A 121,896-nucleotide genomic window follows, 5' to 3' on the forward strand; every position below is an offset into this window, starting at 1 on the left:
GTTTACTGAAAACCAATCTTGGAAACTACTTATTCATCAGCCATGCCTCACCACTCATTCCTTATTGGCAGGGTCTGTTCATTACAACTACGCTGTCGCTTCAAGTTACGACTATAACTTGACGCTTGCGGTTACGCAAGTTACACTCGGGACTCTTGCTATTGCGGGAGATACTATAAACATGGGTTTGCTGCACAAGTTAGTGAACAGACTTCTCGCCTTACATGCGCTCAACGCCATTGCAGCATGTTACGGCGCGCGTCCCTTCAAGACAGAGACGCGAACATAAGAACCCGTTAGAAGACAGGGTGCCGTCTTGGGCCTCGTGCCAAGGATAGCCGAGCCAATAATATATTAGCAATCATGCTGTCGTTTCTATGTGAAGAGGTTATATATTTAAACTTCTGGAGTGACAGTCCAATTCGCCGCCTACGGGAGCGCGTGAAGCCGCCGTCGGCCGTATTGTTAGAGGAAAAGGAAGGCGGCTAGAGTACGTGGCCGCGGTGTGCGGCGCGGCGCTCCCTGTGCTTGCGGTTCTGCGAGGAAAAATAAAATGAAACCACTTTAAGCAGTATATCAATCCGCCGTTGTGTGTCGCTGTTGTAAAATAAAATGCCATGGTGGTGGGCGCCTGTTGTTCGGTGTCTAATAAGTTGCGTCAACTGAAAAACTGTCGTGTTTCCTGTTTTCATCCTTCAGTAACCTGCCGTATGCATCGGCAGTGTGATGCCCTTTCGTCAATACGTGGTCCTGGCCCGTATTGGCAGCCACATGGCCTCGAAATACATCAACCTTATGCCATTTCTTCAAAAAATCACTGTTTGTGCGTACGAGTGTTTTTAGTTTAAACTTATAAAACAAGAAAAAAATACAACGGTAGCTCTCATTTTTGTCCGGCGTTTCAGCTTTATCCGAAAAGAGTCGGTGAAAGAAAATTTACAATAAAGCTAAGGCGAACCACGATCTGCACTTAGCCGCAAGCCTACATGCCGTCCAATGAGAGTAACCTGCCAAAGTTAAGGTTAAGTTAAGTTAAGAAAACAACTTTCTGTGCTACTCCATCACATTAAATACAGTGCATTTTACGGTGTCATTCTTCGACGGCTGGTACCGATTCTTGTGCAATGACGATGGGAACAGATTCTCTCACGTGCCGACTGTCACCTTCCTCGAACTGCCAACATTCCCTCCGTAGTCGCTTAGTTTTTATTGGGTTTGGCTGCCAATCACGCGGTCTCGCGATTGAATCCCAGCCACGGCAGCCCTATTTCGATGGGTGTGAAATGCGAAAACACCCGTGCACTCAGGGTTAGGCGCATGCTAAAGAACACCAAGTGGTCTAAATTATTCCCGAATACCACACTACTGCGTGCCTCATAATGAGATCGTAGTTCTGGCACGTAAAATCCCATAATGTATTATGTAACATTCGTTAAGGATGTCCTTGGCAGTCGCACAACTCTTGAATACAAGTGATTGTCAGGAGCTCTGCGCGAAGTCTTTTTGTATGTCGATAGCCTTTATGGCGCTCGATAAATGCCAGTCTACATTGCGGCTATATTATAAAGGCGGAACGGCAACATGGTAGAGAATATGGAGAGCGTACAAATCCCGCATATATTACTGCACAATAATTTTACGTAGCGGTCTTCCTTCATGCACGCGGATAACCGTCATAGGACACTACCTTGGAAACTAAGTGCGAGTAATGCATATGTCATACCCAAGGGTGTACCGGGCCTAGTGGCCAGTAAATGTGACGTTATATTGCGAGCAGCTTCCGCCATTGCACGCTTAGAGACGACGACACAGAGACAGTTTGCTCAATTCTTGTGTCGTGACTTTTGCGTCAAGATCCAAAACCAACATATCCATGTATATATCTTAATACTTAAGCACATGTCGATTTACAGCTGTGGCGGCAGCCCGTGAGTGCGGATAGCAAAGTCGCTAGCGAAATAATTGGAGACACCTTAACGAAATCGATAGGTCAAAATCAAAAGCCGTCCACGGCGGCGTCTCTCGTAGACGATGTGAGATGTTCGGACGTTAACAATGTGTGCCGACTGAAGAAAAGCTGCCACGGAGTCCTTCTGACGGTTAGCCTAGCTTTTTTTACTCCGTATCATCAAAAAGAAAAAAGGAAAAGAAAAAAAGGAAAGGAAGAAAAAAAAAGAACCGTATCAGAAGCCCAGAATCCATCATCGCTCGTCGCGACTGAACGCTCTTAGGATGATAAGTCATTTCCAGGCGACGAGCGGCTACGCTTTATCAAGAACATTGATAATGCAGGCGGGACAAGCATTGTGGCAAAGTTCAATGCCCAGGGATAGCTTTTAATTATTTTATTTTCCTTTTCTTTACGTCATCACGCGTCACCGCGGGAAGTTTGAAATGTTTAAGGTCAGTACGCCACCTGGTGGCACTCACGCGAACTAACCCCTCGTGTCCAGAAAAGCTGGATATGTTTGCAATAATTGATCTTAGGTGGTAAAGCAAATGAGTAGTTTGGAGCCCATCATCGAGATTATCTAACCAAGTGAAGAAATTTTTATTAAACATGCTTCTGTAAGAGATTTGTGAACAAGTATTTTTTTTAATTTAAACAGTATATTAAAGCCTAACTGACGCCGAAAACGAACGTCTGCTTCGATCGATCTGACCGCACCTGGCCATTTCTGTTGCTGCCATCAATGACATCGCTACGTGAGCAGGTTCCTTGCGGCCATTCCGCTGGCGATGTTTGTTGACGCTATTGTTATTTTTATTTTTTTTTTTTTTGAAGCGAAACAGTTTTCGAAAACTTGCTTGGCCGCAGGAACGATACACAACACAATTACGGCGCAGAATTAGTGCGTCGTTGCGCTCAAAACATCGCGCTGCCGCCGAGACAAGGAAATAATGAAGGCGAACATCTAGGCGAGCCGTACCCATGGTGATGGAGCTAACCGTGACCGAATCTGAGGCGGCAATCTTGACGTCTAGGGGGCTTTTTTGCGTTGTCTACGCTTTCAGAAAGAGATAATGCTATAAATGCAGTGTCGTCTGTTCTTGCCATGTAGATATAAATATGGTTTTAAATATATCCCATTCGTCTCCGAGACTAGGTGTAAGCAGGGAAATGCTCGCTCGCGAGCCGACGACACACACACACACACAGATACGACACTTGTTCACCCCTACACACGTTTGCACACGTCCATGCATGCATACACGCACACAAAAAAGCACGCACGCATACACAAAGGCGCGTATGCTCGCACATGTGCACGGAGAGACGCACTCCCGCGCGAGCAGCTTCAAATACGGAGACACAAACACCCGCGCACACGGAAATCCATGTACGCACGCACGCGCACTCAAGACGTACACGCACGTATGCACTCTCTCCTTCCTCTCAAGAATTTGCGCGTGCAAACAGTGTGAATGACATTTGACAGTTCCAATGCCAGCTGTAACAAACAGCTTTACGGTTTAAATTTAGCGCTTCTTGATGATGCTGATGATGATGATGATGATGATGATGATGATGATGATGATGATGATGATGATGATGATGATGATGATTACGACCCACTGGCATCCCCTTTGAAACGGAGCGGTGAGAAATAGTCAAATAGCCTGGTTGATTTAATTAGGTATGCTACGCATGATTTTCATTTTAATATTTTCGTATACATCTCCTCCGTCTTTAGTTCTCACACTTTCTCTATCTCGTATCGCTACCTACGCCTGCAACGGATCTTCTTGCCTGTTTTTTTTTTCACCAATATTCAGAAGCTTCTTGCTTCTGTCGACGGGTGACCGGTTGATGCTTCCGTCCACTCCAAATCCAAGCGCTTTTGGAAAGTGTACGTTACGTACGGGGGTCTCACTGGGCGAATCCCTTCGCATTCCATTGGGATATGCTGAGTGGTCTCGGGATTTCGGCTGCACCACACACATGCCTCTTCTTATTGCGAATACGTCCTGCGTTGTGATTTTCTCCTTAGGCAACCAGCTTGAGCCTCAAATAGCGAGGCACTGCCCTTTGTGTTATTTTCCCTTCTAATTTATTGTTCCCACTTTGTTGTTGTTGTTGTTGTTGTTGTTGTTGTCGTCGTCGTCGTCGTCGTCGTCGTCGTCGTCGTCGTCGTCGTCGTCGTCGTCGTCGTCGTCGTCGTTGTTGTTGTTGTTGTTGTTGTTGTTGTTGTTGTTGTTGTTGTTGTTGTTGTTGTTGTTGTTGTTGTTGTTGTTGTTGTTGTTGTTGTTGTTTCCGTTCTTTGCATCCAATTCGCTTTCTCTATGTCTCTCACTTCCTTTCTGATGACTCTTGGTTGTCTATTTACACTTTCAGTTACCCTGTGCTTGGTTGCCAACTTTCTTGACCTCTTCCTCCATTCTGCGCCCACGCTTTTCAGGTACAGATGCTTGTGTTCTTTAGCCGCCCATCTATTTTTGATCGACGTTCCTGTGTGTTTCTTCAAATCTAATTTTGCTCCCCAGCTCTTCTTTGGCTTCAAAAAAAGGTTCATCCCATGTCACCCTGCATTGCCTCATTTGCGGTTTTACTTTAGGCGCCCAAAGGCAACCGGCCTGCTGATCTTTGGTTAACCTCCAACCCCGACGAGATATCTCATTTTAAGCACAGGATGGCATTTGGTAACTTTTGCGCTGGCACCATCACTCGTTTCCAGATTGCCCGCGCCACTTCCTAATTGTTGTGACCCCAAAGTGTTCTACGTCTGATTACTGCTGCACTGAGCTTCCCCTTTATCTTCAGGTTATCTTGGTGGGTGCTTAAGTATTGCCTTCGTTTACATGTACGCACAGGTATTTGAATTGTTTGACTATGGGCATGACTTGCCGTTGAATTGACATCATGTAATTATTCGTGTTTTCATTAAAGATCATATTTCCCGATTTCTCTGTGCTAAACGTAAGGCCTAGATTTGTCGCTGCGTTGCCACAAATATTCCAAAGTGTCTGTAAATCCCTTGCATTGCCCGCTAGGGACACAATGTCGTCATCACACATCAGTCCGGGGACCTTCTGTTGCGCCACTTCTTGATTACTCATGTAGGATAAATCAAACCCTAATTGATATTGTCCAGTCGCCCAGCGCCCCCGACGACAGGGCCACCACGAAGGGATCGAGCATCCCGACAGCCTTGGAGGTGGGCACTCCTCCCCGTTCTGTGGCCGGCAGTGAGTGTGGCGCTGCGAAGCCCGAGGGCGCCGCATTTCGATGGCAAGAACGCTCGTGTACCGTTCATTGTGTGGAAGTTGAAAGAACCCCCCTTCATTCATTCATTCATTCATTCATTCATTCATTCATTCATTCATTCATTCAAATAACTTTATTCAGTACCCACAGGTGGTCAAAATTAATCGGGAGCCCCCCACCACGACGTGCCTCGTAATAATATTGTGCTTTTTGCTCGTAAAACCAAAGAAATTATTATGATTCACCTTAAACAACAAATCGATTTACCGCAAACACTCATCCTAAAATTTTAAAATTTTCCGTTATAACCCAAAATTAATGTCACCCGCGTCAGAAATTACTGAAAAAATTATCCAATGCTTTCTTCCAGACAGGTGTTATTATGGTAAATAGAATCATTTGCTTATTCATCAGCCATTTCGAGTCTGTCTGTCTGTCTGTCTGTCTGTCTGTCTGTCTGTCTGTCTGTCTGTCTGTCTGTCTGTCTGTCTGTCTGTCTGTCTGTCTGTCTGTCTGTCTGTCTGTCTGTCTCAGACAATGTTCCCGTACACCTTTTGGGACGTACCATGGAGTTGAGGTGTTTTTTGTATAAAGTAGGAAAGTACATTGTAAATACAGAGGTGCACGGTTGCGCACATGCGTTCTAAGTTCGTCAACTTGAATTGCGTCAAGAAAAACTGTCCAAGCATTCACACCGGCTTTATCATCGGCCTACAGTACCGTTAATATACAGGCAGTATTTTTTAACGGCACCAAATTTTAAGAAATCGAACAATGTAAATCTTCATGACATTATTGTTATCATTCGAGTGCTCAGCTCGTAACCTTCGGATACGCAGCAAGTGAAACCGTTGTGCGCATAATTCACGAAGATACGTTAATTAACTTTTAAATAATTGATCTTGGGTGGCTAAAGCAAATCAGTAGTTTGGAGCCCGTCTTCGACATTATGTAACTGAGCGAATGTATGTTTATCAGTCATGCTCCTGTAAGAACTAAGAACAAATACTTTGCAATTAAGCGCTCTCTGAAAGCGTAATGGACGCGGAAAAGGACCTTAGATAACATCGACCGCTTCCAGCCTTGTCATCAAGGATACGGCTCCAGGAGCATGTTCCTTGCAGCCAGACGACTGGGAACGTTTATTCACATTGTTTCTCTGACAGCAAGCCGTTTAAAGTTGAAATGTGAATATAACAGCGAACGTGCGCTGTTCAAACAATAACGATACACGATACAATGATGGTGCAGATTTAGCGCGTCATTGCCCTCAAGACATTGCAAGATGGAAGCAAGACAACGAAGGTGAACCGCTTAGCAGCTTCTTAAACGGCCGTGCCGATCAAATGTGGCAATACAGACGTCACAGGCGCTTCCTTTTTACAGCGAAGCTGTATAGCTCTACCGTCCAAAGAAATGTTCGTGTCGTTATCGTAAGCAAAAAACTCCTCATACGTCGGCCGATCCCCGGGATAGTGCAATGCCGGGCCGACCAGCGGTGGATGTGAAGCAGGCATTAAGCACTCCCCATACGTGGGCCGATCCCGACAATAATGCAATGCCGGGCCGACCCGCGTCGGAGGTGAAGCGGGCGTCAAGCACTCCCCATAGGTGGGCCGATCCCGAGGGTAGTGCAATGCCGGGGCGACCCGCGGCGGAGGTGAAGCAGCCGTTAAGCAGTCCGCATAAGAAAGGGGACGCCAAAGACTTGAAAAATTATAGACCGATCAGCTTAGTGTCCGTTGCCTACAAACTATTTACTAAGGTAATCGCAAGTAGAATCAGGAACACCTTAGACTTCTGTCAAGCAAAGGACCAGGCAGGATTCCGTAAAGGCTATTCAACAATAGATCATATTCACACTATCAATCAGGTGATAGAGAAATGTGCGGAATATAACCAACCCTTATATATAGCTTTCATTGATTACGAGAAAGCGTTTGATTCTGGCGAAACCTCAGCAGTCATGGAGGCATTACGGAATCAGGGTGTAGACGAGCCGTATGTAAAAATACTGAAAGATATATATAGCGGCTCCACAGCCACCGTACTCCTCCATAAAGCAAGCAACAAAATCCCAATAAAGAAAGGCGTCAGGCAGGGAGATACGATATCTCCAATGCTATTCACAGCGTGTTTACAGGAGGTATTCAGAGACCTGGATTGGGAAGAATTGGGGATAAAAGTTAATGGCGAATACCTTAGTAACTTGCGATTCACTGATGATATTGCCTTGCTTAGTAACTCAGGGGACCAATTGCAATGCATGCTCACTGACCTGGAGAGGCAAAGCAGAAGAGTGGGTCTAAAAATTAATCTGCAGAAAACGAAAGTAATGCTTAACAGTCTCGGAAGAGAACAGCAATTTACAATAGGCAGCGAGGCACTGGAAGTCGTAAGGGAATACATCTACTTAGGGCAGGTAGTGCCGGCGGATCCGGATCATGAGACGGAAATAATCAGAAGAATAAGAATGGGCTGGGGGTGCGTTTGGCAGGCATTCTCAGATCATGAACAGCAGGTTGCCATTATCCCTCAAGAGAAATGTATATAATAGCTGTGTCTTACTAGTACTCACCTACGGGGCAGAAACCTGGAGGCTTACGAAAAGGGTTCTACTCAAATTGAGGACGACGCAACGAGCTATGGAAAGAAGAATGATAGGTGTAACGTTAAGGGATAAGAAAAGAGCAGATTGGGTGAGGGAACAAACGCGAGTTAATGAAATCTTAGTTGAAATCAAGAATAGGAAATGGGCATTGGCAGGACATTTAATGAGGAGGGAAGATAACCGATGGTCATTATGGGTTACGGACTGGATCCCAAGCGAAGGGAAGCGTAGCAGGGGGCGGCAGAAAGTTAGGTGGGCGGATGAGATTAAGAAGTTTGCAGGCACGGCGTGGCCACAATTATTACATTACCGGGGTTGTTGGAGAAGTATGGAAGAGGCCTTTGCCCTGCAGTGGGCGTAACCAGGATGATGATGATGATGATGATGATCATGATGATGATGATGATGATGATGATGATGATGATGATGATGATGATGATGATACATGTGCCAATCCCGAAGCTGGTGCAATGCCGGGCCGACCCGCCGCGGGGGTGAAGCAGGCGTTAAGCAGTCCCCATACATGTGCTAATACCGAAGATAGTGCAATGCCAGGCCGACCGGCGGCGGAGGTGAAGCACGTGTTAAGCACTCCCCATACGTGGGCCGATCCCGAATGTAGTGCAATGCCGGGGCGACCCTCAGCGGAGGTGAAGCAGGCGTTAAGCACTCCCCATACGTGGGCCGATCCCGAAGGTAGTGCAATGTCGGGCTGACCCGCGGTGGATGTGAAGCACGTGTTAAGCACTCCCCATACATGTGCCAATCCCGAAGGTAGTGCAATGCCGGGGCGAACCTCAGCGGAGGTGAAGCAGGCGTTAAGCACTCCCCATACGTGGGCCGATCCCGAAGGTAGTGCAATGCCGGGGCGACGCGCGGCGGAGGTGAAGCATGTGTTAAGCAGTCCCCATACGTGGGCCGATACCGAAGGTAGTGCAATGCTGGGGCGACCCTCAGCGGAGGTGAAGCAGGCGTTAAGCAGTCCCCATACATGTGCCAATCCCGAAGGTAGTGCAATGCCGGGCTGACCCGCGGTGGATGTGAAGCACGTGTTAAGCAGTCCCTATACATGTGCCAATCCCGAAGATAGTGCAATGCCAGGCCGACCCGCGGCGGAGGTGAAGCAGGTGTTAAGCAGTCCCCATACATGTGCCAATCCCGAAAATAGTGCAATGCCAGGCCGACCCGCGGCGGAGGTGAAGCACGCGTTAAGCACTCCCCATACATGGGCCGATCCCGAAGATAGTGCAATGCCGGGCCGACCCGCGGCGGAGGTGAAGCAGGCGTTAAGCAGTCCCCATACATGTGCCAATCCCGAAGGTAGTGCAATGCCGGGGCGACCGTGGCGGAGGTGAAGCAGGCGTTAAGTAGTCCCCATACATGTGCCAATCCCGAAGGTAGTGCAATGCCAGGCCGACCCGCGGCGGAGGTGAAGCACGCGTTAAGCACTCCCCATACGTGGGCCGATCCCGAAGGTAGTGCAATGCCGGGGCGACCCGCGGCGTAGGTGAAGCAGCCGTTAAGCAGTCCCCATACATGTGCCAATCCCGAAGATAGTGCAATGCCGGGCAGAACCGTGGCGGAGATGAAGCACGCGTTAAGCCCTCCCCATACGTAGGCCGATCCCGAAGGTAGGTAAATGCCGGAGCGACCCGCGGCGGAGGTGAAGCAGGCGTTAAGGAACTCCCTATACATGGGCCGATCCCGAATATAGTGCAATGCCGGGCTGACCCGCGGCGGAGAGGCAGTTCACCATTAAAGGGCCCACATACACAGATGCAGTGGTGGCATAGAGGTAGAGCATCCACCACTGCTGTTTGTCTGCGTAGTACACAGAACAAACAGGGAGAGGTGTGTGCTTGAGGCGTTGTTCTGCTCCATATTTCATAACCTCTTAGAGGATTGAGTATTGTCATTGCCTCACATGGCAGATCACATTGTGGCAGAAGTATCGAACTTAACGCTTAACACATATCTCTTAACGCAGCGGTGGCGTAGAGGTAGAGCATCCGCGTCGCGTGCAAGAGGACCGTGGTTCGAATCTCGGTACCCCGCAATTTTCCACTGCGTCGAAAGAAATCCGCGTGTTGATAAAATTGCATAAGAACGGGAATGGAGTGCGGCCTGATCCCGGTGACCAGAACCGGTAACGCACTTCCTCCCCAGAGCAGGATTGGCCACCCTGGTGCAGCACTTGGCCGCAACCTATTATAGGAATACAACAATCCAACGCCCCGCCCTCAGTCCCAAGCAGCTGTGAAGCAACTGACCACGGTCGCGGTCTGACCTGGGACGCAGCAGAGGGTGCTGTAAATCTCTGGGTCCGGACAGGCCGCCATTGGAATGTGAACCTGGCAACGTTTAATGCTAGAACGTTTCCTAATGAGGCGAGTCCAGCAGTGGCTATTTCCGGAATTAGCGGGCAGTAAATGGGATATACTAGGGCTCAGTGAGGTTAGGAGGACAAAAGAAGCATATACAGTGCTAGAAATCCCGCACATCCTGTGCTACCGGGGCTTAGCGGAAAGACGGCAACTAGGACTCGGATTCCCGATTAATAAGCATATAGGTGGTAACGTACACGATTTCTATAGCATTACCGAGAGGGTGGCAGGTCTTGTTGTGAAACTTAATAAGAGGTACAAATTGAAGTTCGTACAAGTTTACGCCCCTACAACCAGTCATGATGACCAGGAAGTCGAAATCTTCTATGAGGACATGGAATCGGTGATGGGTAAAGTCAAAATACACTATACTGATGGGAGACCAGGGCAGGCAAGAAGCAGGCTGGAGACAAGTAAGTGGGGGAATGTGGCATAGGCTCTAGGAATAGCAGGGGAGAGAGCGAGAAAAAAAACATTTATTTGGACCATCGAGGTGGTCGCTCTTGAGGTCGAGTGGGTGGTGTCCTCATTCCAGGACTCCACTGGCCATGGCTGCTCGACGTACTTGCTGCACGAGAGCTTCTTGTCCCGCCAGCGTATCGCCGGTCAGCTGTACCTCCCACCGCTCAAATGACGTGCTAGGAGTCTAAGTGTTGAGGTTTGCCCTCGCACCCCCACGATATGTGAAAGAGTGTAGGGCGTGTGTCGCCGCACCAGGGGCAGATGCCGCGATATGTATGTGGGAACATTTTACTGTATCTGTGTGGGTTTGGAAATGTGTTGGTCTGTATAAGTCGGAGAGCTACGGCATCTTCAGTGCTGAGCTTTTTGTGAGGCGGAGGATAAATCCTGCGGTTGAGTCGCTGGATCTCGAGTCGGTCGCAGTAATTGGATGGCAGGGGGCATGAAGGTAAAGGGTGGAGATTGATGAGACGATTGGTCTTGCCCCGCTCAGTTGATAAGCGCTCGAGCTAGGGCGTTCGCCCTTTCGTTCCCCTCCAGACCCGCGTGACCCGGCGTCCACGTGATTTGATGGCATTCTTGCAGCCTCGGGCCTAGAATCTGAGCCGCTAGCAGCGGTGTTCGTCCGTTCGTAAAGTTAAGGCAGGCCTGTTGTGAGTCGGTAACTACATGGACTTCCCTGCCTAGCCTGTCTTCTTGCTTTATTACCAGCGCCGCGGCTACGGTCTCAGCCGCAGCTGGGGTCTCAGCCCTTACGGAGGCCGCGAGGGTCAAGGAGTTGTCTCTCCCGTTCACGGCGGCTACCGCGAAGAGGCCCCCTACTGGGTACGCCGCCACGGCCACGTACGTTACGTACGGGTTACCCTTGAATTGTCGGCGCTGTCTGTCGACGCGAGCTTTGCGTCGCCCTTCATGGAGTTGTGCTTCGGTAACGGGTTCGCCTTGATCTTGCCTCTGACCTCAGGCGGGAGTAATCGTTGCCCATTGAGGGCACGGAGCTCCGTTGCCGTTCCGGTCCGGTGGAGGATGGCTCTGCCCGCCGCCGTGTTCTGTAGTCTGGCCTTTTGCGAAGCCATAACCACGTCCGACAGCTCAGCGAAGGTGTTGTGGATCCCGAGGGCCGCTAACTTATCGTTTGAGGTGGTGACAGGGAGACCCAGGGCCGTTTTGTACGCGCCTCTGATGATGGCATCGACTTGTTCTTGGTCGCGTTTGTTTAGCGAGTGATAGTGATACGGCATGCTATACGTTATTCTGCTGATCACCAGAGCCTGGACGAGGCGAATCGTGTCCTCTTCTCGCATGCCCTTGCGGCTTCTTGTAATTCGTTTTATAATCCGCGAGATCTGGTTGGTGGCAGACCTTAGGGTTTGGATGGTGTGGGAGGCTTTCAGGTTGCTCTGGATCCAAAAACCCAGAATCCTAGTCTTATTGCCTTCCGTTATCTTCCGGCCCTCAAGATAGAGGTCGATAGGGCCGGGGGACTTGTAGATTCCTCCTCCGTGCACCCGGATCACCTCAGACTTTTCGGGCGCACGACGCATTCCGCTCGCTGCCGCAAATCTCTCCACGGCCGTCGCGCCTCTTGAAGGGTCGCCTCTTTACGCGCTAGGGAGCCCTTGGTGGCCCAGAGCGTGATGTCGTCTGCGTACAGGGCGTAACCTAGGTCGGGGATCTTCCGCAGCTCTTTGGTCAGCGCTAGCATCGCGACATTGAAGAGAATCGGGAAGATTATCGCCCCTTGCGGTGTTCCTTTGTTCGGCACGTCGATCGTATCCGATCGAGTCTTGCCTATTGCGATGGTTGCCGTCCGGCCCGTCAGGAACGATTTAACATAATTAAAGATGCGCTGCCCGCAGCTGATGTCATTCAGTACCTTGAGAATGGCCTCGTGGGAGATGTTATCGAAGGCCCCTTTTAGGTCGAGTGCGAGCAGGAGGTGTTCTCCTCCCTTCGGGATGCCCTTGAGAACTTCTTCCCTTAGGATTAGGAACGCATCTTGCGCAGAAAGTCCCGGCCTGAAGCCAAGCATGGTGTGCGGGAAGAGGTCACCGTCCTCTATGTAATGTTGGAGGTGGGTTTCGATGACCCTCTCGTACAGCTTGCCGAGGCACGAAGTCAGCGAGATGGGACGCAGGGCGTCGATCGCCGGCTTCTTGCCGGGTTTGGGAATGGTTACGATTTCCGCGTGTTTCCACTCGTTCGGTACGTGGCCCTTGCTCCAAGGTTCCTCGTTTAGGTATTCGGTCAAGGCCTGGATGTGCATCGGGCTCAGGTTTCTAATCATGGCATTGGTGATTTTGTCAACTCCGGGAGCAGTGTTGCGCTGCGAGGCTCGTGCCGCGGCATACCTCTTCCTCCGTGATGGGAGCGTCCATTTCTGGTCTTGGTTCTCCTTCATATTTTAGGAGGCAGGGTTGTGTGGGGTCGCTACCCAGGTATCTGGTTTTTAGGGTGTCAATCAGATTCTGGTCGTTTCCGGGAAACTTGTGAGCGATTTCTAGAAGCGTCCGACTGGTTGTCGATTTCGCCTTGTCGGGCTCGATCAGGCAACGTAGGATGACCCACGTCTGCGCCGTACTCAGGGTACCCTTGAGCGAGGTGCAAAACTGTACCCAATTTTACTGCGTCAACTCGTTTGCGTAATTTCTAGCTTCGTCTGTTATTTTCTTGATTCGTAGACGTAGTTTCCGGTTTAATCGCTGTCGCTTCCACCGTTTGAGGAGGCCCTTACCGGCTTCCCACAGGTGTAAGAGCCGGCGGTCGACTTCGGGCGTGTCGACCGTGCGCTGGATGGTTTTAGTGGTTTGAATGTGGGCGTCTCGGAGGTGCTGCATCCATTCCGCTATGTCCGTTATACCATTTTCGGGCGGGGGGTACTGCCTGAATGCCTCCCAGTCCGTAAGCCTAATTTCGCCAATTGTTCTCTTGAGTTTCGGCGTGGATACCGAGATGCTGAGGATATAGTGATCGCTGCCCAATGTTTCGCCCAGGTGTGCCCATGAGTATTCCCTTACGTTTCTGACAAATGACAGGTCCGGAAACGTGTCTCGACTTACACTGTTGCCTACTCGGGTTGGTTGGAGGAGGTTGGTTATCAATTCGAGGCCCATTTGGTCAACCGCATCGAGGAGCGGCCTTCACTTTTGCGTGTCTTGTTGGTAGCCCAAAGTCGTGTGTCTAGCGTTCATGTCTCCCACCACAACCAGTTGGTTGCAGCCAGCGGCTCTCACGCTGTCGTAAATGATGTTGCAGAAGTCGTCTTTCTGAGCCTTCGACGGACTGTACAAATTCAGGATGAAAGTGCTACGTCTACCCCTCTTCTGCGGGAGTACTTCCACTAGCACGTGAATAATGTCATGATGTTGATAATGTTGTCCCACGGCCGTCACCGTTTTGTGAACTAAAACCGCGATCTTCGGTGATCCCGCGTGTTTAATTACGTAGTAACCCCGTAGCCTGATCGGTTGGTTCCCGACCTCCTGAAGGCAGATGACGTCGGGGGGGTATAGGTGATTTTGGATGAAGAGTTGGAGTGAACTTGCCTTCTTGTTGAAAGAGCGACAATTCCACTGCCAGATCTCGAAGTGTTCGGACGCGCTGCGTATGGTGTTAGCCATGCTGACGTTCATGCCAGCGCCGTCGCAGTTGTCGGCGTCCCTGACGTCACCCGTGTTGTTTATGCGCCTGTACGCCTTGATGCGTGGGTTGCTGATCTCGTCGTCGACCCGCTTGCGCGAGTCAAACTCAACCTTGCGTATTCTTCTTTCAAGGTCTTCATGGCTTAGTTTGTTCTTCTTGACTTTATTGTTTAATTCGCCTATTTGGTTAACCATTTGTTGTATCGTAGCATAAATACCTTCGAGGGTGACTACACTTGACTGGACTGCCGCTGCCGAGGCCGCACCGGGGAGCGATGAGGGCGGGGTGGTTCATGAGGGGGGAGGAATGGAGATGGCGGGCTCGTGGCCTGTCGTTCCGCTTTGCGACCCTGCCTGTGTGTTGTTGCTGGTTTTGCTTAGCAACGCTTCTAAGCGTTGCATGCGTTGGTTTAGGTCGTTAACCTGAGCCTTGAGTTTTTTATTTTCTTCCCTTATGCGCGTACATTCTGGGGAGCATTTACTATTTTCACTGGTATTTTGAGCGGAGGAGGTACTAGACTGATTCCGGCTCACCTTGTTGTTGTTGGCTTGGTTCTTGCCCGATTGGTTCTTCTGTTTAGATGTGGATGTCGAGGTAGAAGGCTGCTGCTGCCCTTGCTTCTCTCCTAGCTTTGGCCACTCCGAGCGGAATCGGGACCTGGACCTGGATTGGGACCGGGATCGGGACCGGGACCGGGACATTCACCTGGACTGGGCCCGGGACCTTGAGCGGCTCGCCGAGGATTCCGAGCTGAACCACCGTAGGCGGCTTCGCCTTGGCCTTCCTCCATCATTGTCGTCGTCTTCCTTCCTCCTTCCGGGTGGAGGATGCTTCTTGGTGGTAGTGCTGTTGTTTTTTAGCTTTTGCTTGCACTCGCGAGACCCTGTGGCGTGGGCTTCGCCGCAGATCGCGCACATGAGCGAGCACTCGTGGTCGTCCGTCGGGTCGTGCATCCCGCAAGCGAGACAGATTTTGATGTTCGGGGTAGGACAAACGTCCGGTCGGTGTCCCATGCGCTGGCACACATAGCAGATTTGTTTTGTGGGCGGGGGTGGCACTCGGTCTCCCCTCCGTAGTAGTAGACGTATCGTGGAACTACGTGAGAGCTGAACATGATCAAGGCCATGTTGGTCTTTCCCAGCATGCGAGCCTGCACGATTTCCACGCCTTGGGTCCTAACCCTTAGGCGAGTCATAAGCTCCTCAGGCGGGGTATCCGGGTCGATTCCATGAATTACGCCCCGGGCCACTCCATCCGGTGCCGCAACTAAGAGTTGACTTCGTAAAGGTTGCCGCCCAGCACAATCCGCGTGATCTTGCGCGCAATATCCGCGACCTCCTGATCTGGGGTACTAAAAGTAATTATGTTGGAACCGGGTCTCAAGCGCACGATGAAATGCGAATCGTCAACTTTCCCTCCGCAGGCGGCCGAGACGGCTTCTGATATTTGGTGGTTGCTGAAACTCTTCCCCTGAAGGCCTTTCTTGGGTCGAATGATGATTTTGAAGTCGCTACGTGGCAGTGGGGGAGTCGTCGCCTCTTCTTAAAAGAAGGCTTCTTTGATGCCCCAGCGCCTGCAGCTGCGTAGGATGATGATGATAACGCGGTGGCAGAGGAGGGTGATAGCGGAGAGATCACCCTGACTGCCACGCACACTTGCTCGCCTCTGGCGAGCTTCTTCTTCGTTCTTCGCTTGAGGTGCAATGACCAATTGGAATAAGGACATACCGATGGCGTCCCTTGCGAAAGGTCCTCTTCCATAGTGGCAGGGTCGTCGTGGCGATCTTCCGAAATGTCTTGGAAGTCCATGGCTGTAGTTTTTTGCGACGAAGGTCCGGCGGCAGCTCGAACAATAGCACCGGGGGCGGGTGGGGCTGTAGCAACAACTCCACCTCCACTCCCTCCGGTAGAAGTAGAAGCGGCCGACTGGGATCCAGCAATGTGCGCCATAGTGAGTGTCGAGTAATCGTAGCAAGCGAGCGGCGGCAAAGGCGGCGGAGCGCCTCGCCTACGTCCGCGCTGCTACCTACGGCGGCGTCAGGCTTAACACGGCAGCGCCACCCCGGAGAACTTCAAAGTCCAAAAGCGCAAAATGATATGCACTCACGGTCTTCAAACTTCCCAAGGGGGTTCCGAATGACTTCACGAAGGTCGTCCGACAAAGACTTCGGTCCTCCGATGTGAATTTCTTAAAAGAATAATGAAAGTCGACAGAGCCCATGCGAAGCACGTCTACGCCGCTCGGCTCTTCTTCTTCTTCCCTAGCAGGGGAGAGTTCAACAAATCTGCTGTTACCTGATCCCCCCAGCTGCCTTCCCCCTTTGCACAGCTCCCAAGGCTTTCTTTAGATCTTCGGGCGTTACTTGTTCCGACGTTGCTATTCTCTCTTCCATTAGCGTCGCGGGTGCCACTGGTACTGTATAAGTCTTTATAGAACACCTAAGCCACTTGAACTATCTCATCCATATTAGTAATGATATCGCCGGCCTTGTTTCTTAGCGCACACATCTGATTCTTGTCTATTCCTAGCTTCTTCTTCACTACTTTTTGGCTTCCTCCGTTGCTGAGAGCATGTTCAATTCCATCCACAGTATACTTCCTTATGTCAGCTGTCTTACGCTTGGTGATTAACTTTGAAAGTTCTGCCAATTCAATTCCAGCTGTAGGGTTATAGGCTTTCATACATTAGCGTTTCTTAATCAGATCTTTCGTCTCCTGCGATAGCTTACTGGTATCCTGTCTAATGAAGTTAGCACCGACTTCTATTGCACACTCCTTAATGATGCCCATAAGATTGTCGTTCATTGCTTGAACACTGAGATCCTCTTCCTGAGTTAAAGCCGAATACCTGTTCTGTAGCTTCATCAGGAATTCCTCTATTTTCCCTCTTACCGCCAACTCATTGATCGGCTTCTTATGTACCAGTTTCTTCCGTGCCCTCCTCAAGTCTAGGCTAATTCGAGATCTTACCATCTTATGGTAACTGCAGCGCACCTTGCCGAGCACGTCCACATCTTGTATGATGTCAGGGTTAGCGCAGAGTATAAAGTCTATTTGATTTCTAGTCTCGCCAATCGGGCTCTTCCACGTCCACTTTCGGCTATCCCGCTTGCGGAAGAAGGTATTCATTGTCCGCATGCAATTGCGTTTTGCATACATTACTAATAACTCTAGCAGGGGAGAGGGGGAAGGCAGCTGGGGTGATCAGGTAACAGCAGATTTGTTGAAGGATAGTGGGCAGATTGTTCTACAACAACTGGCCACCCTGTATGCGCAATGCCTCATGACCTCGAGTGTACCGGAATTTAGGAAGAACGCCCACATAATCTCAATCCAGGAGAAAGGGGACGCCAAAGACTTGAAAAATTATAGACCGATCAGCTTACTGTACGTTGCCTACGAACTATTTACTGAGGTAAGCGCAAATAGAATCAGGAACATCTGAGACTTCTGTCAAGCAAAGTACCAGGCAGGATTCCGTAAAGGCTACTCAACTATAGACCATATTCACACTATCAATCAGGTGATAGAGAAATGTGCAGAATATAACCAAACCTTATATATAGCTTTCATTGATTACGAGAAAGCGTTTGATTCTGTCGAAACCTCAGCAGTCATGGAGGCATTGCAGAATCAGGGTGTAGACGAGCCGTATGCAAAAATACTGAAAGATATCTATCGCGGCTCCACAGCCACCGTAGTCCTCCATAAAGAAAGCAACAAAATTCCAATAAAGAAGGGCAGTCAGGCAGGGAGAGATGGTATCTCCAATGCTATTCACAGCGTGTTTACAGGAGGTATTCAGAGACCTAGATTGGGAAGAATTGGGGATAAGAGTTAATGGAGAATACTTTAGTAACTTGCGATTCACTGATGATATTGCCTTGTTTAGTAACTCAGGGGACCAATTGCAATGCATGCTCACTGACCTAGACAGGCAAAACAGAAGGAGGGGTCTAAAAATTAATCTGAAGAAAACTAATGTTTAACAGTCTCGGAAGAGAACAGCAGTTTACGATAGGTAGCGAGGCACTGGGAGTGGTAAGGGAAAACATCTACTTAGGGCAGGCAGTGACCGCGGATCCGTATCATGAGACTGAAATAATCAGAAGAATAAGAATGGGGTGGTGTGCGTTTGGCAGGCATTCTCAGATCATGAACAGCAGGTTGCGATTACCCCTCAAAAGAAAACTGTACAAGAGCTGTCTTTCCGGTACTCACGTACGGTGCAGGAACCTGGACGCTTACGAAAAGGGTTCTACTTAAATTGAGGACAACACAACGAGCTATGGAAAGAAGAATAATGGGTGTAACGTTAAGGGGATAAGAAGAGAGTAAATTGGGTGAGGGAACAAACGCGAGTTAAGGACATCTTAGTTGAAGTCAAGAAAAAGAAGTGGGCAAGGGAAGGACATGTAATGAGGAGGGAAGATAACCGATGGTCATTAAGGGTTACGGACCTGATTCCAAGAGAAGGGAAGCGTCGCAGGGGGAGGCAGGAAGTTAGTTGGGCGGATGAGATTAAGAAGTTTGCAGGGACAACATAGCCACAATTAGCACATGACCGGTGTTGTCGGAGAAGTATGGAAGAGGCCTTTGCCCTGCAGTGGGCGTAGCCATGGAGGCGGCGGGGGTGACGGCTGCTGCTGCTGCTGCTGCTGCTGCTGCTGCTGCTACTGCTGCTACTGCTGCTGCTGCTGCTGCTGCTGCTGCTGCTGCTGCTGCTGCTGCTGCTGATGATGATGATGATGATGATGATGATGATGATGATGATGATGATGATGATGATGATGATGATGATGCACAGCTTCACAGGTCATCCTTCTTCACAGAGTGGAAAGGCACTGAGACTCTTTTTGTCGGTTTCGCTTTCAGAACGAGATAATGCTACAAATGCAGTGTCATTCGTTCTTGTCTCGTGAAATTAAATAGGGGTTACAGTAGGTGTAAGGAGGAAAATGTTTTCTCACACCCACGAAGACGCCGGTATCCTCGCACGAACACACACTCTCTCTCTTTTGCCCCCACACTCTCTCTCTTCTTCGCACGCTCGCACACAGAATATTCATGCACAGATATCCATGCGCACACAAACACGTACTCATTTGTCCGCAGGCATGCATGGTGAAACACGAACGCGCACGGTCTAATGCGTACACATTCACACGCCCCTATGCATGCGCCGCAAGCACCAAGTGTATACACGCATGCACTAACAAACGCGTACACGCACACGCACGCGCAAATGCAGGAATGCACACACGCCGTGAACCCTCACCCACGCTTGCAAGCGCAAATACGGAAGCACTCGCGCACGCACTCACTCTCTCTCCCTCATACGCGCACGCACTCAGTACGCAGGCCCAGACATCCATGCGCACAAAAACACGACAAAATTTGTTCGCACGCCTGCAAGCTGAAGCACGAATGCACACGCAGCCACGCACACACGCTGCGAACGCTCACACACGCATGCACGCGCTCGCGCGCATGCAAGCGCAAATACGCAGGTTCACGTACGCACACACATACACAGAGCGCACACGCGCATACAGCCATACAAAGGCACGCTCAAGACATGCACACGCATTGTCACTCTCTACCGTCTAGGATGTCTCTCAGAAGCCTGCGCACGCAAACATTCTGCGTAACACTCCATCTACCATTACCGTTTCAATGGCAACTTTAATAAACGCATTAGGTACCCTCAGGAGTACTCTATTAGAAACAATAATGAACAGGTACAGAAACTCCTCCTATACATAGTGATGAGGTCAGAAGGGCCTTGCAAGGCATGAGACGGGGAAAAACGGCAAGAGAGGTTGGAATAACAGTCGATTTAATCAAAGATGGAGGAGACATAATGCTAGGAAAACTGGCGGCTCTCTATACGAAGTGTCTGTGGACTGCAAGGGTCCCAGAAAACTAGAAGAATGCCAACGTTATACTAATCCACAAAAAGGGAGACGTTAAAGAACTGAAAAATTACAGGCCCATTAGCTTACTCCAAGGATTACATAAAATATTTACCAACATAATCTCCAATAGAATAACGGCAACACTGGACTTTAGTCAACCAAGAGAACAGGATGGCTTCAGGATGGGATACTCTACGTACAATGGATCACATCCATGTCATTAATGAGGTTATCGTGAAATCCGCAGAGTAGAATTAGCCTCCCTATATGGCTTTCATAGATTACGAAAAAACATTTGATTCAGTAGAGATACCAGCAGTCATAGAGGCATTGCGTAATCAAGGAGTGCATACCGCTTACGTAAATACCTTGGAAAATATTTACAGAGGTTCCACAGCCACCTTAATCCTACACAAGAAAAGTAGGAAGATACCTATAAAGAAAGGAGTCAGACAAGGAGACACAATCTCTCCAATGCTATACAGCGTGCTCGAAAGAAATACTCAGGCTATTCAACTGGGAAGGTTTAGGAGTAAGGATCGTCGGCGAATACCTCAGCAACCTTCGGTTTGCCAATGACATTGTTCTATTCAGCAACACTGTGGACGAGTTACAACAGATAATTGAGGACCTTAACAGAGAGAGTGTAAGAGCGGTGTTGAAGATTAATATGCAGAAGACAAAGGTAATGATAAATAACCGGGCAAGAGAACAATAGTTCAGGAACGCAAGTCAGCCTCTAGAGTCTGTGAAGGAGTACGTTTACCTAGGTCAACTAATCACAGGGAACCCTGACCATGAGAAGGAGATTCACAGAAGAATGAAAATGGGTTGGATCGCATACGGCAGACATCGGGAGCTCCTGACTGGAAGCTTACCGTTATTATTGAAAAGGAAAGTATGCAATCAGTGCATTTCACCGGTGCTGTCATACGGGGCAGAGACTTCGAGACTGACAAAGAAGCTTGAGAACAAGTGAGGGACCGTGCAAAGAGCGATGGAACCAAGAATGCTAGGGATAACATTAAGAGACAGAAAGAGAGTGGTTTGGATCAGAAAGCAAACGGGCATAGTCGATATTCTAATAGACATTAAGAGAAAAAATGGCGCTAGGCAGGTCATGTAATGCGCAGATTAGATAACCGTTGGACCATTAGGGTGACCGAATGGGTACCAACAGAAGGAAAGCGCAGTAGAGGACGGTAGAAGACTAGGTGGTGCGACGAAATTAGGAAATTAGCTGGTGCTAGTTGGGATCGGTTGGCGCAGGACAGGGGCAATTGGAGATCGCAAAGAGTCATTCGTCCTGCAGTGGCATGAAATAGGCTGATGAGGATGAGGATGACCCTCTTTACCGCTTAAATTTGGCGCTTCTTCGAGTGAATGTGTCCTCTGCCGGGAGGGTGCAAAACGATGGCTTCCTGTCGTGTGACTTCGCCGCCCCTCTCTGAACTGCTTTAAGTGTTTTAACGCACCACCAATGTACCGACTAAGTGCCAAAATGTATGTGTTGTTAGAAGGGACTGCCCTCTTGTTTTAGTCAGTTGAAACTTTTGGACCCCCGGCCGATATTCTGAAATATAATTTTTTTAATAATTTTCTCATTGAGTTAAACTTCTGCATTGCCGTGGACTTCCGAAGGAGAATGTCCAAAATTCTTGGACATGGGTAGAAAACAAATTGGCTCAATTTGTTAACTCCTCATTAACAAGTCGAATGAACGAAGTTTGGGTTAGTAGAAATGCAGGCATTGCTCGGATGCCCAATTATTTCCTAAGAAAAGAACGAAGAATTATTTTTAAACTTACACGCCGAAACTGTTTTATAATTCAGTGCAGCTACCGGTGTCAGTCGCATTCAACGTTTACATGAATGCTACAAGGAAACCGCACCATGCAGGTAACGCAGAAATATATGTTTTTTTTTTTTTGAAAAGTAGAAATTTAGAAGAACTCCTTCGACTGCAACGGCAGGAATATTGCGAAAACTTCCAACCGGCATCTTAAACACATCGGGGCCAGTAATTTCTATCTCGCTACAAGTGGCATCTCTCGCGTTGGTGCCGATACGTCAGACAGACCGCCGATTCTACCACAAACGACCGAAAGCCGTGAGCTCAGGCCGCTGTTTCTTCTATTTGCGCCATAGTACGCTTTTCAAGGAGACGTTTCGGAAGCCGACGTTGCGCTGACTCGTGAAGATGCGCATGCCCAGACACGTGGAGAGCAGGGCTACTTTTGTTTGTATTGTGTTGTTCATTGCTCCCCTGCTTGACATGATATTTTATGCTTGACACACAGGCAAAATAATTAACCAAGACAACACATAATCTCGAACGAAGCTTGATTGACTTTGAAAAGAACATCTTTATTCCTATTTAAATGGCGTGCCAATCTTGTCTACAAGAAACATCGGCGTGCCGACGTCTCGGTGCACACCTCTACTCCCACGCACCCTTAATCGCGCATGCGCAAAAACGTCGGGCACCTCGGCAATGCCACGCCCCGCTGCACTTGCTGGCAATTTTAATGACGCCGCCCGGCCGCTGTATCTGAGTTGAAAGCCGTCTGCGATGGGGACAGATTCCGCCGCACGCGGTTTTCGCGGCGTTTTAGTTCGCATTGATGCAAGACGCAGCAAGAAGGTCAATTCGCTCGCTGCTGTTGCCGCGCTTTCTCACTCCAGCGTTCTGACAGTGAGTTTCCGCGGTCATCGAGTAAGATGTGTTCATGCTTGCTTGTGCACGCGTAACATCGTGCCTGGCAATTGAGTTATTATGCCTATGTTTACAAGTTTTTACGGCTGATAAAACTGCTATCCTTACTTCGTATAGCTAGTTGCCCAGTAATTTGCTGTCGCAATCGATGTTTCGCCTTTGGGGCGAAACTGCAACTTCTTACAGCGAAGCTGTTTATGGCTAGCGTTGCGTGAAATGATCATGTGTGCAAGCAAAAACTATCATCATCATCAATGGCTCGTGCCGCTGCTCCGCTGGCGCTCGTCGTGCCAGCGTCGCGAAGGCGCTGACGACATTGGCCCACGGCCAGTTGCTGTGGTGATTTCAGCCTTAAATTCTTTGCCTCTGTATATCACAAAATGAAGACACGAACGTTTATAACGAATGTATAACCAATGAACGCGAATGTCTAATAATAAATGCGTGCGTACCTTTCGCCACGATCACCACCGATCAAAACAATAAATGTGTTCGTACCTTTGTTCATATTTCGTTGTCATTTTGCCGTGTGCTACAGGGGCATAGCCAGGTTGGCGGGAGGAGGGGGGGGGGGGGGGGGCTTACGACGCTTCAGCCCCTTCCCTCGAAAGTTTCGTGCTGGCATGCACCGCCGAGCAAAACAACCCACGGCGCCAGAAATCATTCTGGATTTTCTCTAGAATGTCCTTTTCACGCTCGAAAAGACATTTCAGCGCGAAGATTGCGAACTCGGGCTGGCTTTTACGGCAACGCCCATGCACCTGGAGTCACATAACGCAAAGATCCCCATCCGAGCACAAAGGTTCAAGGGCGCTTTTATGGCGAGCGTGCTCGTCGCGGCATCTCGCAGAGGCCGCGGAATCTACGGAGCGCATGGATTTCATTTCCGAAACTTTATGAGTATAAAGATCACATAAACTTTTGATGCGAAAGGTGCACTGACATTTCCAAAGTGATGCTTTACATTTTCAATTCCGGATCTTTGTGGGTTTAATGCTCTTATAAACATTTGACGCCAAAGGAGCATTGACTTTTCTAAAGTGGTACGTCGGACAATACAACGAGACAAGCCAAATCAACACACTATCAGGCAAGTTGGCACCACGAAGCGAGGTCCGATGAGACGAAGCTTTGTGGTGGTTCATTCGCCGTCATGTCAGCTGCAGAAAAGAATGTCAACATTTATTTCACCTGCTCCAGAGCATCTATGCCAAGACACTAAAGCCAGCAAAGGTAACTACGTCTTATTCATTTTTTTTCCTACTTTGCATTTATTCGCGAGGACACATTGAGCCTCTTCAATTTTTTTTCTCTCTCTACCCGCGGGCTGCCAGGGCGAAGCAGTGCGCATGCGCGTCTTCCTCGTGTTGCCCGAGCACCTCGCGGTGCACGTCCGTTTTTCTCTCGCCCAGCGGATTGTCGCCTGGCAGTGTTTTGGACGCTCTCTGGCTAACACACGAGAAAAACAAACAGTGGTCCCTCGCCGCCATCGGTGTGGGAACTCGACGGATTGCAACGCGTTCACTTGAGGACATCACCTTCACTTTGGTATTATCGCAACCTCTCCACAAAGTGTTTTGTCGCGCCGGTGTAGGATACCGAGAACTATGCGTATGGTCCCCTGAGGACAGAGAGTCTCCCGTTTTCTTCGATATTCCTTCGATAGCCACATTAGGTACCCAAAGTACGCATTTGATTGCGGCCAACATGCCTTCCTTCATGTTTTTTTTTTTATTTCCGCGCCCCCGCCCCACAAAAGAAAAAAATCAAGAGCCATTCCATTCTGTGAAGATAGTTGACCAGCGAAGCTGTTTATCACATGACACGGAGGTGACACTTAATCTGGACTATGGTACGAACTCATTTATATTTTTGATGGGTAGTCAGGGATGAAAGGTACGCACACTCATTAATTGTCTTGATCGGTGGTCATTATTTTACTCGGAACTGCAATCACATTATTTGACAATATCTAACCATGCACCCACGCCGCTGGGTGGTCGGTTGGACCGGATCGCTCTGGCATCGCAAGGAATGTGTCTGCAACACGGAACGCGTAAACTGTTTCCCTTTCAGTACCGACGCATCCATTTTGAAATCGCAGCTAATTCACGCAAAGTGAGCAGCCATGAACCTTACAGGACTATGAGTCATTGCATTTTTTGCTTGCTTACTGGTGTATGAGTCACTGCCCACGGGGGTATCAGTCATTGATGATGACAGTTTTTGACGACATGCTGTTCTGTATGTTGTATGCATGATTAGAAAGAATGTAAGCACTGGTTGCTTCACTTCACCTTACTGAGTGCTTGTAACCTCTGCCTTACGCGGCTAGGAGCCATTGCATTTTTGCTGGCCTACGGGAGCATGAATGCTTGCGGGGGCATGAGCCATTGATGGTTATAGTTTTTGTTCACGGAGAGCCCGGAGCCCTACCAATAGACATCCTCATCACACTATTTTACGTCCACGGCAAGGCCTCTTCTAGAGCGTGCTGGACTGTGGTCGAGTGGGCCGAACGGCGCTCTCTCGCTGAGGCGCCGCGTGCTCCTTCCCCACTTTTTCATTGAAGTCGCCCGTGACTGAGCGAGAAAACTTTTATTGTCCGTAATGGGCGACACCGAAGCTCCGGTACCGCTCGTAAGCGTCCAGGGAGCCCGATGTCAGCCTAAGGGGCAGGTGTTTATAGACGAAGCGGTTTGCCGCTTCGGCTGCCAGACGGACAATGTTGGCCTGTGCCGCCGGGTCTTCGCTATGAAGCGCGGTCTCCCATCCTTCTTCACCCTTGAATAAATTATATACCGGGGAATAGTTGCACTCCCATAGGATATGTCTTAGAGTTCCTATTTTATCGCAGAATCTGCAGAATTGATCCTCCGGATTTCCCGTTTGCGTGAGGTATCTTCATCTGGGAGACATGTGGTTCCTTGGCTTGCAGGCGGCGCCAGGTGACTGCCTCTGCGGACGTGAGGGACCTATCCGGGAGTGGATATCTCCGACGTCCTAATCTGTAGTGCTCTGTGACCTCGTGGTAGGTCGCGAGCGTCTCGACCTTAAAGTTAGGTTGAGGCTGCCGTCTCTGGATAATGAGCGCTCGGGCGAGGGCTTTGGCGGCTCCGTTTCCTGGTATGTTGGAGTGAGCGGTGTTAGGGTTGGCGTCTGACACTACGTGGCGGAGAGGTCATTCACCCCACCCTTCTGAACCGGAGGCCAGTGCACCGGAGGGGTCATTCACCCGACCTTCTCCCCGGATTCGTCGATGAGAGGATCGACCTCTCCTACCCGTGCTTGGTATTGCAGGAGGAGGGGCCCTCTCTCCGTGCCTGTCACGTGTCATCGATGAAAGCAAGAGCCCGCCCACACTTGTAGAGAGCTATTTAAGGGGCTCCGAAATGTACTTTGATATACTTCTTACTTGAGACTTCATACTTCATGCTTTCCTTATTTTCTTTCAACTACCTTTGAATAAACCGTGCAAGTTTCGCACTAGCAAATCGTCTCGCCCCTGCTTGGTCGCCATGATCTACCGGATGCCTGCAGCCCGCCGACAACGCCACGCTACCCTATAAGTAATGTCGGTCGAGCTTCGTTAGGCAGGCGCCGCTACTTCTCGGCAGCGGTACGGTACGCTACCCTGGAGTACGCAACAGCGGGGGCCCAGGTTAAGGTGATCCCTCTTTCTATGTTACCTTTCGATATTATGCTGTATGGGTAGTCTGATATTTTGCCTTTGCAGAAATTTCTTACTCCCGATTTGCTGTCGCTAATGATCACCCTCGCGTCCGTACTAACGCACACTACGGCGATGGCCGCTTCCTCCGCTGCCGTGGCGTCTATATACTCCGCTCGTATATATCGCGCCCTGTTCTGCCCCGGACCCGTCGACTACCACTGAGACGGAGCTGCCGTCTCCGCCAAGGGCGGCGTCTGTGAAGGCAACCCTCTCGGGTGGCATTCTGCTTAGCTTTGTTGCCAAGTGTTTGGCTCTGTGCTGGCGTCTTTCCTGATCGTGTTGTGGGTGCATTTTCTTAGGTATAGGTGCGACCGTGAGGGCTTTCCTAATTTTCGACTCAATGTGGAACATCTGGTATTTGATTCCTCTGGTCGCTTGTAGTCCTACCCAGTTTAGAATCTGCTGTCCGGTCTCGGTTAGACTCAGGCGTTCGAGTTGTGCCGTTCTCGTCGCTTCCGCTAACTCCTGCCATGTGTTATGCACCCACCTTCCCTCTAGTGCTTCAGTTGAGGTCGAGATTGGTAGTCCCAGTGCCCGTTTTGTGCATTTCCTTATTATGACGTCTAACTTGTTTCTTTCTACTTTTTTTATGTTAAGGAATGGGGTTGAGTAACAGATCCGACTGAAGATGAAGGCCTGGACTAGCCTTAACTTGTTCTTCTCCTTTAGCCCTCTGGCTCTGGCCGTGATTCTTCTAATCACGCTTACCACTTGGTTTGCGTGCGTGTCTAGATTAGCTATAGTCGTGTTATTGTTTCCTGTTTTGCTTAAGAGCATGCCCAGAATTCGGCTCTCGTCTACTTGAGGAATTTCTTTCCCGTCTAAGTCTATCGAGATTTTGGGAGGAGATGCGTTGTCTGTCCTCGTCCTGGACCTGTTGATTAGTAGTTCCGACTTCGTCGGGGAGCAGCGCAGCCACCGCAACTGACAGGGATAAATTCAGGGATATCAGATCAACAGCAGACTTAGGCGAAATCAGAGACATAACAGAGTGGACCTCAACCGTCGTCTCACACGTGAAACAGGCCACCGAAACGGTAGAGGGAGATGAGCTCCCATTCAGATTAGACAACAAGCTTAGAAATATGTGGAATCGAAAAACAACCCTCGAGAATAAGCTAAAGCGCCAGAAATGGAACCGGAACCTAAGGAAGAAAATAGCCGAGCACAATAAAGAAATAGAGAGCTACGCCTTCAAACTAGAAGAATAAAGGTGGGATCAAAAATGCGACGAGCTAGAGAAGAATATGAGCCGTCCCAACACTTGGCAGATGCTGCGCCACCTCATAGACCCCACCAACACCAAAACCCACGCCAACATAGAGCAAATCAAGGCGAGATACAAATTTGACGGAACTGATGAAGAGCTCATCGGCCGACTTAAAGAAATTTATATAGGCCCCGCATGCCCGGCAGCGGATAATGAATATCAGGGAGCGGAGAATCCGCTATAGGACGAACTGATTCTAGTAGCAGAGGTCAGAGCCGCGCTCTTTGACTTCAAGAGGAACGCAGCCCCTGGCCCAGACAAGATCCCCTACGGTATGCTAAGGAACTTAGACGACGACTCTATAGTTCACCTTATAGCTTATTTGAACAAAGTTTGGGAATCAGGGGAAGCACCTAAAGACTGGAAACACGCCAACATCATTTTAATCCACAAGAAGGGCAAAATCCCGGGTATTGAAAATCTCAGGCCAATTTCACTGACCTCGTGTCTAGGCAAATTAATGGAGAAGGTAGTTCAGACGCGACTAACTCGATTCGCGGAAGAAAGCAACATCTGGCCCCACGAGATGGTAAGTTTGAGACCGCGCCTTAGCCCTCAAGATACCATGCTAAGACTCCAACACGATATTATAGACAAACGAAAGACAAAAGATACGAGAGCAATATTGGGCATAGACTTAAAGAAAGCGTTTGATAATGTCAGCCGCTCGGCCATCCTCGACGGCCTGCCAGATCTTGACGTAGGGAAGGGGACCTTCGCCTAGATCAAATCTTTTCTCGAGGACAGAACAGCGACCCTGCACATGCAGAGCCTCAGCTCGGAAGAGATTAAATCGGGAAACAGGGGCACCCCGCAAGGAGCCATCCAATCCCCCTTCCTATTTAATTTAGTTATGAAAGACCTCCCGGGCAAGTTAGGAAGGATCGAAGGACTAAAGACGAGAGAGTATGCAGACGACGTCAACGTTTGGCTCAATGAGGGCAGCGATGCGTCTATCGAAGAAAGGCGCCCATGACAACAGTATACTGAGTTTGCACTTGTCGCATCGCTAATTCAACGTCTTCATAAAACTGTTCTATTTCTTCGTCGTGAGTGGAGGTTGGAGCGTAGGTTTGTCCTACCTTTGTTCTGTGCCTCTTATTCAGCTTTATTGCTTCTACTGCTACCCTTTCATTAATGCTGTAGAATTCGTCAATGTTGCCCGCTATGTCCTAATTGATTAGGATTTCTACTCTGAACTGCTTCTTATCTGGTAGTCCTCTATAGCAAAGGACGTGGTCATTTGTCAGCACTGTATAAGTTTCACCAGTTCTTCTAACTCACTAAGGCCAATGATGTCCCAAACAATGCCTGACAGTTCCTCAAAGAGTCGGGCTAGGCTAGCTTCACTCGAGAGGGTTCGGGTGTTAAACGTTACAAGGGTCAATTTCCGTTGGCGGCCTGCCCGGGTACAGAGATTCTTAGCACCATCTGCTGCGTTACGGGTTTGACCGCCGCGTTGGTCAGGTGCTCCGCAGCTGCTGGGGACTGAGTGCCATTTGGTAATTGAGTGAGTCATTTGGGGAGGGAGTGGCCGAATACTGCACCAGGAAGGTCAATTCCTGTTCTGGTGAGTAAATGTCTTGTTGAAGCTTAGTGGGTGTTCCTAATTTGGTTGTACCTGCATTAGTATAGCCCCACTTGCTCTCGGCGTTATTGCCGGTGTCAGGCGCGACAGTGTGTCAATCAAGGTGTCAATCGTCAATGTTGCCCGCTATGTCCTAATGGATTAGGAATCCTACTCTGAACTGCTTCTTATCTGGTAGTCCTCTATTGCAGAGGACGCTACACTCCATAAGCTTAGAGTGTAGTGTGCTGCGGGAGGTGAGGTCGAGTTTCCCACCTTCAGGGGGAAAAAAACGCCAGGATTCGAACTTCTGAATGTGTCAACCGAGCATCCAAGCTAGCTCAGTCAAATGACCCTGCGGACTGTCAGGCCACCTTATGTCGGAGGATTCCAGCCCAGATGATTCTACGCGCCTGAAAACATACTTGAATTATCCGCGGTATACGGGTTTTGGTGATCGCTGTCAGGTTGCACAGCATAGTATTCCTCAATGTTTCTAACATCGTGGTAAATTTCGGAGTCGATCACCCATACGCATGCGGCCATGAACGCGATTAGATACACGAAATATGTTAGGCGAAATTTTTAAAGTAATGTATACAAAAAGAAAATGACAAGAAGAAACACTTTCAGCGCTTACCGGGAATTCAGGAGTCGCGTAAGGACGGAGGTACACCAAACACAATTTTATGAATCTGTGGTTGCGCAACATTTTTATTTGCCTTGTTTGACTCATTTTATGCAGTGACTTTTGCTTAGATAAGTAGAGTTATTGGATACTTATATGTATATTTAAATTCTTGTTACGAGGTTTTGTATATACATGCAGCGAACTTTGTTTACGGTGGCACTTTCTTGCCCTTTATCAAGCTGTATCTTCGTATCTGTATATTCCGTTGTATCTTCGCATTTCTAATGTATATTTTGCAGAACTTTGTATATTTGTGAACTTTGTATATTTTGCAGAACTCCTTCTTTTTAGGTGTGCTCTATGTCGCGACTATAATTTCGGTGCAGTTACAATACACGGCTGGTGACAGCTGCTCCTGCGCAATACATTGGAACGAAGGACAGCGTCATTGAGATTTCTTTGGCCGTTTCATATGTGTAAAAATGTAAACAAAGTTCTTGAATGACAAAGTTTCATTAAAAAATTTGTTCTCAACTTGTTCATTTTTTGGCCTTTTTACGTTTTTCATATCAGCAACAAGGACTAGCAGCTGCTTTGCTGGTTTCGAACTGATATAATTGCAAAGTCATGTGATATTTTATTTACTTACTTTATAAAGAAGAAAGCGTGGAAACATTGATATCAGCTGTTTCTGGCAGAACCTTTGGGAAATCCGAATATATTTTCATGAAAAAAGACATATTTTTCTGTCTGGACAGTGGATAGCGTTCAAGAATTCGTTTGCAACATCTTTGGCTATGGCAATGCAGTTATTATTCATGTATTTGATCCCCGGCAAATTCTGTAAGGAGGAGGCCAAGCAGCAACGTGAGCCCCAAAGGAAATTTCTGGCTACGCCACTGGTGCTACGCAGCTTCGCTGGGCATCCACCTTCACAAAGTTGAATGGCTCTTTTCTTTGGTATACCGCAAACGAAAGAACTTTTGTTAATTGTGCAGCACCTTGTTCGTGCTTCAGTTTCGATCCCTGACCAATTCCAGAGCAGTTTTTCCTTAGAATTCTCGCAGGACAAACAATAGGCGCGTCATGCTGCGTTCACTCAGGGCTGATTTGAAACGCAGATAGTACACTTTTGAGCTTCACTTGCTGCTCAACACGTGTCGGGAAAGCACTCTTCTGACTGGTTGCTCGCTAGCACGAGACCGGGCAGTGAGCGAACTAGGCGGGTGGTCCCTGTATACATGGCGGCATTTATCACCAGACTCGTCGCGCCGTACTATCCCCCAGCGGTAAAGAAGCGAAGCAGCAAGTCGCGCATGCGCGCCTTCCCGTCTGGCGGCGGCTGCGCCTTTCCTTTCCGCTCGCGTGTGTGTCTGTCTACCGCGCCTAGCGGACGGTGGAGTGTGTGCGGCGGCGGCGGATTTTGCGGCTCTTCGGTGCTTATTTGTGGTGCTCCCCCCTCCCTTCTTGTTTCCTTCGTTCCACCTTTGGGATAACGCTGATCGCCTTCTGGACGTGCCGTCAAGATGTCGGACGACCACAACAATCACGAAGACTCCAATGAGATCCAGGACATACCGGAGATCGAGCTCATCATCAAGGTAACACGCCCGCATCCGCCGTCCCGAGGCAGGCGGCAGCGAACTGTCCGTTAGGCCTAGCAACGGCCGCGGCGCGCTTGCTCCGTGTCCCGCCGTTATGGGGTGGGCATACGGCGGCTCACTTCGAACGTTTTTAGCGACAGTTTTCGCACGCACCGGACACGGGGCGTGGGAGGTGCGCCCGCGGTTAGCTTTTCGGCTGCCGCCGGCTCTCTGCCGTGCGTCGCGGGTGTAATCGAAAGTGTGTCTCTCGCCAGGGCAGTGTGTTTTGACTCGCCCACCTTTTGGTTGACGTCGCGAATTCTGGCTGTTACCCGCGGCGCCACGGGAATGTGGAGGTCGTGTCGCTTCGTATCACTAATAAATTCCCGTTGCCCGCGTGTCACTACTGATACCGCCGTTTTTTTTTTTTTTTCCCTTTACATTTTCATTCCCTGTCTGCCCACCCGCAGCGCGGCGCATTTCCTGCGAACGTTCCGTTGTCCCGGCGAAACACCTGTTTTGCGAGCAGGACGGGCCCGTGTTGGCTGGCATGCGTGGTACAGAAAGGAAAATGCGTAGCTCTGCCTGGTTAGGGCACGCGCGCGCCAGGTGACACGGTGCGCGTAGAAAATGTGGCCCGAAACCCGGCAGTTTAATCCGTGTCGAACGATTTTGCGTTTGTATGTCACGGCATACTTTCTATTTCAGTCAGCCGGAAAATGCCGGAACTTGGTACGCAGACTGGTTGGTTTCCCTCTCTGAGGAGGTTGTGCCGCGGCGGCAAATGTCCTTGAGCAATATCGCCGGTCTGTGTTTTTCTTTTGTCTTCCTTTATACCGCTCTTCGTTTTTCCGCTGGCTGCTGTGGCTGGAGCGTCGGTGCGGCGCTTCTCTGGCCTTTTAAGCGCCTTCACAGAGGCGCGATAGGCAGTCGGCGGCCTTTGCGCGACTGCTTGCCTGAGAAGACGGCGTCTGGCGATCCGCTTTCTCGCGTGCCGGCCCGTTGAGCCGGCTCCCTCGTTTCGGCGAGCGGCGGCACTTTTCCTCGAGCATTTCGTCGATTTCCCCGTTTGCCTCGCTTCTCGCTCCGTGACCCGGCGCGTCAGCGCGGACGTCGCTCTCTCGGAGCTCGCATTTTACCCCCGCTTTCGGGCGAGACGTCACTCTGCTCTAGCGGGACACCCGTCTCTCCCTTTTCGTGTCGCCTGAGTGTGACTGGTGAGGTTTCATGCGCTTCGTGCAGGCAGTGACACGCACCGAGTCCACGGAGTCTGTCCGTGTGGTCGGTGATGCACCGACGCAGCTGGCCGACCGCGAGAAAACGCCGAATCGGTTTATTCTTCGGTTGACAGGGTTTCCCGCCGCCACGTTCTCGAGCCTCGGCTGTGGGCGGTGGTCTCTCCCGCAAATTTGATTAGACAACGCCCGCCCCACTTGAGAGGAAGCGCGTTATCGCCGCCGCTGCGAAGAAAAAAGAAAATATGCGCCCCCCCCCCCCCCCCGCCCACCGACCTTGCGTGTCTGTGGGCGTCCCACTTTGCGCCTTCGGCTGCCCCAGTCGCTCTGTGGGCCAAACTTTCGCTGGCGCGGCCGCGTTCCACCGAGTCGCGCGGGTTTGCTTTCCGCCTCGCAGCGCGACACCCTCGCCGAGATGCGAAACCCCCCGCGTTTCACGTCTGTTGGGCGCACTTTCGCGCCATGCGTTTCGCGAGCCGCCATTGGCACTGCGGAATGCGGTTGCCTACACGGACATCAGCCGCTTTCCATTTGTCGCTACGCCCAGCTTCTACAGCAGTAGCACACCGGAGGGCCGCGAAGCATGCCGTGCTAAGTAACGTCAACATGTGTGTGCTCGTGATATATCAGCGCGAGTGGGTGTTCGCAGCCTGGTAGCGCTTCATTCCTCGCCAAATGCCCGCCTGGCCGCGTCTCTAACACCGTGCTGTGACACGCATGTAGAATGTGTGATTGAGCTGCTTGTTGGAATGCGGCATTTCCTTGTGGGGTGGCATGTGCGTACGGCATTGTTTGCGGGTGTTCAACTGCAGGGCGAGTGCATACATGGGAATGCAAGTAGCTGCACTGTTTGCAAGCCCACCATCGCGAGTTCTGTGCAGCTGCAGCTCCATTTGGTGTCGTGGACAAATAACCTTGAAGTGACAATTTAAGAACACGAAATATGCAAGGGTTTTATGAAATCGTATCGGAGAAAAGCAATTTTGCCCCATAGTGAATAGTTTACCACACCTTAAAGTTCTGCAGAATTTGCTGGCAAGTCAAATTTGTCTGTGCCTCATAATCGGAAAGTGGTTTTCGCACGTAAAACCCCATAATTTTTTACATGATATATATGCCCTGCTGCTATTGGGGACTGCAATTCGTCATTGGAAAGAATGAAATGTGGCATCCAGGGCCACACAAATGCGATTCCATGGGCTTTTGCTTGAAGTTTGAAGTCTACAATGACCAATAGGGAAGTTTTGAGAAAAAAAGGTAATTTATTTCATCAAAACTAGCTGTTTTACATGCTCTTCAAAAGACAGTAAGGGTGTAGATTTATCTATTAGATCTATAATCACACAATAGTTATTGGATGATTTGAAGCTTCCCATTTAGGGAGTTAAAAATTATAGGGCGTTTACATGCCAAGAGAACTTTCTGATTATGAGGCACAGTGTAGTGGAGGACTAGAAATTTCGACCACCTGGGGTTCTTTAACTTGACCTAAATGTAAGTACACGGTTGTTTTCGCATTTCGCCTCCATCCAAGTGTGGCCGTCATGGCCGGGATTCGATCCCGCGACCTCGTGCTCAGCAGCCCAACACCATAGCCAGAGAAGTTTGCCATTTAGGGAGTTGCTTGCGATAGTTCGAATATTTGGCTTTAAGAAATTCAGGTGTCTAAAATTAATTTTTTTCATTTCCAGGCATGAAAAGTGAATCCTTCTGCAGCAGAAAAAAAAAATCAAATGTTAGAATAGTGTAATTACTTATACTATTCTGAGCTTTGAATAGGGACATTTCTAGATCAAATATGAATATTTTAGAAGGATTACTTCAGAATACTGAATATTTTCTGATGTCCAAAGAAAATTAAATCTGAAGTTTGTGGAGAGGTAGTTGGGTGAACAAGGGAGCTTTGTGTAAATTATTTGACACGTCAGTAATACCCTTTGCATTGACCTTCCTAACACCTGAGGAGCTTGTAGTGAGAAAAAATTGTTTGCACTTATCTCCTTGACAATCACAGGAGTGAAACAGGGGAACAGCTTAAAAGCATTTCTTGTTGGGCTAGTTGGTAGCTGTTCATTATAAAATATACACTCCAAATAAACGGACACACACACAAGAGAATAGAACGACACATCGCCAGACATGCATGGAGTCTTGTATTTGTGGGAGAAGAGTGGGATGCTACAGCACCACATATTATTTTAAAGGGATGCAGGCAAGACTGGCCGTGCAATAAATCTAGGTGACATAACACAGGCTGCCTGAAAGGGGGCTGGTTGAATGACTGTGAATTATTCAGCAGAAGCTGTCTAATCCGTGGGTCTACTCAGGAACTCGGGGCCCCTGCAGAACAACCACAGCTATTTTGCAGCAAAATGTAATTCGGAATCACTTGCATCTATCGCTCTTCCTTGAGACTCTAGTAAGTGTTGGTTTGTACTCGAGCAATATTGAATATTTGGCAATTTTATAGTCTGTTCTCGATTGATTTGCAGAGAGACTGATTCGTATTTGATATTTGTGGTGTATTTAACTGGTTCCCACTGTGCTCCCACTCAGTTTGCAGCGATAAGGGCTTCCTCTTGTGATTAGAGCCAGAGAAAGACTGGTCCAGCCGAACATGCCGGCTGCTCTAAGCTGGATCACAATGCTCTGAATAAACCAAATATTTATGAGCACTCTGAATGAGCCAGACAAATATTTACGAGCACTTAATTTGAACCAGCCCAATATAACCTGCACCGAGAGAGTGCTCAAAAGCAGCGAGTATCCAGAATTATCAAAAATGCTACTCCAAGTTTTGCATAAAGTTTTCTGTTAAACCACAATTTTGATAGCGAACTCTATACAGCAGAATTAACTTGGACCTTTGTGGGTAAATGCAGGAATAGGTTTTTCTTTTATTAAAAAGAAGCTAAACCTTCCAATATATGTGGTGTATCAGCATTCTTGTTTCAGTGCAAGGAACTAGTGGTTGTCCGGTCATGGTTTGTAATAGTCCTTAAAACATTCGAATACAAGTCGCCTTCGAGGCCTTGATAACACTTAAATTCCTTGAAGTACTTGCCGTTTCAACCGCTTTTGCCCGAGTATTAAATTTGCTGCTCACCACTCCTAGTCAAATCAACTTGACACAACGGTCTACATAGAAAATGGAAAACTGAGAACGACACTTTACCGGAAACCTACACATAGCCAGGAATATTTATAGAACACTAAGCAAGGAATTTTTGTCGGAAAAGCGAAACGAATAACAAAATCTGCTGTGAAGACAACGATTATATCCACCACCTAAATGACCATAAAGCAACACTAGCAGAAGGAAACTATCTACAAGTTCCTCAGGACAGAGCTTATGACATTGCGTCAAGGTCGGAGAGGCAGTCTGAATCAGCTAATAAACGGCCTACACAAGAAGCTGAGAGACCACCAGCCTTTATATAACAAAATATTCTAATGTACTCCCAAACATAAACATCCTACGAAACCACCACCCAATGTTGTCAAGTAATGAGCGTTTGAACAAAGCATTCTTGGTGGTACCAAATGTGACCTATTGTCCCAGCAGAAACCTTAAAGACATGTTAGTGCACACAAAAGTCCGCCAACATCATTTCCCCATAATAATAAAAGCATGTTGTTGCCCCAGGTGCAAAACCTGCAGGTACCTTCAAACTGACATTAAAATTAAAAGCGCCCAAATAATTCTACACACAAAGTGAAAAGTAACCTTACTTGCACTACTGCCAATGTGATTTATATACATGTGAATCTTCCTTCTGTAAGAAACAGTATATCAGTGAAACAGGACAATCAATGAACGCCAAGTTAGACATTGCGCGGACACAGCTAAAAAGCTTGCGAAAGCCATCGCCAAGCATTTCAACCAACCAGGTTGCAACTTTGATGAACTTAAACTGAACATCCTACAGTCACATTTCCATTCTGTGCGAGACAGAAAATAGAGAGAATCATACCTCATCCATAAGTTCCAGGACATTCCAACCAACAGGCACAAAGATTTTAAAGGGAGCTTTACCCCTGAATGTAGAGATCTATCTTGGCTCGAACTTGGCTTCTGGCAGTCTAAAGACAGCTTTGCCGCGCGTCTTAGATCGTACTCGACCTTGCGGATGACTTGCGAACGACTTGGCTGGGTCAAAGTCCGCTCAAGTTTCAAGGCTAGCATGAAACTGACTTCGTGCGTTATTCCAACATGGCAGCCTCACGAACGGACGTCGCGCTGAGGTTAGCTTCTTTCGAGTTTCCTTGCCACACCATGGATACAGCACTTTCAGAGGTGCATCCCTTGCCAAAAATTCTGTGACCCACCATACGTGACCGAGGGAATCTGATGGAGCTGTACGACGACGAACAATTCCTCCGTCACTACAGATTCACGAACGCCATGCGACAACTTCTCGCTATGTTGCCTATCCGGGAAAGCGGGGACAACAGAGGACAGCCTGTGTGCCTCCCATGCTGCAGTTGCTGATGGCTCTGATGTTTTACGACGCTGGCACATTTCAAACAGTCACCGGTCATCTGGTCCGCATTCCTCAGTCAACAGTGCGTCGCGCAGTTGGAAAGATGACTGCTCATTGCGAAGCACCTGCGCCGGATGCTGGTGTGCTTTCCGCAGTCGTGGTAAGATTGATTGCAAGCGTATTTTATCCCCGATGGTTACACATGCCATCACTAGTTATTAGCACTCACGACGATATTTACGCTCAGCATGCCGGACTGTCACGCACTCATCCACCAAATACAGAACATGCGCACGAGCATAAAAAGTAGCCTATAGGCGAAAAGGGAATCACAAGCTCCCTCAGAAACCGACCGTATGCCTCATCTCGGCCTCTTGCATCCGGTTGCCGGCCTAGACGGTGCATAAACGCCTTGCGGCAATCGAGAACAAAAGCCGTTGGAAGCCCGCTATATCAACCAATCACTTTGTTCGCTTCTCTACGGCCAGTTATACAAACACGCAACAAGACCTATAGGTTAAAAAGAAGCTAAAGCCAAAATAAATGTGACTATAAAATTAACTTGCACTCAAATACACTGTCGCGTAAAAGTAGAGCACCGACTTGAAAAAATGGTAACCTGCAACTCAAAAAGCACGCCAAAATACCGAAACTTGAAGACCACTTAAACCCGCCGGTAACGGGCGTTTTCCGTAAGCAACACTGCCCATCGTAGCTGCGGACGTCACCAGATGGAATAAATTTACCCAAACTCTACTTCAGCACTTATGCCCTGGTTGAAATTTGAAAAGATACATACTTTTTTGCTGTATAACGTGCTTTATGCTAATAAATTGATTATTAACCTCGAACACAGACAAGCAACCTACTTTTGCATTGAAGCACAGTCTTGACGAAGAAAGTCAGCTTGAGCATCTATGAAACACGAAAGCCGACTTGGCCGTTTTGAAGTCTGCTTCTTGCTTTGGGCTGACTTCGTTAAGTCCAAGCACGATCCAAGTTATATCTCTGCATTCGAGGGTTAGAATGCAGAGATATAACTTGTAACTTAACAGAGGGTCGCTATGCTAAATTTCAAGCTACAGGCAACACACTTATTTTTCATAGGGTTGCTTAGTGTTTCGCTTTTTCTCTCCCTTTTTTTTATATATGTACCATTTTAGTATTTTTCCACAAGCACCATTTTATGCCACTTTTATTTTGTTTTGCCACAAGATCATAGTTCACTGACCTCCACGAAAAACCCTTCCACAAAAGGCCCCTTCCACGAAAAAACATAGCTGGCTGATGCACGGTGCTACCTCACATTCTTCCACCGACGTTGAATAGTACACCTTTGTTTTCAATTCTAGACGCTCACCGCTAAAACACCCTCTGTCGTTGCCTCGCCCACCCGCCTCAGCCCCTCTCCCCCTTTAGAAGAACCCTACCTATCTATACTGTGCCAAGGAAAGCATATGTCGCCCTGAAAAAGACAAGTCCACTTGTAAGAACGTTGCTCCCACTTTTATCTTGTTATTGTTTTGCCCATTTGAATTTTTTTCTTCTGCCTTCCCTATATTTTTTCTTAAAGTACTAAGAATTCGAAGTTCCATTTCAGTTAAGCTCATTGCACTTTACTTGGCTCCTCTGACCACAAAGTTTCGGCAGTCTGAAGGGAGCCCAGTTGGCAGTGCTAGTCAAGGGGTTCCAAGTGGTCGTTTTATCAAAAACTTTTGAGTTTGTTTTCAGGGAGAAAAGAGACCTTTGCACTCATTCACCAAACAGTGTATAACTGCATACTGTATCATATGGTAATGCTTGCCTCTCAAAATCATCAGGTCGTTCTCATTCTTCACATCATAGCCAACTGCTAAATGGGCAGGCAAACCTTCGCTATTTTTTTTCTGTTCAAGTGTAAGAATTATGAAAATGGCCTGTTTGTTTACAAACTTCTTGCGCATAGTGTGATGCACTGCTGTCGCACATTTCAAAAGAAATGATTTTGAGAGTTGCAGATACTATGAATTCCAGTGCTGTAGTTAGCACAGATGCTGGATAAATGTGTTTATTTCTGGTATGTTAACAGTAGAACTTGTTAAGTGTATCATATGTACCCGACATGTCAAGTATTGGGACAGTGAGTGTGAGAATGCCACCTTCCTGAATGTTACCAGATCCCTTTTTTTTTTTACTAGTTCTCCGAGGCATAGGGAAATAAGCACTTCCTGTGTTCGGACACCATTCAGGCGGTTGAGTCTTTCAAGCAGATGGAGGCCCTGACGGGTGAGAACGCTGAAACACAATTGTGGCCATTGCGGAGTAGCTTCAAGTAGCAGACTAAACTGCTAAGCTTTCTATTCATGATGTCATTATGTGCCTCTTTTAAAGTAACGGGTTTGCTTGCCTCCCACAGGGTATGCGAGACCCAGGAGTGAGTGGGTGTGAACTTCAGCCAGGTCGCCCATCAGTGTGGTAGCTAGTAGGGGAGGGATGGCCTTGTCACGCCATCTGTTGACTGTGTAGGATAACATATAAAGCAGAAGGTGGCCTATTACACTGAAAGAACTATCCCTCATCACTGATTTGCAGCAACTTGCGGAACCAAGTAGGGAAAAAGCGAGTTGCATGTGTTGCGTGGACAGTGCCATTTAGGAAATAACTAGTCTATCATATATAAATGAGTATATTTAAACATTAGCTGCTCAACTTAGGAATAAACGTGTCTAGTTCCATTATGAATGGATTGTGAGCAGTCTTGATGTCTAGGCACTAGAAATGCTGTTTTAGGCGGCAATAACAGGTGCAAAGCTGTCATATAAGGTGTATATAGGCACTATTATCCTTTATTCAGTCGTGTATAAGCAGAAATAATAAATTTCTACTGTCTGAGCAACAATTATGGTTTCCTAAAGAACACAGCCTACTAAACCTGTTTTTTTTTTAATTCACGCTATTCTCATTAAATTGAAATGAGGCAAGTTGCCTTGGTTAGGTTTACCTAAACATTATTGTAACTAGACACAAGAAAAATAAAAGCAGCAACAAACACCATCTCAAGATTTTCAGGTTTAATGTTTCGCCTTTTTTTTTAATTACATATTGGTTTGTGCACAGGAAAGGTACGCTTATCCATTGAATTTAGGGACTCATATTTGTGCTTGGTTCGATGATCCAAAGCCCTTTGGAATTTCAGAATGTTCTTCGGTCAGAACTTTTGAGAGTGCTTTCACTACTGAAAGCCCAGGATTTTTGTATGAAAACTGACTGTAGTTTTGAGCTAGCTCTTTTTGCAACAGGTCCATTGGGGATAAATGGGGATTTTCTTGAATGTCAAAGCAAATCCAACATTCTTGGTTTGAGTTTCACGAGCATTCAAGTTTCTTGATCATGGGTGCTAAAAACGGGAAGTGAGTGCACCGAGTCGCCTTCCACTGTATAGTCAGTCACATTGCATAGTTTGAGCCCTTATCACAGTGGTGCTCTTGTCTGTTGCAAAGCAGTTAATAATAGCGTTTATACTTACAAAGGTTCTGGTAATAAATAGGCTCCCTATAGCTGGGGGTTCCCCAGCGGGTTTCCAGCAGCCAAGTTCCCCAGCACATCGTAAAAAAAATAAGGCTAGAAAAAATCACGGAAAAAGAGCTTTTTTAAAGTTTCAAAATCATATACTGCTACCAAGATCGAAATAGGCATCTATAGTTGCAATAAAAGAAGCACTAAATTTTTCTAGGCCTGTAGTCTGTGCTTATATGGTAAATAAACATGATGAGGGCATAAGGAAAAAATAGGCATTTTGCCTAAATTTCCGGTCTCTGTTTATGAGCAGTTAAAAGCCTGAGCCAGGAACGATGTTGAGTGCCCTTTTGTTCATTTTAATGTGATTAGCATTAGTTGCCTACTTTGGGCGTTTTGGGCCAATCTATCTAATATCTTATGACGGCCCAGTGGCCCAAGTTGTCTACCAGTTGGGCCACAAGGTATGTGCTCGTGGTCGTGGCAGTGTCCTGGTCATTAACTCAGTCATTCCAGCTTTGTCGTCAGACTTTTGTTATGCTCTCGTCTTGCCATCGTCCTCATAAGACGTTAAGCATTTTTCACTGCCATCGTAGTCGTTCCATCGTTGTCGTTCCCAACGTTACTATGCTAGCTTCAGTTGTCAAACTCAGCGGTGTTGCATGGAACTGCCACCCACCCACGCCTTCGTGGCACTACAGTTGCACCCAGCTTTACTTCCTCACTAGCCAGCTACGCGGACGGGCCGAGTGAAGCACGCGGTGCAGTGTTTCTCTAGTTGGTTGCTGACAACGGATTTCAGCAAGCGTGTCATCCACAAAACTGTAGCCTTTGCCGCGTTTGTTAAGGCTGTCGGGAGACTATGTCCGCATGCTATGTTCTTGGCTCCACAAGCAGCTATCGGAATGATGTCGACAGTAAGGTGCGACGCTTCGTTTGCGTGGAACAGTGATTGCTCGTGCCAACTGGGAACTCTGAATTCCATGGTGTGTAATTTACAATTTCATGAGCAGGACATCTAGTGTTATGTGCATATTATCAACAGACGGACAGTTCAGGTTCCATGAAGCAAGTGGACGCTTGTTGAGGGTGTGGTGCCAAAACTGTTGCCGAACCTTCCCTCATACCTGTTGAAGCTGCCAAAAAAAAAATGCGAATGAAGAGAGCAGAACATTGGAAAATCAGCTGGCCTCACCTTGTCACATTCAAGTGAGAATCAATGGGAACACTCACAAGAAGTGCACATCGTTTATAGCCCAGGTTCCTCTCTTGAAACTACGAAAGAAGTGACTTTAAGTGAAATTGAAGGTGTTCGGCTGCAGTCTTTGTGGCAGATGCTTACCCATGAGGACATCAATGGCAAATATGTTGTTTTTCACTCTGGACACACAACGAAGGCGCCCTCAGATTTAAAAATGTGGTTCAGTGGGCACTGAGAATAGAGCCACGCCAAGTGCTCTTGGCGATGTGGTCTTGGTGTTCAAGGGCGTTAGCATCCGCACATTGGATGACCTAGTAGTTCTAATAAGCAGAGTTGACGGGCTCGGTGTCCCTCATTCGCTAGAATCTGTAAAAGGTACAAGCTTTTCGTGCAGGTGCAAGGTGCTCACTTCTGAAGCTATGTGCCAAGCTGCTGTAGATGGAGTTGGATTCCACGTGGGTGCATATAATTTGCCTAGACTATGTCCCTTGTGACACTTTAGGTCGTCTCGTCCTCATGCTATCATCGTCATACTGTCTTTCTCTCCATCATCATATGTGTGGCATACAGTTGTTTTTACTTCATTTTCTTTAATAAAGCCTTCATTGGTTTTCAAGAAAATTGTGCTGTTATTTTTGTGGATGATAAATTTGGTTTGCTAGCTGGCTTACAACTGCCCCAGGCCGAAGTCTTAATTGAGTAAAAGCAGCAAGGTAACGTGCCAAGCTGCTCTAGGTGAAAAGTGGACTTCGAGAAAGGTTAAGATGACAGGAAGAAATATTCGACAGAAATACAGCTTGTGCACTGTGTCCTATGCGTTCCTTCCTTTTGTGCAGTTAACCCTTCTTTCAGTATCGGCCAACTAACCCGATAAACCTTATTGCTGTAGGCGGATACCACTTTCGCACGGTATCACTAATTTGGGCAAGGCAGAACACCAGTGATCATCATCAGCAGCAGCAGCCTATTTTATGTCCACTGTAGGGCAAAGGCCTCTCCCTGCGGTCTCAATTACCCCTGTCCTGCGCCACCAAATTCCAGCTAGCACCCCCAAATTTTCCAATTTCGTCGCACTACCTAGTCTGCCATCCTATACTGTGCTTCCCTTCTCTTGGTACCCATTCTGTTGCCCTAATGGTCCAACGGTTATCTAATCTGCGTATTGCATGACCTGCCCAGCATAATTTTTTTCTCTTAATGTCTATTAGAATATCGTCTATACCCATTTGCTCTCCGATCCAAACCGCTCTCTCTTAAAGTTATGCCTTGCATTCTTCGTTCCATCGCTCTTTGCGCAGTCCTTAACTAGTTTTCAAGCTTCTTTGTCAGTCTCCAAGTCTCTGCCCCATATGTCAGCGCCGGTAAAATTCACTGATTGTATACTTTCCTTTTTAATGATAACAGTAAGCGCCCAGTCAGGAGCTCACGATGTCTGGCAGAACGCCAGTGAACGTGAAACATTCAAAACCTGCCCTTCCGCACGAGCTCAAGGCTCAAGATGCGAGGCATCTGCAGTGGAGCTCGATGGAACGGTGCCGCCATCTGGTGGCTGTTAAGGGAGTGGAGACAGCAGCAGTAAGCACATGGGCATAGTTTGACAACTGAAGCTGGTCTAATAAAGTTGGTCATTCCAGCTTCGCCATCCAGCTCTCCTCATGCCGTTGTCAGTCTTTGCCAGAGTTGTAGTCATACCATTTCAGTTAAAAAGTCTTCATCCCATTGTCCTCATATCATTATCATTGCATTGTCATCATACATTCATCATTGTGCATTCATTGTGATGCCTTCACGGCCGTTCCATCATCGTCATTTTTAATGTCATTTGACTCTTGTCATGCTGTCATCATCGTGCTACCTTTTTACCAGCGTCATCACTTCAGTAACATCCCGTCGTTGTCATGCTGTTGTCACCATACCCATGCCTTTGTCGTTCCATCGATGTCAGTCCTTCTTTATCATTCTAACCTGGTCATGCCGTCACCATTCAACCCTGATTATGTGTAATATTAAGCCACCGTTGGCATTGCATCATTTTCAGAGTTTCTATTTTGTGTCCATTCTCGTAACGCCGCCATGATGCCACTGTGGTCACGCCATCATCATCACTCTAGCCTTGTTACCCAACTCTTGTCGTGTTCTGGTCATCATACCACCTTTGTCAATCCATCGATGTAATTCTGTGCTCACCATTCTATCATGCTGTCATCATTCATTAGGCTGCTGTTGTAATGCCATCGTCATCATTGCATTGTCAGTCGCTCTCTGGCATTCATTGTCATACCTAGGTCATAATTGCAATTTTGTCATCATACTCATCATCCCATAATCCTCATGTCATCGTCTTCATGTTGGCATTATTATACCGTCATTTAAGAAATGTAATCTCATCATCGTGCCATCATCGTCGTACTGCCTTTGTCTCTCCATCGTCATCCGTTCATCATTCCATCGCCATCATTGTCAGCCTCTTACAGTCGTCATGCGCTGCACTCATAGGCGACCTTGGCAAGTGAGTTCCATAGGAAAGTGGGACTATACCAAAGTATGTTGCATGTAGCTGAAGCAATGGAAGTCTTGCCATAACCACTGCAGATGTTCAATGAACGTGACTTCGGAATTATGGTGTGTCGTAAGATAGCTTGAATGCAAATCGAATCACTGTCAACAGGCATTATCAGATGAATTCTCCCATATTTTGTTGCTGCAATGCAGTGCTTAGATTTTGGCAAATGGCATTGTGAAATTTATTAACAGGAGACTAGTCAGGGCTCATACGCATGCCTAATATCAGCAGACTGCATGCATTCATGATCATAATCTAGGAAAGTCTCCTTGGCCATATAAACCTGTTTGCCTGACCATGTTCCATTTAGGCACCAGGTATAAAAAGGTGTTGTTTCACTGTCAATTTTGGCAAAGCACAAAACACCAAGGTGCCTACGGCACAACATCTTAAATATCATATTTTCTTTTATTTAAATGACTGATTTGGTGGCCTAAAGCTACTAGTGTTACTAATAAGCAGACCTCCATGTCTACTTATAGAGCTTTGTCTTAGCTGCTTATGCATCTTCGGGGATTATCAGTCTCCTGCATGTTCAAAATAAAACCATTTTTGTGGGAGGCAGTGAAAATTCGACATTTTTAATACCACTGAAAACAGTAATATTGACAAGTTCCTTGCGCATAACCACAGTCACTACAGCTTACACTGTACTGAGGTGGTAAGAGCTGTCTGCTGTAACAAGAAACTGTTAAAAAAATCGAATTAGGTATCTCTTCATCTGAGGACCAGGGTGTCTACCAACTGGGAAAATACGAAATTCTAAGCTATTTTCAATAGTCTGGAAATACTTCAGATAAACTTGGGGAATTTGTGCTTCTATCAGGGAAAGTTAGCTGTAATTTTATTGAAAGGGAATGAAAGCCGCGCTAATGCTGACTCAGGTAACAGAGAGGAATCGTAACGAATGATCTTTGACGCCGTTCATCGGCTGGAGGAGTTGCCAGTGTACAGCCCATGGCCGATTTTCAGGATGCCAGATTTCTCGCTCAAGCCCCATAATTCGGACTGCTTCGCGGCACCGCCACGTATCCCATAGAGTCAACGTATAAGAATGTCTGAAATCTTGGGCGCAAGAACACTTCGTCGTCTGATTTTCTTGACTTTTTTCCGGGACCGCAAGTTCGAAACGGCATTAATGCCATCACCGCCGCCATTTTGATTACCTTGCCGCCTTGAACTGATGCTTTCGCACGGCACTATTAAGCTTCTTGCCGTTCGGTGCCATGTTTTCATTGAAAGAATTCGCTGCTGAAAGCTATGGCACTGACCTCCACCCTTGTCGATTGGCTTCGAAGATCGAATGCCACTGCACGTTGCATAATGTCAGTTCCTGAAAGTCAGCTTCGTCTACATACACAAAGTATTGAAGAAGCATACATAGCATACGAAGAAGCATACACGAAGTATTGCGGTGAAGCTTAAACGTCAAAGGGGCAATTGTCGCGGAACACATCATGAACAGCAGGTTGCCATTATCCCTCAAGAAAAAAGTGTATAACCAGCTGTGTCTTACCAGTACTCACGTACGGGGCAGAAACATGGAGGCTTACGAAAAGGGCTCTACTTAAATTGAGGACGACGCAACGAGCTATGGAATGAAGAATGATGGATAAGAATTAAGAATGCTAAGGAATAAGAAAAGAGCAGATTGAGTGAGGGAACAAACGCGAGTTAATGACATCTTAGCTGAAATCAAGAAAAAGGAATGGGGGCATGGGCAGGACATGTAATGAGAAGGGAAGATAACCGATGGTCATTAAGGGTTACGGACTGGATACCAAGGGAAGGGAAGCGTAGCAGGGGGCGGCAGAAAGTTAGGTGGGCAGATGAGATTAAGAAGTTTGTAGGGACAACATGGTCACAATTAGTACATGACTGGGGTAGTTGAAGTATGGGAGAGGCCTTTGCCCTGCAGTGGGCGTAACCAGGCTTTTGATGATGATATGTGTTCCTTAATTATACACACATGCACCCGCCATCTCCTATCACAGTACGAGCACCTATATGCCTAATTAGTGTACTGGCAGGCCTTCAGAGTTTTTTTGGACGTGCTCGTGGAGATTTGAGCCCTTGAGGGCAGCCAAAGACAGGTATTCAATTTTTCGGACTGCCCAATTTTCCGGACGTTTTCGCGGCCTCTAGGGAGTCCAAAAAATTGGACATTGACTGTACAGCTGACCAAACAGGATGCTTCAGATAGTCTGTGGGGTGAATGCACGGCGGAAAGAGGACAAGAACAGAAAGGACCGACGCATTGGGCAATGAACGGGAAAGAGAGCGCGCCGCCACTTCTTTGAAGGAGCTTGAGCTCAGAAAAAAGTGTTGGCTGACGCCGAGATGCAGGTGTCCCTCATCCAAAGCAAAATAAACTCTTTCAAGCAATGGAAAGCAACACTGAGGCATTGTGCAGGTGTTGGGAATATGTCAGATAGGCACGTTCCTCGTTCGTTAAACACAGATATATCGATGACATAATTATCTGATTTCCAAAGTGAACTGCTTCTTCTTTGGATGTAGAGGACCTTTATTATTCAATTCCCTGCAATGAATTGTTTGTAGCAGTGCACGAAGTGACTGAACTCAATGGGATGTTCGTTTCCAAAACGAAGTAGGCATGAGTATTGGAGCGTTTTATCTGCCCCAGTGCTATAGAATATTTTCCTGATAACATTGACAACTTCATTTCCACATCCTTGAACAACGATCATATTGTGCATGTGTTTAGACAGGATGTTTTCTTTTTTAATTTTTTTACCCTTTTCATTAGGGGACATAGTAGATAGTATAGCGCAGGATAATTTATTTTTAAGAGTTGTTCTCTCGGTTTAAATTTCACCTGCGAACTGCTGGATGACAAAGCCATAATGTACCTCAATTTACAACTAACTTTTCACAACAATGACCATCTGTGTGACCGTCTGTGCTGTATGTTTTCACTCCGGACAAAGAAAGCACTAATGCCATATGAATCTAATCAGTCTAAAATTGGTCAAGAGGGGTGTAGCGGTTGGACGCTTTCTGGACGCGGTGCAGAAGAGTTGCTGCCACCACATGGTGTGTAGCCTGAAACAGCAGATTGAGAGGTTATTCGTAACGGGTTTTCCTGTGTCGTTTGGGCTGTTCGTTGCTTAAAGCTAGGTTGCGGAAAGTGAAGGGTCTTGCAGGCCAGAAGTCGCCGACATCAGAGTGAATGAGGAAATTAGAAGTAATGCGATATGTTTATAAAATCTACCACAGCATTAAGATGGCTGAAAGGTAAGGTGTAAGCATTTTTTCCACACCTTGTAAATTGGCTGGCCTGTATACGAGAATTCGAAACAAGGGGAGAAGGAGAGGGGTGTGTAAAATCAACCACGTGAAACTCTTCTTAGAGTGCAAGACTGGTGTTGTTTATCGCATTCCGTTGCCATGTGAAAAAATGTACAAAGGCCAGGCAGGCAGAAGTGTTAATAAGCACTTGGAAGAACATAACACATCCTTAAATGGGGACCAGAGGGGCGATTTAGCAGTTCTTTGCCGCAGCTGCAAGTGCAAAATAATTTCGATGTTCGATTGTGTGGCCATTTTTGGAAGGGCAAGAACTAGGTATGGAGCAGCAAATCTTAGAAGCCTGTCACTTTGGAAATCAGAAAAATAATTGTCAGTGATATGCCCTTGTGTTTAACGAACAAGGAACATGCCTACCTAGCGGGTAGGTAAAAAGTGACCAAGCTGTTAGTAATGCACTTGTCACGGGAGGAGTCGAAGATGCACATATGTGGATGTTTTCGTGCAGTAATGTACATTCCAATAAAGCAGTTGAAAGTCCAGCGTCCGTCAGTGTCTAATGCCCTATTTTGTGTATGTCTTGTGTATTCACTGGTACCTCTTTCTCAAGTTGATTTTTGAATCTACAAGACCGTGAAAAAAAGGCTTGCAGGAGCAGTTAAGTGTGAGGTCGCTTTGCTCAATACTGAAAGCGCAGGTGATGTGAAAGTGTTTACCGCGGAATGGTGTAGTGCTAGCTTATTTGTAGTCTACAGACATCTCCCGTTTCAGTTACAACTGCTTGTCTAGCTGGCACAAGGAAATAAGTACAAAGTTGATGCCAGCAATGGCTGTCAGTGCGGTGGTGAAGGCTTGTAACACAGTAAAGTGCTTTTGTTCAAATGGCTTTCACTTGGGGCTCATGTTCTGGTGAAAAAATAGCATCCCCAGCTACCATTCTGTTATCACTGCGTAATATTGCCACAATTGCAAATGGGAAATACCTCCTGTTTGCAGCATGCGCGTTTGTGGAATAGGCTTAGCAACACCTGCCGCAGATAACAGACCAGCCATAGCCATGAGGGGCACGTGTGTTGTGCTGCGAAGTGGTTCAGAAGGTGCAGCTAAATCAGGGGCCCAATATTTCCAGTTCCATTACTGGGCTTGATCGGTGGAAATGTATTGCAGTGTCCATCTGGAAACGTGTGTGCATGCCATACCTTGGACGTATAGGATGGACATGCGTTTCTGGGGTGGGGGAGAAGTCAACGGCTGAAGGTCCCATAGTTTGTTTCTTTTTTGTTGTCAGGTTGTTTTTCAAAGGAAGTCCTCCATGTAGCCATTCCTTTTAAGTTCGTTGAGAACCGTTCCTTTCTTTCTTTTGATCTGATTCCGATGAGGAATGAGTTTCGGCTCTTTTGAATAAAGAATTTACAACAGAGACCTTGTGGTTTGCCGGATGGTCAGATTCAAAGTGAAAGTAGCGGCCCGTGTGTGTTGGTTTTCAGTAGACTGAAAATTTTAGAATGCCGTCTGTTCATGTAACTTGTACATCTAAGAATGGGAGCAATTTGTTCTGTTCGCACTCATATGTGAACTGTATATGTGGGTCTATGGAGTTTATGTGTCTCTGAAGGTTTTCAATTTGCCCCATCTTCACAATGCAAAAGCAATCATCCACATACCTGAGGAAGACTTTTGGTTTCGGGGAAAACTACTCGGAGCTCTTTCCTCGATATTCTCCATAGTCAAGTGAGCTATGGCAACGGAAATTGAGGACCCCCCCCCCCATGAGCAGTGGCGTAGCTAGGTGGTCTTGCACCCAGGGCCCATAGGTCTTCTGTCACCCCTCCCCCCCGGGTGTAGTTGAGGAAGGCGAGGATATCGACAATTTCCGGGTTTCAGTACTACTACAGCCACCTTGGATACCGCGCACGTCCCCCGGGTCCCCCTCTCCTTCGCTTTCTTTCCCAGAGGTCGCGAATGCAGCAGGTATACACATTGTTTTATTCTGCGCGAACTAACACAGGATGCTGCACTGATAGCTTGTGATATGAGCATGTGCACATCTTCTGTCAGAAGGCTTGGCAGCCAATACAAATGTGGCATCGTGGAAAATATGGCTCACGTCACAGGTAACAAAAAAATCTTTAAAGTTTTAATTACCAATTTTAGCGGCAATATTGCATTTGCAATATTGAAGCCCGACATTCATATCTTGCCCTACAAGAACTTCACAAAAATCGTCTTAGGTACTATGGCGTGCAGTATTTTGGCTGGGGGCAGCCCTGAACGAAAACGAAAATTAAATTGTGTGTCAGTGACGTTGATCTCCCCACCCTATTAGAATATGCCACCTGTCTCCCTGCGACGCGGGCGCCAATGCTATGACAATTGCGAGTTATCTTCATTCTGATCAATAAAGCCTTGTTTTTATTTGCTGCTATATGGACAAAGGTCATTATACGAGCTATGGTACCACCACAAGATTGGGAACAGAATAGAGCACGCTTCGCGTCGATTCTTGGCGTCACCATAAAAAAAAAAGGCAGTGATGAAGCCCGTGCCAGCGAAAGCTTGCACTACTGTTGGTCTGCACTCGCAATGGAGATGATTGAGGGATCAGCGTCACTGGTCCACTATTTAATATTTGTCGCTGCTGCCATACTGGGCGCCGCCCGCAGTGCCAAAATACTGTAGGCTGTAGCACCCAAAACGATTTTGTTTAAGAAGTTTTTCTTGAGTTAATAATATGACTGAGTCCTCGATTCTCGAGTTTAAGTGTTTCCTCTAAGTACGAATTAAAGGATTATTCAAGATATGGTTATAACTAATCTGCCATATTTCTCACGCTACCGAGTTCCTAATAATCACAGACACATAACGTCATAGAATATTGGGAAATATTATTACAAAATTAATCTTTTTTTATAGAATTCCGCGTAGCTGACACAGACACTGTACTTGTGACATGAAGTCGCACAACAATAAAATGATAAAGAAACAGTTAGCTAGGACTAGGAGAAATATCTTTTATTGAACATCGTGAAACTGATAAAGAACGAATACAATACAATTCAAAATTGATAAATAGAACATTTTATGCATATTGCCGATGCACAAACCATGGTGGGACATCGAGCCTTTTGCACTAAAATAATGACCGGTAAGGACACATTTCCTTCAAAAGTTTTTTCCGACACTTCGTTTCTGCAAACTCATTACAGTAGTAAAGATTATATATTTTTTACGTGTTCTTTTTCTATGGTCAGTATCGCGAAGTTTTACAGCATTTCATCACTCATGGTGGAGCACAGAGACGTCTTGATCAGCTTTAACTTGGAAAAGTTCCTTTCGCATGATGCAACTGACCCACAGATCGTGAGGAACAAGCGAAAGATAACACTAAGTAACTAAGAAGTTCCATTTGGCGATAAATTCCAGGAACTCCAGGCACCGAGTCTGAAGACGATCCAGAGAATCCCATTTGCGACTTTTCACGGCCGCACTTATGCAATGTCGCTCTCAACGAACGCTTCGCCGTAAACACGAGCGCCAGGCACGCTCGTTGAACGCCCTCTCGCTGCTGTCTTTGTTCGTCTTCGCTGCGCGTTCGAAACGGAAGAGGGACCCAAGAGCTTCAACGCCTTATAACGCCTGACTGTATGTTTAGCGACGCCTGCTCCCAGCTCGAACGCACGGCTCGAGCGCACCCCACATGACACGTTCCGCTAAGGCGAGCAATTTAGCGACCATTTCGTGAATTAAATTTTTTAGCCCGCACATTCGTGCAATTATTTCGTGGGGTGTTGATAGTGCTGCAGGCGACAATTCTGCGGCGCAACGCATCGGGTGCATGAGCTCGGGCTACTGGATATGGGAGCATTCTTTGAAATTTGCGCCCAGTCAAGCCGACGGAAAGAGGGGTGTCTTCAGATGTATATGACGCCCCCCCCCCCCCCCCCACCCACACACACACTGGCCCTTTGCACCTGGGGCCCACGGCCCCCCAGCCCCCCCTGTTGCTACGCCACTGCCCATGGGTGTTCCTTTAACCTGTCTGTAGTAGGTGCCTCAAACTGAAATAGGTATTGGACAGGCACAGCTTGAGAAGGTGGCAGATCTCATCTACACTCAAGGGAGTTCTCTCACTGAGTGCATCGTTGCATTCCAGGGCATTCCTAGTTGCGAAAATAGCCAACTTAATGGGTACTGTGGTCACATCAATAGAGAGTAGGCATTCATCATCTTCGATACATACCTTTGATGCGAGTTTGATGAAATTCTCGGAGTCGCACATGTGGGTTGCTGTCCTTCCAGTGAGTGGGGATATAATCTGGTGCAAGTAAGTGGATGGTGATCACAGTGGGGAGGGAACACAAAAAGTCTACAATTGGTTGTAAGGGAATTCCGGGTTTATGGAGTTTTGGCAAGCCGTAAAAAGCTGGGGCGGATCCATTCCTACACATAAATTTTAGAAGAGATTTCGAGAATTTAGGTAACTGCGTAATATTTCAACGAGCGTCTTATTCAGCACCGATTGGGTTCTTGTAGTGGGGTGTTTTAGTTTCTCGTAGTCTTGGCTGGTAAATAGGGCAGATACCTTTTCCTCATAGTCCTGTATGTTCAGAACAACGGTTCAGTTCCCCTTGTCTGCCAGTAGGATTACAACGCTTGCATCTTCTTTCGCTATTCTCGGTGCTCTTATTTCGTCAGAAGACAAGTTCCGTTCTTTTCTGCGGTTGTTATTGGACCTTATTATGCCAATTGCGTTCAGTCTGACCTGTTCCTACATTTTGGTGTCCAGTTGCTGGATGCCGCTGCCAAGGGCGGCAATTATATAGGGGAGTGGTGGATTATCTGTGGTAACATTGAATTTGTGACCTTTTGCCAGAATTGAAGTTGCTGTCGTAGTTTTAATCACACTTTCAGACGTGGCGTTATAGTGACAGCACTTATAGTTCACAAGCAAATTGTCTACATGTAGTTTGAATGCACAGTTTCGTGGCCATAAACCTTTAACTATTTTGAGTTTGTGATGCGAGTAGCATAAGATAATTCTTATTACATAGCGAAGTTTCTTGCTTTTCATTTTTGCCCACAGGCAAGAATGTTTTCCTTTGATTTGAAGGGAGCCAGATTGATAATTATCAGACTTTCTCTTCAGACTCTTCCCAAGTTTCTTTTTTGTTGCCTTCCACTCCAAGGAACAGCAAGTTATTATGGTGCATCCTGTTATTAGTGTCATGGCTCTCAGCTTTCAGCAGCACTATGTCTTTACTGATCCAACTTGCATCATTTTGCCTAGCCTTGATTATTCCGTCTTCGTAATCATTTTTAGCACACAAGCACGGTCTGTCAGTGAAGCTATTCTGTTGTCTTTGAGAATGTTGGCTTCTGCTGGCTCAGTTATTTTGGCACACATGCCTGATATTCGGTCTTCTAGCTTTTTAATCGTCTGTGAAAGGGAAGAAACGGTGTCTTTGTCAAGGCCTAGATTAAGTTCATGTTTTGAGAAAGGAAGAGAATTAATTTGGACGGAAGTGCAAAGGTTACATCATATAATCCAAATGGACGATTCTACAGCATTGCAAGTTGAACGGGTGCAGCACTGTAAAAAGACAGTGGTCATTGCTGTGAAATCACTTAGCACTGCTTCAGTATTTAACCTGAGAGGTAGGAAAGCAGTGAGCATCCTGCATTCAACGGTATTGTGCCCCAGCCGGCAAGATTTGCCACACTGATTAAATACAGCCGGGCTTGATTTTTGTGACTGATAATGTCACTTTGGTAGGGCGTCGCCAGGTGAACAAAGCCTTTGCTGCTAAAAGTGGGTGGTCTTTCCCAGCTGGCAATGACAAGAGCTTGTCTAGTAGTCCAACATTGCGACAGTTCTAGAGAAGGCAGTCCAGATGATTGTTAGACAGGTTCTGGGGTAAGGCATGTACCAGCACGCAGCATCTGGAAGTTTTGTAGGCAATCGGCAGCATGCATTCAACGGTGCCAAGCCCCGTGCATGAAATATTTAGTGCCTGTGTGTTCGGCAATAAAGTTTTGGTGGGAAGGGCAAGTTATTTCCATCTAGTTGGTTACCGTTATACAGGCTATACATAGTTTTCTAAGTCGGCCCGATAGCTGTTAGCCATGACAGACTGCAAACATTGAGAAATAGCTTTTTGCCAAGATATTTAAGGCCCCATGTATTTTGTCGAGTTGTTTGATTTCGCAAAGATTTACCGTATTTACTCAAAGGTAGGTTGAACACAAATGTAGGTCAACCTTATATATTTAACTCACTGAGAAATGAAAAATTATTATTGAAATATAAGTCAACCAATATCTTTTGAATAATTAAATGCTTTGAACATAACACCCCGTTATTTGCCGTAAGCTCGGCTACTAAATCTCTCTAGTCAATAAATGGTATTCTTTATTTATGGATGTACAGGGTACGAATATGGGCCTGCCCAAGCCAGCAATGGCTTGTGGGGCGGTGCCCGACAGCAAGGGAGAAGTCGTGGCATACACCACTGTCGGTCTGCGTCACAAAATTAGCTGGACTGAGCAGGAATGAAAGGAAAAAAATCAAGCATGCAAAATAAAGGACACACTTTGTCTTTGCAACTGCCTAAAGAGAACACACTAATTGGGAGGTCATTCAGAACACTTGGAACACGTTCCCCATATCTAGTCTGCACTCTGGGCAAAATGAGATGATCTCGTAGATGCACTGTTCAAGCAGCGATACATGGGAGGCAAAATTCATTATTCCACAGGTACGTAAGATTTTCTTTAAATAACAACCTGAATGAAGGCATACATGAGCGAAGAAATGGACTATAATTGTTAAGAACTTAAACACCATACATCATGGCATGAATTATAGATTTTAGTAAGCTATCAGCCTTTTGCTCCAAAACACTGAACAAAAGTAAAAAGAACAAATTCCATAGCACAGCACACTGTATTTTAATGCACGAGCTATAATTTTACTCCTATAAATTGGGCATAATGCTTTGATAGAATACATCAGACATGCTGTTTTACGCAGCCATTCACAGATGTTAGCCAGCTGACTGTCCCAAGAAATGTAGGAATCAAAAGGAACACCCAGATATTTGACACTTGAAAGGCAAGGAATAGGAGAGCAGGTGCAATTATTACACTGAAGAGAATGAACAGAGGAATGATGACAGGAATGCGTTTCAGGGGATTGTGGAAACATAAGAGTTTACTTTTATTTTATTGATAGAAATGAAGTTATTACAGTCATGACATTTACTGTGTCAGTTTGTAATTCGACTACAGCTTGATTATAATTAGCATGACAGAATACTAAAAGCATGTCGTCAGCATACTGAAAAACTCTGCAATGAAGAATGGATTGAGTGAGATCATTAACATAAAGTTAAATAAACTTAAATAAAAGGGGTGCTAAAGTCAATCTCTCAGAAACTTCACTGGACAACTGTGTGGGCTTACGTTTAATTTCCGATTACAACTTGAGTTTAGTCATGCAAATAATTCTCGGGGAAAGATAAGAAAGGCCCTCGGAAGCCATAGCTATGAGGTTTACAAATTAGAACATTATGGTTCAAGGAATCAAAAGCCTTTGATATGTCTAAAATAAATGTGCAAGCTAATTCACTGTTTTCGAGAGCATTATTAAGCAAACAAGTTTCATCTAACGCTGACCTAGTGCCGTGCCTGGAGGTAAATCCATATTGGTTGGGTGATAGGTGGCTGTGTGCATTAATCAAGCTTTGCATTACATGAAAAATACTTTCAAGTATCGGAGCAATGCACGAAAGTATTGAAATAGGTCTATAGTTTGTGACAGAATTAACCATCCTGCTTGTGAAAAGGGAAGCTACAAGAGCTTCTTTGAGGCCAGGTGGCATGATTTATGTTGCTATAATGTTGTTTCTGATTGCTAACAGAACACTCTTCAGGGCCTCAGTTTCTGTGAAGAACGTCCACAGACATGCCATCTAATCCCACTCACTGACTTGGACTTTGAATGGTGTTGGGCTGCTAAGCACGAGGCCGTGGGATCGAATCCCGGTGGCCGCATTTCGATGGAGTGCCTCATGATCAGATCATGGCTTTGGCACATAAAACCCCATAATTTTTTTTTATTATTATTTTTTTTTAGTGTTTGAAGTCGAGTTGGATGCAAGTCTTCAGTGCACTCTTGCAGAAAGGCAGACTCAGCCACTGATTTCGGCACAAGGTGACTCGTCGTATTACCAGACAAGTTTGTTGCAGCAGATGAAAAAAATGATGAAATTGGTCTGCTAGAAGAATAGACGGAGATCCAAAATATTTAGCAGTGGTTTCATACACACCTTTATGGTGATGACCCCTTAATTCGTTTATAGACAAAGCCTTAGGTGGATTATTCCTAGACTCAAAAAATTTATTGTGGAAGTGTTTTCATCTTCGACCTCTAAGCACCGCAGTAACTTTATTGCGAGCCATCTTATAAGCTCCACAGAAAAACTTATTTTTACGGGAACGATGATAACATGCCCAAGCTGATTCTTTTTCTGCTATGATGGACAAAACATATACATTTATCCATGGGCAACCCAGTTTTCGTTGTTCTATGACAACCACCCTTTTACATGAGTGCACTATGTGTGCGTAGACAGCAGTAAAAGATTGACACAGTTTACTCGTGGGAACATCCTCAAGGAAAGATCACCAATCGTAATGCTGTAGCGACTAGTCAAGGCTTCTGTTATCAACAACCTCTATTTCTGATATCACTTTTTGGTCTGTAATATGCTGTGACGATAAAAAGGTACACTCCACAAAGAAGTGATCGAACAGGCTTTGCTCAACGATAAACGGAAAGACCTGGTCGTTCTGGGTGCGGACACTTGTGTGATCTAGACATGAAGACTCGGCAGATGTGCCCAAAACTTCGACACGTGTTGGAAGGTTGATAACGGCTTCTATTCCAATGTCAACAAGCGTGTTCAAGTATTAGCTACAATGTGCCGTTTTTTTTTCTTCAGCAAGTCAATGTTAATGTCACTTATCATGCATACTTGACCAGATGGAAAAGTAAGTAGATGCAACTCATCCACAAGCTTTCTGACGCTTTGGTGATGAGCAAAGGGATTGCAAAATATTTTGTGTGAATATGAAGTGCTAGCGATTCAGTGTTTGTAAAGGTTATACTCGGAGGACTCGAAATCCAGTAATCTTTGATAAAAACAATTCCACCACCACGGCCATCTTTGCGCATAAAAAAATGATTGTGGTAACCTTGGATGGAAAACAGACCAATATGCTCTTGCTCAATATTTATTTCAATTAATACAAAAACATCAGCTTTATCATGTGCAGCACCAACTTGGAAACCAAATTCATTCCAGTGCTTGCGAGTACTGCACACATTTACATGAAAAACAGTGAAAGTACTTCTGCCAACTTTTGAAAAGATATTAGAGAGAGAAGGAAAATTGGAATTGTTCACACACAGCCATGAAAAAGACAAAATTACAGCAGACAGAACCAGAAAAATAATTTAAAGAAAAGGGCGATCAGGCTATGCTCTGTCAAGTCAGAAGGACCCATTATACATACAATCGGGTCACATTCCCTCTTCCGAGCATAAATTTTGCCATGTTTCACCCACGTTCTCTGTGCTGTAGAGTGCATTGAGTATGCAGCATTTCTTAAAGCCAGTTTGGATAATTTCATGACTGGTTTCATGACGGGCATGACTCAGGAACTCCGTTAGCTCTGTACTATTTTCACATGTAGGTTAAAATTTGTTGTTCACAAATGCAGGTTGATAGCTTATTTTGGGTAACATTTAAAAAACATAAAGGTAGACCTATATTTGAATAAATATGGTAGTCATATAATGGGGGTTGGTATACTTGTACAGTGTATTGAATGATCAAGAGTAATCCTGCTTCTGATGCTTGCCATGATTCGTTGCTTGAGCTTTGTCTCAAAGTAATAGGCATAATGTCAAAGCAGGAAATCGGCAGTATCTGTTGCAGACCAAGAACTGGTAGCTGCCATCTCTACCAAATCTTTCAAAAATTCCTCAAATTAGGGCTTGTTCTACAATTTTACAAAAGTTGCATCAGTTTCACAAAAAGTGAGTTCTGTGGTCAAAAAAGGTTCAGAACTTGAAAGATGGGTGTGCCAAGATAGCATAAAAAATAAGCACACAAAAAAAGTTGCGGTGGTACCCATGCTGCTCCCGTAAGGCAACACAAGACACTATATGCCAGAGGGTACCTGCTTTTTAGGTAAAGTCAGTCACTGACGCAAGCAAAGTCAAGAACAGCCACTCTAGTCTCTGGTCATAAAGGCTGTGATGACTTGTCGCTTTCTGCTCCAAGTTTGCTGCTGCTGCTTATGTGCTTCCTGTAAAGTTAAATAATTTAATAAGGTCCATACATATCCTATAATATGTGAGCGCTCATGGCAAGCATGAAAAAAAAAACTGAATTTTAAAATTAAGATTAGAAAGTGGGGTGATATTGTAACTCATAATTTAAGAGCACGAAAGAAAAAACACGGTACAGAAAAAGTCGTGGGATGAAAGGAAATTGTAGACGCGGGACAAGTGCTTGTCCCGTGTCTACCATTTTCTTATGCCTGTGTTCTTTTTTTTGAGTTCGTAAATCACGTCATATATGCATCAACTAGGCCCTCTAAAAGCCCTTTTAAAACTGATATTGTATTTATTTATTTAATACTGCCAGCAGCCTTTTTGCAGCCATAGCAGGAGTGGTGTAGGAAGAAATACGATAACAAATACCAAGGTAACAAATATGCAAAAATAGAGCAAAGAAGCAACACAGGCGCCGATGATATTCTCTATAAAAAAACTAAATAAGGCACTAAGTCATCGCATGTGTCGAGAACAAACAGAAGTGGGTAAACAAAAATATCTGCTTTTCTTCCTCCCTCTATTCTCCACATTTTCTTCGAATTTCGTATTGAACAATCGGCATGGAACCTTACTACACAATATTAGAGGCGACTGATAAAAAGGATGCAGGTGACATCATTTGTCACCTCACGTGGCAAATAATTCCATTCTGGTCTGCATGACTTTTTCGTGTGTGAAGCTGAGTGGTGCTTCGAAGATTCCCTGCCTACCAATGGAAATGTTGGGTACATCCGAGCTGGAGCACTCAAATGCAGCTGCAGTAGAACTGCTGCATAAAAACACGGAAGCGAAGTAATCATTGAAACACGACGCCACAGCTGAAGCATCCGTCAGCAACTTTCATGTCATAGTTTTGTCACATGGTCCTTGTTAGATAAATGCAACCAAATTTCTTTGAGTTGCTAAATAGGTAGTTGTGCATTTTCATGTTGACAAATTGGTACCTAGAGTTTTTCACCGTCAGCTGTTTGGCAGGCTGGACAATGCTTCTCTATTAAGATTCAGGGCCCCAGTTTTATTGCGTAATAACCGTTTAACTCATCGTTTAATTTGAAATATGCCACGTGTAATCCAAGGATTTAAGTTCGTCTTTTTTTTTTTCTCCATGGAGCGATTAACATAGAATGCTTTCTTGTGGCTCACGTAACACATGAAGCAGATGATGGGTTGCCTGTTAGAATTTCGGAATGTGTGCAAAGGAAAGGGAAATGCAGTTCACGACAGAGTGCGTATTGATGTGACGTGGTAGAAGTTTGCAAGAATAGGATGGAGTTGGTTGATCCAAGATGGGGACAATGGGAGATCACTGGTGTGGTCTGTCATCCTACCGGATACTTAAATGGGCTTGTGGCCAGCTTGGCTAATAATGTGCCCATCAAAACTCTCCTGCAGGCATCCACAATCGATGGACGGCGAAAAGGGGCCTGCCTCTTCTGCCAGGAGTACTTCATGGACCTCTACCTGTTGGCAGAGCTCAAGACCATCTCCCTCAAGGTTTGTGCCACTGACTCGTATCACATTTTTACCCACTGTGGTGGCTCAGTGTCTACAGCGTTGTTGCCCTGCTAAGCATGAGGAGGCTGTGGCTTCAAATTCAGATGTATGGCCCCATTTCGATGGGGTCAAAATGCGCCCATGTGCCAAGCATTTGGTGCATCCTGAGGAACCCCACTGCAGTGCCACTTTGAGGGCTAATTTGGAGTCCCATTCAGTTGTTTCCTCTGGTTGCAGATGCTGGATTCGTTTCTGGAATTCCCAAAGTAAACTAAAGACTGAAAAGAACGGTAGCATAAGGACTGGTTGTCAGCCCCTTCAGGTGTAGCTAGATGTGTGTTGTCTATCTCTCTTCGTACACTCCTCCTGGCCATCCTTCCCTCGACACACACCATGCGCTCAGCCTTGGTCCTCGTGACATCGCCACATCTTGCACGGCGCTTCTGCAGGTGTGAGGGAGGGGTGGCTGTGCTCTCCAGCCTCCCCACCTTAAGAAGGACAGCAGTGTTCGCAGCCGGTGCAATTATAATTCTGGAAGCTAAGAATGTCTGAATGAGGGGAAAAGTTGTGGCACGATGCTGTGGTGCAAACATTTTGCAGGAACTGTCACCTGCCATTTTTGCCAGTGTACATAGTAATTTTTGAGACAGCTTTCTATTGTTTCCAAGGAAAGAAAATTACAATTTCGATTTTATTTGTGTTCATACTTTCCGAAATTCTCCAAGAAGGGTAGTATCAACTAACTTTTTTTCGTCGTAATTGAGACAGATAGCTCCTCATGTCTTCCGAGTGTGCCAGTACTGTAAGATTACGGTACAGTATGTAAGATTGGATGGTTATATAAATTTATTTACAGCAGTTTCTTGATAACAACTAATGGAGTACATAGTGAAAGAAGGTGCCCGTGTCTGCACGACTTACCTTCTGTCATTCCGAATCTCTTGTCAACTGGCTCAACATTCTGTAGTTTTGAACCCGAACGCGTGTTCAGGCGTACACATACTACTTGTGGACAACATTCTTGTGCTTATGCAAGCAGGGCTACAGAACCGAAGCTCATGCTTGAGATGAGACCACTGCAGAGCATAGTCCATAGTTACTGCCATTCGTAAAATAATTGTTATAGAATGCAATTTACCATAACTGCTTTTAGCATTTTGCAACTATTATTTGCGGGCGTTCACACTTCTCTATGGCAAAAGCCTCAAGATATAGGGGTATTCAAAAATGAGTCTCTTTAAGTATGGTGGTACCCCATCCTTGCCAATAAACCATAAATTTGCCATCAATCTCTAGCTGTGTGCTCATGACATATGGATTCTGCCACGGGCTTGTGTTCTCTTCCACATAGCCTCTACCACAAACCCAGAGTGATAAAACAACTGTTTAAGAATGCATCGCAATTTTTTGGGGAACTAAGCCTGGTAGTACTCCAGTAGTACTCATAATGGAAACATGAGACAAAGAAGTGGCACATGCAAAATATAAGTTATTTTCTATAAAGATGTGCAACACTAAAGGAGCACTATATTATATATTATGCCTTGTCAGTTGTATTGTTTTCCTTGTTGCAATACAAAATAACCATATACCTGCCAACCTTTAAGTTCAAGTTCATTTATTTACCACATAAATGATTCACGTAAGTGGTTGGGTGGGACGAGGTAAATAATGCTGCATTAAGAACAGCTTGACTAGCCCCACGTACCCAGTTCACTAAGGCAACATGGCAGTAAAAGAAAAATACATTTCAATGTCGGTGTCAAATGAGAAAACACATGACATCCACAGAAAACATATTTTACAAAAAGTGAAATTTAACTATAAACATATTTAACACAGCATGCTTAAAACAGAAGTGTTAGAGAGTGTAAGAATGTTTTCATTCGAAATCTAGAAATCAATCAATCAATCAATCAGCTTTATTTCCTTGGAACAGGAGGAGTACGGGACAAAGCTTGAGCAGTGTGACGAGGTCCCGACCCCTTTACAGTTGGCAAAACAGCAGGATGACGGTCAGTCATCCACAAAGAGTTCAAATAAATCAACGAATATTACATAACATCGAGCAACAAAAAGAGTTTTGTAACAAAGCGCAAGAACAATGCAACTCATTTGCATAGACTTGAAATGGCATGAACATGAAAAACAGCGATCAACAAGTAGAGGGAAAAGAATTCGAAAGGATGTACGATTCCTGAAAATAAATGGACTGGGCGAAACGCTTAATGAGAGAATTTGGATTACATGAAGGATCAAAATCTCCATGGTTTAATAGGTTCAGAAGGGAAGGTAGCTTATAGGACAAAGATTGTTCATAAGTTCTAGGGGTGGGTACAGTCCACATTTCTTTGTGCCTGGTAGGACGAACACTTGTGTTTGCTTTTAACTTAGCAAGATTAATTATGGTGTTGGTACCATACCTAACAAAAGCTTTATAACACAGCATCAGCCTATAATTATATAAACAGAGCACTGGAAGAATTTCGTACTTTGTAAAAAGAAGTTTTGTAGAAGAAGCATAATGTACAGCAGCAATATGTCGTATGGCTTTTTTCTGCAGCAAATACATCTTGCGCAAATTAGTTACGCCAGTAGTACACCACACTGTGCTGCAGTACTGCAACATAGAGGACACGAACGCATTGTAGATCATAATCTTCACCTTAGCAGGAAGAATACATCGCGTACGTGCAAGGACACCAATGGCAGACGACATCTTTGAATGGAGGTTTTCGACATGTACATTCCATGCAAGGTGCTTTCAAAAATGTATTCCAAGGGTTTTAACAGAATCCACCAACTCTAACTGCTGAGAGCCCAAAAATAAATTCAACTTCTTTGTCAGCGTTTTTCCTTTAGGCGTGTACAAAATAACTTGTGTTTTTGAAGGGTTTATTTTTAAAGAATTCACCGTGGCCCAGGCATCTAGGTTAGACAGCGTTCTGTTAGCCATCGTTTATATCTCTATTTCGAAGTTCCCTGTAATAAAAACTGTCGTGTCATCAGTATATGAGATGAATGTTGCATTGTCTGTGCAGTGTACAATATCATTTATGTAAATCAAAAACAAGAGTGGCCCTAGAATGCTTCCCTGTGGCACACCAACAACGACCGGCTTCCTTGCAGATGTTTCATTGTTTGTATCTACGAATCGTGTCCCGTTTGAAAGATAGGATGCTAAAAGCCATGCACACCATAGTTATCTAATTTACTAAGAAGGATGGTATGATCAATTAAGTCAAATGCCTTGGAAAAATCGATGTAATGCCTAACGCCATTTGATTGCGACTGAATGCATCTATAATTATTTCTTTTTGAGTCAAGAGGGCTGTTTCGGTAGAGTGATGCTTCCTAAACCCATGTTGAGTCTTTCAACAAATTGTGGTGATTAAAAAATGATAGCAATCTGATATGCATAATTTCTCAATACCTTTCGAAAGCACTGGAATTATCGAAATGGGTCGATAGTTGTTTAGTGCCCCCTTATCACCATGCTTGAAGACTGGAACAACGCGTGAAGCTTGCATTTGTTTTGGAAATATGCCTGTAGTTAATATTAAGTTATAAATATGGGTATGAACAGGGCATATAATATCAAGCACATACTTTATGGGGTGAATCTGGATGCCATTGGCGTCCAGGGACCGGCTGTTACGTATATCACTGATGCAAGAAAAGACTTCTGAGGGGCAAGTTGGGGCAAGAAACAGTGTTACTAAAGCGTTTACGGGCAGGAACTGAGTATAGTTGAGGCCATCAACGTCATTTAACTGTGGTTTTAATGTGAAGATTTCGTTAAACGCGTTTGGTATAGCATTTCAGGAAAGTTTCTGCCCGTTATGACACAAAACATCTGGAATAGCTGAAATTGAATTGGGCTTTAGCAAAGAATTCAATTTGCGCCAGAGAACATCACTTCTTTGATTGGCTGGGTCGCTAAAAATTCCCACGTAATAAGCACCCCTAGCAGCCCTAAGCTGGGAGCTAAGCAAAGGGAGTTGTGCAATGAACAATTACGGCTGGATGGAGTACTCTCATTCCTGGATAGCTACAGCTGCGAAGAAAACCACGCTAATAAAATTGTAACTGGCCCACTTAAAATCTTAGCATAATTTTTTTGCCTTGGTTTATATGTCATGTAATGGGAGTCTGTTTTTTAAGGACATAGCGCCAGCGTCCTCTGCACCAATGCTTCGCCATGCCGCGCAGGGAAATGGCCATTTCGTTTATCTGCTTCACCACTCATCTGGAAGCAGTTGAGCACACTGCGAACGCAAGCACATGCACTGTTACACAGCACAGAATCTCAGCTTGAAGCGCCCCAGTTGAATGCGACCCACGCTGCCCACGCACGAAAGCAAGAGCGCAGTGTGGCGAGCATCGCTTTCAACTTCGCTATGCTTGGAAAACAAGTTGCGGTAACATGCAGTAAGCTTTCTCGCTGTGATTTTATTAGATTACGTACTACGTTAAAAAAAACTGCCTTTAATGGCGACTGTACATGTGAGCAGTTTGCCCGCGAAAGTAAGTGCAGCAGTGCCGTCCCATGCAGCATGGCCGCAACTCCATTGCCGCAAATTGCCATTAGGGAGTTTCGTGTCACCAGAGTTTGTGGGTGCCTCTGTGGCAGGGGTATTAAGTGCCTCTGCTGAATTTTTTGTATTTCTGGCCAGTTAAGGGCAAAACTCATGTTAGAGTACATTATTCAGAAGCTCATTTTTTGATGAGCTTATTAATCCTGACCTGCCTGCCAGTAGCAGTGCTATCCTCTGAGTCAGTGTGTAATGGAAACTGAAATTTCAACATCTATTTTGCGAGCATTTCGTGAAATAGCGCATGGACATTTCCATTTGGGGCGCACACCATTCCTCCTTTGACTATAAAGCAAATTGCCTGTTTGTTCTCCCTAGAGAACAAAGGTTGCTATTGTTTTTAACACATAGTTAACATCTTGACTCTTAAAACAACTTTAGTATTTTTCTCCAGTATTTAGTATTTTTTTTGGCTTCAACTGTAGTATTTCTCAGCATTAAGGTTGGCAGGTCTGTGAGCAAAACCATTGCAATAGTTGTGGCTAGGTGCCTTCCATTTATTCGACACTGTGGTGCTGCGGGAAAGGAAACCAAACTGAATGAGACATCAGTAGGTCTGGACTTCTTGGCGGCACAATGTTGTTCACATGTTTAGAGCTACATTTTGGACTTGGAATGGTGCAATGTGTTTTTTTTTTTCCTATTTCTCTGTGATCAATACACAAAATTTTGCTGAAAATTAGGTATTTCTTTTTTAATTTATGCTTGCCTAACATTTATTTATTTGTTTGTTTATTTATTTACAACATAGGTATCTGCACTTAGTAAATTTTTGGCCTCATGGCTTACTCTAGAATTGCAACTTTTATAGCCACATCTTTTTCTCTTCTTTCTTTTCTTTAAATTCTACTTGTCTATGAATTGAATTAGACATACAGGTACCGGTTGTCATTGTAACATTAAAAACCATAAAATTTAAAATATCTCTTTTAAAATAATAAATTTTGCCATTATTTGAATGTAATGCGAGGGTCGAGTTCAAGCAGTGAAAATGAGGGGAAAAAAATGCTTTCAATTGAGTAAATCAGTAGTACAGCCAAACCTCAATGCATATTACACATTTGATATAATGAAGTAAATATTAAATTTGGTTATGCATGCTTTATTTCAATGGAATATTTTCCTGCTATAGCAAAGCAGCTGTTTGTTTGCACGTGCCTCAATATATACATTCTGTAGCAAGCTTGTCAGATACAGGCACCTACTGATTTTTGAGGTGCCTGATTTGTCGTACCTGCACGATCCCTGCGGCACCGCCACCTGCCCCTAGCACTGACATATAGTGCAGGGGTAGGACTCCCGTGCCATTTTGGTTTCCTGCACCAAACTTCATCAAACAGAAAATTGACTGAAATTGCACCGCGCTGCTCCAGAACGACTTCAGCACGTGTGCTTCGGCAGTGGCTTGCAAACGGCGAGCAGATTCGTTCTCTGAAAAAGAGCGCAGCCAGTCACATTCTGCACATCGCATGAAGGTGCCTCCCAGCATCCAGTAATTTTTGCGGCACTGGACTTTTCGATGCTTGCGGTTGCTGGCGGGTGCGTGGCCACTCGTTGCTGGCGGAACGAGTGGGACGGCTGCGTTTAGGGTGCACTAGAATACGGTTGAGTTGGTCGAGTGGCGCGGTGCTCCCTAGTCGAGCCTCGCAAGACAGTGAAAAGTAGGCAGTGGGAACTAGATATAGGAAAGGTGCGCACGGCATCAGGTTCAGTAGGCGGGCATATCTGTCCCCTGGGCCGGTATAAGCAAACCTATTCCCATTTGTCACAGCATCTGCCACTCTCGGGCCTGAATTGCGTGTGCAGTCGCTTTCCATGTCGTCCTCATCACTGTCGTTGGGCGACACTTTGGCAACAATGGAGGCAACGATGGCGAAAAGCTGAACCTTGTAGCCAACATCCTTTCGCGGTCACAGCAGCGCTGCTGAACTGCTTCGCATTCCAACTACCACAATCCGTAGTCAGTAGTAGATCACTGTCACGTGCCAGCACCCACTTCTTCGTGCCACATATGATAGCACGAATGATGTCTCATTTTTCTTCTGTGCTGAGCACCTAGTGTTTTTTATCAGAGCTTCGGCATGACGCGAGTCCTAACTTGCATGATTGCACAACGCTCTCCAGCACGGCACCAAAATGATGTTGATGCGGCTTCAAGCGCAAGTGCATGGGGCGCTTGGAGGCCGTTCTGATCTCTGAGGCTTGTTCTTCCCCGCAGGGGCGTCTGCGTCAGCAGGCGTTTGGTGTGTTGCGACACCACGTACCCGAGCACACGAGGGTTGGACCCTCCCGCGTGTAGCCGTGCGCGGCTTAGCCTTGTCCGGGGAAAAGGGGATCCTGGGGGTTGAGCCAATGCCGGGTGTTTGGACCTTTACGGCCCCTCGGCGGCGGCAACACACCCCTTTGGCCTCGGCTTCACGTGGACGGCACCCCCGGACTGACCCACCCGGGGGAAATCAGCAGTCGCCTCTTCCTGTCTCTTCCTCTCGAATCTTCGTCTTTATCTCTTACTTTTTGACCTTTCCTGTCTTCTCCTCTCTTCCATTTACTTCATTCTCCTCGGCGGCAAGGGTTAACCTTGTGTGGGATAGCCAACCTTGGTTATAACAGATTTGGTTATAGTAGTGTCATACAGCTGGCGCATGCAGGCCGTCTTTTCACGGTCCTGCAGCGTCCCCTTGTTGGGCTCCATGGTGGGTGGCTGGCGGCGCTGCCGAATTTTCACACATATCTATGGCAAGTTCTTTTCCAACACTTCCTGATTGCCCTCATAAACGAGGGCGCACCCAAGAAGTCTTCAAGTTTTTTGGCTGAAATAATGACAATTTTCCAAGATTTCATGTTGTACATTCAGAGAAAAAAGAAAAGCCAGCGAGAATAATCTCACCTTTTCTTGTTGCAAAGACACTTAGTGAAGCTTTTGACCCAGGTTATAAAGTCTCTAAGTTGGCAAGTGGCGACCTCCTCTTAGAACTGCGTGATAAGACACAGTACGAGAAACTCTCTAATCTAGTATCCTTACAAACTACAACATACAAACAACATACAAACTTTCTCCGACCGTATGTCAAGTTTTGCAAAGTTCGCGATGATGCTGTCGTATCATCAGGCGGTGTTGCCATTTTGATTCATAAAAGTATTTCCTGTCAGCGTTTACAGCTACCAACGCCCCTTGAAGCAGTGGCGGTTCGAGCTGTTCTTTTAAATAAACTCGTCACCATTTGCTCACTTTATGTACCCCCACACTACAAATTAAACAAACATAAATTTCAGTCATCTATAGACGAATTGCCAGAACCTTATGTTGTTCTTGGCGATTTCAATGCGCACAGCTACCTGTGGGGCGACTCTCGTACAGACGCGCGAGGTCGTCTTGTTGAACAGTTCCTTTTTTCTTCAGGTGCGTGCTTGCTGAATAACAAGGAACCCACCTATTACTCCCTAGCAAACAGAACCTTTTCTTCAATAGATCTTAGCATAGCTTCCCCGTCCATACTGCCCGAACTGGAATGGGAAGTTACGAACAATCCTTACGGGAGCGACCACTTCCCTATACTGATAAGAACATCTAAAGAAAACGAATATCCTCCACAAGCTCCTAGGTGGAAGATAGACACAGCCGACTGGGAGAAATTTCGAACTCTCACTGACATCTCATGGGCCGACATGTCTTCTTTAGAAATTGATGCTGCTGTGGAGTATTTTACATCATTCATAATAGATGCCGCATCAAAATGCATATCCGAAGTGAGTGGTCTGGCATGCAAACGACGTGTACCGTGGCGGAACAGCAAATGTAGGATCGCCCGTAAGAATCAGAACAAGGCGTGGGGGTTGCTACGCGCTTCTCCCACTGCAGAGAATCTTATGAAATTAAAAAAAGCAAAGTCCCAAGGCAGGCGAATCCGCCGACAGGCCAAAAGAGAAAGTTGGCGCAAGTTTTTATCAAGTATTAACTCATTCAGAGATGAGGCCAAAGCCTGGAACAGGGTTAATAGGATTAGAGGGCGGCAAACATATTCCCTCCCTCTGGTAAACACACAGGGCGATACACTGCAAGACCAGGCAGACTCACTTGGGGAGTATTTTGAGAGCGTGTCAAGTTCAACAAATTATTCACAATCCTTTCTCAAATACAAACAAATAGAAGAATGTAAGCCTTTCATCAGAAAACGTCGTCAAAATCAACCATACAACCGTCCTTTTAGTATTGCGGAGTTTAGAGCTGCCTTGAGCGCATGCAATAGCTCTGCACCTGGATCTGACAGAATAATCTATGAAATGATCAAAAACCTACGCAATGACATGCAAGTTACACTACTCGCACTTTTTAACACTATTTGGGCTGTGGGATACCTTCCAACCGCATGGAAACAAGCCATTGTGGTCCCTGTTTTGAAACAAGGCAAAGACCCTTCCTCAGTGGCAAGTTACCGCCCGATAGCCCTCACAAGTTGCCTTTGTAAGGTATTTGAAAAAATAATTAATCGCAGACTCATACATTACCTTGAACTGAACAACATGCTTGATTCCTATCAGTGTGGTTTCAGAGAAGGGCGCTCCACAACTGACCATCTTGTGCGCATCGAAGGAAACATCCGTGACACATTTGTACACAGTTTTTCCTATCCATATTCCTCGATATGGAGAAAGCATACGACACAGCGTGGCGCTACGGGATCTTAAGAGACTTGGCAGAAATGGGCATTCATGGTAATATGCTAAACCTCATAGAAAGCTATTTATCCAATCGCACATTCCATGTAAAAGTCTGCAATGTACTGTCACGTCCTTTTACACAAGAAACTGGTGTACCCCAGGGAGGCGTGCTTAGCTGCACGCTCTTTATAGTGAAGACGAACACGCTTCGTGCATCATTACCACCGGCCATGTTTTTACTCTATGAGGACGACATTCAAATAGCTTTTAAATCCTGTAACCTCGCAGTGTGCGAGAGACAGGTACATCATGGTTTGAACAAAGTATGAAAATGGGCAGAGAAAACGGATTTAAAATCAATCCTCACAAAAGTTCTTGTGTTCTTTTTAAACGAAAGAGGCCTTGTCCCGGATCCTTGCTTAGAACTGTGTGGACAACAAATTCCTATCAACAAAGAGCACAAATTCCTAGGTATTATACTTGAGGATTGACTCACTTTCATTCCACACATCAAATATCTGAAAGAAAAATGTCTAAAAACAATGAATTTAATGAAACTTCTATCCAAGACTATGTGGGGTAGTGACAGAAAGTGTGTAATGAATCTCTACAAGAGCCTAATACGGTCACGATTGGATTATGGGGCTGTAGTGTATAACTCTGCCGCCCCGAGCTCGCTAAGGATGCTGGATCCTGTCCATCATCTAGGTATCCGCCTAGCCACTGGTGCTTTCAGAACAAGCCCAATCGAAAGCCTATATGCCGAATCGAATGAGTGGCCGCTCCACTTACAGAGATCATACGTCAGCTTTACTTATTTACTTAAAGTGCATTCCATTCCTGAACACCCATGTTTTAACACCATTACCGATATTACATATGCTACACTTTTCCGCAACCGTCCGTCTATAAGACAGCCTTTCTCGCTGCGTGTGAAGGAGCTTAGCGATGAAATGCATGTCCCACTCTTCGAGCTTCCCTTAATGCACCTAACCAAGCCCTTACCTCCTTGGGAGTGGCAGGTGGTAGAATGTGACCTACCCTTTCTAAAAGTCACAAAACACACTCCAGAGGTCGAAATAAGAATACATTTCCTACAAATTCAGTGCAAGCACTCGTGCACAGACTTCTACACAGACGCTTCTAAGTCACATGCCGGAGTGTCCTATGCAGCCGTTGGTCCATCCTTCTCGGAATCTGATATACTACATCCAGAAACAAGTATCTTTACGGCAGAGGCCTACGCTGTATAGGGGGGTCGGCTGTAAAGCATATAAAGAAAGCAAAACTCCAAAAAGCTGTTATATATACAGACTCCCTAAGTGTGGTGAAGGCCTTAATGTCGCCATACAAACATAAAAATCCTGTACTTACTGAGGTCTATTTCGACCTGTGCAAAGCTTATCTATCTAACCAGCAAATCATCATATGCTGGGTACCCGGCCACAGGGGAATTGAAGGTAACGTTTTGACAGACCAGATGGCTACGTCAATTGCACTCCCTGCTGTTAATAATGCTGCTTTGCTGCCTCTCACAGATCTGAAACCTTACATACGAAAGAAACTGCGAAACCACTGGCAACTCATGTGGGACGCAGAAATAAATAATAAACTGCACGTTATAAAGCCACAGTTAGGTTTTTGGCCCTCCCCAACAAAATCTCGGCAAACAGATGTCCTATTCTGTCGCCTCAGAATAGGACACACATTTGGCACCCATCGTTTTCTACTTATTGGAAGAGAACCTCAAACCTGTGGTAGATGCGGTGGGAGGCTGACCGTCCTCCATGTCCTCTTGGAGTGTCGGAAAGCCGAACCAGAAAGAAACATTTTCCGCTTGCATACCGTTATTACATCCCTCTACACCCGGCTATGTTTCTTGGTAAGGAACCGATTTTTAACACGAAGGCAGCCCGCGACTTCTTAAAGGATGTAGTTCTACACGTAATAAGCCCATTAAATTCGTAGAGTATCCTCGCTCCAGAGGATGCCGCTGCGATAATTGTTTTGAATAGCACATGCCTCCAGGCCCTTGTGTTCAAGGGCTCTAAGGAGGCAGTAGTGCTCTAGCATATCTTATATAACCTGATATATTTTTAGACATCATATCATTTTTTTTAAATGCGTCTTATTGTTCATAGTACACGCCATAAGTCATCGCCATTCTTTTATGATACAGATTTTACGCACTTTAGCGCGACCATTTTTAAGGCCCCTCTACAGCCACGTCACACCAACTTCATAAAACTCATGATTTCACTGCAAACTCATTAACACGGACATGGCGCTCTTTGGCCATACTTGGCCCTTGCGCCATAAAACATTAAATATTCATTCATTCATTCAGGCTTGTTCTTCTGCTGGGACACCCGACGGGGACGACAGACCGCCGTGATAGCGTGATGAAAAGTGTAAACACTGCGTGTTAACCAATACGTACGCAATAAGCTGGCACAGTTTATGCGGATACAAAACACATTATGTTCAGTGGCCGCTGAGTTGGGGATTTGTCTTTGCAGTGAAATCTCATTACTACGAACACCACATTAACCAGCTATTCAGAAATCTCCTGATGACTTCTTATAATTTTAATGTAAAAATATTTCAGTACTACGAACTTCAGAATGCCGAACTTTTCATAATAATGATCATTATTCAGTTTCCCTGTGATGTTAACAATGCCTTGGTACTACAAACATAATCCGAAATCTGGGGATTCTTCACGGTAGCCAAAACAGTAGGCTAGCAGACAAGGTGCAGAGAGCGGACGTCACAGCGCATGGGTTCGGAAAACCCGAGACGGCGCCTCAGAAAAAAAAAAATGCGGGCATGTGAAGGAGACGACACATCAGGCTTTGGGAGCACATGCTCCGTTTGGAAAAGTGTTGCCTAGCAATGGAGGCACATGTCTTTCTATCGTGCTTCTTTCTGCAGCCACTCTGCAGCCATGTGGTGAAATGTAACCTCCATAGCTGTGGAGATGCCACACGGCCGCACTTTGCACTTTCCCAACAGTGTTGTTTATTTGTGCTTTCTCTTTGACATAGTTCAGGTGTCTACCTCCAGTGAGATACTTGTGGTGTCCACGGCAAGAAATGTGAAAAACAAACAAAAAGCAAGAAACATTGCGTTTTCGAGCTGACATGGAGCTCCCTTTCTGTCAGTCTTATCATGTGGTCCTTTGGTGGTGCATGGCGGCATAATCTTTGGAAAATATGAACAGTGCATGCTGAGAACCAACAGCGACGTTTTCCTGCAGAGCTCACACGATAACTTATGAACTGATGGGTTGATGGGCGGAATGGTTAATTTTGGGGCTTTCACTATAATGAACAATTTACCACAGTCCCCTGAAGCTCGTTGTATTGAGATTTCAGTGTACTACTTTTAAAACGAAACTACTGTTTAAGCGGGTATGGTTTAACGAGGTTTTACTGTAACCAATGCTTTTGGCTTCGTAGTCGCCGACCGTTTATTCGGACCTCACGGGGACTGCGAAAATGTCCGAATAAACAGGTGTCCGAAAAAGCAGATTAAGGGGAAAAAAATGAAATCCTTTATTTCCACGCACTTATTCCGTCTCGCCAGTAGGCTTGAAATCGTGAATGCGCCGTTGCACACTATTCCGTTTACGTGCAATCAGATAAGCCTGAATCTCGGAGAGGGTCGTGCGGTCACTATAGGCGGCTGAAAGCACAGTCACTGCTTGTACACGCTCCGCATGCGACGGCAGCGTAGCACATGGTGCGTCATCTTCCGACTCTGTCTTCGTCCGGCGGTGCAGCAGAAACCTGATGAATGATCTCGCCGTAATTGAGTTCTGCGCATGTCAGTACAGCAGTGTCAGCACTTGTGAAACTGTCAAATGAGACGGTGTCCGGAATTGCAACGCAACCACTGCGCAAGTCTCGGCAGAACATTTTCCGCATCGGTAGGGAGCACATCGGAAGGCGACAAATCTTAGGGCTCCCGGCACCCGCTTGTTGGCATTCCCCAGCGCAGTCTGCGTGGGCACTGTCAGCGCCATTAGACACTTGACGCGATGTTTCCGTATGCCGCGTTGGATCACCGGAACCTCGACACACCACACAAAGCAAACACCACCCTGCCGACACCAGTTGCACGAACGAAAAACGTGGCCTACTCGCAGTGTTGTGCGCAAAGAAACAAATCAGCTGCTGGATTGTCTTGACACGGCTTACTAAGCTGAAATCGGAACTGCTGTAGAACCACTCTATTGAACCAGGCAGAAGCGATGATGATGAGCGGAAATTTGCAGTAGCGCCACTTTGTGGAGCAGCAAGGAGGCTCCGTTCAAAACAAAAATGGCGTTCAGCAAGTCGAACCATGCACCGGTCAGAGTCGGTGCATGGTGCTCTCGATCGAGTTGGCTCAAGGAGTGTCCGAAAAATCAGACGAGAGGTTGCAAGGTGTCTGAACTTTCGGCAGTTGTTATACATTATGGTCTATGGGGAGAATGGCGGTGCCGCGAAGCAGACCGAATAATCGAGCATGTCCGAATTTTTGGAGTCCGGAAAATCGGTCGGCGACTGTACAAGAAAGCACGTGCCACGCCACCACTCGACCCACGCCATGTCTTCCGGCAAGGCAGAACTATTTCTAATATGTAGAAATGGCTTTCAGTATAGACCACAGTAGTTCGTAGCTCTGGCGTCTCCTTACGGTCTGTTGGTGAAACGCATTTCTATGCCTTTCACGCACACACTCGAGACATTAAAGAAAGAATGTATTTATAAAAAATGGGCTACTTTATGAAATTTCAGGCTTGGTATTGCAGAATGCATGGTTTTTGTGATTGCTTCCACTAATTAAAGATCTACAGATACTATTACCAAAATTTGGAAGCACTAGACAGTTTCTGTATCAGGGTAATCTGCTTTGAAATTCAGCTTAAGATATTGCTTAAGACCGTTGCAGCAAAGTGGTAGTGTCGGTTTATTCTTTGTTCCGTTATGGTTTCGAAGTGCACTGCAATATTCCATATTGTCACGTGTTAAGGACAGTCAAGAACACAGCAGCAAAACTGAATGGTGAAATACTTTTATTGGGCGAACCTGTGCCCAGAAAAAGAGGCTGCAAGCAAAGCACAACAATTAGCAGTAAACACAGTTGGCAATCGGCTAAAATCTGATCTGCGAGGCAAGCGTGTCAGCTTTCATAGATGAGTCATCGAAGGTTCCAGCATAATTGCGGGTGCCCATGCGTCTTCCAGAACATACTACACAATTCGCATCGCGCAAACAGTCAGATTATGCAAGGTTTGGTGGCAATATACAACGGATAAAATTGCTAGCATTCGAGAAAATTACGGTACATGCAGGCATGTCCTGTGCTGAGTGATAATATTTGACCTTTGTTAGCTGGTGAAAAAGCGGTCACTCCAGAAAGATAAGATATTGGTGAATAAACATTAATTCTATCAAAATTCAGATTGGCCTTCAGATGCGCTGGATCCATTCAACACACAGCAAGGTCAGCTATTATGCTTACCCCCAGAAATTTCCTCAATGGGCTCCCTTCTTGAAGTATCAGGCTTAGACGACGGCTGACCCCACGCTTGCAGCTGGTGTGTTGACAACTGCGAGTCAGCATCGTTGACACAGCTGCAGGTTGTTCTGGACAATTCATGCTTTGTTGTCAGCTTTTAAGAAAGTGAAATGTGCATTTAGTTTGCTGATAATGGTCAACACACCACAAAGAAAAGTGCACAAAAAGAAACTGCATTTCACCTGAAAGTCAACACACCACGAAAGAGACATTGCAAAAAATAGCCGAAATGACATGTCTCACCTACGAAAGCTATAGCTACCGATTATATGATGTGCTTCTAGGAGGCAGATAGTTTTCAAAACATCGCAATGAAAGGTGCACGAAAAGGAACAACTTATCAACTGGAATCTGACAGAGTACTAAAGCTACATAAAAGTGTTGTGCTCATAAAATAGCCGCCACTATGCCAAATGCATCCTCAGTTATGCTGAGAAACTAATTTTATGGGAAAGGGCAACATAATGTGCACAGTGCATCTGTAGCTGAGCTTTGTGTGCTTGAGCTAAGCATTCTGCACAGTTCTGCATAGTTCATAGAGGACAATGCACATCAAAAGGAGTGGCCGCAGTCACGTCGCGGCCGTTTGTTTGCTTGAACGTGGCGCAGTAGCCCTGTCCTACTGCGAGTTTTCCAGCCAGCCCATTCAGTGGTACCATGGGGCACTGTTAGGCACGCTACTTGGTGAATGCTGGTTTTCTATTGGCATACCCTGGAAAGCATGTTTGTGTTTTCTTGAGGACCTATCAGTTCCACATCCATTACTAATCCGTTCAATGTGCATCACGTAACTGTAGGCATGTGATCATTCTTGCCAGCATGGCCGGTAAACCAAATGTGTAGAGGCCTTGCGCAAGTATTTTGGCCATGTGGTAGCCTTGATGCATCATCATTAACCCTTCGAGGGTCAATGACGTAAATATACGGCGCCACGAACAAGTCCAAAAATGATCGATGCCGTATATTTACGACTCCGTTTGTACATTTAAAAAGGGCACCAATTTCCTAACTTGTTCTTTTCGGTGATGTGCTGCCACTATGTGGGAATACAGGGAATTTTTTCGCGCACCTCCCTCTCTTGGTTTTCGTTGCATGGTTTGTTTTAGCGCTAGTCTGCCCCCACGCATCTGTGTACTACCGCTCGCGCATTGGTGCACGCGGGGATGGGCGGCGGTTTGGGCTTTGTCCCGCGGGCGGTTTAGGCTTCTTGCGCTACCAACCTGATGACTATCTCGTTACTAATCGCTCGAAGGGCGACTGCTTGTTTCTCGCTCGTTTAGTGCTCACAGGGGTGCACATAAGGAAGGATGCCACCGTGCATGCGTTTCTGTTGCTTTTCTTTTCTTTTTTTTTTTTTTTGGACTCGCGAAAATTAATTGCCTCTGGTTGCGATAAGATGAAGATTAGCGGAAGTTTGTCACACGTTTTGCTTTTTTGATGGGCACACAACCACACACTTTTCTTGAGTGCACTCACCTAAGCAGTCTGATTACGCTATGGATGTACATATTAGCATAAGAACAGGAACATGTCAGTCTTGCGAAGTATTCTCATGTGCGCATTTTCAAAGCCTTGAACTATGTGTTTAACAATGCATAAAATTTTTTATTCTTATAAGTTTATTTACTTGTTTATTGTTATTCATCAATGAAAAGTACGTATATACCAGCGCAAAATATTTTTTTTTTTCTCACTTTACAGTCACCCTAGAAAAATTACGGTAAATTTTTTTCGAAGTAAGTCCCTAAGAAGAATTGGAATCTGCAATAAAAAAATCGACCGTGGGCGGTTGCATATGGCGAAAAATATCGACCCTCGAAGGGCCAAGCTGTAAAAATTGGCATGTTCAATGTGGAAACGCAAATGAAGGAGCAAAATGCATGGGAATGTTTGTGTCGATTGAGACTGCTATGCGCAAAAGCGCTTGTGCTGGAAGCCTGATTGGGTGCCATGTTTGACCATGTTGACAGCCGTTTCTAAAGCATGCGACGGCAATGCAGATAAGAGGATCCACTACTGCAGCAAGCGCACCCAGTCACTGACTGTGTGAATGCCAAATTAGTGCTCCATATCTGCCGCATTTACAGGAGAAAATCAAACTTGTAAATTAATTTGGTAATCACTGAAGACATTGAAGCATTTTTCTACACATAGTTTGAATTGAAAGAACGGCTGCAGCATGAAAAGCTGGAGTCTAGTAAAACGTGAACGCTGCTGCAGTTCTGCTGCTGTACTGGCGTCAATTGGTGCCCGCCAATACATGGTAACTGCATGCATGTTTCTGCATTAGTGGTAGGCTGAAACAATTGAGTTCGTTTAAGTAACCACCTTGCACCTTTGTGCACTTGAATATCCAGAGTTTTCTTCCAGTTAAGTGTCTCCCATCGCTATGGAGCCCAACCTGCAATTTGAGTGATCCACAAGTTCGAATTATGGGAGTTGGAATTATCAGGACTTCAGTGTATCTGCTTGCTCTCTCAAGTAAGATCTATGGCAAATGTAAGGCAGTTTTTAAAAACACTGCAGAAATGCAATAAAGAAACAGCTTAGTGTAAAAGTTGTGATCGCTTACTTGAATGATGTGCTTCAGATTTTTAGTATTCTGCCACAACTAAGCTGTTCCACCTTTAATATTTTCATCTCTTAAAATTTACTTTTTTCTCCTATTAAACTGCTCTAGTCTGAAAAAATTGGGCTCCGAAACAATTTTTCTGATCCAGAAATTGCTCCGAGGGTTGTTTCAGCTGTCTCACCCCCGTCTTACGCACAAAAAGACATGCTTTGCACTGTCATTCACTCACAACTATGCTACGCTGACTGAGATGACCAGGGTGCGATTGGTGTTGTGGGATCAGCATGCTTGCTTTAGGCCAGCCAAGCTGAGCACTATCTGCAATGCAAATGTACATCCAGAATGCACGTTTCTGCACACCAGATCATTAAATGTATCCGGAGAGCTGCTGTTACAAGTTGCTGAGAATTCAACATTTGTGCTGCTAGAGTACATATATTGATCAGTGAATGAAAAAGCACACTCTGCTGTAGCAGATGTGCCATCACATATTGCATTTTCACTTTTGTTATAGCCTGTTAGTAGGAGGTGTGCCTAGCCAGATATTATTACCTTACTTTGTTGTATATGGTAATTCCTTGTATTAGTGTTCTTTATACTGGGTCCTGCTTTGAAATCAAGTCTAAAAACTGTTAAAGGGACCCTGATACGATTTTGACAATTTTCTACAAATGTACCGAGTCGTTAGAGTAGGTCCTTCTGATCATTAATTGACACATCTAAGTGCTCCACGTAAAGCGGGTAATTTATTATAAGGTTTTAAAAAATGCACATCACTGCCGATCGCAGCACTGCTCGGCGGAATTTTAAGCCGCCCCTACCCATATGACGGAAATCGTCCGTATGACGTCAGTGGGGCTAGCTATCAGATTGGCTGACCAGGGCGCGTGATCAATCATTTTTCCAACGTTATAGTAAACAAATGATGTTCGTAATAGTTGTAATGTTAGTTAATTTGTTTTTATAAAGAGAAAGTAACATGAAGAGAATGCACAAGAACAATGTTTCAGTACACTTAAGCACTTCCAGCACACAGCAAGTGTCGTCTGCTTGTGTTATAACATGCTCAGTCTTTGACGCGAACTCCGCCATCAGTGTCAGTCTGTCTTTGTTTAAAACGTTTTACACGCTCTAATATTGGCTCTTTCTTTGGCTGGTTAAGTTCTGCGCCAACGGGTGGCTGGACCCTGGAGACCGATCAGGCAGCTCACGTACGTCTACGCTAAAGTTCATTCATCAGCTTGAGTTTATATCTCCACCGTTACGTCGAAAAGTTCAGCTATATGTGATTACCAGAATACCAGACACGTTCGGTGCTACGACAGAATTCTCTCAACGCAAGCTGCTTCGATAGCTCTCGCTTGGGGTCGACGGCCAAGCGCATAGTGGAGAGATTTTGCGCGGGCGGGCTCCAACACAACCGGAAGTGGACGATGTGACGTCGCGTCGTGACGCAAAACCAGTGGAGCCCCGATCGCTCGGCGAACGAGTTGAGGAGGAAAAGCATGGCTAGGGAGGAGGGCAACTTGTAATCGCTTGTAGCTCCATTAATACGTAACGCTTCACTTAAATTGGGGTGCGAATGTTCTACTTAAACTGTACCCTACGCGTCTAACAATTTGTCCGAACCGTTTCAGGAGCCCTTTAAATTAGAGTAGATAGGTGTCATTGTCACCCCAGACTTTCTGTTGAATATCCACATTGACTGCATTTTAACAAGGTGGTTACTATTCCTTGGTTCATATAATTTTCAAGTTCACTTAAGCAGTATGTGTGTTTACTAAAATGTGCATGTGCATGTTATAGTATGTACGTAGGTAAGCTAGTTAATATGGCAGAGATCTGAAACAGGGCAGTTATTTTCATAACTGAATCATAGGGCATCAAGTATGGTGCTAATTACCTGTGATGCCAAAATAAACATGGTAGGTGAAATCTCAAGTTACAAGGTGTTTCATACAATTTATCACATAAAAGATGTGGATATGCAAAAAGAATACAAACTGCCCCAGCATATTTGAAAGAACAGACCAAGGTATTCATTGGTAGTGTGTGTGAGATATGCCCAGTTCTCGTCTGGTCAAACATGCCTCTGTGTTCTGTTCATGGGCTGTTTACGTCACACAAAAATGGAAGGGCACAGTTGGGTTTCTGTTCTCAGCATCATGTGCTTTGCAAATGCCATTTGCAGTGTCGATGTACTCTGTTTTTTACGGTGCAGCCTATCTGCTTGCCTATTAGCTGGATTATCTTGGAGCAGTCTTTGTGCCGAACGCAAGCGAGTGCCTCTTATCTTGAGGTTATTCACAAGGAGTACCGTATAGACTCGTCTACAAGCCACCCCCATGTAAGCCCGCACCCTCCACTTTCAGACACGAAAGTTTGAAGAAAAAAAAATACGCCTAGTCCCACAAAGCCCTTGTGCGCGACAGCTTTAGAGGGCACCTAACAGACCAAGTGAAGGCTCGGCTGGCCGACTGCTAAACGGACTTGGCTGTAATTTCTGGTGGCTTGACAAGTGTGCTGCAACTGCTCACTCACTCTATGTTTGCGTAAACCGGCCATTCAAGACGGAATTTCGGCAGTGCTACACCAAGTAGATGGCCGTGGACAACCACGAAACAACTTCAATAGGGCGTCTGAAGCGAGCGTCTCTTCAGCAAGTTCGTGGTTGGATTTTGGACGTGTGGCATTACGTGTCAGTGGACACCATTGCAAAGAGCTTTAGAGTTACAGGAATATCAAATGCCATGGACGGCACAGAGTACAACCTGCTTTTGCGTCCTGAGTTTGTCCGAGAGTGATTAGCTTGAAAGTGGCGATAAATAGCGAAATAAAATGTTATTTGTCACCAGTTTTTTTTTTTTTAATTATCTGACACGGTGGTGCTACAGTGCTTTAATGTGTAGCTATAGGCCTGATTCGTGTATAACCCGCGCATGAAAAAATTTTCTGAGATGGAAAGTGTGGCTTATACACCAGCATATACAGTGCTTTCTTAGTTTTATTTTTAGTACTGTTTTTCTTAGTACTTTACTGCAACTAGGGTAGCATAAGTGAATTTCAGCATCTCCAAGAAGGTGTTTTATGTTTGCTATGCTATTTTGAAGGGACTTTCAGCCTAGACTGATTAAGTATTCTTTGAAAGCTGTTTGCCTTTATTTGGTAATAATTGGTTCATTATTGGAAGAAAAAGTGAAGGTCAGAGGTCAGTTATCTTTATTTTGCACTGATACCCCATGCCAGTACATCTGTGTGACGTCACCAACATAAAAGTACTTTTTTTTTTACATTTGGACCATGGTCGATAAGTAAAAGTTACGAATGCTTTAAGCTCAGTCATTAGCCCTTTTCGAATGCAGTGTAGTCTACCTTGACAGATAAAACATGAACTGGGCCTGAGCCATGGACAAAGACTATTTAGGAGGGGAACTCCCGCCAGCGTGGGTGATCGCAGGCAACCAGATGACATCACAATTGTATGCGCTGGCGGGGGCGTATGCAGTGGCGGCGCTATGCGGCGCATTGTACAAGCTGCTGCATAAAAAAAATGCAGCGCCCGCTCAAAGCAGACAAGCAGATGACGCAGGCGTTTGTGTCAGCGGGCATACCGTAACATATTTGCGCACCCTTAAGTCAAACAGCAACAGTTCTTGTTGGTGTCTGTTCGAGGGCTGCAATACTAGCTGCGCTGCTACGCGTAGTGTGCCCTTCTTCAGAATTTGTTAGACTAAAATGGGACGCAGGTGTTTTGTTCGAAACTGCAAAAGCGGTTACAAGCGTTGCAGGGAGAAGGTGAGCATCTTCAAGGCTCCGAATGATCCTGAATGTCTGCAAGCATGTGCATGTAATCCTTGACCACCCGAAGAAACCTGAACTGCGTCCAGAGGCTGTTACCTGCATCTTTCTTCAGTCTTTGCCATCTTTGACATCCCCGAAAAGGAAGCGGACTCCCGGGGAAGCATCATGTCATGCTACCATCAAAGCACCAAGAATGAGTGTATGCGACAAGCCAGGAACATTGTCGGTGAACGTAAGCGATGTTGACACAGCGGGTGAGGCCCATGAGCTTGAGGAAAATCGGCTCTCATTGCATTCACGCGACGTTCTTCCATGTGCTTGTACCAGCTGGTCTGACATGCTGTGTGCCTCAGAGAAGCAGTGCAAAGCTACCACCATTCCTACGACTGACATGCAGTCATGCAATTCCTCGTCTGAACAATGCTTGCTTCACAAACTCGTGAGAGAGAAGCCTATCAGCTTGCCGAGCCCAGCATGGAATCGCCATGAAATAAGTATGGAAGGCGTCGAAAGTATTTGTTTCGGGGAACTCGGGAAAGCTTCAGCAAATTCACCAGCTATTATGATCAAGAGTTCAAAGAGCTAGCAATGTGTGGAGAGGGGCTGAAAGTAAGCCAATATGTTTTTGAGCGCGAAGTGAGCAGTAAGGTGTTCAAAGTTCACTCTAGCCTCCACGACGACCCAGACATCACTGAATTGCTTGCCGCATTTCATAAAAGCGTTGTCTAGGGTGGGGGTCCTGTAGAGAGCAAGTTTCTTGGTATCCAATTAGAATGCACTATAGTTTACAAACTTGGATTCTGGAGGCATACAAATTGTTCCCTGTTTCTTGATGCGTCTGGAACAATGCAGATCATGCAAATCCTTAGACAACAAGCAGCATGTTCACAAAGCGGGGAAATAAAAACGAGTGAAAGATACATGCATATGACTTCCAGTGAGTCTTTCGAAGACACCGAAGTTGGAAGCATTGCGAAGGCAGGCCTACCACTCAAAGTTAAGGCTCCATAAAAGGAAGAAAGAACTTGTCAATGAACTGCCCAAGTAAAAAGAGCAAGTTAAAAACCTAGAAGACAGCGAAGTGGAAGATCTGGCAAAAGAAAATGAGGCTCCTGTAAACGCACCATATGCTATTAACGGAGTGCATAGATGCCACGAAAGCTACGTCAAAACAGGGAAGGCATTACACGGGCAACTGGCTGCTACTGTCTTCTGCTGCACATTCGTTCACCATCAAGCTACAGGTTTCTTCGGGAAAGCAATGTATTGCCTTTGCCCTGCGTTAGAACCATAAGAAATACATTGCTACTATAGGGCTAAAATCTGTTTTTGATTTGGATTTCTTTACAGCACTGAAAAAGAAATTAGATGTGAAATCTAACTTGCAAAGGCATGGCATGTTTCTCTTCGACGAGGTGCAGGTGAGGGAAAAAACGTGTGGACTTGAAAACGCTAACCTACATCGGCCTCATTGAATACGATGAGGGTAGTGGTGAAATGTCTGCGCTGGCCAACCACGGACTTGTGTTTGTCTTGTCTCTTTGGAAAAAAATTATGCACAGTCTATTGGGGTGTTTGCATCAAAAGGAGCGGCAAAAGGAACTGTTCTGAGCCACTTGGTGCTGCAAACGACAGGGATGTTGGAAAACGCAGGTGCAGTCGTTGATGGCATTGTATGTGATAGCGCCAGCTGCAACAGAAAAATGTGGACTGAGCTTGGCGTCAGTGGGAAACTGAACACAGCCACGCACTTCTTTGAGCACCCGATGTACAGAGACTGAGAGGTGTACTCTTTAATACTGATGGTAGCGCTAAAAGGGATGAACACTGTGAAAAAACAACACGACGACGAGGGAATGCTGCTGACAACTGGTTTATTTTTTTTTTAAAGGGTTCAAATTTAAGACAAGCACAACACATGCGCACAACCGAACTGCGCCAGCCTTCCTCTACAAATAATGATATCGCAATATCGCAAGCAGTCACAGGAAGTGAAATGATAAAACCAAGCAGCAAGAAGTGAAACAAATGACAAATAAAAGACGGCAACGGACGAAAAGCCATGTGTTATGGTTTTACACATCTCTCCAGAAGTGTGCGCTCAGCAGAGTACAAATTTATCTAAACATCGCTGATGCACAGACCCGCCTTTTTTTGTATGAGGAATGCTTCCAGCAACACTCTTGCCTTTGTGCTTGCATTTCTGCGCAGTATCTTTGCTTCTTTGAAGCGTGGCACGCACTCACAAACCATCACATGCGAAACTAAATTTGCAAGCTTGTCTTGGTTTGTTAAATTTTGAGAATGTTCCCTTAAGCGGTCACTGAGGCAATGCCTCGTCTGCCTGACATGGCACTTGCCACAGGACAGCTGGGGATAAAGTGTGCCACTCCTAGGGTGCACCTGACGAATACATCTTCATGCTGCATTTTGCAACCGCGCTGACCTTCACCGCAGATGCGGGAATACAGCTTTGCCAACTTGTTTGGCGCAGAAAAAAGCAAGCGTTACGTTGTGCCTGCTGGCCACATTTCGAGGGTGTGTGAAACCTTATGAATGTAAGGCATCACCTCAGGTTTGGTCTTCATGCGTTCAGGTGCAGCCTTCATTCATCGGGGACCAAATTTCTTGAGGGCAGTTTCAGCGACTGCTAAAAGGACCGAGCAAGGGAAGCCTGCATACCTGATTGTCGAAGCTAAAAGGCATTTCGTGCAGGCACGACTTTTGAAGCGCCGGTTCCATGCAGAGCGATGAACTTGCTCTTTTTACGGTCTTTGAATGAGACGATTCATAGGGCAAAAGTTTTCTTTGCACGTGGAAAATACGCCCAACAGGTGTGTGTGTCCCTTAGTTATCCTCAGCCTGAGGTCTAAAAAGCGTATCTCGCCATTTTGCGGTAGTTCATGGGTAAAAGCCAGGCCTTTACCATGGTCGTTAAAAGCACTTAAGACCTGTCGTACAGAATCTTCAAAAGAGGCGTCATTACAAGCTTTTAAAAAGACAGAAAAGCAACATACCTAAATACCTTTAAAATCAGGCCTCCAATAAAATCTCGACCCAAAAGGCAATCGACAGGAGCTAAAAAGATGTCGCACAAGATGCGTGCAACACAGCACCCTATACAAATGCCATTGCACTGCAGAAAAGGCTGCCTGTCAAAAAGGATAAAAATGACACTCAGACAAAATTCTAAAAGCTTTAAAAAATCAAGAGACACTCCTGCTGTGGACTGAAAAGAAAGCTTGCCTGAATTTTCGACAGATTCTTTCACGGCAACTAAAGGTTCAGGTTGAGGGACAGAATAAAATAAATCCTCAACATCCACAGAGAAGGTGCAGCCAACATGGCGGTTATTCTGGAGAAAGTTTGAAACTTGGGATTTTTTTTTGTCGGGAAGGGATCGTTCACTTTTATTGACTAAAGCTTACATAGTACAAAGTGGCTGACACATTGCTGCCTGGTTCCGTTCTCACTGATAATGTTCCTAAAAGGAATGCCAGGTTTGTGAGTTTTTGCTGTGAAGAAAGCATTACAAATGTTATCTCTGCAATTGGAGATATCATTGCCTAGTTTTATCAGGTTCAACTCTTTATGAACCTTCATGAACCTTTATGAACCTTCATGAACCTGGTTTTTATACGCACATCATTTTTTTTTTTCACTTGTACATGCCCGCATGCATGATGACGAAGCCTCAGTCTTTGTCCGCTTGTAAAAGAGAGCTTGTGTTCCTTAAAATATGCAACAATCCCGTCTAACACTTGTCTCGAGGTACGACTGGCCATGTTGAGAACAAACTTTGCGATGCTGTCTACTCCCTCAAGAAGGCACCTCTCACGGTCTTTTCCTTTGACCTTCTGGGCAATGTTGGTGGTGAGCAGGTCATGAGCTGGCACAAATGAATCAACGGCATATTTTGGCTCTGTTTGCAAAACTTGTTGAACCTTCTCGGGAATCGTGACATCCCCTACAACCACAACTGCCTTCTTGGGTGCACGCTCATTCCTTGCAACATTACTGAGAAGGTGCTTAAGGGGACCCTGAAACGCTTTTGACGATTTTCTACAAACGTACTGAGTTGTTAGAGTAGGTCCTTCTGATCATTAATTGACACATCTAAGTGCCCCGCGTAAAGCATATAATTTATTATAAGGTTTTAAAAATGCACATCGCTGCCGATCGCAGCACAGTGCTCGGCGGAAATTTAAGCCGCCCCTACCCATATGACCGAAATCACCCATACGACGTCAGTGGGGCGAGCTATCCGATTGGCTGACAAGGGCGCGTGATCGATAATTTTTCCAACTTTATGGTAAACAAATGATCTTCATAATAGTTGGAATGTTAGCTAATTTGTTTTTATGAAAAGAAAGTAACATAAAAAGAATGCACAAGAATAATTTTTCAGTACACTTGAGCACTTCCGGCACACAGCAAGTGTCGTCTGCTTGTGTTACAACGTACTCCGTTTTGACGAGAGCTCCGCAGTCAGAATCGGTCTGTCTTTTCGCGAGCACTATGATTCGACTTTGTTGCCTTGTGACTGCAAAAGTAGCGACTGGCAATGTGTCAAGCTGTGACATTGTGTCCCTCTGCAAGGCAGCGTACGAGCGAACTGGCTGCTGGGCATCGGACTGCCGCTATCCGATCGGCGCCAGGATTTGCGCGTTTGTGGCCGTCACTTTACACCGGAAGATTACTAACGCAATAGCGTTTCGCGAGTCCGGTATTAGAGCAAACGCAAGCGCAAGGGGACAGAGTTTGGCCGCTTGACTGTGCCGTAACGGGATGACCCATGAGATGAGCAGAAGGGCAAATGTGAATGGTCTGCACAGTGCAGCCACCTGGTGGCACAGAGCTCAACCATACACAGTAGCAGCAACGAAGTGTATTCTTCTTTGTTGCTGGTGTGTATTTTTCGTGAGAGTGTAATCATCAACACGTTGTTTTTATAAATGTTTAAAATGTTTTACACTTGGTTAGAGCAATATTAGTGCTGTGTTTGGCTGGTTAAGCGCTGCGCCAACAAGTGTATGGACCGTGCAGAGCGATCAGGCCGCTCACGTACGTCTACGCTAAAGTTCCTTCATCAGCTTGAGTTTATGCCTCCAGTCATTTGCCGAAATGACCAGCTTGCCTGTGGTTACCGCTAGTGTGTGGTTAACGGAATACCAGACATGTTCGGCGCTATGACAGAATGCTCGCAACGCACGCTGCTTCGATAGCTCTCGCTTGGGGTCGACGGCCAAGCGGCTAGCGGAGAGGTCTCGCGCGGGCGGGGGCGGGCTCCAAAACAACCGGAAGTGGACGATGTGACGTCGCATCGTGACGCTGAACCAGTGAAGGCGGAGCTTAGCCCCGCTCGCTCGGCGAACGAGTTGAGGAGGAAAAGCATGGCTAGGGAGGAGGGTAACTTCTAATCGCTTGTAGCTCCATTAATACGTAACACTTCACTTAAATTGTGGTGCGAATGTTCTACTTAAGCTGAACCCTACGCGTCTACAAAATTTGTCCGAACCGTTTCAGGGGCCCTTTAAGTAAGAAGGACCAATTTAGCTCTGTGATCTGAGCAGCCTGGGACTTGAGGGTGTGAAACATCCATGCAGCGAGCCACTCAGGGTATTGCGTATTGCAGGCCAGGTGTAATCAGTCCTGAAAGTCCTTACTTTGCGCCAGATCTCTGCTCTGAGAATCTTGCATAGTCTTTTAACATGGCCCGAGGCAGGCTTGATAGGACTAAAGAGCACGACCAGTTGTCAGTAGCATTCCCTCGTCGTTGTGTCATCTTTTCACCGTGTGTTCATCCCTTTTAATGCTACCATCAGTTTTAAAGAATGCATCACTAACTAGCCTAGCACTAAGTTTCATTGGAAAGGTGTACATATTTTCGGACGTGCCACACCTCTTTAAGTGCATTAAGAATAGGCTATTAAAGCATTGTCTGCTCAAAGTAAAAGGAGAGTGGGTGAAATGGTGTTTCTATATAGCTGTCCACAAAGATCTGAAGAATGCTGGCGGCTTGAAGGTATGCCCCAAAATAACAAGCCACCATGTTACACCCCTCATAGACTTCATGCATGTGAAACTCGCAGCGGAGGTCTTCAGCCTATCTATGGCTTTGGCTATCAAGTACTGCATTGAGCAGAACGTGTTCAATACACTGGAGGCGGCGGGTACTGTGGAGTTTACAGAATGTATCACTGACCTATTTGACTGAATGAGCAGGTGACACCCCGGCGACGCCGTGCACAAAGAAGGCAAAGACATTCCTGTGATTAAGGAATCCCTGCAATGGCTGAACGACTCAGAATGCAATCTTAACTGTGGTGTTATCATCAAAGAAATGTTACCTACTCCATTAACAACAGCCAAAGGCCTCAGAGTATCCATCTTATCTACGTTAGACCTGACAGAATATCTGCTAACCGAATGCGGCTTCAAATATGTTCTCACTGCAAAATTCAATCAAGACCCTCTAGAACGATTCTTTGGAAAAGTCCGACAGGCAGCTGGTGAAAATTACCACCCCGATGTGGCAACATTCCTTCGGCTGTACAGAATGCTCGCCGTGTACAGTCTGCTGAAACCGCCTAAGCTCGGCAACTGCGAAGCACGAGAGGAAGCGCCTTTAGAGCTGTATTTAAGAGCAAGAAATCAGACGGGCCGAACATAGGCATGCTCAAAGCAAATCTCGACGGGCTCTTTGAAATTGAAAAATGGGACTGTGATGACATAGTCCGACATGACTACCGCAGTGCCGATGTTGTCCATGCCATCCTGTACTGTGTAACAGGGTTCGTCAGCCGAAAAATGGCAAAGTTGTTCCCCTGCGCAAACTGCAGGCAGTCTCTCTGTCACAACCACGAGTAGGCCGGAGGCAGCACAGACGCACTGCGAGACACGAAGTGGTCTCGCGCACCCCAACTCGCAATTATACGAAATGCTTCGCTGTGCTGACAATTTCTTCTCAAAGAGCATGAACGACTGCGATCTGTTCTGGAGCACCAGTGAACACGTTCTTGACAATTTCGCACTGACTTTTTCATGCCACGAGCACAAGAATGAGGCCGTTGCAAAGAGACTGCGGTATTACGTCGCTATGCGCATGAGACAACACAGCCTCTGCAAAGCCAGGAACAGTGTTAGTCTTGCAAGAGAAAGAAAAAGCTATCGAGGCTGCACTAACCGAGTGCTTGAACTACTATGCACATTTGGGATTGATTCTTTATTGGTTTATCACATAGATGTGATGGGAAAAGCCATTCAAGGATGGCTTGAGGGAGTCCTTCGCGCCCATACTGGCAAAGACAACAGCAGAGGCACACACCTTTTGTTCACGTGGTCATACATTTTAACAAAACTATCATATTAAACTAGTTACTGTCCTATGTAGGGCATCATGCGTTAAAATACGTAACTTCACCTCAGCGTCGAATGACATCACAACATTTCATAACATATGCATAGTAATGATGGCATTGAAACAATATAATTAAATACCAATCATAAACAGATTTAGAGGTCAATGTTAGGCTAGAAGGAATGTGTACAAGTCAGATAATTTTACTTCACGAATATCGATTTGTTTTTTATTAAACTCATTTTAGTAGACGTGAAAGTTTGTTTTGAAGCATTTACCAACCATAGCCAGTTTGACAATACGGAACATTCCATATTTCTGTTCTTGTGTTATGTGATACTTCCTTCGTATGGAGATTTGCTAAACCCTTGAAAAGAGAATTTTAAAGAGCTCCACAGTAGAATGCTGGAGTGGCACATTCTCAATTATTCTCAAAACTTTATTGCATTACTAATAGCCATGAGAAATTTGATTGTGTAGTAGTCCCCCAGACCAAATGACAATAGTTTAGATAAGAAGCGAAGAGGGTATTGTAGATCAGCAATTTTATTGACTTCGGAATTAAGTAGCGGTTTCGGTTGAGAATTCCCGTTATTGCACCTAACTTTTGTAATATTGCATTGATATGCTCATCCCGCTGCAGTGATTCTGAAAAATGCACACCAAGTACTTTAATAGAGCTAACCAGCTCTATCTCCGAGCAGCGAAAAACTAGGTTACCTACTACTGAAACCTGCCTACCTATAGAATGAAACACCACAGCCTTTGTTTTCTTTGTGCTCATCTTTAATTGGTTATTAGCTGCCCACGTGCTTAATTCCTCTAAAATGGCATTACCTTTATGAAAAAGTTCGGCATCCAATGAAGACGAAACAAATATGCTAGTGTCGTCAGCATAAATTATAAATTTACCTTCTGAAGATATATGGACTATGTCAGTTATATATGAATTAAAGATCAAAGGCCCGAGAATGCTGACTCTGCGCTATCCCTGAGATTATTTGCTTTCTGTCAGATACTATTGCATTCATCGACACAAACTGACATGTTTCCGAAAGATAACTTTTCAGTAGCATCAGGGGAAGCCCACGAATGCCATAGTGACTTAATTTATCAAATAAAATTTTGTGATTTATGTAATCAAAAGCTTGCATAAAATCAACAAAAACACCAAGAACAAATTGTTTTTGTGCAAATTTCTCGAATATATAGTCTTCCTGGTCGAGAAGAGCTAGTTCTGTTGATCATTTCTTTTAAATCAGAACTGGCATTTCGTTTTCACGTGCTTGTTACGGAAAGGATATTGTCGATTATAGATTATTCTCTCAAAACCTTTAGAAAATACAGGCAGTATCGACACTGGTCTATAATAATTATTGAAGTCTTTCTTGTCTCCTTTCTTATAAAAAGCCACTACTAGAGCCACTTGCATGTTGGATGGAAAAACACACATTAAAATACATGTTATATATATATTGACATGTGTACTTATCTTTATCGGGCGACCACGTTTCGCCGCTTAACAAATGTAATCGCACAGCGAGGGACGCGCCTGCATGTATCCGACGTTTCTGGAAAGTTATCGATGCTTCTACCCGGCTGTCTGTTGTCGCCGAACCTTGTGTTATCTGATTCCATCGCGTAACGCGAATGGTGTAGAACATTGTGGAAGGCACGCGGGTCCGAACGATTAGTCTGGAACATTCGACGACTGCTCTATAAAAGCCGACGCGCTCGACCCGCTGGTCAGATTTCCGACGATCGCCGACCGTGTTCGCCGCTATCGTTGTGCTATAAGTGTAGCCTGTTTTGTGGGCACAAGTTCGCCCAATAAAAGCTAGTTTTGTATTCCACCGTACTGCTTCTTTCTTCACCGTCACTACCACTGTGTATGTATGTATGTATGTATGTATGTATGTATGTATGTATGTATGTATGTATGTATGTATGTACGTATGTATGTCAGTACAGGAGCAATTTTATTTGTTACGTATTTGACTGGGGGGGCCTTACTTGCAGCCCATCAGCATTGCAACTATGGCTGTTTTTGAAGCCCAAGAAAATAGCGCAAACTTCATGTTCTACTGTTGCTTCTAAAAAGAAGTATTTACATTATGAGGATCAAGAGCTGTGTAGGATGCACGTGGCCCAGTGTCAAAATCTCTCTGCACGAAATAGTTGTTAAACATGGTGACCATACAGTCACCACTGACTGTTCCCCCACCGTGCAAGACTTCCGTCACCGGTTCCTTCCTGTCTCTCCGTTCTATAAGTGAATTCAGCTTGTTCCATAATACATCTGTTTGTTTAGAACAGGAAGAAAATAGATTAAAGTAATACATTTCCTTTGATTTCTTACGTTCCTTACCTAAGGCATTGCGAAACCGCTTAAATGCAAGTAGGTCTGCTTCTTTATGCATACGCATGAACTTCTTAAATAAGCGATCTTTTTTTTTTCAATCTTGTGCAAAAGCTCACGCGTCATCCATGGCTTTCGACAGCCTTTCATCCTTTCTGGACATTTGTAGATGAAGTGTTTTTGTATACTGCCGAGAAACAACTCGAAAAAGTATCATATGCCTCATTGGCATCAATAGAATGAAAAATATTGTCCCAACACACGTTACTTATATTCAAATAGAAAGCATCCAGAGCTGTTTGCGAGACACACTGGAAACCAGAAGCAACATCAGTGTCCACTCTAGGACCGTTGGTCTTAATACAACAGCTTATTGGCCTATGGTCACTGATGGGGTATGAAAGCACTCCTGTTGTAATTAGGGAGTTATAATAATTTGTTATAAACAAATCAATAATAGTCTGTGAGCACGTGGTAACCCTTGTAGGAATATTTACTACGTTTTCAGTTATAGCATGAAAGCAGAATTTTGAACTCAAATTTTTTTACATTATCGCAATTCATATCTATAGTGCAGTCTCCGCTGATGACACTATACTGATTTTCATTTACAAATTTAAGCAAGTTGTCTAAGAAAACAAGAAAAGGACATATGTTGCCATCTGGAGGACGATAACGGGAAACAGTGACGACATTGCTAAAAAGAACACACACTACTTCGTAATCAGCAGTTACACAAGAAAACTTGTCAACTAGAACTGCTTTAGAAGAACTATTAACTAACAAAGACACGCCTCCACCTCGTCGGGTTAGCCTACGCATGAAGAACGTTTCCATGTCGGGAATTTGAAAAATATCCAAGTCATTTAATTGCAAGGTTTCTGTGAACATAATATCAAAGCAGTAATTCATCCTCTTAAAAAGACATTCAAGTTCCACGACCTTGTTTTCAATGGACTGCACATTTGAGTGAAAGCGCCAAAGAAAACCACTGTGCTTATCAAATTCTAATTCAGTGAGTGTAATACATCCTAAGGAATCCATTGCAAGTCGTGTAATACATTACACAAGCAGATACGCTGACAAAATAGAAAGTCAGTCACACAGGGCAGTCAAGTCGTCCTCGCCCCTGATGACTGCAGCTGGTTCCCCGTTCTTTCTGCGCACCAGGACTTTCCCGTTCGAGTGCCATGCATAATCATACCCAACCCTTGCAGCCCATGCTCTTGCTATACCAAGGGGCATCCTTGCATGCCTAGTCATGTTCCTCTGTTATATAGAGGCCCTCACTAGATTGTCGGAGAGCCTTCCTCCTCTCCAGCCAGATGTGACGTGTGTCCTGGTGCGCAGAGCGAACGATCACTCCCCGTATCTTGCCCGACTTGGATGTCATCCTGTGAAGGGCGGAAATGTCTGCACAAACAAGTTTACCGACACACAACTTTGTAGCGACATCATTGACTTTAGATAGAAGGTCCTCTTCCTCAGGTATTCCGTGGATTTCAATGTTCAAGAGCCTGCTGCGCCATTCAAGGTCTTCAATGTCAAGTTTTAGCTGGGCAAAATTTCTAGCATTACAGGCTTTCGCGATTTTATCAACTCGTCCATGAATGCATTTTATCTCGTTCTCGTGCTTGTTTAGACGCTCCTGAATGTTATCAAATTTATCAGTGAGCAGTTGAGCTAGCCTTGCCACTTCTCCGACTTTGTCAGTCAAAGGGAGGAGAGAGGTTATCTTCTTGCTCATGTCTACTATCATGTGTTTGATTTCGGCATCTCCCAACAGTTCTACATCAGGTGCATTGCCCTTCGTACCGCCTAGTCTGCCAGCCTTGCACTTCCAGTTCGTCCTCTTAGTATAGCGTTTGGCTGCAAATGCTTCTTCTGTCATGCCCATACAGACCGTGCCATGAAAGCTAAATTCACAAACGCTGCATCTAATGACATTCTTGCTTCATTCATTACAGTCCAGCAACTGCAACACTTAGGCATGCTTGCAAATCAAAGTAAGCACAACGGCACAAAACACAGTGGGTTGCAGCAGCGACAGTAAAAAAAAAAAAAAATGAGCAAGAAGCGTGCACACAGTGCACGAGAGTTACCAACCTGTAATGTACAAGAACGGTCAGACTGTACATGAAGTGGTGGGCAATATAAAGTGCTTTACACCCTTTCCATTGCAATCTCTTATTCTACTGACCAAGTGGTAGCCGCTTGTTACCTTCTCGGTTGCCGTGTGGTCGTAAACTCTGTGCCGTACGACGACAGTGTTCTCCTCCAGCAGATGAAACTGGGCTTGGTCACATACCCGAAGAAAGTGAGGGCATGTTTGCCTTCGACGAGCAGCGCTTGCGCCCACAGAGTCAAAGTCATCGCATGGGTGTCAAACAATAGCGCCATGTACAACCAGAAGCTACAGTTGTTATGGCGGTCATTGAAAGGAATGCATTTTATTTTTTACTGTGCTGAAATGGTTGAAGCGTAGCACCAGTAACTCTCCGGGCTACCAGCACTAAAGAAGTGCGCAAAAGTGCCCTCAGTAGAAGTCAGGCGCGCACGGCCGAATGGAAGCAACATACTCGACCGGTTGCCTTGGCAGCCGAAACGGTGGCAATTTCTTTCTAGGCCACCAGCATGATAATGGCTCTGTGGGCTTGTGACTTTTTCTGGTTGCCGCAAACAGCGGAGTTTCCACTCCTAAAAGTTTCTTGCTCCGTGGCCTGAGTTGATGCTGTCAATAATCCAACATCGCAGTGAGCTGGCACGGGAACGGAACTTCAAGGCACCAGCCATCTTTTATTTTTACGTCTTTCCTGGCTGGGCAAGCATCTTCTCAGGGATGGCTTTTCTGGTGTTGTATAAGGGTGATTTACTAATGCAGCGCAAATTATTTTTCTTTTTGGTGCCCTACCCCAAAGCTGTGCGTTTCATTTGCAACTAATTCTCCCAGATATACCAAGCTGGCTCTATGGCTGTGGACATCTGGCTGTTGAGCTTCTGATCGGGGGTTAAACTCCGACGTGTATGACTAATGATGGCCTTCAGTGCTCTCGCACAATTGAAGGGTGATGTGCATAGCATGTTTGTCACATGCATAGCAAGGGATGAGCATAAAATTTAGATGGCTGCTTGCGACAACACATGTTGCACTCATTGTGCAAATTTTGAATAACAGTCCACCTATCATTGATATGGCAGGCTTGCCGAAAAGGATTGTTAGTTTACTTCCAGTAAACAGGTATGAATTACCATGTCTGATAGGCATGCATCATGCATAGATGAGTCAACCGCAGCAGCTTTCAATGCAGCTGGGGCTGTGAAGATTTGAAGTGGTCCTAAGAGGTTTTCAAATCTGCAAAAAGTGTCTTGAGTACCAGATGGCTGTTTTAATTAGGTGCACAACCAACTACAAAATCTTGCCTAACACTAAATCTGAGAAAAAGCTGAATATCTGCGCAACCTCGCAACACAGCGTAGTATTCCCATTTCCAGCCTCTATCGGTATATGGGCACAACAACAGCATGGTGATGTTCGGTTTTGCTGACTACTGTTATAGGCTGCTCAGAAATTGAGTTTTCTGAGATCCTGTGGTCCCTAAGCTTTTGTGGTTGACTGTGCACTTCAAGTGGTGGACTGTAGGATAAAGTGTAACGGTTTTGTTTACAATGCGAGATTTTGATGTTACACTTCTTAAGAGGAACCAGCAGATGTACTGGTTCTACAATGATTTATGCGGCGTATATATATTAAAATAAATGTCGTAAAAATTTTCTGTTTGTGAAGGAGTCCACGTGTGTGGGCAGAAAACATCAAGTAGCACTCTACCCCGTTGCATATGTCGGAGGCAGTGCTACATCCCTTACTGCACTCATTGGTAACTACATTTTTCAGGCATTATTGGGTTCTGGAAAAATTAGCTCTCAGATGTAAGAATGCTACACTTGGTAATAAATGTGCAGTTGGATTGATGGACACAGGAGCTTGTGCCCTAGAAAGAAATGTGGGACGCATGTTCGCAGGTGACAACAGTGGACATGCTGAAGCCTCCGCCTGATTTCCGCTCGAACTTTGACTCGACGCCACCGCCGATCCTGATTGATGGGGGCGAGGCAGTGTTGGAAAATGAGAAGATTGAGCGCTACATCATGAAGAACATCCCTGGTGGGCACAACCTTTTTGTGCAGGACAAGGACACTGCCACTGTCATCGAGAACCTTTACAGCGTGAGTCTCTGTGGCCACATATACCTTGCGTACATTGTCTTGGCCAAGAATTGGCCTGCAGTCGCTTCTGCCTGATTATCATTATGCACTCTTTTATATTTACTTATAAGTTCTGTGGTCCCCCAAAAAGTGTTTTTGCAGGGTGGAGTTACACAATTTAAAGAAAAACCTAGATACAGGACACATCGTAGCATTACAAAAGGTCCTTCGATCAATTGCATGTCATCAGGTGAACAAGTATAAATCAAAACAGATTTCTGGCTGATGTGCAATGTAAAAATATTCTGGGCGGGCTGTAACCCAACAATGTTTGAGTTGAGCCCAGTCAGTGCCCTGACAAAAAAGACTATATTTAAAACAGTTATTGTGGCTCTAAAAAGGCGTGATTGTTAGTGTGTGCCTTTGTTTAGTAGCATATCCCACAGAAAATAAAGAAATATGAGGTGCTGATTTTGTAATAGCTTTTAATCGGATGGTACAGCAATTTCAACTGCAAAGTTCAATTTCTTTGAGTTAGCAGCTTGGGTGCACTTAAAAGGCCTGTAATTGATGTGTGTGTGAAGTTGTTATATATAAACCGTACTACCCAATCCTGATCAGATGGTGTGCTGTACACTTGCCTACTGGTCATTCAGATTTCATGGGGACTTTCTAAAAGTCTGGATTATTTAAGTGCAGAGATGTTGTGCTAGACTAATTGCACTAAGAGGCAAACCCTACTACCTTTTGGCTAAATAAAAGAAATCTGCACCCAGATGCGCCAAAAGGGCTGCTCATGCTTTCGAAACCAGAACTAACTATTCAAGTACTCTTTCCTCACTATTAAAAGCAGCTTATCATGTTTCATTGGCGGCGTTGCAGCATGGTGAACTGAGCCAAGCCTTGCCAAACGATGTCGTAGAATACCAAACCAGTTGGCGATGTACTCTAGTGAATTTTTTTCAGTATTTTCCACCCCACTGCATGTGGATTGTCTCCAATCTATCACATCGCACTTGCTCGCTTGTTCACTGCCTCTTTGTTGTGTCCTCGTGCAAACACTGTAAGTTGTCACTGTGCCTTTTGCACTGAGCCTTTCTTGTCTTAGAATACGCAAGCTTTTTAAATTTTGAGATTAAGATTTTGCTCACTCATATTCAAAGACAGCTCTAGTTCTTGAAGCGTACCTCTGTTCGGGAATATAGTTGCAATAAATTTTTTTTTCCATGAGGCACTGCCATGTGTTCTGTATTACAAATGTATGACAGCGACTGATATTTCTGATGTCATATAGTTTGTATCACGATTTTTACTTAGCAGGGGCATCCGATTTTTACTTAGCAGCTACCATGTTGCAACATGGTGGCCATAAACAAAACTGCCACCATTCAGGTTGCCATGTGTCCCCAAAGGCACTTTCATTAACGAGACAATTTCGTGGCTTTCAAAGGCCCTCGCCAATATTGGACAATGCAAACAAACAAGCGTGGTTCATAGGTCATGCAGTGGCAATCGTGTTCGCAAAGTATGAAACGACTGTGTGGCATGAAAACTGTCGAAATTTCAAACAGAATACTGTGCACTCTTTGGCTCGGGGTAGCTGCACCTTGAGCGAGAGAGTCGAGGTCACACGCACAGATGCCTAGACACAAGACGCGTTCCTCAAATGTCACCAACCACAGTATGTGACTTCAGTTGATCATACAATCCAATGCACAAGGTGCAGCGCTGGCACTGGAAATGTGCCGCGGAGCAAGACAGCAAGAGAAGAAAAAGAATGGTGGGGCTCCTCACGGGAATCCGATACAACCCTAGTCTACAGTACAGTAAAGGCACGTTAATTTGAATTCCGCAGGGATGCTACAAAAATTTACAAAATTCAAACTAATGAAAGTCGGAGAAAAAAGATAGCTCAATTAAGGTACGTATATAGTCCGATGTAGCATGAACGCGTGCATGCACATGCCACATCACGTTGGCATGAACGTCTGTAGTTCGAAGCACTGGCACAGCCAGAAGCTTGATGTGGGCGAGTTGGTTTTGCATACTTGAACAAAAGAGCGCTACGTAGACGCGGACTCAAAGAGGAACATGTACGACGGCACAGCCAACATAACTGGACGCGGCCAACGCGGTCCGATTTGCCCGACATCGAGACAGCTCCATCTGCCCGTTCGTCGTGCCGACTGCGCAGAGCAACAATGCATGACGCAGAGAAAAAATGTTGCAGTTTCACCCCAAAGGCGAAGCATTCATTGCGGTAGCAAATTGCAGACATTCACTCACTAACTAAATGAACAAGCATGGTGTCAAGTGCGCACAGGTAACATGAACACTTCTCGCTCGATGGACGGACCACTGCGGCCACATTGAATTATCCGAAATTTTGAATTACCAAGCTGGGAATCAACGAGCTTTTGCTGTATGAGAGAATGCAGGGATGTAATCCTGCTTGCTGATGCTAGTTGAGGCAAAGGGCCTCTGTTTACAGTGACGTGCATCTTTTGGCAGCGTGGTTTCGGAAAGCTGTTTCTTCAATCTCCTGCAATACTGAACTGATTCAAAAAATGTCTGCTGTAAAGCGCTCCCTTGACAGTGCCTTACATCTTCCAGTGTATAACCAAAATTTGCAATTGGGCCTGCTGAGAGGTCCTTTAAATGTGCCATACGACTGCTACTAAGAAAATCACATCTTTCACTGCTGAATCCTAACAAAATGATGCTGCTTAGGCCTAGTGTATGCACGGCCATGGCGAAAATTAGCGACCAAAGTAGCAAACCAGCACAGAAATCTCGCCGCCAGTGTGCTTGGAGCAGTTGCTCTTTTCAGCGAACGAGTGTGACTGGTGGCGCTAAGGGTAGACTGGTTGCACTGGTAGACTGGTTGGTAGACTGGTGGGTGATAACTACACCACGAACTCCTGCACAGTTTGCGTACCTAGTGGATGGAACGGCAAAAGCATGCATATAAGCAGAAAGCTTCAAACTGCAGCCCATACGATGGTGTCGCACAGTTATGGACTGCCAAGGCTGCATGCACAAACCTGCACTTCACAAGGGCTTGCAGTGAACAAGAGCGAAATGCCTCCGCAGTCTCAACCATTAAAGTATTTCAAGTGGATATTATTTAGTGAAGCATGACACGGGGCAAGATTTAGTAAACTTGCCTTACCGTTGCAAAAATCAACCAAATGTACTTTGCCGCTGAAGGTTTCCTTTCTTTTTTCTTGTTCTTTATTTAAATTTGTGAAATTGGTGATTTTAAGAAGTGGAGGTAAGAACTGTGACCGTTAGAACACACCGGAAATCTACCGTATTTACTCTCATAATTATCGCACTCGCGTAATGATATCACACCCCTGCATTTTGTCGTCAAAATTCGATTTTTTTTTATTTCCCGTGTAATGATCGCACCCGGAACTTGCCACAGCAACATGTCGTGTGCCAAGTCTAGCTAATACTGATCGCGCTTACCATCTATCGAATGCTACGCAGACGACTCTTCCAAGACAAACCAAGCGGTCTGCACGCACCAGACATTCTTAAGTAGATGCCTCATTTCATTACTTTCATCACTTTCCGCACTTCCATGACTAAAAAAAGCTGCAACCAAACTTGTCTTTATTATGTGTAGTATTTTTAATGGTTGTGATCAGCAACAAAAAAGGCGCCTTTCAATTATTCTCATCTGCACTCGTGGACACGCAACAAATCGCGAGCGGCAACGATAGTAGCCACCAACGATAGTAGCCACGTTTACACTGATACGTCAAAAGTGTACCCTATTCATACGCCGACACTTGTAACACAGCTAAGATATTCGCCCACTCTTAGCTGAAACGTGCCGTATTAGGATAGTAGAGAAGACAGATGCTGCAGTTTCCGCAGCATGCCGGCCATGTGTTTCTATGTTACTGGCAGCTAAGCACGCCCATCTGTTTCTGTCACCTCAAAATGGACATCGCTACGTTATTGCTGCAAACTTGTCGATATTAACATTACTGATTACTGATATGGAAGAAACTGTTTCAATGCACGTAATCTACTCAGGAGAAAGAAAAAAAAAAATCTCGTTCGGCTTGCTCCGCCGGCCGCCATTTTTGTTTTAGTGTCCCGCAGCAAACGAGGGACGAAAAAAAATTTTTTTTCTTTTCGCGGGAAATTTAACCTGCGTAATGATCGCACCCCTGATTTTGCATCAATTTTTCTGACCAAGAAGGTGCGATCATTATGCGAGTAAATACGGTATATCTGAGCGTGGCCGCGACGCAACGGTTTGGAGTAGAAAAAGGAACTTAGCGGCGGATAGCTGTTGATGTGCCGGGGATGCACTTTTGCTGTCTGTGCTGAAGTCAGATGAATCAAAATCATCTTGCGAGTCGATGCTGCTAACACCATCACGAAATTATGGCTCGGACTCCTCTGAAGCCATGGAAATTCGCTGTTTTCGAAGGGCAGCTGAGCGCAATGTCGACGCCATGTCGGAGGCTACAAGCGCTCGTCACGTGCGGCTAAAAGGCACTTTAAAGATCCCCCGGCAGTGAAAAAAAGACACAAATGCAAAAGTAAAAAATAGTTCCTCTTTTAGGCACCGGATGGTGCTAGCTGTCCAGAAGTGTTCCAAGTGCAACAAAATTTTTAAGTTTAAATAATTGACAATATGTGATCGACAAGTATAGGTGCGGACAGGAAAGTGTTAAATAGGTACTATGTCCCGAACAGCCTTGCTGTACGAGTCCCTCAGTCCCTCGGAACAGGGCAAAATAAAATATGGTGTCAAGCGCTGCGTTGGTGAGTGCCATGATGTAGTGAGAACGCAGGACAGTTGCCGAGGAAACCTGCACTTGTTCATCTCATAGCTGAGCACAGCTGACCTCTGGTTCAGGTCATCCGGGGATTCCAGGGGACGGCAACCTATCTGTTGCAGCATCATGACTGTTGAAATACAGGTTGACCAGCTCACATGCAGACGTATCTTTATGCAGCAATGTATTGCCATGCTTTCCTCATCACTTGTGAAGAATATGCGTCATTTTTGGTGAATCCACATTCTGGCGACTTCACTCTAGACTATTCAAACTGCTAGGTGATCTTTGCCAATTCCAAATAATTGGTCGGTAACTCTGTTGTATATTAATGGGACTTACAACATTTATAAGCATTCTGAGTGAACAAGCAGAGCTTCTTTAGCATGCAGCCATGATGATATCAGTTGGGAGCAGCCAGTATATGAGCACACATTCTGAATATGTTGTGCTAGATTAGTCAAGGTGATGTAATCAAGGCATTGTGCTCCCTCTGTGGCATTTATTGCATATGTCGCGGCATGTGTTTCACACCTGTAGAAAACTGGAAGTCATCATGCAAAATGGGGATCTGAACGATCAGTTTATGAGTATGAGCCAATACCTCAAATGCCCTGATGCGGGCTCGCTGCATAATGTGTGCACCATTAGAAGTATACCAGAGCATGCTTTTTTTGCGGTCACAGCTGGGACCAGGCTGATGTAGTCTTTCTGGTCCTTTAGGTGTAATTTTGGGGTGCAATTTTAGTTCGTGTAGACCAGTTGTCATTTGTCATAAGTACGCTACTTTTGATTTAGGTATATTTTATTCTTGCCTTTATTTTTTATTTTCAATCGCTCACTGTTCTTTCCACCTCTGTAGTTTTCTAACCATTTCATATAACGTGCTTTGCTTCTTTTGTTGTGTAAGCTTGAAGTGCATTTTTTTTCTGTCAGTTAAGTGTATTTGTGTCTCGTTTTTTTTTTCCAAGTAGTGGGAGGAAGCAGCACTCAGTCAAGCTGCAGTTCTTTCTCTAGCATCCTTCTGTTTTGTACAAAAAGCGATTGAATAAAGTTTGAAGTAGTGAGGGACAGCTGCATTTCACAGGCCACCAAGGCACTTAGCTGTGGTAAACAGAAGCACTTTTTTTCCATCAGCCCTGTAAATCACATTGCATTTTTTTGGGACTCTTGTGTTCCTCAGGCTAAGAGCAGTGTACCTTCTGCGTGTTGACAGAAATTCAAGCTGATGCTGACGCGTCGGGACGAGCAGTCCAAGAAGTCTCTGCTGAACCAGCTGAGCAACATCGATGCTCATCTGCGCAAAGGGGGCTACCGCTTCCTCACAGGCGACACCATGTGCTGCTTTGACTGCGAGCTCATGCCCCGCCTGCAGCACATCCGTGTGGCCGGTGAGTGTTGCCGACTTATGCATGCATTGCGGCACTGTGTCTGCTACTGGGCACACTTAGAGTGAAATGAAACGGCACAGCTGCCTCAAGTGTATAGTTGGGATCATCTGAGGACGGCGGATATGCATACAGCTCACTTTCAGGTTTAACAAATTATTTTTCTAAGTTTGGTCTGCCTGCATTATTAATGCAACGAATTGCGATTGTAACGAGTCCGGCTTTAACAGTCTGTCGGCTACGATGGACAAAATTTTCGGGCTAGTATGTCTAGGCGAGGCATATACAACATACTTTGCTGCAGTGATGTGTGTGCACAGCGGTGCGCTATTATTTCCAGCCACATGTGCAAAGTGCAAAAGTTCACCCTGTTTAAAGAATGAATGCATTAGCAGGAAGATTTTCGCAACATTGTGCTGCGCAACGTTATCATGATATCGCATCTTTCCGCAACATTGTATCTGTGCAACAGAAGCAATCAAGTTTTTTTTCTTGTTACCATTTAAATGCGCAGAGCTTAAGGATTAAAGAGGAAGAACTGCACTCTTTTTTGTCTTCTGTGCACCGCAATTTCGATGTACTGGCGTTTAGTGAAACGTGGTTTGCTTGTGACTGGGATGCCGTACAGCTCGATGGCTACAATTGCGAGGCACTGTGTGGAAAAAGCCGGAGGGGTGGTGGCGTGGCCCTTTACATCAAAAATGAATTTTCATATAATGTTATACCCGAATACTCTGTTGTTAATCCAGATTTTGAGTCCCTTTTCATCACAGCTAACATATTCACACTTGGAGTTATCTACCGCCCGCCCTCTGGATCCTTAGAATTTTACCGTTTTTTTTAACCAATGTTGGAGTATTTTTCATCTTTCACATCGGCAGTAATTATTTTAGGGGATTTCAATAGAAACATTTTTAACCAAACGGATTTAGTTACAGAATTTGTCGATATTATATCGTTAAATGGTTTTTCGAATGTTATTGATGTTCCCACGCACATAACGGCCACTTCTGAGACTCTGATTGACGTATGCCTCACAAATCTTGATAAAAGCGATATTAATGCTGGTGTACTTACTACTGCTATCAGTGACCGTATGTCTCTCTATTTTGCTCCGAAACGCTTGGTGCATAGGGTGACACCCATAGCTACAAGCATTACTGTTAGGCCTATAACGTCGAGTTGTATTGATAATTTGTATTGTTGTATCGACAACTTGTATTGTTCATAGACTGGGGTAGATTAATGCAAGCGACTAATCCTAATGACCTCTATGATGGATTTCTTGATAAAATTATTGGAGCATATGATCGTGCGTTTCTGATCAAGATAATTAAGAAATGTAAGAAAGCAAGAAAACCTTGGATAACCCGAGAGCTATTGTGTCGAATAAAAGAAAAAAATAAACTTTTCCATAAATTTATATAACAGAGACTTGGCAGTGCTTGTAGAATTTAAAAAGATCAGAAATAAGCTGAGCTCAGATATTAAGAAGTCCAAAATTTCTTGTTATGCTAGTAAATTTGCCGAAATATATGACCCTCAGAAAGCCTGGCGCACTATCAAAGACTTACTACGGAAAACGCGAACTGACGTCCCTCAAGAAATGAAAATAGATGGGCAGAGATTAACTGGTAAGGCTCTCGCTAATGAGTTTAACCACCACTGTTTGACTTTTGGAGCGTCGGAAGGGACCACCTGTGAGGATTTTGAAACATATATGGAACACAGAACACAAACCTTATTTCTTTACCCGGTTACCGAAGTTGAAATTGCTGCTGTAGTTAAGTCTGAAAAGTAATCTTTCGTGTGGTTTCAATGGCATTAAAGCAGCCCCAATTAAAGCGGTCTCAGATTTGCTATCCGACATAGTTTGCCACTTAATGAATACTATTTTGTTGACGGGAATATTTCCGGATAAAATGAAAGTTGCTAGGGTTTCAGTTCTGCATAAAGGTGGTCCTCTTGACTGTATTTCTAACTACAGACCAATATCAGTACTTTCGCTATTTTCCAAAATAGCAGAGAAAGTTATAAATTCCAGAATTTCTCAGCATTTATGTAAGCACAACCTAATATCCGAATATCAGTACGGATTTCAACAAGGTAAATCGACGGAGTCAGCATTATTAAACATCAGAGAAAAACTTGTAACTAATATAGAAAATCAACTGTATACAATAGGCATTTTCCTAGATTTTAACAAAGCCTTCGATTCTATTAAACATCCCATACTGTTTGCAAAGTTACCTGACTAACTGTACTCAGTTCGTTGTAATTAAGAATGTACAGTCGGATACGGAATTCATAAGTTATGTGTTCCGCAAGGATCTATATTAGGACCAACAATATTCTTGCTGTATATAAACGATATCGTCAACATCCCCCAGACCACAGACATTGTCCTTTACGCCGATGATACAAATGTTTTTTTTTCACATATGATAACCTTTCGTCTCTCACTCGTACTGTTAATTTATAGCTTCAAAATTTGTCCTGCTGGTTAGATGCAAATAAACTCTTATTGAATGTTAGGAAAACCAAATACATTGTCTTCTCATCCGTTAATAAACCAGTTCACCTTGATAGCTCTATAACGTTTAAATCATGTCCATTAGAGCAGGCTTCAGAATACAAGTTTTTAGGGGTAATATTTCATGAAAATCTTTGATGGACAAGTCACGTGAATTTTATAAAAAGTATCATTGCTAAATCAATTAGAACGCTAAATCGATTTCGGACGTTGTTGCCAATAAGATTAAAACGGCAACTTTATTTTAGTACTGTACATTCCCGTATACAATATTGTCTACTAGTTTGGGGGGTTACATCAAAGTATAATTTGGAATGACTATACATAACGCAGAAGAAAAGTATACGATTCATTCAAAACTTATCTAGTCGTGATCATACATCCCCATACTTTGCCGAGAACCGGATACTTCATATAGAAATGTTATATAAGCAGCGTTTGTTGGAATTGATATTTCTCGAATTAAAAGCAAATCGTGAGCTGTTTTTTCATACATATGCAAATACGGAGGCACCATATTATTTCAGAAATAAAAACTTTGTAAAGATTAAAATGAGAACTAGATACGGGGTGCAATTATTAAAATGGCAAATTCCGAACCTACTGAATTGTTATCCATCGTTTTTAGATACAATGGAGAGTTCTCCCTCCTTGCTTGCCTTCAGAAAACTAAAATGTATTTCCTCCAACAGTTGTAATTTTGTTGTACATTTGTTTTGTTCTCTTCAAATCCAATTGTAGTCCATTGGCCTTAATAGTTCTGTCTTGTTGATCATGAATGTGTTGACTAATTCTGTCGTTCTTGCTTTATCGTGTTTGATACTCTGTACATGCATTTTTATTTGTGTGTGTTTGACATTTTGCAGTGATTTGAAGCATGTTGCGCTCATGTTGTGTGCTGCGCGTGCTCTCTGGTGTCAAAAACCTAGTCAGGTGGCTTTTAGTGCCGCCTTTTTCCTTGCTGCCAAGACAAACCACTCTTGAGCATTGTTTTGTCAATAAACACAAACAAACAAACGCCCGGCCAGCTAACGAAGAGTTTCTCGTGTGACTGCACTAGTGGGTCGTCGCCACTCTCTGCTGTCAGCTCGGTGCCAAGCAGGGGCCAAGGGTGCTGCTAGGCCTCGCCCATTTCACTACCATACCAAAGCATATGTTGTTTCAAAAAGAGCTGCTGACAATCTCGCATTGCATAGTTTTGAGAGCACCTTCTTTCTCCTTGCACCAATTTGGCCAATGATGAAGCTGGGCAATGGCTTTTCACAGCACCCAGGCCACGAAACATAGCAGTCGAGTCGTCTAGCATGTAGCGCAGTATGCTGACTGGACACAGGCTCCGAGTTCAACTTGCCCTGTATATTCAAATAACTTGCTGTCAGGCTGTAAATGAGCAGAGGGGGTTAAGCCAGGGTCCCGATTTTTATTATTCATATCATAAGATGGCCAACAAGCACTGACACCAAGGACAACATAGGGGGAATTACTTGTGCTTAATAAATGAGAAAGAAATATAAATTAACGGAAATTAAAGTACATGAAAAAACAACTTGCCACGGGTGGGAACCGAACCCACAACCTTTGCATATCACGTGTGATGCTCTACGAATTGAACTACCGCGGTGCTGTTTCCCCATCCACTTTCTTGGGTATATACATGTCCTAGTAGAAATGCGAAATGCGAAGGTTGTGGGTTCAGTTCCCACCTGCAGCAAGTTGTTTTTTCATCCCCTTTAATTTCCGTTAATTTATAATTTCTTTATTTCATTTATTAAGCACAAGTAATTTCCCCTATGTTGTCCTTGGTGTCAGTGTTTGTTGGCTTCTTATGAGATGCTCTCAGGCTAGTTGGTCGATGCATGAAGTTCGTGTAGCACAAATAAAACAAACACAACACAAAAATGGGTACCAAGCCATAAATCTCTTGTGGGCCAAACTCCTCATCCAAGGATAACTTCCTTCTTGTCTCACAAGTTGTTCCGACCGTTCCCGTGATGTTTGACCAGAGCTAGAGAAACCAGCAAGCGCTAGTACCGCATGCGTCAATCTTCAAGAAGACCACTCTTGCTGCCGGGAGTTGAGTTTTGTGGCTCCCCTGCTGAATAAATTAACTTCGGCCTACTAGCCCACGTCTCAATCGCTATTGATGACATTGTTCATTATTTCACTGGAACCTGTTTGGCGAGAAAAAACTAATTGAACTGAAACGTGCAGTTACACCATCTACACCCACAGCAGTGGTGCATTGTCAAAATGTTTTTTTTCTTAGAATCGAATAGAAGTAGACAAGTAGCGTTTTCTTCAGTCTTATAACATAATGAAGTGATCTTTTTAATACGAGTAGTTGAGTACTAGTGACAAATTATGATGAGGAGTGCTTTCATCATCGGGCTAGTACCGGAATGTCGCTGGGGGGTCTCAAATCGTGTCATACATTTATGTCAATTTCTCGGTTACTAAAGCTCTGTTCGCGATTATATTGACGCCTTAGACGTTCTAGAGCATTGTTTTATCACTTCAACTTGACTTCATAGTGACCTTTAGTGTCTTTTTAAGGGCGGACGTGGCTTTGAAAATCAACTTCCTTATTTCTTCACGGATTTTGATAAAAATTGGCACAGATGTTTAGGATGTCTCCCTGATGCTTCCATAAAAGTTTCAGAGCGATATCTTGAGAACATCTTATTGAAATATATTGAGCAGAATTTTTCTCCCTCAAACTTTCTGTAGAGCCTCGGGAACTTAGACGTGATATGTTAAAGGGACACTAAAGAGAAAAATTATTTCTTCTGTATCAGTAAAGTACCTCTCTGGGACGCCAAAAGCACCACTATCCCTAAGATAAGACACTTGGTTAGCCAGAAAAATCGCAAGAATGAGAGACAAGTGGTGACACCCCTTGAAATTCCCGCATCTGGTCGCTGTGACGTCATGGATTTTGATGGCATCTTCTAGGGCCTACTTATTTATATAGTGGTACAGATTGACTACATTGTGTCCTAAAGGAACCAAATCATAAACATGGCAAGCTTCGGGAACATTTACCCAGCCAACGTGGCCCAAATGCGAAAACATAATTTGGAATCCCCGACGTCACACTGACGTACCGACGTTGGGGTTTCACTGCGAAATTCGAATACTGATACTTCGACCGTCATTTTCTCATCTAATAATCAAACTACTACTTTGAAGTTTTCTTTTTTTTTCGAATACTGTTAGCCCTTTTCAGTCTGGTACAGGGTGGGAGGATTGACACATTTTGTCAACACATCAAGCAATGAAACAAAATAAATACATCACGAGAGGTACATTTCCAGCTTCCGTTCGAATGATTGTACAGTCATCGTGTCATCAAAAATCTGTACATCAAGGCCATTCCAGTCTTCAGTTGTCTTAACTAGGGGAGAATATTTAAAAACATCAATTCTGGCATTGTAAGGCATTAAAACATAAGGGTGATTCACACGGGGAGAGACTCTGCCAGGACGTAACAAATAGCGCGACTGATCTAAGTTAAATTTATTAGTAGAGAGCTGGTACAAAAACTTCAGTCGTGCGATTTTTCTGCGTGTTGCCAGTGTCGATAAATTTGCCCTAGCGAGCAAAGCGGTTACGGACTGTGTTTTGCGATACGCTGAAAATATAAACCGTACTTCAAGTCTCTGAATGCGTTCAAGTTGGTTAATCTGATATCACTGGTGAGGATCCCATATAACACTAGCATATTCCAAAGAAGGGCGTACAACAGCTGTATAGGCCTTAAGTTTAACTGCAGGCATTGCATGCGCCAATTTTCTTTTCAAAAATCCAAGTTTTTGCTGAGCAGATCCACATATGTTGTTTACGTGATTCTTCCAATTGAGGTTATTTGAGATGGTGACACCAAGATACTTTAGTTTTGTCGTGCTGGCTATTTGTTTGTTGCCTATAATTAAAACACAGTGGTATTTTCTTGTTCGAGACAGTCATACATGCAGTCTTTTCAGCATTAATTTCCATATTCCATTTGGAGCACCAATTGTGGATTCCTTCCAAGGAGTTATTCAGTAATTTTTGATCATCTATTGATTTCACTGGGCAGTACAATGTACAATCGTCCGCAAATAAACGAACCTCAACACTAGTATCGATATGCTCGGCTATATCATTAATGTAAATCAAGGCTAATATCGGCCCCAACACAGACCCTTGCAGTACACCAGAAGAAACGGGTAAACCTTGGGAGTGTTGGCCATTAATTTCAACAAATTGCAGCCTATTTGTCAAGTATGCCTGAATCCAATTAATAATTTTTCGTTGACCCCAAAGTCACAAAGCTTGCTGATCAGCTTGCTGTGACAGACCTTATCGAATGCCTTTGACATATCAATTAAAATTACGTCAACTTGCGCTTTCGAGTTGACTGCCTCAGCAAAGCTGTGTTGATAGACTTCTTCGAAAGCCATGCTGCTTACTGTAGAAAAGATTATTTTCTATGTACTGAACTAACTCCTTAGCAACTATGTGTTTTAGGACCTTGCATATTGTGCACGTAATAGAAATTGGGCGATAATTCCCAATGGCAAGCTTGCTTCCAGATTTGAAAATTGGTTTCACCCTGGCCGTCAGCCAGTCAGTAGGTATAATACCGCTATGAAGCGATGACGAAAAAAGCTTTTCGAGAAAGCATGCCACCCACTCAGAATAACGTTTAAGAAAAGCGCTTGGAATCTTATCCAGGCCCGGTGACTTTTTGTAGTCTAGTCTTAGCAAGGCAGCAATTATACCTTCTTTGGTGATAACAATATTGTTGCTGGAAAGATTCATGTCTGAGTGTTTTACGCCAGTACTATCATCCTTTGAAGTGAATACAGAGCAGAAGTACTCGTTAAATGCTTCAGCAAGGAGGGAGGGTTGAGAACACGACATACCATTTACAAGAACGGCTTCGATTGTGTCTCTACTCCTTGACATGTATCGCCAAAATTTCTGCGGCGATTCTTGCATATATTTTGTTAACGTATTGGAAAGGAAAAAGCTTTTAGCTTTTTTTATCTCGCTACACACTTGCGCTCTGAGGTTACCGATAGCTGTCGCGTCTCTTTGAATTCTCTGGCGTGCACGGCGCAGTCGCCGTTTTAGATGAATAATATGTCGTGTAATCCATGGGTTTGGCCTATCAGTCCTTTTTGTTTTTTGGGGAACATATTTGAGCAAACAATGATTTACGACTCCTAGGAAATGACTCCAGAGCCCATTTACGTCTTCATGATGTGGCATTTCATCAACACCGATTTCTAAGCGGTCGAGAATTGATGTGTCGTCAGCTAGAAAAAAATCAAATACTTTACTTGCCGATTTCTTAATTAAGAGTTTATTGCTGACTTTAAGAGACGAAATTACTGCTTTGTGGTCAGATATTCCTTTTTCCACATCAATTTCATAATCAAACGTTCCCTCGGATAGAAACAATAAGTCCGTCGTCGGAACTTGCCGCACATACTCGCGTTGGAGACGAGACCACCTGAATAAGACCGAGCTTAGCCATTGTTTCTAACATACTGTCTGCATGAATCCTATCAGTGGAACTTGGGATTCTTGCCTCCCAATCTACACCAGGCAAATTGAAGTCACCAGTGATTATTATTCTTGCTTTCTTACTTAACGCTGTTAGGTAATTATCAAGGCTTTCAAAGAATTCCACAGAGCTGCCAGGAGGCCTATAGATGACACCCACTAACAATACGGTATTACCGAGAAATAGTTGACACCAAGCGTTTTCATGCCCTTCAAATGACAGTAAGGGCTCGTATTTTAGTGGTTTCTTTAACAGGGGGGTAGCGCAACGCGCCTGCCTCTAGTTAATCTGTCATTGCGCAAGACATTATAGGAATGACTGCCTGCAGTGTTCTCAAACAATACTTTATTAGTCTAAACTGATTTGTTGCTCCACTTTAGTGTCCCTTTAAGTATTGACTGCATAGCTAAATGCGTGCTAAAGGTCTTGACATTCATGTCTCCTTTTTTTTTTTTTTTTTGCAGTGCCATTTTTTGTTACCCTCGCATCAAGCCCACTTTCTGAGTAGACAAATAGCCATGTCGTAAACTTGCAAACGGTCAAGATAAGAAAGTGAGAATCTCATGACCTGCATGTAGCCCAAGAAACATGACAAAAAGAAAATCGAGTCAAAATATGTTAGATGGTAACAAAGAAATCAGCTCCAGAAACTGAGCAGAAAGAAAAAGAAAACAGTTTTGAGAAAACAGCTGTTTCACCTCATCTTCAGTCCTCTAAAACGCACCAAATTTGTAGTCTTTCTAGCGTTTTGTGATGTAGGGCTTCTGGTACATGTGGCCTCTGGTCTGGTGTGCCTTCATCCCCCCCCCCTTTTTTTTTTTGATGGCATTCGTTGCTGCTGCTCTACAAAGAGCATGGTGCCTGAGTTTCAAACCGAGGTGCAGTACTCTGTGTGTGCATGAATATAGTTCCAGTGTTGTACCTGCAGGCTGCCTGATCAATAGCGGTCTCCAGTACAATCAGTGAGGCATTTTTTTATTTTCGTAGAATTGACCATGTTAATGAATGAAGGCTCTGAAAGTCAGTAGCCTTCCAAGTCGTCACCTGACAATGGCTGTGGAACTTAGGATCAGAGAGCCAGTGATAGATATGCAGCTGCTAGGTGCTCTCCAGAATTCTTTTTTTGTATGATGCCTCGATCACTTCTGCAGCCAGGTGTCTGTGCCAGCCCAAGGGGCCTAGTAAACAGAGCTCATGATGAAGTTCTTTTTATGAAGGGGTGGTATGATAGATATTGTTACAAGCTATTGTGACAATATGATAATAGATTGAATGTGCAATATGGTTGGTTGCGGGTTCGAGGTGCTGGCACGCGAAATGCCTAGCCGCAGGTACAAGCAGTCGGTGCTCGATGTGCTTAGTCACGCAGATCGAGGTGCCAACTCGCGAAATATCTAGTCTTGAAAAAGCGTTGGTTTGGGCATATTGGTATTCCATAACTTAAACGTTTTTAGCGCACAAAAAGGGACGAGAGACAGAAGTACGACGCGGACACAGCGCTGTGTCCGTGTTGTACTTCGGTCCCTCGTCCCTTTTTGTGCGATAAAAATGTAAAAGTAATCTAGTCTTGGGCTCGAGGAGGCGTCACTCAATGTGCTTAGTCTCACAGTCCGAGGAGTCGACGCTTAAAGGGACACTAAAGGTTACTATTAAGTCAACGTGGACTGTTGAAATACCATCACAGAAACCTCGAAACGCTTGTTTCGTGCCAAGGACAGACTTATTTTAAGAGAAAATGCGTTCTGAAGCGTCCGCGTACCTCTAGCGCTGTTCAAATCGCCCGCCCTCCGATCGAGGAGTACTGACATCATGGTCTCGCAGTGACGTTGCGCCATCGGTGAGTAGAACGGCGTCCGCAGACGGCGCTACGGCTTTTCTGCGCAAAACGCGAACGCGCGGCCAGAAACAGAGCCAAGACAGAGCCGACAGCAGAGCGAAAGCGGGAGTATGGTGGCTAGCGGAAGGAGGAACGAATTACGTCCCACATTACGTCCCATGGCACATGGAGAGTCCGTTTTCGTTAAACTATAGGCTGCGGCGAGCTCGCGGCGTGGTCTGTGAGAAGCGACGAGCCTTTTAGCACTCGCAACAGGGCATAAAAATGTGCGAATCGACGCAAAACTCGGCCTAGAAACGTGCTTCGCCACAGCCAGGGCTCAATACGACCCAAGCTGGCACGACCCAGATGTCGTTTCCCGCACCGCCACCAGGCTCCTCTACTATACCTCAAACTCCAGCGCAAGGCGCCCATAAGCTGGTACTTCATTCTATGACGCTAACTTCGACGCTCGTCGCAATGGACCCTGACACCGACAGATTGGCTCGCGATGGTGGGCTCAACTTCAGCAATTTGAGCACCGACGAGCGCGACCTGCTGCTGAGGGCTCGCACTGCCGGCGTCGTTGCGTACTACGACGGCGGCAACGAGGGCTTCCCACGACATCACATGGACGTGGCATTCTCGCTGCTTGTTCCAAATGAAAGTTTCGCGAGCCAGCAGAACCCTCACAGCATGACGCGATAACGAAACTACTGAAGCTCCAAAGCGTGCGCGGCGCAGAGTCGAGCACGCAGAGTCGAGCGAAAACGAAACCTTTCGAACACCCATATTACTGAAGGGTAACGTCAAAATGTTATTTTTTCTTAGAATCGAATAGACGTAGACAAGTAGCATTTTTTTCCGTCTTATAATCGAATGAAATTATATTTTTAATATGAGTAGTTAAGTATTAGTAACACAAATTATGAGGAGTCCTTTCGTCATCGGGCTAGTACCGGAATGTCGCTGGGGGGTCTCAAATCGTGTCATGCATTTACCTCAATTTCTCGGTTACTAAAGCTCTGTTCGCGATTATATTGACGCCTTAGACGTTCTAGAACATTGCTCTACCACTTTAACTTGAGTTTCTGGTAACCTTTAGTGTCCCTTTAATGTACTTAGTCGCGTAGTCGGAAGCGTCGATGCACAAAATGCTTAGGCGAGGGTCCAAGATGTCCGCGCGCGATGTGCTTGATCGACGAGTCGGAGACTCCTATGTGCAAAATGCTTAGCTGCGGCACGGGAATTGCGTGTGCGATGTGTATGGTTATGAATTCCGAAACACAGTGCTGAAAGGCCTAGCCGCATGTCCGAGGATTCTGCTTGTGAATCTTGGTCGCGAAGTCGGCATCGCCGATGCTCGGAATGCTTAGCCGCAGGTCTGAGACATCCATAAGCGTAGGGATTGGCCATGCTACAGTGATGGCCACATAGCGCCCGTTTTGACACGTCGAGATTACGTCAAGTGGAGACTTCCAGGCTGGCAAGGGGCAAAGAGCCGAGCAGATGACGCGAGTGCCGGGCCAATGGTGAACCATGCTGGAGTCATGTGGCGGGCGCGGCCTATCGCAGACTCTGGCACGACCTTAAATTATTTGCTTTTTGTGTGCTTGTTTCTGTACGGAGGAGATAGCTGAAGCGGCAAATTTGAAGACTGAGAAATGCGCTTTCCAATGGGACCAAGATGGCTGTGCTCGGTTGTGCTGTTCCAGATATATTGTGGCTTGAAAAACGCTGTTCTTTCTTGATTTCTGCTATATTTTTCACCACCTTGGCTGATAAAACAAATTTTTTTAGAGCACTTCTACATGGCTTATAGGCATGATATTTCGGAATCAGATAGAAAGAGTTATAGAAACAATGTGATTTACAAAAAAATCAATTTTTTTTGCCATTTGTCACAATGCGAAAGCCACGTCCCCCATTAAAGAACCCCCGGTGTTCAATAGGAAACTGGAGTATACCACTACAGCGTGCTTCACAATCACATTGATATTGGCACGTAAAACGGAGTGTGCGAATGCCAAATACAGTCAACGTCTGATTTTTCGAATTTCCAAGGGACCACAGAAACATCCATAAAATCGAGCAGTCCAAAAAAAAAAAAAAACGCATGCAGAAAATGCACCATTCTGTAGGTATTTCTCGGATGGAGAGGGTCAAGGACGGAATATCAAACTTGCATAACTCTGCCAATCCATCTATGAGGTGGCTCTGAAAAGAGCCAGTTATAAAATTTTTTTAAAGTCTGGCAGCACAGGTGCCATCGGTGTAGCCGACACTATCGTTAGCTGGGTCAACGCTTCCTGTTACCGCCTTAGTGGCGCGAAAAAATCGATCCTCTTTTGCACGATGTCCCACTTGAATGCGATGATGATTGCTTCAATTTCAGCCAGGATATTGCTGTACACTGATGACATCAGCACTGCTCGCGTCAACTCTGAGCTCGTCAGCTGTGCTGGTGCTGGCTCTTCATTCTCATTGTCGAAGTCATCCGAATCCACCGTCTCTTCACAGACTCGTCTGTTACTCCGCACACCGAGATCTTGGTCGGCATCGGCGAATCTTTCAACAGTTATCCCAGTTGGAATCAAAACACCAGCCATGCACAGGTCGTCGAACACTAAGTCCATGGAAGGATATTTATTGCACATACTCATTCTCTCCAGCAAGACAACTTGCTGAGTGTGAAACCCTCGTTGCGAAAGCAGTTGCGAAGCATCTCTTGTGTAACTGCCTTCCATGAGTGCACAAGCATGCAGATAGCAGACCTAAGGTCAACTGTGTAGCTTTTACCGCTGTCTGAGCACAGCATCATGCGTGTGAGCAAGCATGGTCTCTACAGAAGCTTCAGGTCATAGATCACGCCTTGTTCCATTGGCTGCAGGATTTAAACAGTGTTCGGCAGCAGAAATTCCATGTGTGTATAGCTTTTAGGTCTTCTATGTGGCTTGTGCAGCACAGTTGTCCACAAACAGCACAACTTCTTGATTCTGCTGTTTGAACCTTCTTCCCAACTTGCAAATGTGCACTTTGAATAACCGCTGTGTTATCCAGGCCTGCTTATTAGCCTCGTGCTGAACAGGTAGGGTTCCCCCTTAAAACACCCTTGATTCTTGGATTTCCCTATGACGAGCATCGGAAGCTTCTTACTGCTCGACACGTTGCTGCCGACAAAGACGGTCAGTCGCTCTTGCTGTGTTTGCCACCATGAGAGGGGTCACCAGCAAATGCAAGCATTTTCTGTGGGAGCATTCTGTAGAACAATCCAGTTTCATCGCAGTTTAGAATGTTCTCAGACGCAAACAAATACAGCGAAGACTGTAGCTCTCCATTCCAGTACTGCACGACCACTGAATCGACAGCACTGCTTTCTCTGCACAACTTTTTGAACTTGAGGTCATTGTGACTCTAAAATTTCTGAGCCACCCATGCAGTCGAACCCAGCAATATAGAACTCGCAAGAAAACGCCTATCAGTTTGATATAGTGCATAATTTAATATAAGCCTGCTAAAGAATTGGTTGCCTTAAAAGCACATACCATTTATAAGATCACTTTATTGATGAAATTTAGTTTCGCATTAAACAGTCCTGCATTTTCTTCTGCTTGGGCAATTTCGCTGCCTGCGATGCGCGCACTTCCCCACATTGTCTAAGTAGTCCGAGCAGCTGAGGCCACAGCCTTCTACATTCGCGCAAAAGCACCAGACTAGAGCAAGTGCACCAATCACGTCGGAGGATGTGGGCGAAGGACAGTCATGGCTTTCCTCATTGCGCACACTTTCATTTGTGCTCGGTACGTCGTCGGCAGTCTTCGTTTTTGGGCTCTCCCGTGGTCGCGACACCATCTGCACTCACTAACTCGTCTCCCGTTGATTCGTCAACGGGTTCCGGAAATTCTGACAGCTCGCTCCAAACTTCGGCAACACCAGCAACGGCTTTGTCTCACTCATCAAAATTTAATCATCACCGGGCACGCGGAAGCCGGCACATCTGAAGCAATTTCGAATTAACCACTCGTACACGGCCGTGCGTACATGTCTGGCGCCACGAGCACCAGGTCGCGAGTTTGTCCACTTTAGACCTAATCTCCCCCTTATTCCAAATCGTGCTGAGAGTGCCCCTTTGACTCATGCGCTCTGCGGGGCGTCCGACTTCTCACCGCATTCGACCCGATTTATGATTTCTAGCCTCACAGTGAAAGGCAAATTCTGCCGCTTCATCACGGCAATACTGCAGGAGAAAGCCCACAAGGCATAAACACAATGAACCCACGTTCATTTGAAGAATCGCCAGCCGTTTGTGCGTAGGCCCGAGTAGAGCAGGCATGAGAGAGAAAATATGGGGGCTTTTGCTCCTTGAATATATATGACTGCCTAGGCCCTATGGAGGAAGTATCTTAGCGCATGCTGTATGCGTTTGTCCACTAGACATGCCGGCATTGCGGAGTGCGGCCAAGTTTGTTTACATTCCGCCACTGGCTGCCGGCGTGGTGAGGCAGTGGGCACGGACGCCCAATTTGGTGATCGCTGTGTCTGAAGAGGCAATGTTCTGACTGGTGTTGTATAAGTCGCGGGTCACTTTTTTCATTGCGACGATAGATTTGATATTTTACAAGCACTGCTCCAGGAGGGCACATGTAACTGGCAAACGGAGGAGGCCTCAGGAGAGCACCTGAAGTTATAATAAAGCAGGCAGCGCAGGATCTCTAGGGAAACCATGGTGTAGCGGGGGGACCAAAGCTGGAAGCAGGGCGGCCCGTGGGTTGCGGTCGTAGGAGCTTAAGCGTGCCAGGGGGTGTTCGCATAAAAAATTGGCTGTCTGCTATTGTGGACAGCCGATATTATACAACCCTGGCACATGCAGGCCTCGGCGAGCCCCAACCCACGGACCAGTCCAGATTCTAGGTTTGGTGCCCCCTTTGCCACTTTGGTGTCCTGTAAGTGCCGCCAATAATGCGAAATAGTGACACATTGTTACAGTTGGTAAAAAACACAGTTGAGTAAACATAATTACACCAAGCCGCCAACTTGGGACACTAAGTTCAGCACTACCACACCCTGCAGCTGCTGCAACACCAGTCAGAACTTTGCCTCTGAAGGTATGTCTGACAGAATTTTTCGTGCCTGCGTTGCTGGTGCTGAGTCGGTCATCGTCACTGGCAGCATTTCAGCCAATTGCGTTCAACCGTGGTTGCTAAGGTGCTCTGCCTTCTAGATTTTCTATATATGCAACCCGGGCTCTACTACGGTCGCTACTACTCCCACAGAAACATCTGTGATGTTATTTACAAGGTACATTGCCATAAGGCACGACAAAGCTATGATCTGCCTCATGGCTGACTTAGCACAAGTGCCGCAGGTGCGAGACAGTCTGTTCAACACAGCGGTCGCCAAATCGTATATTAGTGCCTGCTGCCTCACCTATTTTAGCACGCCTGCAGCCAGCGTCCAAGCGTCAACAAACTCGACCCAGTCTGCATTGCTGGCACGCGTAGAGACAAATGCCTACAACACGCGCTAAGAAACCTCCTCTGTAGTGTCTAGGCAGTCATATTGAAGTAACAAAAGCCCCTGATTTTCTCTCCCGCGTCCGCTCTTACTCGCGCCTGCGCACAAACGGCTGGTGATCCCTCAAACGAATGTCTCGTCAATGAACCCAAATAGCAGCGAGACAACTCGCGCTTGCGCCATCTTGCACGACAAGGGTACCAGAGCCTCTGATTGGCTGTCTGAGCAAATGCTGCAGGCGGGCCAGGGTCATTTTTTGCAGGGGGGTGTCGACCTATCGCAGAACTAACCAAACATGGATAAACACAAAAGGCTATGGTCATAGCTAAGGTTGGCCAGGGCTGCCAACATATTGGTGTGCGAGAGGGCTAGTTTGAGGTTTCCATACAATATGCTGGACGCAGTGCTATGGCTGGCTACAGCCAGCAGAATCGGTGTGTGAGAGATGCTGAGAGATGACCAAAATGGTGGTGCAACAAATGCTGCTTCGTATCTGTGATTAGGGGTAAAAAGTCCGTCAAATTGGACAGCAAAGGGTGTGAGCATCCAAAGTTTCAGACATTTTTATACATTGGCTCTATGGGATACATGACGGTGCTGCGAAGGAGTCCTAATTATCGGGCATGTCTGGAAAATTGGTCGACCAGAAAATCTGAGGTTGGACTGTAGATATATGTTGATTTGGCTCAAAACTATGAGCTTTAGTCATCGATGCCTGATTAGGCTCGATTTTTGCCAAAAACAACGAAGTGAAGCACTCGCATGACGTGTGGCATTGCTCAGGTCTCTACCTCGAATATTCGAAAAACTGAATAGTAGATGTTTGGTTCAGAATCAGAATCAGAATTTATTGTTAGAATTTGGGTGAAATTACAAGTATTTAGTATGCAGGAGGAGGTCCCATAGTCAAAGACTGTTCGATGATGGTTGATTATTTGTACGCCCCTACATAAAACCCCTCAATTTTATTTAACACTCTTAAGTTCTGAGGTGACTATTCTCCCTTTGCAGGCAAGTACTTCGCGGACTTCGAGATCCCACGCATGCTGTCGGCACTGTGGGGCTACATGGGTCACATGTACCAGTTGGATGCGTTCACCCAGTCGTGTCCTGCTGACCAGGACATCATCAACCACTACAAGCTGCAGCAGAACACCAAGGTGAACAAACACGAGGAGCTCGAGACGCCCACCTTCACCACGTCCCTGCCGGCCGAGCTCAACAACCACCACTGAAGTGGCCACCCTTCTGTCCTTCCTCCTCTCCCGCCCGTCCTTTACGAGATGATGATGCAGCACATCGAAAAACGGCCAGCAGTACTTGCGTCATCAGAGCAGCGTTGTTACTGGCTGTCACTTGTATTGACAGACCTATTGCATACCCCGAATTGGCGGTGTTGACTGGTACCGGTACAACTAGCAGCATTTTGTGCGTTTAATTGTAGGAGCACCAGAGCCTGTAATGCAGTTTGCGAATCCAGCGCCTCTTCTGCAGTGTCGTTCACATGGTAGGGGTTCGAGAATCGGTGCAAACTTGACAGTGCTGTGGCAGTGGTGTCGGCTTTGCGTTGCCAAATGTTTGTGGCAGCCATTGCCCATGCACCCCAACTTGACAGACGTCCTGACGCATGTACTACTGCAAGGCCAACATGCAGGCACGCATTTCCGCATTCTGGAAAAGAATGCAGTACCATGTTTGAAGATGTAGGCCGAACTGACGTGTGTTGCTAGAAATATCTGTGGCTGTATTCTTGTACCCTGAAGTAATGTTGATATAGCAAACAGCAAAAACAGGACATAAGATTAAGGGGACAGACAACATCGGTCCCGTGTCCAGGGCCCAGGTCATCTGCTTATGTTGTTGTACCAACAAGCCTGGCTAACAACCATTTTGCAGTACTGTAGACATTATACATGGAAAGAAAAGGGAGCTGTGGTTGGTTGTATCACAAAAGGTTGAGCGACCTTGCAAGAACACTGGTTCTAAAATGAAGACATGCTGTGTGGATAAGTGCCTGTAGCAGCAGCCAGTGCCTTGCTAAAGTTGAAGCCTGATATGTCAAGCACGGTTATAACGAATCATCAAATACAAGAAAAGTACTTTTGTGTCCGATGCCACTTTGTTCTAATGAAGTTCCACTGTATTGACTTGAACTTTCACAGCCACAGTTATGGAGGAGTCCTATACCAGTTGTTCCACTGAAAGGAACTAGGTGTGGTGCTAGCTGTGTTCTTTGTTGAGCAAAATGATTACTTCATTCCCCTCAACGTTTTGCTGCTCTTGACTTCTGCAGCAGTTGTTATCTTTGCCTAAGTGTTAACGACGTTTGAATTATGTACTATCGTGCTCTTCGTTTTCTCTTAACCAGCCTTGGACAAAAATCTACCGAAGAGGGAGCTTGTAGAGGAAGGGTTTGCAAGTACAGTTAAACGTAAAAGTTCATGGGCCGCGCTATCTGAGAAAAAGCTGAATATCTTCGCATCCTCGGAATGCAGCCCAGTATTACATTTCCAGCCTACTAGCATATGCAAACAACTGTGCTGTGCGGTACTACTACCTACGTTTGCAGGCTGCTCAGGAATTCAACGTTTTCTTGCATCCCATGGTCCATGAATTTTGTGGTTGACTATACAGTGGACAGAGTCGATGCCACCTGTCCACACAGGTAATTTCCAGTGAACTTTTGTCTCCCGGTAAGCTGCTGCCGTTCCTTCTCTTTCTTTTTTTGTTTTAGTGTTTTGCCTCTTGTTTTTCTTTTTTTTTTTTTTTTTTCAACCGTCTCATATTTGTAGTTTTACTGGTCAGTCTTGTTTTGTATTTTCTTTTCTCCTGTTAGGAGGGAATTTTTATCGGCAAGGTGGCTGCCATATGTCGGCCATTTAAGGCTTAGAGGTCAAGAAGCCCGCAGTGAAAATTGGCACAGCAAGCAACAGCTGCCTTGCTGGCTTGTCAGCATTTTCTGAGGCATGTGAACCTTAAATTTAGTTAATATATTTCAATTTTTTTAAAGTGTGCTTGGCGTTCCTTTTGTTCTATAGTCCATTGCAGTTGCAACCTTGAATCTTCTGGGGCTGTGCTTAATGCAAAGCAGCTGCACACTGAAGCAGTCTGAAGTGCAGCCTGGCAGATCCACCAGCATTGTGTGGTTTTATTAAGTGCAGCTCTCTTGTGGAGTGTTTTGAACATGTTGAAAAAAAAAAAAGGCTGCATAGAAGTTACTGGTAACTTCCCTGCGGAAAAGAGAACAAAGAGCTGTACAAAACCTGTAGGAGAACTTTCGTCTGCCTCTTTAACACTCCAGACTGCCATGGTGGAGCTGGCACCCTAGCATGTGCTTTAAACATCAGCCTGAGGACAGGAGAGCCTGTCCAACTTACTTTGGAGTGCACAACGCGTTGAGCAGTTTTCTACTTTGATATACCATGTGCCATCAGAGTGTACTGAGCTGATGCATGAATCGAGCTCCCATGTTCTTTAGCACGCACCACAGGGGCCACTCCCAGTGGTCTTGGGACATTCTCTTGAAGTGCCACCTTTGTATTGGGGCAAGCCTATATACTGTCGCCTGGTGTCCCTAACTTGTCGGTCATGCCATTCGTCTCATCATTGCCTTGTGGATTCTGTCATGCTTTCAAAATTAGGCTTTCTCGTTTTGTGAGCCACTCTGTGCCTTTGTCCCCCCTTTTTCTTTTCGTTTCTATGAAAACCGGCAGAGATAACTAGTTGTAGATATACACACATGTACATAGGACTTCTGTGTCTTCCTGCTCCGGGTGACACGTCCGTGTTTGTTATCCTAGACAACAATAGTGTTTTGAAAAAGAGAAAGATGACTTTTCCAAAGTGAAAAAGCTTTTATACATGTGACATGCTTAGTTACTGCCGCATGCCGCATTATCACTGCACAATTTAGGCGATTGTATTCAGGTGAAAAGTATGACGACCTTACACATTGCAGCAGCCATTCGTCATGCACACATTAAAATGTCCTCCTTAGCTTTTGTTGCTATTGTGTGGCTTTGTTGACACAATGTCGGATGTTCTGCCTGAGCTTTAGATTTGGCACGGTGTGCTGGACAACGTTTGAAGACTGGAAGAACTTTGAGTTGCGCCTCGAATCTTGCTTGCAGAGCCCCTTAATGCCATGTGTTGCCTTTGCGAATCATTGCTGGATGGACTTTTTAACCTGCACATGTCTGAAAGCAGGCACTGGTTGAAGAAAGTTGCAGAGAAGCTAAATATATTTCAATTTTAGCATGTTAGGCTAGGATTATAGCTGTGCAGCGAAATGCAGGATGGTTGTTGCTGTCATTGTGCCACTCCACAAGGATCACTGCTGAGGATGTTGCAGCATCGTTCAGGTTGCTGCTATAGCCTGACATTGCGAACTCCATAGCTTGTCCTTGCCAGATTAACGTGTGAGCATGGTTCACCCAAGTCCAACACTGGAGGCACAATGTAGAAAGCTTGCATTTGTTCCTAGGTGAGCAAATTGTGTGTGCAAAATGTTGGGGTATCGTTATGTGGATGTAATATGCATGCGATGCATGGTGGCAAGTTAATTGTTTGTCAAAGGACATGCTAACGCCCAAACTACAAGAAGCTGTTGTGTAAGGCACGTGCATAAATTTTGATGATTTATTCAGAGAACAACTTCTAAAGCTGTTCAAAAATACTTGTATAAAAGCCTGAATTTTGTTTTCTTGCGTGAGTGTGTGTGTGTGTGTGTATGCGTGCATGGAAAGATTTTGCACACTGAGCAGTTTGTAATGCTTGTATGCAACAATAAATTCCACACAAAAAAGGATACCAGCTTGTTTTCTGTATGGCCTTGACAGGCACTTAAGAAATTTCTCATGTTGATTCTGTTCAGCCATGTTGGAACAAAAAGGAAAGTCTAATTAGTGGAAAGATATCTGTAGCAGATAGGAGGATAATATATCTTCACCATGCGATAGCACATAAATTGCTTAATGCCCGATAAAAGTTTCAAAAAGTTCCAATTTCTTCCCATCTCTTATTCTTGGTGGTCTGCTGCAAGCACCGACAGACACACACCTGTCAACTTTCCCGATTTGTCCCGGGGACTCCCGAATTCTGACCAATCCTCCTGAATGTATGGACACAGCCCAAAATTTCCCAATAAACTGCCCCCCCCTTCCAAATTTAACCACAAAAAAAAAAACTTAAATGTGTCATGCAGCACAGCTGCATAGTGATTTCCATTATGCACTAGGTAGCCAGCTGACGTTACAATCGAATCCAAGCTAATTGTGTGTACGCAGTGTAAGCCAAACTTG

The 121,896-nt window shown here is 45.3% G+C and overlaps 1 protein-coding gene across 1 annotated transcript; it reads left to right on the forward strand.

The window, feature by feature from the left end:
* The first annotated feature begins 31,495 nt into the window (after positions 1 to 31,495).
* Positions 31,496 to 121,403, forward strand: Clic (chloride intracellular channel protein 5). Its single transcript, XM_075694886.1, has 5 exons — positions 31,496 to 31,740; positions 59,768 to 59,869; positions 94,804 to 95,007; positions 101,008 to 101,182; positions 117,608 to 121,403. Exons 1-5 carry the CDS (start codon positions 31,666 to 31,668, stop codon positions 117,829 to 117,831), a joined length of 780 nt encoding a protein of 259 aa, XP_075551001.1. The 5' UTR covers positions 31,496 to 31,665; the 3' UTR covers positions 117,832 to 121,403.
* Positions 121,404 to 121,896: the final 493 nt, after the last annotated feature.

The sequence above is a fragment of the Dermacentor variabilis genome, chromosome 6 (assembly GCF_050947875.1).
Source record: "Dermacentor variabilis isolate Ectoservices chromosome 6, ASM5094787v1, whole genome shotgun sequence".
NCBI classification, from domain to species: domain Eukaryota; kingdom Metazoa; phylum Arthropoda; class Arachnida; order Ixodida; family Ixodidae; genus Dermacentor; species Dermacentor variabilis.

Bases quoted from the DNA above. Each gene is read 5' to 3' on its own strand.
- Clic (XM_075694886.1), top strand. From the start codon at position 31,666: ATGTCGGACGACCACAACAATCACGAAGACTCCAATGAGATCCAGGAC. The intron at 31,741-59,767 runs GTAACACGCCCG...ACTCTCCTGCAG, and splicing joins AGATCGAGCTCATCATCAAG to GCATCCACAATCGATGGACG. The intron at 59,870-94,803 runs GTTTGTGCCACT...GCATGTTCGCAG, and splicing joins TCAAGACCATCTCCCTCAAG to GTGACAACAGTGGACATGCT.